Source organism: Oncorhynchus gorbuscha, linkage group LG03, assembly GCF_021184085.1.
Source record: "Oncorhynchus gorbuscha isolate QuinsamMale2020 ecotype Even-year linkage group LG03, OgorEven_v1.0, whole genome shotgun sequence".
NCBI classification, from domain to species: domain Eukaryota; kingdom Metazoa; phylum Chordata; class Actinopteri; order Salmoniformes; family Salmonidae; genus Oncorhynchus; species Oncorhynchus gorbuscha.
Genome location: NC_060175.1, coordinates 71,624,381 through 71,768,559, shown reverse-complemented (window position 1 = coordinate 71,768,559; position 144,179 = coordinate 71,624,381). Strand labels below are relative to the sequence as shown.

The following is a 144,179-nucleotide window of genomic DNA, read 5'->3' as shown; positions in this document are numbered from 1 at the left end:
GGCAAAGGAGCCTATCAAACCCACTGAGGCATGGCAGCCTGTTGAGCCAGCTGAGGCATGGGAGCCTATCGATCCCGCTGAGGTTTGGAAACCCATCAAGCCAGCTAAGGCAGGGGAACCCATCGAACACACCGAGGCATGGGAATCCGACAAACCGGCTGAGGCCTCCCAGGTAGCTCGGTTTTGACACCCGGACCTGACAACACCTCCAAAACAAAAACAAAAACAACAAAAAACACTCCATGATGCTTCCTTTGGTGAGGTGTCATTCTGTAATGTGTGCGCTGGGAGTCGGGAAGCAAGTTCAGGGAGATTTAATAATTTAATAAATAAATGAAAACATAATACAAAACGAGAAACACGAACAACGCACAGACATGAAACAGAAACAGTGACGACTGGGGAAGAAACCGAAGGGAGTGACATATAAAGGGCAGGTAATCAAGAGGGTGATGGAGTCCAGGTGAGTGTCATAATGCGCTGTTGTGTGTAACGATGGTGACAGGTGTGCGCCATAACAAGCAGCCTGGTGACCTAAAGGCCAGAGAGGGAGTACACGTGACAATGACCCCCCTCATCCCCAGTGAAAGTTGCACGCTTGCGAGGTACAGCAGAGTCTTTCGTGTAATACCACAAAGTTCCTATCTGAAAGCGGCATGATTTTCAAAGAGACCCAGCTAATAGACCTATGCTAAAGAAAAGGACACATGTTAAAAATAAAGATATTATATAAGAAATTAAATGTATTATAAGCGAAACAACAACAATGACCTAGAAGACGTTACATTTAATGGACACATTCTGTAGTACTCTCCAATGCCACCTCTTCGAAGGGGTGCTAAAAAGCATACCCAATGGAGAAAAAAAAATTTTAGTCAAGGATTAGACATTCCAACACAGTCTCACAATCAATTCGTGCATATATGTACAAAATGCATTTCAGCAAATTTTGTGCGTTTTTGTGCGTTTTTCTGGCTTAATTCGTGAGAAAAGACACATTTATGTGCTTCTTAATTCGCGCGAAAACACACAAATTTAACCAGTAGGCTACACACGCAAAAGTTTATATTTAATTTTTGTTCTTAAACTCAATGTAGGATCAGGCAAAATCCCTTGAGTTGCGCACCTTATGCAGGTTTGGTCCTCGGTTGGTTGCCATGTGTCCATAACGAGTGGTGTGGTCATGATGTCTAGGTCCGCTTGTCAACGGATGTGGAAAGCATAGTGCAACCTAGGAGTTTGGTTTCTAGTTTTGAGTCGGTTGATCCACTTCCATCTCTGACACTGGAAACTGGAGGGGGGAAGGGAGGGTTGCACTCCACACATATGCGTGTAGGCCGGAGGGGTCCGGGCACGGCCGGCCAAAGTTCCAGTTGGAGTTAGGGTTAGGGTTAGGTATAGTTAGTAGAATGGTTAAGGTTAGGGTAAGGTAAAGTCGCGTATATGGTTGTTGCAAAGGCTTGTGTGTCTACTGGTTAAATTTGTGTCGTTCCGCACGAATTGAACCACACAAGAATGCACAAAAACGCACGAAATCTGCTGAAATACATTTTGTACATATATTGGAATATATGTATATATATATATATTGGAATGAATTGGATGTGAGGCTGGGCTGGACATTCCTATACTGGCCCTGTGGCCCATAGGACCACAGTGACATTTGGCCTGGTTATGGAGTATGGAAGTGATGATGTCTAAATCACTGTGTGACTATTGACTTTTGTATTGGATTTTAAAGGTTGAGCGGCACCATTTAACTCTTGGGTCAATTAATGATGGTTGTTCCCTTGTGTGTCTATCCATCTGAAATCTGTCAATCTCGCTCTCACAGATCGACTGAACTATTGTGATAGGCTGCTGCTTAAAACCAGGTGACAGGAAGTACCCTCTAACTGTGTTGACACTTAGGTTCAGAGAGAAAATTGCAAAGAATATGAATGTAATTGAGGTTGATCTCTTGTTCTTTTTGGCTAAACATAGTCTGCGATGTTCACTTGTCCATATGAGCTCATTTCTGGTGTAAGCTTATGTGATAGCTGTAAGTAGTATGCAACACAAATACCAGGAGAGCCAAAACACTGTCTCTCCTTTCCATCTCCCTTTATCTCTTTCTGTTCACTAACATCATATGGGTGATTGAACACATCACATGCTTCCCTGTGGGACAAACTTTCTTTCAGTGCTTCAAAACCAAACAAAATAGATATTCTCCACTGTAAAATGTCTGAAAAGTAAACAAAGTCATCATTCCAGGAGATTTGTCATGCCAATCTCGATTAGCTCAACTCTCAGCTCCGTGCATTGTCCAAGCCATCCCATTTTGATGCGCAGGTCCCTTGGTTCTCAACTGTGACAGATTGAGGGTGTCAGGAGTGCCTAAAGTGTGTGGAAGGGAGGGGGGTTTGAGGCTCACTGAATACTGAGGCGGGAGCCTGTCTGTGAATCACAAGTCTCCCACTGCTCATATCAATACCCTAAGGGTCCCAACAGCCCCACAACTGACCGGGAGGGAGAAAGAGTGACAGAAAGATGGAGAGTGATAGAGAGAGATAGACATGGGGGATGTAACATCATACAGATACTGTCAACGACTTGTTGCCAGTGAGTGGGAGATGCTTCCCAGTTAGGCTTTTTCTGTCTCGCATGGTAAGTGTTATGTGATGCAGCCTACCAGAGAGAGGGACAGAGAAAGAGAGAGAGAGCGAGAGAGCGGTGGGGGACGGACGAGAGAGACAAAAAAGTAGAAGGAGATATCCAAAATGCGTTGCCCTCTGTCCCCAGGGTGGGCTCTGTCCAGATGGCTCACTGGAAAGCTGCTCTTGTCTCATCCAACAGAACACTGCTCCCTATGCACCATTGAGGACTTTGACAGAGCTGTCTGCTAATTGGTCTGGAGATGTATGACACAGTCGTTGGTCTCTAAGTGGTTCTAATGGTGGTTGTGTGTTAGATGGCCAGGACAATATGGTTTGGAATGGGGTTTTCCCCTACTTGTGGTAGAATGATTATATTGGCAAGACAAAAACAACTTTGATTTCTTTTTTATAATGCAACAAAGGGCTTTGCTATTGAATGAATTTATGTTATGTCTCCAACTCGTAATAATATATTTTTATCACCTTATAGAGAGAAAACTATTCAGATCAATACATTATCAAGAAAGAAAAAGAGCAGGTGCAAAATGACTAGTTGAAGGAATCAGAGCTAAACTTTTAGTTCAGGATTATAGACTGCTCAAAAAATAAAGGGAACACTAAAATAACACATCCTAGATCTGAATGAATGAAATATTCTTATTAAACATTTTTTCTTTACATAGTTGAATGTGCTGACAACAAAATCACACAAAAATTATCAATGGAAATCAAATTTATCAACCCATGGAGGTCTGGATTTGGAGTCACACTCAAAATTAAAGTGGAAAACCACACTACAGGCTGATCCAACTTTGATGTAATGTCCTTAAAACAAGTCCAAATGAGGCTCAGTAGTGTGTGTGGCCTCCACGTGCCTGTATGACCTCCCTACTGTCAGGACCCGGTTACGAACCTGGGTCTCCAGAGTGAGAAACAGTCACTAAACCAACTGAGCCACGACTAGTCAGCAGAATACAGAAAATGAGGCAGACACAGCAGTACTTGAGATGGTGTATTTAATGAAGTAAAAAGTGAAGTTCTTCAGGAAAACATGTAACTTCACAACCTCAAAAGGAATTCCACAAGAACAAAGGCAATCCTCCAAGACAAAAAGGTAAATCCACAAGGTGGAAGGTAAAGCACAAAAAGCCTCAAAAGATACTCAAAAACAAACAAGAACAAAAAACAGAACTCCACAAGAGAGTCCACGGGATCAACAAGAGCTCACAGAGTACTAGGGCTGGGTGCTAACATACAAACACAGAGCAAAGAACTGAGTAAAACAAAGGGTTTAAATACAATCAGGGGAAACGAGGCACAGGTGCAAATAATAATGGGGATCAAGGGAAAACAAAAGGTCAAAAGGCACAATGGGGGCATCTAGTGACCAAAAACCGGAATAACCCTGGCCAAATCCTGACACCTACAACGCCTGGGCATGCTCCTGATGAGGTGGCGGATGGTCTCCTGAGGGATCTCCTCCCAGACCTGGACTAAAGCATCCGCCAACTCCTGGACAGTCTGTGGTGCAACGTGGCGTTGGTGGATGGAGCGAGACATGATGTCCCAGATTTGCTCAATTGGATTCAGGTCTGGGGAACGGCGGGCCAGTCCATAGAGCATCAATGCCTTCCTCTTGCAGGACCTGCTGACACACTCCAGCCATATGAGGTCTAGCATTGTTTTGCATTAGGAGGAACCCAGGGCCAACCGCACCAGCATATGGTCTCACAAGGGGTCTGAGGATCTCATCTCGGTACCTAATGGCAGTCAGGCTACATCTGGTGAGCACATGGAGGGCTGTGCGGCCCTCCAAAAAATGCCACCCCACACCATGACTGACCCACCGCCAAACCGGTCATGCTGGAGGATGTTGCAGGCAGCAGAACGTTCTCCACGGCGTCTCCAGACTCTGTCACGTGCTCAGTGTGAACCTGCTTTCATCTGTGAAGAGCACAGGGCGCCAGAGGCGAATTTGCAAATCTTGGTGTTCTCTGGCAAATGCCAAACGTCCTGCACGGTGTTGGGCTGTAAGCACAACCCCCACCTGTGGACATCGGGCTCTCATACCACCCTCATTGAGTCTGTTTCTGACCGTTTGAGCAGACACATGCACATTTGTGGCCTGTTGGAGGTCATTTTCCAGGGCTCTGGCAGTGCTCCTCCTTGCACAAAGGCGGAGATAGCGGTCCTGCTGCTGGGTTGTTGCCCTCCTACGGCCTCCTCCACGTCTCCTGATGTACTGGCCTGTCTCCTGGTAGCGCCTCCATGCTCTGGACACTATGCTGACAGACACAGCAAACCTTCTTGTCACAGCTCGCATTGATGTCCCATCCTGGATGAGCTGCACTACCCAAGCCACTTGTGTGGGTTGTAGACTCATGCTACCACTAAGGTGAAAGCACCGCCAGCATTCAAAAGTGACCAAAACATCAGCCAGGAAGCATAAGAACTGAGAAGTGGTCTGTGGTCCCCACCTGCAGAACCACTCCTTTATTGGTGGTGTCTTGCTAATTGCCTATAATTTTCACCTGTTGTCTATTCCATTTGCACAACAGCATGTGAAATGTATTGTCAATCAGTGTTGCTTCCTAAGTGGACAGTTTGATTTCACAGAAGTGTGATTGACTTGGAGTTACATTGTGTTGTTTAAGTGTTCCCTTTATTTTTTGAGCAGTGTATTTTTCCTTGGAATATTTCCTCCCTGAGGAAGGCCTAGGGGTCAGAGAGAGATACACAGTTGAAGTCGGAAGTTTACATACACCTTAGCCAAATACATTTCAACTCAGTTTTTCACAATTCCTGACATTTAATCCAAGTAGTCCTAAGTCCCTGTCTTAGGTCAGTTAGGATCAGCACTTTATTTTAAGAATGTGTAATGTCAGAATAATAGCAGAGAGAATGATTTAGTTCAGCTTTTCTTTCTTTCATCACATTTCCAATGGGTCAGAAGTTTACATACACTCAATTAGTATTTGGTAGCATTGCCTTTAAATTGTTTAACTTGTGTCAAACGTTTCAGGTAGCCTTCCACAAGCTTCCCACAATAAATTGTGTGAATTTTGGCCCATTCCTCCTGACAGAGCTGGTGTAACTGAGTCAGGTTTGTAGGCCTCCTTGCTTGCACACGCTTTTTCAGTTCTGCCCACACATTTTCTATAGGATTGAGGTCAAGGCTTTGTGATGGCCACTCTAATACCTTGACTTTGTTGTCCTTAAGCCATTTTGCCACAACTTTGGAAGTATGCTTAGGGTCATTGTCCATTTGGAAGACCCATTTGCGACCAAGCTTTAACTTCCTGACTGATGTCTTGAGATGTTGCTTCAATATATCCACATCATGATGCCATCTATTTTGTGAAGTGCACCAGTCCCTCCTGCAGCAAAGCACCCCCACAACATGATGCTGCCACCCCCACGCTTCACGGTTGGGATGGTGTTTTTCGGCTTGCAAGCCTCCCCCCTTTCTCCTCCAAACATAACGATGGTCATTATGGCCAAACAGTTCCATTTTTGTTTCATCAGACCAGAGGACATTTCTCCATAACGTATGATCTTTGTCCCCATGTGCAGTTGCAAACCATAGTCTGGCTTTATTATGGCAGTTTTTGAGCAGTGGCTTCAGCCTTGATGATGTTGATATAGGACTTGTTTTACTGTGAATATAGATCGTTTTGTACCTGCTTCCTCCAGCATCTTCACAAGGTCCTTTGCTGTTGTTCTGGGATTGATTTGCACTTTTTGCACCAAAGTACGTTCTTCTCTAGGAGACAGAATGCGTCTTCTTCCTGAGCGGTATGACGGCTGTGCGGTCCCGTGGTGTTTATACTTGTGTACTATTGTTTGTACAGATGAACATGGTACCTTCAGGCGTTTGGAAATTGCTCCCAATGATGAATCTGACTTTTGGAGGTCTACAATTATTTTTATGAGGTCTTGGCTAATTTATTTTGATTTTCCTATGATGTCAAGCAAAGAGGCACTGAGTTTGAAGGTAGGCCTTGAAATACTTCCACGGGTACACCTCCAATTGACTCAAATGATGTCAATTAGCCTATCAGAAGCTTCTAAAGCCATGACATAGTTTTCTGGAATTTTCCAAGCTGTTTAAAGGCACAGTCAACTTAGTGTATGTACACTTCTGACCCACTGGAATTGTGATACAGTGAATTATAAGTGAAATAATCTGTCTGTAAACAATTGTTGGAAAAATGACTTGTCATGCACAAATTAGATGTCCTAACTGACTTGCCAAAACTATAGTTTGTTAACAAGAAATTTGTGGAGTAGTTGTAAAACAAGTTTTTATGACTCCAACCTAAGTATATGTAAACTTCCAACTTGTAGAGTATCCATACTTGTTACAGCATCATTTCATATTCTTTTCACTGAGAAAGTTAATTCAACATTACAGCCTTCTCGGAGTTCTCATGGGGCAATTATTCAACATCCAAATTAATGCTACAAAAAAAATATGGTTTGCAATTTCTCATGTGTGAATATTTGATCAGAAATGCACAAAGATCCATGCCACAAGTCGATCAGGCTAATTCACTATGAAATATCCCCTTTACGCCTCAGTGGTCGCATCTGGCCCAGTGATTCATTTTGTTTAGCCACTCCAATGTAGCAATCAAAATGAATTAGCATGACAATTTTATCTCTGAAAAGCCTCACAGACCAAAGTTGTATAAATTATTTTCAATAAGGACTTAAAATGGCTTCCCCACACTCTCACTTGACCTTCAAGTGTTCTCAGTGTAAGTATTCCTTTGAAAGTCCATATCTGCAATTATTTTATATCACATGGAGTTGGAGTAGAAAATAACCACTAAGCAGCATAAAGAGATCAAGAGAAATTCAAGTGTAGCAGATAACATGTCATGGCTTGTAAGTTAGCTGTGTGTGCAGTGGTAGCGTCCAGTGGTAGGCTTGATTACCAACAACGACGAGACGGCCTACAGGGAGGAGGTGAGGGCCCTCGGAGTGTGGTGTCAGGAAAATAACCTCACACTCAACGTCAACAAAACTAAGGAGATGATTGTGGACTTCAGGAAACAGCAGAGGGAACACCCCCCTATCCACATCGATGGAACAGTAGTGGAGAGGGTAGCAAGTTTTAAGTTCCTCGGCATACACATCACAGACAAACTGAATTGGTCCACTCACACAGACAGCATCGTGAAGAAGGCACAGCAGCGCCTCTTCAACCTCAGGAGGCTGAAGAAATTTGGCTTGTCACCAAAAGCACTCACAAACTTCTACAGATGCACATTCGAGAGCATCCTGGCGGGCTGTATCACCGCCTGGTACGGCAACTGCTCCGCCCTCAACCGTAAGGCTCTCCAGAGGGTAGTGAGGTCTGCACAACGCATCACCGGGGGCAAACTACCTGCCCTCCAGGACACCTACACCACCCGATGTTACAGGAAGGCCATAAAGATCATCAAGGACATCAACCACCCAAGCCACTGCCTGTTCACCCCGCTATCATCCAGAAGGCGAGGTCAGTACAGGTGCATCAAAGCTGGGACCGAGAGACTGAAAAACAGCTTCTATCTCAAGGCCATCAGACTGTTAAACAGCCACCACTAAAATTGAGTGGCTGCTGCCAACACACTGACACTGACTCAACTCCAGCCACTTTAATAATGGGAATTGATGGGAAATTATGTAAATATATCACTAGCCACTTTAAACAATGCTACATTATATAATGTTACTTACCCTACATTATTCATCTCATATGCATACGTATATACTGTACTCTATATCATCGACTGCATCCTTATGTAATACATGTATCACTAGCCACTTTAACTATGCCACTTTGTTTACATACTCATCTCATATGTATATACTGTACTCGATACCATCTACTGTATCTTGCCTATGCTGCTCTGTATCATCACTCATTCATATATCCTTATGTACATATTCTTTATCCCCTTACACTGTGTATAAGACAGTAGTTTTGGAATTGTTAGTTAGATTACTTGTTGGTTATTACTGCATTGTCGGAACTAGAAGCACAAGCATTTCGCTACACTCGCATTAACATCTGCTAACCATGTGTATGTGACAAATATAATTTGATTTGATTTGATTTAGGAGACATCACCAGCTCTGAGACTAAGAAGTAGTTGTTTCCCTTGCTCCGCAAAGGCCAAGTCTTTTGCTGTATGACAAGTAACGTTGACTAGAATGCTGAATTATTGTTAGGAACAGGATATTTCTGGTTCGAGCCCAGTGAGGAATGGACAGAATCTACCCTGTTACACAAGTCAGTTGAGTTATCTAAACCCCAGTGTTGTCCAAAGCTGTTAAAAACCCTGATATGTTTTGGTTGTTGGTCGTGTATGTTCTGTCAAAAAAAACATCAAAACATTACTTTGATGGTATCTTCCTTCCAGGTTCTGGATAATTGTGATCAGTTGTTGCTTCTGATGCACCTCGGGTCAGTCTGAGTTATCTGGGCTGAGCAGTGAGACGATGATGAGCAGCAGTATTAGTCATCACCAATTCCTTCAGGAGATCCACTATCATGAAATACTGAGTGTGTTTGATCTCTGTGGTATAGTGGCGGAGTCAATGAGTGAGCCTGAGCAGTCCTGGTGTTGCTGTAGCATGGTGGAGAGGAGAGGCAGCCATAATATCAATGGGTTGCTGGGTAATTGAGACCGCAGGGAGTCCATTTTGTGTCCGAGGAGATCCCACCATCCTCCCACACTATGGGATCAAAGCGTGTGCAGTACCTGGCACTCTCTTTTGTCAGCTCACCCTCTCCCCAGTTGAATCTAGACACCGACAGGGTCAGATCATTGCCATAGAGCTAGAAGAGATAGAAGATTTGGAATTTTGACATGGCGGTGACAACTCCTAAAACGGTATAGCTTCCGCTTCAATTGAACATCCGCTCTCACCCATGCGGACAAACTTTTCTGCTGACTATCACACGTGTTGATTGTTTCATCAAAGGGTTCTGAAAGGGTTCTGAAAGGGTTCTGGGTGAAAAGGTTCTAGCTGGAACCAAAAAAAGGTTTTCCAAAAGTGCTACCTTTTCAGTTCGTCATCATCCATCTGTCCATCACTCTTGACTCAATTTCCAGTGAGTCATGATCATTGCAAGGTGGTGCACATAAAGGCCCCTGATCTTAATCTGTTCCATTGTCTTAGCTTTGTGTTTCATCACTTACAGCAGCCTGCCTCAAGTTGTTGACAGAAATATGCCATTTAATCCCAACTACATTAGAATCCCCCCATACTCTGTCAAAATCTAGCTGAAGCCCTTGGCATTTCCCTCTCTTCCTCTCTCTTGCTTTCTCTTTCTCTGATGACATCACAATGTGCAGAGGAAAGAGGGAAAGGATAGCACCATGTGGTGTTCCTGGTCTACAGCAGTCACCGATTAAGAGGTGCGTGCATGTGTCTGTGCGTGCATGTGTCTGTGTGTGCGTGCACGTGTGTGTATGCGTGTCCGATTGATTGACTGAGTTCTACTGAAAGTGAGTTTAAAAGAGAGAGTGCCCACTTACAGATCCTAATAAAGTATTACGGGGACAAGCAATTTGCGACTTAGCCAAAATCTCTGGCTTGAAATGGAGGACTTCTACATTAATGAGTGAATAAGAGAGTCCTTGTAGTAATGAACTCTTATCGCCAGTAAAACAGGAAGAGAGAGAGATTTAAATGGCTACATTCATCAGCTCAGAGGAGACGGCTTCAAACAGAAATGGTATTATTGATCAAAAAATTACTCCGCCTGTATGGCACATATCTAATTAATTTTTTAAAGTTAAATATTTGGTGACAGATGGATAACAAAACACACACACACACACACACACACGTTATGGTCACTCACTATTCCACTAAGAGCAAACACAATCAACACACCCATTACCACCCACTCTTCATTACACTAGTCTTTCGGCCAGATTCTGTGACTACTCATCACTCACCTATATTTAGCATGAGATGGCTATATAGTATAACTTCTCTTTTGACAACCCGTTCCCAACTATACAGATCGCATTAACACTTTACAGAGACAAAACATAATGCACTTAAAGTCTCAAAGGTATTTTGTTGGATGCTTATGTTGCGAAATGGCAGGCCCACACAACTAACAAACTTTACTGTTCCATCCCATCTCTCTCTTCTTCTCTCCCCCTTTCTTTCCCACCCCTTCTCTCCACCACTCACTCTCATCCTCACCCCCCTCTCTTCTCTCTCCCTTTCTCTCCATCTTTTTTTCTGTCCTCCTCTCACTACCCCTTTCCCTCCTCCCTCCACCTCTCTCTCTCTCTCCCTCTCGTTCTCTCTCTCCCCCGTGTCTCGGTGTGAAGCATGTAGCTCATTAGTGTGCTCGCCGCGCTCCCGTCTCCTGTCAGTCCGTCCTTCACATCTCGCTGCACTCCTAAGAAGTCATTTACGCCGCCCAGTCTCCATATGGTTTCATCACGATTCCACAACAGCAGCCCTGGTGCTCATAAAATGAATTGTAAAACAAAAACAAAAGAGTCTGTCAGCTTTGTAAAAATGGCATTATCCCGCTTAATGATGCAACACTTTTGATAGCAGGAGAAGAAGAGAAAGTGTGTAATAAAGCAAGGCACATCTGGAATGTAAATGTGAGATAATAAAACGACTATTTGTCATTCATGGGAGTGAATGGCATATCAGTGGATTATCTTGACTGGGTGCTGCCTGCTGTTCACATGTTATTGCAGGGATCTGTGTTTATTTGTATTTTCTTGAGGCACACATCTTGATGGATATGTGGTGTTGTAACCTTTGATTTGGAGCAAGATGTGCTACATGTGTTTAATGTGCTGACGCACTATTGTTGCTTATCATATTTATTATAATAATAATAATATATGCCATTTAGCAGACGCTTTTATCCAAAGCGACTTACAGTCATGTGTGCATACATTCTACGTATGGGTGGTCCCGGGAATCGAACCCTTATGTTGGATAAAGATGATTCATCATTAGCAAATCTAATGTTAACTATGATAAATGATGACAGTTGGCTCTCTCTCTCTCTATGCCATTCAAAACTTGTGTGTTTTGGGCCATTGGACAGGACCAGAGAGGGGGATGGAGAGGGGAAGGAGGGTGGAGTGGGACAGAAGGGAGAGCAACGGGATAGATGGGGAGAGAAAGATAGATGGGGGAGGGAGGGAGGGAGGGAGGGAGAGGGGGGGACAATAGTGAAAAAGCAAGGGAGGGTGAGAGAGAGAGAGGAAGGGAGAACAAGAGTCGAGTCTAATGTAAGTAGTAGAACTACCAGTGGTGGCTGGCTGTCCAGGGTGGTTAATGCCACTTCCTTCAGGTGACAGGGCTTCTGGGACAGGGAGCGGGACGCATTGCATCACTGTCTCCTCACGCCTGACAGCGGACGAGGGAGGATGACAAGCGGAAGTAACACGTTTTCTCCCTTGGATGCTAACACACTGTGACACATGCTCGCCAACACACACACACACACACACACACACACACACACACACACACACACACACACACACACACACACACACACACACACACACACACACACACACACACACACACACACACACACACACACACACACACACACACACACACACACACACACACACACACAAACAAACAAACAGGAGACCATACACAGGAACACATTTCAGACCACACAACCAATTAGAATGTATTGATTTACTAGTGGGCATATAGCCCCCCCTAAAGTGGTATGCTAAAATCTCTCATGCACTACTCCACGACCAACATGAATGAGCAAATAAGACAAACGATGGACCAGCTAAGTTAAGTACATGGCTGCAAGGCTGAGTAAGGCAGCACAGTAGGGCCTCCTCAAGAGTGAGCCATGCTATTGTCTGGCCAGGTAGGCAAAGAAGGCAAACAGACTAGTGTAACGAAGAGTGGGTGATAAATCGTGTGTTGATAGTGTTGGTGTCGCCTGGTAACGAATAGCTGTGCTACCTATCTGACTCGGATACTTACAATGGGTTTAGACCAGAGGCGAGGCATCTTCTTGACAACGCTTCGCATAAAATAGAGCAGAGCTCAACTTTTTCTACTGCTCCGCTAGAAGGTTTCTCGCCACAATCCCCAACACGTTTCTCTGCGTGCCCTCATTGAAAACTAATGGGGTGGATGGAACTTCTGCTGAATTCTTTGTTGGTGAAAAACCAAACGTTACACTGCCTTCTTCCAGAGTACGAATGTGAGTTGAGAAATAAATTCAAAGGAGAAAGGGCCTCAGCAAAAGTGGAGGAACAGTCGACAGAGGCGACATGTGGATGAGTATTGACTGTTGGAAATTGAATATTTATTTTGGGATTTTACGCAGTCGTTCATTTTTTTGGGAGGAAATGCTATTTTTGATTTAAAAATATATATATTTTAAGAGACATTGCGCATTTTTGTACCACGATTTTTAAGAGCTACTTCCTACATTTTACAAATAAAGTATTGTTAAACTTTCCTGTGTCGTTCATCCTTCCTGAAATTGCACTGGGCCACATAAGAACCAGCGTTTTCTTATCTCTGACACCAGTTCTTAGTGGAATTGTGAGTGACCTTAAAGTTTGTGTTCGTACAACGTGTGTTTTGTTATCCCTCTATAACCAAATATTTATCGATTAAAATTAATTAAATATGTGCAAGACTAGATGGTACTCAACCATTCATGCCCAGTGCATATTATACCAATATGAGACGTGGAAATGGTCAAATTGTTCTACAGGGCCCTGTTGAATGCATGTTACGTACTGTTTAACAAAAGTCTTCTTAGAAGACCTACAAATAGCCTTTATATGTATCAACTTTAATCATCATCCCTTCATAGACTGAGAAGTCATTTGAGTTGGTATAAGTGTCATTATAGCTTGCCTCGTATTATGTTCGTAGCTAGGTTTCCATTCCAATTTGCGAGCAGCTTTACATGCAAATATTCTAAAATCGGTATAAAACAATACGCACATTTTCCATCAAATTGACTTACTGCAGATAAGACTGTTCATTTGACGTAGTGCACATCCAAATAACTTTTGCGGTTAAATTCCTAAGTACCGAATAGAAAATACGACATAAATGGGTTTCCATCACATGCTCAACTACACTGATGGTTTTGTCTCAATGGTGTTATATAGTGAATGTGCCCACTCTGCAGGTAGGTTAGCCTACGTAATTACAGACAACAGAGTGATTATTGGTAAAACGTCAGCCAAGCATATGTCACCAGAATATGAGCATCAAGCTCATCACCTTGCACTTTCACCACCCTGTGAAGTTTCATTTATTTCATCTGTAACCTAATAAACTGCATTCTTTCCCGAGACGTAGTGGGAGGACCACACAACATATCACCTCGACTCCAAATTGACTTTGATAGGATGGTTATTTAATAAATATTTAGGCATCAAGTCATTTCCACTGCCATTTCTCGCATAATTCATTTTAGACGATCCCATCTTGTCTCGTGTGTTTTGTTGACATTTGGAAACTTGAATGACGTTAGCTGTTTCCATCAGGCATGTCAGATTCTTTTTATTTTTAAATCCAACGTACAATACACACACACAAAAAAAACTGATTAATGAAAACAAGTACAAATAATTTGCTTCTGCAGCAAGACAACAATCATAGCTACCCGCTATGGAGGCTAATGTTTCGTGCATTTGGATGCTGAGTGCATAAACTGTTCCCTCGAACCCCGAGGTCACTTTGAAATGGGATAGATTTTCGGTGACACAGCGGAGGCTGTAGGGAAGTTCACTTCATTAATCAGATCTAAATGCCACTGTCTCCCTGTGTGTCCCAAATGGCACCCTGTTACCTATACATAGTGCACTCCGCTGTTGGGCCTCGTTAAAAGTAGTGCACGAAGTAAATAGCCTGCCATTTGGGATTAACGCCTGTCTGCACCGCCTTAGCCAAGAGGCACTGAGCGATAGAATCATTGATTTGATACCAATAATTAATTATCTTTAAGTAGCGAACGAGAGGAGTGCCTTTGAGAGGACACCTTTAATTTATTTGGGAAGCCTCATTAGGGGCTGTGGCCCCTTGGCATGTACTGTAGAGAATGGATGTCTTCCTCTCATTGTGACCTTTCTTGAAAAGGTGGGCTACCTTCTCAATCCACCTCTATCTCTGCATCTCTCTCTCTCTCTCTCTCTCTTTCCATTTTGCTCTCAGCTTTTTAACAAAACCGTAGCAGGTGACCGCTTTGTAAAGCTTCATATAAGCAAAAGGACATTGGGATAGGGACTAATTAGTCTGGTGTGTGAACCAGAACCTCATACAACATGAGTGAAGCTGAGTAGTGAGAGTGAAAATGACAAGCGCAATCGAAAAGGATTATACTGTCATCAGAATATATCGGACGTACGTCTAGCTGTATCTTCTACTTCTCAGAATCTCTCACTGATTCTTTTACAGCAGCCAGTGCAGTCCAAATGAGGTGCCCAGTGGTCATATGACCTGTAGTGCCAGAGAGACCATAATGTCATGTGTCTGATTCTAAATACACAATTGCACGTAAAAATAGCCTGAGCCTAATGTAGACTAAACGTGTAATTAATTGATAACACTTCAATTAATGTCTCCGGCCGGCTCTTACATTTCAAATGCGACCAGCAACCAATGTATCAGCAGGCCTCCTCTTTCAGGATCTCGGTTTCTCTGTATGCTGCTTTGCGGCATGATTCATTGATCCTTGTTGGTCAGGTCATTAGGTTGTAAAAGATATGTTCTCTACAACTTACCTGGTTAAATAAAGGCAAACTCAAACTGCTTAAATGCTGTACTCTAAAGGCAAACTTAATAATATCCATGAATTCTCCACCATAGGGTTATCGTTACATTCCAGCATTCCTCAGCCAGAAACAAAAGGGGAAGCTATATATGTATAAATATATACACACACACACAGTACCTGTCAAAGGTTTGGACATACCTACTCATCTCATATGTATATACTGTACTCTATACCATCTACTGCATCTTGCCTATGCCATTCGGCCATCCCTCATCCATATATATGTTTATGTACATGTTCTTATTCATTCCTTTACACTTGTGTGTATGAGGTTGTTGTTGTAAAATTGTTAGATTACTTGTTAGATATAACTGCATGGCCCGAACTGGAAGCACAAGCATTTCGCTACACTTTCATAAACATCTGCTAACCATGTGTACGTGACCAATAAAAATGTATTTGATATGATTTGAAGGGTTTTTAAATTGTACTATTTTCTACATTGAAATCAATTATTTAAAATAACTTTTTGTAACATGCAGTACCAGTCAAAAGTGTGGACACACCTACTCATTTAAGGGTTATTCTTTATTTTTCCTATTTTCTACATTGTAGAATAATAGTAAAGGCATCAAAATGATGAAATAACAAATATGGAATCATGTAGTAACCAAAAAAGTGCTAAACAAATAAAAATATATTTTAGATTCTTCAAAGTAGCCACCCTTTGCCTTGACAGCTTTGCACACTCTTGGCATTCTCTCAACCAGCTTCACCTGGAATGCTTTTCCAAAAGTCTTGGAGGAGTTCCCACATGCTGAGCACTTGTTGCCTGCTTTTCCTAGTGTTGGGTCATTGTCCTGTTTGAATAACAAATGATAGTCACCATAAAATAAGCTCGTATGCTGATGATGTCCTGATATTCATCTCTAGTCCCGAGACTTCAATTACATCTCTTATTAATAGTATTGAATTATTCAGCGAATTCTCAGGCTACAAGATGGACCTAACTAAGTCAGAGGCCATGCCACTTGGTAGCCAACACTCTGTACCTAATACTTCTCCCTCCTTCCCTTTTAAATGGTCTCCCTCAGGTTTCATGTATCTGGGTATATTTGTAACTCCTAAATTCCAGCAAATGTACAAAGCCAATTTTGTTCCCTTGTTTGATACAATAAGACAGGATCTGGAGCGCTGGAACTCTCTCCCGATTTCTTGTTTGGGTAGATTATCCCTCTTGAAAATGAACATTTTACCTAGACTACTTTACCCAATCCAAATGATCCCAGTATTACTCTCCAATAAGGTAATAAAGGATGTAAATGGATGGCTAAGTTCCTTTATATGGAGTAAACGCAAGCCAAGACTTAACATGGCAATATTGCAGCTGCCAAGTTCTATGGGCGGCTTGGACCTGCCACAATATCAGGTTCTATCAATGGTGTGCCCACCTTTGTTATATTTCTGACTGGATCACAGATGATGACTCCTCTATTTGGTTAGACATTGAGACTTCTCTTTCAAAATACCCCTTACAGGATCTTTTCTTTTTCAGAAGTTTCAAGTCTGTAGAAGATCACTGCAATAATCCCGTTACACTTAACACACTCAAAGTATGGAGGTCAGTTCAACGCTTCCTGGGAAGGTCCAGACTAACCTCTGCTCTTACCCCAATTCTTAACAACCCAGATTTCAGTCCAGGATTGCTGGATGCTGGCTTTAACTTTTGGCTTAATAAGGGCATACGCAGGCTAAATGACTTATTTGCTGATAAGATTTTGTTGTCATTTGAGCAGATGGTCGAGAAATATCGACTCCCAAAGCAGGACTTTTTCCGCTTCCTACAAGTAAGACATTATATTCTGAAGAGCACCACCTTAATTGTTAACCCTGATGTGTCTGTCATTGAAAGAATGCTTTTTTTTCCCACAAAGGAAAATGTCTGTAAGTCTGTTTTATGATACTTTAAGGTCCTTTTCTGCTGTCAACACACAGAGGGTGAAACAAGTGTGGGAGAAAGAATTGTCTGTTACTATTGACGAAGAGATGTGGGAGGACATTTGGAGATATGCAAAAACAATATATGTAACCGTACTGGAGCAATCCAATTAAGAATAATACACAGATTGCATATATCCCCAAATCGCAGACATGTTTTTAGCCCCACTTCCTCTTCCCCTCAGTGTCTTAAATGCAAAACGGATACAGGCACCCTAACACTTCGTTTATGGTCATGTACCAAAATACAATGATACTGGTCTGGTGTTCTGCAAGAAATTGAAAAGATCCTAGGGGTTGATCTAGAATTGGACCCAGTTTCTTTACTGTTAGGTCTCCCTAGTAGGCATGTTACTTCTGTGGGTAAAAGGAGGCTTTACAACATCCTTACCTTCGCAGGAAAAACATCCTTTTACAGTGGATTAGTGATAAGGTTCCTTCTATTAAAGATTGGCCTAAGATACTATTTGAACGGGTGCCTCTGGAATATCTGACATGTACATTGCATTCTAAAACAGACCAGTTCTACAAAGTATGGGAACCTTGTCTAAATAAATGACCTAGAACCTGAGGTATCAGCTATTATGCTGCAAGGATTCTCGTAGAATGGCTGGGATCTATGTATTTCAGAACTACACTGTACGTTCCATGTGTGGAACCTAACCCCTAACCCCCTTCTGTTTGTAAGTTTGTTTAAAATGTATGTATTGAGAGACGCAATGATGATGATGGGGTGAGAGAAGCACCGAGCGGGAAGAGGAAAATGGTGTACGTATGTATGGGTGTGTATGTGTGTGTGTGCGTACGCGTATATGTGTGTATATGCATGAGTGTATGTAGATATATGTGTGTGTGTGTGTGTGTGTGTGTGTGTGTGTGTGTGTGTGTGTGTGTGTGTGTGTGTGTGTGTGTGTGTGTGTGTGTGTGTGTGTGTGTGTGTGTGTGTGTGTGTATATATATATATATATATGTATATATACGCGTAGATATGTGTAAGTGGGTGCTGTTTTTCTTGTTTTTTTCTCTGTGTGCTTTGTCTCTGTTGTTGTATCTCTTAATATGGGTGAAAATTGTGAAATTCCAATAAAAATACTGTTACAAAAAAAAACGATAGTCTCACGATGCACACACCAGATGGGATGGCGTATCGCTGCAGAATGCTGTGGTAGCCATTCTGGTTAAGTGTGCCTTGAATTCTAAATAAATTACTGACAGTGTCACCAGCAAAGCACCATCACACCTCCTCCTCCATGCTTCATGGTGGGAACCACACATGCGGAGATCATCCGTTAACCTACTCTGCGTCTCATAAAGACAAGGCGGGTAGAACCAAAATTCTAAAATTTGCACTCATCAGACCAAAGGACAGATTTCCACCGGTCTTGCTCATGTTTCTTGGCCCAAGCAAGTCTCTTCTTATTATTGGTGTCCTTTAGTAGTGGTTTCTTTGCAGCAATTTGACCATAAAGACCTGATTCACACCATCTCCTCTGAACAGTTGATGTTGAGATGTGTCTGTTACTTGAACCCTGTGAAGCATTTATTTGGGCTGCAATCTGAGGTGCATTTAACTCTAATGAACTTGTCCTCTGCAGCAGGTAAATCTGGGTCTTCTTTTCCTGTGGCAGTCCTCATGAGAGTCAGTTTTTGCGACTGCACTTGAAGAAACTTTCAAAGTTCTTGAAATGTTCCGTATTGACTGACCTTCATGTCTGAAAGTAATGATGGACTGTCATTTCTCTTTGCTTATTTGAGCTGTTCTTGACATAATATGGACTTGGTCATTTACCAAATAGGGCTATCTTCTGTATACCACCCCTACCTTGTCACAATACAACTGATTGGCTCAAATGCATTGATAAAAAGGAAACAAATTCCTCCAAAATAATTTTGAACAAGGAAGATTATTTAATATAAAATATATTTAGATTTGTTTAACACTTTTTTGGTTACTACATGATTCCATATGTATTATTTCATAGTTTTTATGTCTTCACTATTATTCTACAATGTAGAAAATAGTCAAAATAAAGCAAAACCCCTGAATGAGTAGGTGTATCCAAACTTTTGACTGGTACCGTATATATTTCCTCTGTTTACTTTACTGAATTATTGCTGAAACATCTCAGTTAAAGGCTAACTGAATTATTTAAACTGCTACAGACTTACATGTATCGAGTTATAAAAGCAAGATAACTTAACTGGCTGTAAATGGGTATACCGTAAGTGTATATACAATTCTACGTCAGAAAAAGAATGTCTAAGTTTAGCCTTCTAAATGGGTCATCAGATAATGATCTCTCTCCCTCACTGTCCCCCCCCTTCTCTCTCTCTCGCTCTCTCTCTCTCTCTCTCTCTCTCACACACACACACACACACACACACACACACACACACACACACACACACACACACACACACACACACACACACACACACACACACACACACACACACACACACACACACACACACACACACACACACACAGAGAGAGAGAGATTTATTCAGAGTAAGAGACCACCCATAATGTTATTTAATGCTTTGTCTCCATCTTGTGTTCAATATCTGAACTATTTCAAGAGTAGACAATCCTCTTGGCAACCGCTCAAAATTGCTGCCTGTACACAGTGTTATTCATAACATGTCATTAAATACCACAGACTATATTGATGTATCTGTGTCATGGCGCAGGGGAGGATGGCTGACGTTTTACGTGCTCCTAACCAACTGTGTTATTTTGTTAATAGATTTTTTTAGTTGTTTGTAACTTATTTTATACATAATGTTGGTGCTGCCATCTATTATGACCGAGAATAACTTCTGGACATCAGAACAGCGATTTCTCACCACAAACTGGTAGAAGCTTTTTGCTTTAACGAGTCCGACGTGAAGGATATACTGCTTTCCTGGGAACAGGCCCAAACCCAGTCATTTGCATGAAGAGAAGATGGAGAAAAAGGGGGCGGAGGTCGGGCTGCCTTTTGAAAATACGAAGGTGAGTGAGTAAACCCCCACTGCATCCGTTCTATTGGCAAACATGCAATCATATGAAAATAAAACCGATGACCTACGAGCAAGATTAAACTACCAACAGGAAATTAAAAACTATAATATCTTATGTTTCACCAAGTTGTGGCTGAACAACGACATGAACAGCATACATACAGCTTTTGGGTTTTACACTATCGGCAGGATAGAACAGCAGCCTCTGGTAAGACAAGGGGTGTCTGTCTATGTATATTTGTAAATAACAGCTGGTGCACACTATCTAAGGAAGTCTTGAGGTTTTGCTCGCCTGAGGTAGAGTATCTCATGATAAGCTGTAGACCACACTATCTACCTAGAGAGTTTTCATCTGTATTTTTTGGAGCTGTCTACAGACCATCACAGACCGATGCTGGCACTAAGACCACACTCAATGAGTTGTATACCGCCATAAGCAAACAGGAAAATGCTCATCCAGAGGCGGCACTCCTAGTGGCCGGTGATTTTAATGCAGGGAAACTTAAATCCGTTTTACCAAATTTCCAAATGTTGGAAATGTTACATTTACCAAATGTTAATTGTACAACCAGAGGGAAAAAAAACTCTAGACCACCTTTACTTCACACACATAGACGCGTTCTCCCTCACTCCCTAAATTTGGCAAATCTGACCATAACTATATCCTCCTGATTCCTGCTTACAAGCAAAAATTACATCTGGAAGCACCAGTGACTCAGTCAATAAAAAAGTGGTCAGATGAAGCAGATACTAAGCTACAAGACTGTTTTTCTAGCACAGACTGGAATATACTACGAGATTCTTCCAATGGCATTGAGGAGTACACCATATCAGTCACTGGCTTCATCAATAAGTGCATTGATGACTTCATCCCCACAGTGACCGTATGAACATACCCCAACCAGGAGCAATGGATTACAGGCAACATCCGGACTGAGCTTAAGGTTAGAGCTACCGCTTATAAGAAATACAGCTATGCCCCCTGACAAACCATCAAACAGGCAAAGCGTCAATACAAGACTAAGACTAAGATCGAATCGTACTACAACGGATCCGAAGCTCATCGGATGTGGCAGGGCTTGCAATCTATTAGGGACTACAAAGAAAAACCAAGACGTGAGCTGCTCAGTGACTCCAGCCTACCAGATGGGCTAAATTCCTTTTATGCTCACCTCGAGGTAAGCTACACTGAAGCATGCATGAGAGCACCAGCTGTTCTGGACGACTGTGTGATCACGCTATCCATAGCCGATGTGAGCAAGATCTTAAAACAGGTCATCGGGCCAGACGGATTACCAGGATGTGTACTCCAAGCATGCGAGGACCAACTGGCAAGTGTCTTCACCAACATTTTCAACCTCTCCCTGTCTAAGTCTGTAATACCAACATGTTTCAAACAGACCACCATTGTCCCTGTGCCCAAGAACACCAAGGTAACCTGCCTAAATGACTACCGACCAGTAGCACTCACGTCTGTAGCCATGAAGTGCTTTGAAAGGCTGGTCATGGCTCATATCAACACCATTATCCCAGAAACCCTAGACCCACTCAAATTTGCATACCGCCCCAACAGATCCACAGATGATGCAATCTCTATTGCACTCCACACTGCCCTTTCCCACCTGGACAAAAGGAACACCTATGTGAGAATGCTATTCATTGACTACAGCTCAGCGTTCAACACCATAGTGCCCTCAAAGCTCAACACTAAGCCAAGGACCCTGGACACCTCCCTCTGCAACTGGATTCTGTTCTTCCTGTCGGGCCGCCTCCAGGTGGTAAAGGTTGGTAACAACACATCCGCCACGCTGATGCTCAGTCTTCTTCTGTACTCCCTATTCACTCATGACTGCATGACTTCAACACCATCATTAAGTTTGCCGATGACACAACATTGGTATGCCTGATCACCGACAACAACGAGGCAGCCTATAGGGAGGAGGTCAGAGACCTGGCCATATGGTGCCAGGACAACAACCTCTTCAACGTGATCAAGACAAAGGAGATGATCATGGACTACAGGAAAAGGAGGACCGAGCATGCCCCTATTCTCATCGACAGGGCTGTAGTGGAGCAGATTGAGAGCTTCAAGTTCCTTGGTGTCCACATCACCAACAAACTAACATGGTCCAAGCACACCAAGACAGTCGTGAAGAGGGCACGACAAAACCTATTACCCATCAGAAGACTGAAAAGATTTGACATGGGTCCTCAGATCCTCAAAAGGTTCTACAGCTGCACCATCAAGAGCATCACTGCCTGGTATGGTAACTGCTCACTTTCTGACCACAAGGTATTACAGAGGGAAGTGCGTAGGGTCCGGTACATCACTGGGGCCAAGCTTCCTGCCATCCAGGACCTCTATACCAGGTTGTGTCAGAGGAAGGCCCTAAAATTGTCAGACTCCAGCCACTCTAGTCAAAGACTGTTCTCTCTGCTACCACATAGCAAGCAGTACCAGAGCGCCAAGTCTAGGCCCAAGAGGCTTCAAAACAGCTTCTACCCCAAGCCATAAGACTCCTGAACATCTAATCAAATGGCTACCCAGACTATTTGCATTGCCCCCACCCCTCATTTACACTGCTGCTACTCTCTGTTATTATCTATGCATAGTCACATTAATAAATCTACCTGCATGTACACCACTGTTGAAAAGTTTTAGAACACCTACTCATTCAATGGTTTTTCTTAATTTTTAAAACTATTTTCTACATTGTAAAATAATAGTGAAGACATCAAAAATATGAAATAACACACATGGAATCATTTGGGAACCAAAAAAGTGTTAAAACAAATCAAAATAGATTTTATATTTGAGATTCTTCAAATAGCCACCATTTGCCTTGATGACATCTTTGCACACTCTTAGCATTCTCTCAACCAGCATCATGAGGTAGTCACCTGGAATGAATTTCAACAGGTGTGCCTTCTTAAAAGTTCATTTGTGGAATTTCTTTCCTTCTTAATGCGTTTCAGCCAATCAGTTGTGTTGTGACAAGATAGGGGTAGAATACAGAAGATAGCCCTATTTGGTAAAATACCAAGTCCATATTATGGCAAGAACAGCTCAAATAAGTAAAGAGAAACAACAGTCCATCATTACTTTATGACGTGAAGATCACACAGATCACAGGAAAGGAAGACACAGAGTTACCTCTGCTGCAGAGGATAAGTTCATTAGAGTTACCAGCCTCAGAAATTGCAGCCCAAATAAATGCTTCACAGAGTTCAGGTAACAGACACATCTCAACATCAACTGTTCAGAGAAGACTGTGTGAATCAGGCCTTCATGGTCAAACTTCTGCAAAGACACCACTACTAAAGGACACCAATAATAAGAAGAGACTTGCCTGGGCCAAGAAACACGAGCAATGGACATTAGACCAGTGGAAAATTGTCCTTTGCTCTGGAGTCCAAATTTGAGATTTTTGGTTCCAACCACCGTGTCTTCTGAGACGCGGTATGGGTGAACGGATGATCTCTACATGTGTATTTTCCACCATAAAGCATGGAGGAGAAGGTGTGAGGGTCAGGGGGTGCTTTGCTGGTGTCACTGTCTGTGATTTAATTAGAATTCAAGTCACACTTCACCAGCATGGCTACCACTGCAATACACCATCCCGGTGTTCGCACCGGGGGACCGGGTCTGGCTCTCGACCCGAAACCTACCCCTCCGCCTGCCCTGCCGGAAGCTGGGTCCGCGGTTTGTGGAGCCATTTAAAGTCCTGAGGTGACTGAACGAGATATGCTACAGGTTACAGCTTCCCCCTGATTATCGTATTAATCCCGGCGTATGCTGTTCAAACCATCCTGGACTCGAGGTGTCCCTCGTGGAGTGGGAGGGGTACGGTCCGGAGGAGAGATGCTGGGTGCCGGTGGAGGACATCCTGGACTCTTCGTTGCTGCGGGATTTCCACCGTCTTCATCCGGATCGGCCTGCGCCTCATCCTCCGGGTCGTCCCCGAGGTCGGTGTCTGCGCGATGCTAGAGCCGTGCGTCAAGGGGGGGTACTGTCACGACTTCCACCGAAGTCGGTCCCTCTCCTCGTTCGGGCTGCGTTCGGCGTCACCGGCTTTCTAGCCACCGCCGATCCACTTTTCATTTTCCATTTGTTCTGTCTTTGTCCAATACACCTGGCTTCACTCAACCAATTACTTGTTTATTATTTAACCCTCTGTTTCCCATGTTGTGTTTGTGAGTGATTGTTTATTGTATTTCGGTCTGTCTTTGTGGGCTTGTGATGTTACTTTGTCTTTTTGAGTAAAGTACGTTGATTACTCATATCTGCTGTCCTGCGCCTGACTCTCTACACCAGCTACACACAGGACCCTTACAGAATTAGACTGCAGATTCAAGGAAAGGCAGCTAACAAGTGCTCAGCATCTGTGGGAACTCCTTCAAGACATTTGGAAAAGCATTCCTCATGAAGCTGGTTGAGAGAATACCAAGAGTGCAAAGCCGTCATCAAGGCAAACTACTTTGAAAAATCTAAAGTCTAAAATATATTTTAGATTTGTTTAACATTTTCTTCGTTACTACTTGATTCCATATGTGTTATTTCATCGTTGAGATGTCTTCACTATTATACATAGCTTTTAGCCGTACCCTTATCCTACTCCTCCTCTGTTCCTCTGGTGATGTAGAGGTGAATCCAGGTCCTGCAGTGCCTAGCTCCACTCCTATATCCCAGGCGCTCTCTTTTGATGACTTCTGTAACCGTAATAGCCTTGGTTTCATGCATGTTAACATTAGAAGCCTCCTCCCTAAGTTTGTTTTATTCACTGCTTTAGCACACTCTGCCAACCCTGATGTCCTAGCCGTGTCTGAATCCTGGCTTAGGAAGACCACCAAAAACTCTGAATTCTCCATCCCTAACTACAACATTTTCAGACAAGATAGATTGCAACACCGCCCCCTTTGGCAGTTCTATTGCAGAGATAGCCTGCAGAGTTCTGTCCTACTATCCAGGTCTGTACCCAAACAATTTGAACTTCTACTTTTAAAAATCCAACTCTCTAAAAACAAATCTCTCACCGTTGCCGCCTCCTATAGACCACCCTCTGCCCCCAGCTATGCTCTGGACACCATATGTGAACTGATTGCCCCCATCTATCTTCAGAGCTCGTGCTTCTAGGTGACCTAAACTGGAACATGCTTAACCCCCAGCCATCCTACAATCTAAGCTTGATGCCCTGAATCTCACACAAATGATCAATGAACCTACCAAGTACCACCCCAAAGCCATAAACACGGGCACGGTCATAGATATCATCCTAACCAACTTGCCCTCTAAATACACCTCTGCTGTTTTCAACCAAGATCTCAGCGATCACTGCCTCATTGCCTGCATCCGTAATGGGTCAGCTGTCAAGCAACCTCCACTCATCACTGTCAAACGCTTCCTAAAACATTTCAGCGAGCAGGCTTTTCTAATCGACCTGGCCCGGGTATCCTGGAAGGATATTGACATCCCGTCAGTAGAGGCTGCCTGTTTTTTTTATTTAAATGCCTTCCTCAACATCTTAAATAAGCATGTCCCATTCAAGAAATTTTGAACCAGGAACAGATATAGCCCTTGGTTCTCTCCAGACCTGACTTCCCTTAACCAACACAAAAACATCCTATGGCGTTCTGCATTAGCATCGAACAGCCCCCGTGATATGTAACTTTTCAGGGAAGTTAGAAACCAATATACACAGGCAGTTAATAAAGCCAAGGCTAGCTTTTTCAAGCAGAAATGTGCTTCCTGCAACACAAACTCAAAAAAGTTCTGGGACACTGTTAAGTCCATGGAGAATAAGAACACCTCCTCCCAGCTGCCCACTGCACTGAGGATAGGAAACTCTGTCACCACCGATAAATCCACTATAATCAAGAATTTCAATAAGCATTTTTCCACGGCTGGCCATGCTTTCCACCTGGCTACCCCTACTCCGGTCAACTGCACTGTACCCCCCACAACAACTCGCCAAAGCCTTCCCCATTTCTCCTTCTCCCAAATCCAGTCAGCTGATGTTCTGAAAGAGCTGCAAAATCTGCACCCCTACAAATCAGTAGGGCAAGACAAGCCAGACCCTTTCATTCTAAAATTATCTGCCAAAATTGTTGCAAGCCCTATTACTAGCCTGTTCAACCTCTCTTTCCTCTCATCTCAGATTCCCAAAGATTGGAAAGCAGCTGCGGTCATCCCCCTCTTCAAAGGGGGAGACACTCTAGACCCAAACTGCTACAGACCTATATCTATCCTACCCTGCCTTTCTAAGGTCTTCGAAAGCCAAGTCAACAAACAGATTACCGACCATTTCGAATCCCATTGCACCTTCTCCGCTATGCAATATGGTTTCAGAGCTGGTCATGGGTGCACCTCAGCCATGCTCAAGGTCCTAAACGATATCTTAACCGCCATCGATAAGAAACAATACTGTGCAGCCGTATTCATTGACCTGGCCAAGGCTTTCGACTCTGTCAATCACCACATCCTCATCGGCAGACTCGAAAGCCTTGGTTTCTCAAATGATTGCCTCACCTGGTTCACCAACTACTTCTCTGATAGAGTTCAGTGTGTCAAATCGGAGGGCCTGTTGTCTGGGCCTCTGGCAGTCTCTATGGGGTGCCACAGGGTTCAATTCTTGGGCCGACTCTCTTCTCTGTATACATCATTTATGTTGCTCTTGCTGCTGGTGAGTCTCTGATCCACCTCTACGCAGGCGACACCATTGTGTGTACTTCTGGCCCTTCTTTGGACACTGTTAACAACCCTCCAGACGAGCTTCAATGCCATACAACTCTTCTTCCGTGGCCTCCAACTGCTCTTAAATACAAGTAAAACTAAATGCAGGCTCTTCAACAGATCGCTGCACCTGCCCACCCGTCCAGCATCACTTCTCTGGATGGTTCTGACTTAGAATATTTGGACAACTACAAATACCTAGGTGTCTGGTTAGACTGTAAACTCTCCTTCCAGACTCACATTAAGCATCTCCAATCCAAAATTAAATCTAGAATTGGCTTCCTTTTTCGCAACAAGGCATCCTTCTCTCATGCTGCCAAACATACCCTCGTAAAACTGACCATCTTACCGATCCTCAACTTCGGCGATGTCATTTACAAAATAGCCTCCAATACCCTACTCAATAAATTGGATGCAGTCTATCACAATTCCATCCGTTTTGTCACCAAAGCCCCATATACTACCCACCACTGCGACCTGTACGCTCTCGTTGGCTGGCCCTCACTTCATACTCGTCGCCAAACCCACTGGCTCCAGGTCAACTACAAGACCCTGCTAGGTAAAGTCCCCCCTTATCTCACCATAGCAGCACCCACCTGAAGCACACACTCCAGCAGGTATATCTCTCTGGTCACCCCCAAAACCGATTCTTCCTTTGGCCACCTCTCCTTCCAGGTCTCTGCTGCCAATGACTGCCAATGAATATTGTATTTACTTCGCCACCATGGCCTTTTTTTGCCTTTACCTCCCTTATCTCACCTCATTTGCTCACATTGTATATAAACTTATTTTTCTACTGTATTATTGACTGTACGTTTGTTTTACTCCATGTGTAACAACTCTGTGTTTTTGTATGTGTCGAACTGCTTTGCTTTATCTTGGCCAGATCGCAATTGTAAATGAGAACTTGTTCTCAACTTGCCTACCTGGTTAAATAAAGGTGAAATAAAAAAATAAAAAAATTCTACAATGTAGAAAATAGTCAAAATAAAGAAAAACCCTGGAATGAGTAGGTGTGTAGTTCTACAGTAGCAGAGAGTACAAAATGGTTATTATTATTATTATTATATTATAATTTAATATATCCACAATAACAGCCACACTGGTATTTCTTACAGTATGAAAGGCCATGGCCCTAAGACTGATTGGACTGTACCAGAGTAAGTGTCCCCCTTAGACTTCTAAATTTGCCCATTTGTAAGTTAAGATGTGTCTGTATCCTTTTCTGAAAAGTCACTAGGGGGCAATTGTGCGCCGCCCTATGGGACTCCCAATCACGGACAGTTGTGATACAGCCTGGAATCTGTAGTGACGCCTCTAGCCCTGAGATGCAGTGCCTTAGACCGCTGTGCCACTCGGGAGTACCACACACCATAACGTCTCTTTTTGTTGTAGAGTGTTCAAGCAGAGGAGTTGTAATGCCTTCATTGACTCGATTTTGTGTATAAAGTTCACTTCAGGCAAAACAGAATGATGTTTTACCTCCAGGTTTTCTTCAATTTTCTGCAATGTTGCAAACTAGTATACGTAACAACTCTACAAAATGTGTCCTACCCGGTCAGAAAACAGTGACGAACATAAGACACAGCACCCCTTCTACAGCCATGTGGGGGAGGGTTCTTGAAAAGTAACAACCAATAAAAAATATAGCTGCTGGAAGCCAGTGAATCATTGTAGAGATTTTGGCTAGTAGCCTAGAAAATTCTCCAGACCGCCAAAGGTGTGACAACAATTTGATTTCTAGGTATGGCTACCTGAGATTAAGAGGCAATGTAACGTCAAGGCCTCCTCAGGTTGGGAGGCGTGGTTTCGTGGATGCGTGGCTTCAGTTGGTTATTTTTGGCCACCCATGATTGGAAGTGTTGAGACACTTTCGGATGTTGGCCCTTTATCTACTTCCCCATAGTTCGATGAACTTGTGGATGCCATTTTCATGTCTCGGGGTGCAATTGCTAACTAGAAATAGTGCAATGACTGGAAGTCTATGGTAACTGCAAGCAGATACCTTAAACTTCCAGTCATTGTACTAGATAAAGGGCTTCAATGCCAAAATCCAGGAATATCCCATTAAGTGCTCTAGTGTTGTTAATAAACGTTTGAGCATGTCCACTGCCAGTTCTGCAGTTTTATTAAGACTGACATATGAGCATGTGACATTAAAGAGCAAATATCCGCTGTTGTTTGTGTCGCCATTTTCACTACAGTATTATTAGCCTTTAATAAAAATGACTAAATTAAATCAAGCAACTAGGCCTAATTGATTCATCATTAATTAGACTTCATTTTCATAGGATGTTGTTCATTTTTACTAGGCTACTATTGCAATAGCAATGTAATAATATGGAGGTTAATCATTCATAACAAGTAGGCCTACAGTAACACCCACCTACTGCCTATAGAGAGAAATAGTCATGGCATCTTTTTGTAGGCGATAACTCCGCCGTGGTTCATTGGACAAAATCTATGGGGAAAACAAATGGCATTTTTGTAGGGTTTTTGGATGAATGCCGAAAAAAGGTCTGTAGCAAACACAGGCTTAGGAGATCTTATTCATTTAGTTCTATTCAGTGGTGGAAAAAGTACCCAATTGTCATACTTGAGTAAAAGTAAAGAAAACTTAGTAGAACATGACTGAAAAATAAAATAAAAGTCACCCAGTAAAAGTCTAAAAGTCTTTGGTTTGAAATATACTTAAGTATCAAAAGTAAATGTGATTGCTAAAATATACTTAAGTATCAAAAGTATAATTCCTTATATTAAGCAAACCATACAGCACCATTTTCTTGTTTTTTATTTATTTAAGAACAGCCAGCGGCACACTCCAACATTTAGACATCATTTACAAACTAAGCATGTTTGTTTAGTGAGTCCAGCAGATCAGAGGCAGTAGGGATGACTAGCGATGTTATTTTGATAAGTGTGTGAATTAGACCATTTTGCTGTTCTGCTAGGCATTCAAAATAGTACTTTGGGTGCCAGGGAAAATGTATGGAGTACATTTACATTTACATTTAAGTCATTTAGCAGACGCTGTTATCCAGAGCGACTTACAAATAAAACATACATTTTCTTTAGCAATGTAGTAAAGTAAAAGTTGTCCAAAATATAAATAGTAAAGTACAAATACAAATACCCCAAAAACAACTTAAGTACTTGAAAGTATTTTTACTTAAGTACTTTACACCAGTGGTTCTATAAGATCATCTTCATCAGCTAAAGTAACTTTGTGAATTTTGAAGCCTTTATGTAATAAAAAAAAGCACATAAAGGCTTCATAGTTCATAATGGTTATATTAACTGACTGCTATTAGGCTATTTTATAGAACAAATTGTATAAAGTCTGTGTTAACCTCATACCTTATTTTCGGCGTTTATTCCAAAACCCTATTCTTTCCCCATTCATTTTTTTCCATAGGGATGACTGAAGGAGAGGAAGCGGAAGAGGCCCCAATTTCGCGGAAAACCTGTCTCCCTCCAGCAGGTGGCGGTTTTCGTTGTTTCGCCCACCAAGCAATGAGTTTTTGTAGGAGTTCAATGAGTGTCGAATTTGGTAAAAACACAAAATGTAATGGCTTATTTGCTACGTGAGGTTTATTTGATTGAGTAGAAGTTTCGTATAATGCTTAAGTTGTTACGAGTGTACTGATACAAGTAGGACACGTGACATCTCGGCAACTTTGAGAAAATATCAGAGTTGTCGATATGGTTATGCATATTCATGACATGAGTCTAGTAGCATACCATTAAATACAGGTGGTTGATGTCAACAACCATCTTCGGATATTCAAATATTGATTAAAATAATCAGATATCCACCACTCCATAGAAAGGCTAGTCGGGAGCTAGACAGCCCGCCATGCCGCTTTGTAGACAACAACTCCCATTGTTCGGGCGGAGAGTAGCTTGCCAGTATATCCATAATCTTTGGCTGAACGAACCAGAGGTAACGCATATCCGGGTTTCATGACTACAAACTGGCGAGCTCAATGTGTATGGGTGTGAGCGGAAACTGGAGTCATAGCAGCTGACATGTTTTAGCAAGATCTCCTAGTAGGCAAACAGCACGATGATGATTACTATTACTGGGTCGTCATATGTGTTTTTGAGGATGGGATAGGCTGCTGCTAGGCTATAGTAAATAGGAGGATACGGTCACTCAATCCACAACTCTTGTAACACAAAGTATCATGGCAAACAGCACTGTTAAGTGAGCAACTGACAGAGTAGACAATTTGATCGACTGGTATATCGTGACCTTTTTAACAAGTGGTTGTAGAAAGAGTGCGTAGGAGGTGGGGAAAGGAGTCGTGCGCAAATTTCCTTTGCGGATCATATTTTCATCATATTGCAACAACATGGAGTCGCAGACACAGTACACCCGAGAGGAGATCAACAGCACGATATGGGAAGTGCCGGAGAAGTACACGCGATTGAAGCAAATTGGGACAGGGGCGTACGGTTCCGTATGGTAAGTTGTTGACGATGGGCGCTATCCACAGCTGGGGTGTGTTAAGTACTTGACAGGGCAATCATACAGAGGGAAAGAGAGCGAGTTTATTCTGTTCTGGAAATGTTGTATCACTTGCATCAATTCCTACAATGTTACAAAATATCTGTCAACCTCGCTCACTACACTTATATGAATCACCAATTGGCACCAATACCAATAAATCAAATACACTGTGTAGGCGGATATAGTGTAGTAGCAAATGCCTGGCTTTTCCTGCCAATACTTGTTGTAGTGCTTCAGTGAACATGTTGAGGCACGATGTTGGGCATAGTCTTTGTCTGAACAAATGAAAGCATGTGCTGTTAATGTGAATTTATCACTTTGATTCAGCAGCCTAGGCCTTATAATTTACCAGTATTTTTAAAACTATCATTCTCCTAAGGGATGATGCCACATTTCCTGAGTATATTTTATGCAATAACAATATTTTCTCTGCCTCAGCTCGGTAATAAATGTGAAGACCACTGAGAAAGTGGCCATTAAGAAGCTTCACCGGCCCTTCCAGTCTGAGATTTTTGCAAAGAGGGCTTATCGGGAGCTTCGACTGCTCAAGCACATGAAACATGAAAATGTGAGTATGGACTGTACACATCCTGGCACTATCGTGGTCTTCTATCCCTCCAGTCTCCTTGACTCACATATCCCCACCCACGATGTGTTGCTCTTCACAGATTTTACATAACCTAATCAGCAAACTGATCCAAGACACTGGCACACAAAGCTGACATACAATATCAGTCTAATAGCGATAGCTGGCATAAGATGGCAGTAGCCATTTCCCTCTATCCCTCTCGTGGGATTTACAACTTGTTTTTCTTCTCTCATGTGCAAACTTCCTTCAGGTGATAGGGCTTCTGGATGTGTTTACTCCTGCTGCTGGGCTTGATGAATTCACAGATTTGTGAGTATTTACCACAGTGATATCAGACACAGAGTAATGCCTATTGCAGTCAGAGGCAGAGAATGTCTTTGGTGATTTGGCGGGGCTCATATACAGTACCAGTCAAACGTTTGGACACACCTACTTATTCAAATCAAATGTATTTATAAAGCCCTTCTTACATCAGCTGATATCTCAATGTGCTATACAGAAACCCAGCCATTCAAGGTTTTTTTTTTTTTTTTTTTACATTGTGGAATAGTGAAGACATCAAAACTATGAAATAGATTATTCAAAGTAGCCACCCTTTGCCTTGATGACAGCTTTGCACACTCTTGGCATTCTCTCAACCAGCTTCATGAGGCACCTGGAATGCATTTCTGTTAACAGGTGTGCCTTGTTAAAAGTTCATTCAACTCCCTATGACCTAGGCTCAACGTAGAGAATGGAGCAGCATTCTGAATGTTGCAGATGCATATTGTGCTGATCTGTCGTGATTCCCTCTCTTATATGACAAAAGCATGTCTGTTCTAGTACTATTTCTGTCGGGTGATTCTGTAAAATTGTACACCACTGAATGCAACTCGGGTGTCATTTTTAAGTCCATATAGGTGTTGAGGAGTTCGATAGATGGAGTGATTTGTCTGTCCACAGCTACCTGGTGATGCCTTACATGTTCACCGACCTCTCCAAAGTCAAAGGACTTCTCACTGAAGACAGAGTGCAGTTCCTTGTCTATCAGATGCTGTGTGGACTAAGGGTGAGCTTGTTTGTGCACAAAAAAAGTAGTCTTAAAAGAAATGTGGATTCTGGTGCTGCAAATCTTTTGCAACATGATTCTGTTTCTATTCAATTAAATGTTACGCTTAGTTAATTACCGTTGCAGTGCTTAATCATAGCGCTTAATAATGATGTCTTCTCTGTTTTCATGGCAGTACATTCACAGAGCTGGCATCATCCACAGGGTAAGTTGGCTGCGCCGTTGGTAACACCTCGCCACAGCATCTTATAACAGCTCTATTTCGTTTGTGGCTCATGAGAATGTTATTTTAAAGGCTGTGGCAATAGATCTTCGGTCCCGAAGATCCGGCGAATGTGTTTATTATCTACTTCATGCACGTCTCTGCTCTACTCGTAGAGAACAAGCTAATCTGGCAAATGGTGCTCGTTTCATGAAGTTAGAACAAAGCTGAATCAATGTCTGCAAGATCGCATAATAATAGTATTCTACATAACAGAACCAGCTGTAATAGCATAGTATATCTCCCATGTGACCATTATTTTTGTACCCTTAATCCAATTGGTAGTTACGATCTTGTCCCATCGCTGCAACACCCGTACGGACTCGGGAGAGGCGAAGGTCGAGAGCCAAGCGTCCTCCGAAACGCGCCCTCCTAAACGCGACCCCCGTCAAGCCGCACTGCTTCTTGACACACTGCTCACTTAACCCGGAATCCAGCCGCACCAATGTGTCGGAGTAAACACTGTTCAGCTGGCGACTGAAGTCGGCATGCGTGCTCCTGGCCGCCACAAGGAGTCGCTCGAGCGAAATGGCTGTGACACAGCCCAAAGATTGAACCCGGATATGTAGTGACGCCTCTAGCACTGCGATGCAGTGCCTTAAACCGCTGTGCCACTCGGGCGGCCACGTTTGAATGTTTTTAAATGTATGTATGGAAATTGTAAAGTCTTTTGTCTGTTATGTGTTTTTTGTTTTGTCTGACCCCAGTAAGACTAGCTGTCGGCTAATGGGGATCTTAAAAAATCGAATCAAATCACTGTAAGACAAAAACACCACCCCATTTTTCTCTCATATAGCCAAAACTCAGTGTGCGCCACTAGGCAAAATACACAGGTAGGTTATAGTACAGTTTAACACCATCTGCTCTACGATTCGGCCACTGTACATCATTCAAAACAACACTGAAGGCTACTTTGAAACAACACTGTGTAACTCAAGAAGATCTACATGCATATCCCCATGAAACTGATTGAGATCAAATGGAACGTTATCCGTACATGTGCAGAAGATACGGGAGGTTTAGTACAGGGGGGGAAAAAGGTCTGAGAAAAGTCGGATCTGCAGCCACTGTATTTTAAAGAATCATAGACATTGAGTCATTATGGCTAACCCTGTCCTAACATGTAGGATGAGAAGGCCTTCTTTATGATATGCCTCTGTTTCCATGCATGTCTAGAATTGTAACGACACACCCATGTATGTACTAATGTGCGTATTTATTTGGAATTAATGGTGAATGGAAGCGTTTGTTTGGGCATAAACGATAAGAGAAATAGGGCAGGCCCACAGTGGATATGGATATGCAATCAACATCTATGTATTGTGTCTGCCCTTAATGTCTTAATCTCAGGCATGCAGGGGCCACCCTCAATGTTTTTCGTTTGTCAAATTTTTATTTTGCAGGACCTGAAGCCTGGTAACTTGGCTGTCAATCAAGACTGTGAATTAAAGGTTTGTGACATGAATACAAGTTCATTAGAGAAATAATTCTATTGGGGAAGATTCCTAAGATAATGTGTAAAATTATGCTTTGCAGATCCTGGACTTTGGTCTTGCTCGCCATGCCGAGGCAGAGATGACAGGCTATGTTGTGACCCGCTGGTACCGGGCACCAGAGGTCATTCTAAACTGGATGCACTACACCCAGACTGGCAAGACAATCATCTATTAAAAACTTTCACTCTCAGCCTCATCCATCCTGAAGGCCTATGCTCAGCTTCGTAATAGCATGAAACGCTACAGAGCGGACAGACTTATGTACAGCGTGAAACATTACAGAGCCGCCAGAATGTTTTACATGCTGCCTGATACACTATATGCAAAGGTATGTGGACACCCCTTCAAATTAGTGGATTCAGCTATTTCAGCCACACCCGTTGCTGACAGGTGTGTCAAATCTAGCACACAGCCATGCAATCTACATAGACAAACATTGGCAGTAGAATGGCCTTACTGAAGACCTCAGTGACTTTCAACGTGGCACCGTCATAGGATGCCTCCTTTCCAACAAGTCAGTTCGTCAAATTTCTGCCCTGCTAGAGCTGCCCCAGTCAACTGTAAGGGCTGTTATTGTGAAATGGAAACGTCTAGGAGCAACAACAGCTCAGCCGCAAAGTGGTAGGCCACACAAGCTCACAGAACGGGACCACCGAGTGCTGAAGCGTGTAAAAATTGTCTGTCCTTGGTTGCAACACTCACTACCGAGATCCAAACTGCCTCTGGAAGCAACGGCAGCGCAATAACTGTTTGTCCGGAGCTTCGTGAAATTGGTTTCCATGGCCGACGATCCGCACACAAGCCTAAGATCACCATGCGCAATGCCAAGCGTTGGCTGGAGTGCTTAAAAGCTTGCCTCCATTGTACTCTGGAGCAGTGGAAACGCGTTCTCTGGAGAGATTAATTACGCTTCACCATCTGGCAGTTTGACGGACAAATTTGGGTTTGGCGGATGGTCTAATCGCCCGACATCAAGTGCCCGACCTCACTAATGCTCTTGTGGCTGAATAGAAGCAAGTCCCCGCAGCAGTGTTCCAACATCTAGTGGAAAGCCTTCCCAGAAGAGTGGAGGCTATTTTAGCAGCAAAGGGGGGACCAACTCCATATTAATGCCCATGATTTCTGAATGAGATGTTCGACAAGTAGGTGCCCACATGCTTTTGGTTATGTTACGGCGCTGACATAGTGCTACGTACAGCCTCAAACATTACAGAGCTGACCGTCTACTTTCATTTCATTTGTGCAATGTGTTTTGATTTGGGTAACACTTGCTGCGGTGGATTGTCTTGCCTTAGTGTGTTTATACACAACAGTGTACTTTGTTACTTAGTAGAGTGTAATTACAGTAGTCTTAACACAGTAACTATTGAGGTAAAAAGCCTCAATGTGTAATATAAGGTTCTGTATGCGCCCTTTTACAATATTTGCCACATTGTGCATGATAGTTGTTGACAATCAGTGCTGTGTTATCATTGTTATTGGTTAGTCCAAGCTGCCTGGCTCTTGAGTCAAGTTCTCATAATACTACCACACTCAATCCTTTACACAGGGTTGCTTTGAGATTGTAGTCCCTTGAGCAAACAGCAAAATGTGGCTTTGTTGTGAATTTGTTTTCGATGCCACTATTTAATTGATTATGTCTGTTCCTCCATTTTAGTGGACATCTGGTCTGTGGGCTGTATCATGGGAGAGATGATCAATGGGAAGACGCTTTTCAAAGGGAAGGACTGTATCCTGTTACTATTCTACTTGTTTTATTTTCTTTCAAATCCGTATCGTGTCTGTACCACATAGTCTGTGACCTGACCCAAGCCAGCTATTTATCAAGGACGGCGAATGAAAGGATGACAAACCCATCTATGATTAGTGTCGTCCCATACTGTGTGCGCTGTAGCGTAGCCGACACTTCTATCGCCCAGTAGAGTTAGCTACAGGCATGAAAACGCGTAATAACAAGAGTTTGCTATGGCATGTGCAGTACAGTTATGGGAAAGGGGTAATCTATGACATGGCTTTTGTTGAAATTGTTTGGAGACACTACCGATATGAACATGAACATGAATGTGTTGGGCTTGAGTGACCTTGACTTTAACCCTTGACTCCCAGACATGGATCAGCTGACTCAGATCATGAAAGTAACTGGAGTACCCGGTCCTGACTTCATTCAGAAACTGGACAGTCAGGAGGTAGAGTTGGCACCTGGATATCACTGATCGTATGCTTGATACTTTGAACTGTATATTTTGACAATTGTGCATAATTCCCTTCTTTTTTAATTGGAAAGTGCCTGTCTTTTGAATTGGAGTTTGAACGATAAACTCCTCAGTCAGGGTCCTTGAACTAATTATTTTCTTATCTCTTCCTGTCTTCTGATAGGCAAAAAGCTATGTGCGGTCCCTCCCTCACTTTCCCAGAAAAGACTTCTCTAAGTTGTTCCCCAGAGCAAGTGCACAGGGTGAGTTAAAATGCTATTGATTTGATGATGCTGAGCGCATACGTTAGTTATTGTTACACATTAGAAATGCTGTGATTCAGACTTAAATGTACAATTTGTACAGTACCAGTTGAAAGTGTGGACACACCTACTCATTTAAGGGTTTTTCTTTATTGTTACCTTTTTCTACATTGTAGAATAATAGTGAAGACATCAAAACTATGAAATAACACATACGAAATCATGTAGTAACCAAAAAATGTGTTAAATAAATATATATTTGATTCTTCAAAGTAGCCACCCTGTAGAAAATAGAAGAAAAAAATAAAGAAAAACCCTTTGATTGAATAGGTGTGTCCAAACTTTTTACTGGTACTCTAAATGTGTAATACATTTAGTGGCCTTATACATTAGTTTGATTGCTATATATAGGTCCACGCAGAGATATTGTGGGAAAATTGCGGCTTGAGAATGGTTTTCCGATGGGAGTCATCTGTTGAAAGATGATGGCAAACTGATATGATTGCACAATATGTCCAGCTTTGTAAGGATTCAACTTGTATGGAAAAGTTGACATTTGTTTAACTGAAATTGATGAATGTGTATGCATTTTTATTTACATCTCTGTGTGGCCAATAAGTTCGCCAACTTGTGGCATATTTCTGGTTTTCATTCTCTATTTAACTGCTCTCCCAGCGATTGACCTTCTTGAGAAGATGCTGGTTTTGGATGGTGAGACTCGGCTTACTGCTGAGAGTGCTCTGACACACCCGTATTTTGATGGCTTGAGAGATCCAGAGGACTGCCCTGAGCCACAGCCATATGATGACAGTCACGACAATGCCACGCTGCCTCTGGAGGATTGGAGGCGTAAGTGCAAAGTATTTTAATGTTTAATTTTAAGTAAAAAACTTTTTTTTTTATCACTTTCCGTTTTTTGTGTCTGTGATCTGTCAGTGTCACAATGTAACAATGTGTTTAATTATAAAGCTACTTTAGGTGTTTACCCACATAATTCTGTTGCAATGTATTGCATTTCATTGTCTATCCTTCAACCCTTTCATTGCCTTTCCATTGCCTGCCCTTCTCCTAGGGTTATCCTTCAAAGAGGTGAAGAGCTTTGTGCCATTCCCACGACGGGACTCCAAGAGGCGAAACACACTGACAATTTCTCCGTGATTCCATGCTTGTGATATCAGAAAACACTGCTACCACACACCAGCAAACGGCAGTAGGCCTTACACCATGTTGCCCCTGAAACAATCCTGTCATAATTATTTTCTAAATGAAGCCTGTGGTTGAATTTCGTATTGGGAAGTATTGAGCTACATTGTGCCGTCTGTCTCTTTTGGCCTAATTTGTAATGGTCGATCAGTGTTTCAGCAGTCAGATTGTTTCAAATTTAACCCCACCTCCCCACCCATCGGTGAATTAGTACATTGTTCCCTCTACGTATCACAATTGTTCATGTTTTATCATACCCAATGTTTAATGGTCTTACTGTATGGTTTTCTTTTTCTAATAGTTGATATATTAAAGATGAGTTAAATGTAATGTACAGTTGAAGTTGGAAGTTTACAGACACCTTTGCCAAATACATTTAAACTTAGTAAAAATTCCCTGTCTTAGGTCAGTTAGGATCACCACTTTATTTTAAGAATGTGAAATGTCAGAATAATAGTAGAGTGATTTATTTCAGCTTTTACTTCTTTCATCACATTCCCAGTGGGTCAGAAGTTTACATACACTCATACACTCATACACTTAAATTGTTTAACTTGGGTCCCACAATAAGTTGTGTGAATTTTGGCTCATTCCTCCTGACAGAGCTGGTGTAACTGAGTCAGGTTTGTAAGCCTCCTTGCTCGCACACGCTTTTCCAGTTCTACCCACATATTTTCTATAGGTTGAGGTCAGGGCTTAGTGATGGCCACTCCAATACCTTGACTTTATTGTCCTTCAGCCATTTTGCCACAACTTTGGAAGTAATGCTTGGGGTCATTGTCCATTTGGAAGACCCATTTGCGACCAAGCTTTAACTTGAGATGATGTCTTGAGATGTTGCTTCAATATATCCACATCATTTTCCTCCTCATGATGCCATCTATTTTGTGAAGCGCCCCAATCCCTCCTGCAGCCAAGCTACCCCACAACACGATGCTGCCACCCCCGTACTTCACGGTTGGGATGGTGTTCTTCAGCTTGCAAGCCTCCCCCTTTTTCCTCCAAACATAACGATGGTTATTATGACCAAATAGTTACATCAAGGTAGGCCTTGAAATACATCCACAGGTACACCTCCAATTGACTCAAATGATGTCAATTAGCCTATCAGAAGCTTCTAAAGCCATGACATCATTTTCTGGAATTTTCCAAGCTGTTTAAAGGCACAGCAAACTTATTGTTTGTAAACGTCTGACCCACTGGATTTGTGATACAGTGAATTATAAGTGAAATAATCTGTCGGTAAACAATTGTTGGAAAAATTACTTGTGTCATGCACAAAGTAGATATCCTAACCGACTTGCCAAAACTATAGTTTGTTCACAAGAAATTTGTGGAGTGGTTGAAAAACGAGTTTTAATGACTCCATTCTAAGTGTATGTAAACTTTCGACTTCAACTGTATGTGATAGGGACTTTGTTTTCTCAATAAATGGCCAATTATTCATACATCCTTACTTCGGTCTCTGAATGCTACACTTTTCTCTAACCTAACTCTAACCTAACTAAAAAAACATGCAAAATCCTATACCTTGCCTTAAGTATTATTCTTAAATCAAATGTTATTATACATGCGCCAAATAGAACAGGTGTAGGTAGACCTTACAGTGAAATGCTTACTTTACTACAAGCCTCTAACCAACAATGCAGTTAAAAAAAATACAAATAAGAAATAAAAGTAAGAAGTAATTAAAGAGCTAAAATAAGAATAGTGAGACTATATACCAGGGGGGGGGGGGGGTACAGAGTCTGTGCGGGGACACTGGTTGAGGTAATATGTGCATGTAGGTAGAGTTATTAAAGTGACTATGCATAGATGAAAACAAGAGAGTAGCAGCGGTATAAAAGAGGGGGGGGGATGCAAATAGTCTGGGTAGCCATTTGATTAGATGTTCAGGAGTCTTATGGCTTGGGGGTAGAAGCTGTTTAGAAGCCTCTTGGACCTAGACTGAGCCCTACAGTACCGTGTGCCGTTGCTGTAGCACAGAGAACAGTCTATGACTAGGGTGGGTGGAGTCTTTGACAATTTTTAGGGCCTTCCTCTGACACCGCCTGGTATAGAGGTCCTGGATGGCAGGAAGCTTGGCACCAGCGATGTCCTGGGCTATTCGCACTACCCTCTGTAGTGCCTACTGGACGGAGGCCAAGCAGTTGCCATACTAGGCAGTGATGCAACCAGTCAGGATGCTCTTGATGGTGCAGCTGTAGAACCTTTTGAGGATCTGAGGACCCATGCCAAATCTTCCTGAGGGGGAATAGGTTTTGTCGTGCCCTCTTCATGACTGTCTTGGTTTTGCTTGGACCATGATAGTTTGTTGGTGATGTGGACACCAAGGAACTTGCAGCACTCAATCTGCTCCACTGCAGCCTCATCGATGAGAATGGGGGGCGTACTCTGTCCTCTTTTTCCTGTAGTCCACAATCATTCTCTTTATCTTGATAACTTTGAGGGAGAGGTTGTTGTCCTGGCACCACACGGCCAGGTCTCTGACGACCTATAGCCTGTCTCGTCGTTGTCGGTGATCAGGCCTACCACTGTTGTGTCATCGACAAACTTAATGATGGCGTTGGAATCGTGCCTGGCCGTGCAGTCATGAGTGAATAGGGAGTACAGGAGGGGACTGAGCACGCACCTCTGAGGGGCCCATGTGTTGAGGATCAGAGTGGCAGATGTGTTGTTACCTATCCTTACCACCTGGGGGTGGCCCGTCAGGAAGTCCAGGATCCAGTTGCAGAGGGGGGGTGTTTAGTCCCAGAGTCCTTAGCTTATTGATAAGCTTTGAGGGCACTATGGTGTTGAATGCTGAGCTTTAGTCAATGAATAGCATTCTCACATAGGTGTTCCTTTTGTCCAGGTGGGAAAGGGCAGTATGGAGTGCAATAGAGATTGCATAATCTGTGGATCTGTTGGGGCAGGATGCAAATTGGAGTGAGGCTAGGGTTTCTGGAAAAATGGTGTTGATGTGAGCCATGACCAGCCTTTCAGAGCACTTCATGGCTACAGACGTTAGTGCTACGGGTCGGTAGTGATTTAGGCAGGTTACCTTAGTGTTCTTGGGCACAGGCACTATGGTAGTTAGCTTAAAACATGTTGGTATTACAGACACGGACAGGGAGAGGTTGAAAATGTCAGTGAAGACACTTGCCAGGTGGTCACAGCATGCTCGCAGTACACGTCCTGGTAATCCGTCTGGACCTGCGGCCTTGTGAATGTTGACCTGTTTAAAGGTCTTACTCACATCGGCTGCAGAGAGCATAATGACACAGTTTTCCAGAACAGCTAGTGCTCTCATGCATGTTTCAGTGTTATTTGCCTCAAAGTGAGTATAGAAGTAGTTTAGCTCGTCTGGTAGAGTCGTGTCACTGGGCAGCTCTCGGCTGTGCTTCTCTTTATAGTCTGTAATGGTTTGCAAGCCCTGCCACAGCCAATGAGTGCCAGAGCCGGTGTACTACGATTCGATCTAAGTCCTGTATTGATGCTTTGCCTGTTTGATGGTTCGTCGGAGGGCATAGCATGATTTCTTTTAAGCTTCCGAGTTAGTCCCTCTCCTTGAATGCAGCAGCTCTAGCCTTTAGCTCAGTGCGGATGTTGCCTGTAATCCATGGCATCTGGTTGGGGTGTGTATGATCACTGTGGGGACGACATCATCAATGCACTTATTGATGAAGCCAATGACTGATGTGGTGTATCCTCAATCGTAGGAATCCCGGAACATATTTCAGTCTGTGCTAGCAAAACAGTCCTGTAGCTTAGCATCTGCTTCATCTGACCACTTTTTTATTGATCTAGTCACTGGTGCTTCCTGTTTTAATTTTTGCTTGTAAGCAGGAATCAGGATGATAGAATTATGGTCAGATTTGCCAAATGGAGGGCGAGAGAGAGCTTTGTATGCGTCTCTGTGTGTGGAGTAAAAGTGGTCCAGAGTTTTTTTTCACTCGGGTTGCACATTTAACATGCTGATAGAAATTTGGGAAAAACGGATTTAAGTTTCCCTGCGTTAATTAAAGTTCCCGGCTACTAGGAGCGCTGCCTCTGGGTGAGCGTTTTCTTGTTTGCTTATGGCGGAATACAGCTCATTCAATGCTGTCACAGCTTCAGTCTGTGGTGGTATTTAAAACTGCTACGAGAAATACAGATGAAAACTCTAGGTAGATATTATTCTCTAACTAAGAATCAGTTGAAATAGAAGTAGGCTAATTAAAAGAGGACTATTCAAACAGGCTAAAATAATTGATTTGCCCATTATTGTTTCTGTTTAAATTTAGGCCATCTGAACTGTGAGTTTTCCATTCCATGTTAATCGGATTGCGTGTTTGTTTGAAAAGCAAGCTAACATTTAATTTACTCAACTCTAAACTAATTTGTTTGCACATCATTCTCATTGCCCTGTCATACTTTTAGGCTCATTATTTTGCATAGGTTTTAGGCCTGGCTGCTACCGTATGTTATTTTGCGTCAAACTGCTCAAAGTGTTTCCGAGACTCTTTTGTGTAGTGCCCTGTTGCAACCTGATCTGTAATGATATATTACTACCAGCTCTTTCGTACCATGTTGCACTTGCGGAGCAAAGTTGAGGCATTGCAACGACTGTTTCAATTGTGTTGATACTCGTATGTGTACATATCAATAGACATTTTTTTGCTCAATCAAAAGCCATAAGTGTCGCTTCAAAGTGTTCAATTCTTAAATTAAATGTGTAGCAGGCGCGCGAAACCGTAACCTCCGGATGGCCTGCTTTGGTCAAGGGGCGTGTTTTAGCCTCGCTTTCCTCAGTACGGCACATCCGAGGTTGCGGCTAGCTACGAAATGCTATTCTCCTTGTCAAAACTGGGTCGACAACTTACTCGCTTCCATACTATGATAATAAATTAGCTAGCTATGTTTAATGTCAGTATTTGGAAACGATTGGGGAGGACTGAGGCAACATACGTTTGATCAACGAAATATACTGTACTGGCTTTTGGTGTAGGTGTTGCAGGGTGAACTAACGTTAGCTAGCTAAACTAGCCAACGATAAACCTGCGTTTCATTCCCGGTTGCCGAACTGCCAGTGAAGGTAAGATAACATCGTTGTTACAGTTTTCAGCGACGAGGATTAGCTGGTTCATATCATACACTATATGTTAGGGGCTGCATTTGACTTCCCGGTAACGTTAGTTAGCCTGTAGTAGCAGCTACACATTAGTAGGTTGGTAAAATAAGCGCGAGCTAAAGAGCTACGGTAACTTAGCTATCTGTTAGCCAAATACGGCTCGTTTGGAGCAACGAGTGAGCTACCAGCGTTATCTAAAGTTGTTCAATTAGCTAGTTAACGTTAGCTCGTGTACTTAGCTAACTTAGTTTTTGGGTCAGATCTCTTATCGCTTCATTTTATTTGTCTAACAGTCGTAAGTAGCTAGCTAACGTTACATAGCATGTTGAATTTGCGTTCGTCAGCTCTATAATGTTTAATGATTTGGGTTTGCGTGGTGTATTCAATGTGTTTAAAACAAATGGCGGACATTTTTATCTGGAAAAGGGCACTTGTCATATGTTCGCTGAGGCACACTAGGCACTTGATTGGCTTTGAGGTTGCTTGATCCAAATAACGGGGGAAATTATTGGCTGTGTAGCTATTGTAGGGTTGACTAAACGCTGCGGTTTGTAGTTTTTGTCTGTAATGACAACGCAAAGGATCATGTACAGAAACATCTATTCGTGATTTATTGGCTGTGGAGAGTACTGTAGTAGACTACAGCTAATTTATTATGTGTTGACTGTGGTGTGCAATCCACTATTTGACAGTAGGGCACCTTTCATCCCATTTGAGTATAGCCGTAGCTCCTATACTATCAGTTAAGCCGTAACTCCTCCTCAATGACCTGCCAAAATAAATAAAAAAAGGTGCATGGTTACTTTGTTCAGATTCAGTCTGTGTCACTGTCAATGATGGTTGAAATGTTTTGAACATGTGGTTAGATGGCTATCATTGGCCAACTAAACATAATTTGTCCACACATTGATTGGCATAACATTTAGAAGGCAATGGTTGGCCTTTGCTGTCCATCTGTTAATAAAAAATATTTGCTAGCCATTTCCAGTTTTGAGTTTCTAACAGTATGTTCTCGCCTTCATCTGGTTGCAGCAGTGGGTGTCGGGCGCTGCGTGGTAGGAGGCCCATGAGGAAGCCACGGCGGAGGGGCCACCTGGCCGGGGGAGGGGATGCGGGTGGGAGAAAGTCTTACCAAGCTGGTAGGGGACGAGGTGGGGCCCGGCAGCGCTCCCCTTCACCCTACAGCCTCAAGGTGTCTCCAACCAGAGAGACACTGACTTATTCCCAGGCCCAGAAAGTGGTGGAAGTAGACTTGGATGGCAGGCTCCACCGGATCTCTATCGTGGACCCTCTGACGGTCATCACAGAGGACGAGATGACGGCCCAGGACATCACTGAGTGCAACAGCAACAAAGAGAACAGCGAACAGCCCGTTGCACCCGCCAGTGCCAACCCCGGACGCAAGCCGCCCGCCATGCCCAGAGGCCGCAAGAAAGACTCCAAACATTCCTCCTCCACATCATCGTCCTCTTCCTCCACACCTCAGAACCACTGCCCCAACTCTCACTCACAACCCCACAACAACAAGACCAACTCCTCACACCACCACCATCCGACTGCCCTTCCCGAGCCCACCTTCCGCATGCTGGAGGCCTTCATCCCCTGTGCGGCGCCTTCTCTGCCCACGGCCTACTACCGCTACATAGAGCGCTCGGCAGAGGAGCAGGAGGCAGAGGCAGAGTATGACATGGACGAGGAGGACGCGGCCTGGCTGGAGATGGTGAACACCAGGCGGGCATCAGACGGCCACGCCACAGTCTCCCCTGACACGTTCGAGCTGCTGGTGGACCGCCTGGAGGAGGAGTCTTACCGGGAGGCTCGCAGTCGGGCGCCCTCTCAGAGCGCCATCGACGACGATGCCTTCTGCTGCGTGTGCCTGGACGACGAGTGCCTCAACAGCAACGTCATCCTCTTCTGTGACGCCTGCAACCTGGCTGTGCACCAGGAGTGCTACGGCGTGCCCTACATCCCAGAGGGCCAGTGGCTGTGCCGCTGCTGCCTGCAGTCGCCCCAGCGGCCTGTGGATTGTGTGCTATGCCCCAACCGGGGTGGCGCTTTCAAGCAGACCAGTGACGGGCGCTGGGCCCACGTGGTGTGTGCCATCTGGATCCCCGAGGTGTGCTTCGCCAACACTGTTTTCCTGGAACCCGTGGAAGGGGTGGACAACATCCCACCCGCCCGCTGGAAGCTCACTTGCTACCTTTGCAAGCAGAAGGGTCGTGGCGCTGCCATCCAGTGCCACAAGGCCAACTGCTACACAGCCTTCCATGTCACGTGCGCCCAGCGTGCCGGGCTCTTCATGAAGATCGACCCCGTGCGGGAAACCAACGTCAACGGCACCACCTTCTCGGTGAAGAAGACAGCCTTCTGTGAGGTGCACTCGCCACCGGGCCAGGAGGGGGAAGCGGGGGGGTCGGACGAGGAGGATCCCACAGGGAGGGCGGTGGGGGGCCGGGCCAGCCGGGGGCGCAGTGCATACACAGAGGCCCCACAGGTGCAGAAGCGGAGCAAGAAGGAGGGCAAGCACGGGAAGAGGAAGGGGAAGAAGGGTCTGGAGGTGGCTGCTAACCGCGCCGCCACTACACCGATGGTTGCAGTTCCACAGATCCCCACTCAAAGGTCTGTGTTCACCAGCCTCCTCTTGTTGTTAGTGGTGCTTTAGCCGGCAGGATTCTACCTATACTGTCATGCTGCATTTGGCTCATAAGTATATGTTAGTGTGTAAGATGCTTAAACGTCCATGGGGCCTCATCCTAACTCCAGATGCACGTTGACGTGCAAAGTTGTGCAAATGTTCTTGTTGCCCATACGGAATCTTAAGTTAGGATTAGGCCCATTGTGTGAATGACAAGGATACCTTTCAAATGTTGTAGTAATGAACAGTATGTGTTAAACTCCTCCCGATGCCACACAGGTTGAACACCATCTGCAAAGGGATTCTGGTCCAGAGGAAGAACCAGTTCATGCAAAGGCTGCACAACTATTGGCTCCTGAAACGCCAGTCACGGAACGGGGTCGCACTCATTCGTCGTCTGCACTCCCATGTCCAATCACAGAGGCACATTGAACAGGTCAGAGGTCATTGGGCACTCTAAGGTCAAAGGGGCTGTTAACGTCAGGGGGTTATTCTGTTGAATGCAACATAATTGAACACTGCAGGTATCAGTAGAAATATACATTCTGAAGAAATATCATGGGTAGTGCTGGCTGGCTCAATTTAAAATTGTGCATGTTTTTGGAATTGTTTATAATATATTTCTATCTGGTGATGATGATCAGTAAATTCAAATCCCTGGGTGCATCTCAACAATATTATGTAGAGTCCTCTTCTCCCTGAATCCTCACTAAATAAATAGTACAAAATGAACAGGTGAAAGCAGAATGGTGAATCTTTACCAGGAATTTCCAATCATGGCAGATGAAGGGAATGAGAAGACAAGTGGAAGCCACACCTCATAATATTGAAGCACCCCCTACATTGTGTGTCGGGGAGTTGTTTGAATTAATATCTGTGTGTTTTCAGCCGGAGCCTGATGAGAAGGTGTGTGCTGTGAGGGAGGAGCTGAAGTACTGGCAGAAGTTGCGACAGGACCTGGAAAGAGCCCGGCTATTGGTGGAGCTCATCCGCAAGCGGGAGAAACTGAAGAGGGAGCAGGTATGGAGACTAGACTGTCTGTTTATGCACTTGCTCTGTATCACGGTCTGTCCATGCTTTGACAATTCAGGTTGTTACTGAAAAAATAAAACCTATTCTGTAGTTTCCCCACTTAAATAAAAGGTTCTTTAAACTTCTTTAAAAATATCATACAGTACCTTAATGTAGTTTGAGAAATTTAGATTTATTTGTGAGTTGCTGGCCTCTCTTCCGAACTCCATCCCATCTCTCTCTCACCCTCCCCAAAGGTCAAGGTTCACCAGGCGGCCCTGGAGCTACAGCTGACCCCAATGCAGGTGCTGCTGCGCTCCACACTGGACCAGCTGCAGGAGAAAGATGCAGGCCAGATCTTTGCACAGCCCGTCAACCTCAAGGAGGTCAGTCACCATGCTAATACTGTAGAACCTCAGGGATACAGTCCTCGGAGTAACTGACTAGTCAACCGAATGGGAAATATCAAACCTGTTACTAAATGCAAAAAACTAAACTTGCGTATGCTACAGACAAATGTAAATGTTGCTTACATGTGTTAAAAACATATTTACAGTGCCTGGCTAAATGGTTTGAAAATCCATGGTAATTTACTTTTCCAAATTTTTATGAAGGTTGGAAGCTGTTTTTACTTGAATTTCAAAGTCTCTGCCATTTTTTTTCCTTCTCCGAATGACCTCCAGTACTGACGTGTCTGTGTCTCTGAGGATCAGGGGAAATGATGCGCAGCCTGCACAGTACTGAGATCTGTTTTACCCATTCTTTCAAATGGTTTATGTAGTGGTGTAGGGACGTGTCCTGCTGCATCTGTCATGAGACAGTGTGTACCATGTGTTCTGTTCATCTTTGTTGGTTACTGCCGACAAGTCAATGTTAGACCCGTTGCCCGTTCATAGTCTGTTTCCCTCTGTTGCTTATTAACTTAGGGTGCTTTAAAAAAAAAAAAAAAATACTCAGTCCCAAATCACCCCTCATCCCCACTCCTTTTGAGATCTACAACCAATTGATGTAATAAATATGTTCATGGCGGCTTGGCTTTAGACCGGGGATCTCCAGCAGGTTGACCACAGGCTATCAGTAGCTCGCAGCCCACATATGAGTAGCTCGCCAAAGCGATTTTGAAAGTACATGCAATTTTCACGCTTTCCATCGCAAACTGTCAAGAATGAATCTCACAAGTATCAGCCACCGCAAGCTCCCGGCTACTGTCTAACCAACGGAACGTTGACAACCCATCTCCTTGTTAATCTAACACAATATCTGCCAATTAATGTCAAGCAATCTTGCCAGTCTATATGTGTAGTGCATTCCGTGATGTGATAACCGTCTTGTGGGTTGACAGAAATAGTTTCCAAAGAACCTTTTCAATTAAATGCTAACCGCAAAGTACGCTTACCTGGCAGAAGTATTTCATGAGTAAGTATAACATTTGTATCTATTATTTGATAACGTTGCCATCAAATGAACAGCAGCAGTACATAACTATCACTCACTCATTAGATAAGCAATTAAAGGGAACGCTCAAAATATAATAGTTGTGTTTGATGTGATTATTTAAGCATTGACATGGACTCAGAACATCCCATTTTGTTTCTCTATGAACAATTGTAATTGAGGGTGGAACAACTCTAAAACCAGGAAAGCATAATGATTTTATGTGTCTGTCTCCCTGACTGTCTTTCTGCTCCTCCTCCTCTGTCCCCCCCCAGGTCCCAGACTACCTGGAGTTTATCAGCCAGCCCATGGACTTCTCCACCATGCGCTCCAAGCTGGAAGCCCACAGTTACAACTCGCTGGCCCACCTGGAGGTCGACTTCAACCTGACGGTGGCCAACTGCCTGCTTTACAACACCAAGGATACACTGTTCCACCGTGCTGCCCTACGTCTCCGTGACCTGGGGGGTGCAATCCTCCGTCACGCCCAGCGACAGGCCCACAACACTGGCCTAGACCCGGCCACAGGCATGCATCTTGCAGAGTCGCCCCAGAAACACGACTACTACCGCTGCACCTGGGAGGACGGTGAGTGACGCGATGGCACGGATGTTGGCTTGTTTCTGATTATGAACCTGGGGCCAAGCTCTGTAGGTCGAATGTTGTGTAGCGTCATTATTAGAGCTGCCGTGATTCCTTATTCTACGCATCAGAGAGGTACGTTTGTTCTTGTTCCGTGTTGAACGTTGCCCAGGTCCCAAGTAAACCTCTAGCAACAAACGTCTCTATGCTAGGCAAGTCTCTACTGCTGCTCCCCCCCCCCCCCCTAAAAAGACAAACAAGGGTCAAGCAAACATATCTAACCCAGTTCTTTGTCCTTTAAAAATGCACCAGAGATGGTCTCTATTTTGGGGGTGATTTTCACAACAAAGCCTGAAAATGGAAGTGGATATACATACATAGTTGCTGGAATTCGAATGAGACGGGGGAAATAAAAGTGGAATGAAAGGAGACTCGAAGCAGCGTACTCAGAAACCGTGGCCGTTTTAAATTTAGATCATCTTCAGGCCTGTGTTTGTGTAGCCTACCTGTTCTGTCCTCTGTTTGTAGCTCAGATACTTTGTTCTCATTTCTTTTGGAGTGAGCTCCAGCCTGTGGTGAATGGTGATATTTAGGGTAACACTTTCCCTGAGCTATTTTGAGTTGCTTTGTGTTGAGGACTTTGCCGCATTGTGGGCTATGATATAGAGTGGTAAACCCATCTGTGGCGTTCCGTCCCTGTGTAGTGGACACCCTGCTGGACCCCGAGAACCGTCTGCACATGTCTCCTGAGGAGCAGCTGAAGGAGCTGCTGGACAAGCTGGACGTGGTGGCCACCATGCGCTCCAGCGGCGCCCGCACCCGCCGCATCCGCCTCCTGCGCCGCGAGATCAACAGCATCCGGTACCGACAGGGCCAGCACCACCGCAACTCGCTCCTCAACGGAGATGTCAAAGATGAAGAGGAGGGGAAAGATGCAGAGGCTGACAACGGCCTGTCTTCAGATAAAGGTGAGTGATCAAAACGTTGGCAATGTGTCGTTGTATGATGGTGACGTTTAATTACCTATAGAAACCGCCTATTTAATGATCTGCTCTGCTGAAACGAGACCGGTTGCAATCATGAGCTAACAGCAAATTATCCTCAGGTAATTGAGCCAGGGTCCCCCCACGCACCAACCCAAAGCACTTCACTGTCTGCAGTCTAGTAAGTAGGGTCCCACATAGTGGCCTCACAACCCTCTCCAGGCGCACTCTGCGTTTCTTCTCGTCCTCTGCACCGCCACCTCATGGACTCGCCTCCATTGGCCTCATACAGTCATGTCATCCCACCTCTGACACCAATGTAGTACATTTCAGGGGGGGAACCGAGAATACTAGGAAATCGAACCTTGGTCAAGCATGCTAGTGTTTTTTTTGCCATTTAATTAAGAAGTTGTGCTAATTCACCTATTCATTTGTTTTGCTGAGTTGTGTGAACTTTTGACTTTGTATTGGACGCCCTAACTAATCACAACATGATGAAAGCCAAGACTCAATCATCAAAGTATTATGTAAATGAACTGTCAGTTTGATCAGTCCCTTTCTCCGCTTTCAGAAGACCTCAAATGTACCCCTCCCCCAACGCTGGAGCCAACGTGCCTGGCACCTCCCCCTCTGCAGGGAGATGCACCCCTGGAGCCCCCCACGCTGCGCCCCATGACGGGGGAGCTAAGGACCCTGGGCCATCCCAAAAAGCGCCTGAAATTGGACAGCGAGAGCTCAGATAGTGGTTCTCCAACCCTTGACGCTACAAGAAACAAGAATTGCACTAAAGCAGAAGAGGCGCCCAGTTTATACTGTGGCGGGTTGGTGGTCAACGGCCTTTCCGACACCTTGTCCCCACGCCCTGCCACCGCGGGAGTAGGGCGCCGGACTTCTGTGCTTTTCAAAAAAGCAAAGAACGGAGCAAAGCTGCTTAGAGAGAAAGACAGTCTTGGCGGTAGTGTCCCCCTGACCCCCAATTCCGCTTTAAGTACCCCTTTATCTACCCCGTCTAAGATCCCCCAGCAGACCTCATTCACCACACCTGAACGGGGGACCCCTAGTCAAGGTGCCATCTCAGAGGGGGAGCTGGACAAGACCCCTAACCATACACCGGAGACTAGTAAGTGGCTGAATATGAGCTTCTTTTGATTTAAATCTGATTTATACATTTTGTAATTCAAGAACGCAATTAGCTATGCAAAATGGCTGTTGTACTTATTTGGGTAGCAGGAAAACAAACGTGTGCAGCCCTGAAACTTGCAACTACTCAGGATTGCCATTTTGCGTAGTTAATTGTGTTGCGCACTTGCATAAGTTGTAAATGAGGCTTTACACTCAGCAAGTGTCTGACAATTGGTTTCTGTCTTTTTTCAGAACTCACCAATGGGTTCAAAAGGGACAACGATGGTGGTTCTGACTCAGACTGTAGCCCCCCACCAATCCTTCACAAAGAAATGTAAGACATACGGTAACTCCTGAGTGTTATGAATTTGTGTAGTATCGTGTTATTTGGGCTGATCTCAGGTTATCCGATTTTCACTGGCTGCATTAACATATCTGCAGTACAACAGCACAGCCTACTGAAATACTGTGTACCCCTACAGCAGCGCACCACCCAAACGAAGCCTCGGAAAACCAGCACTTTCCAAAGTACCTTTCTTTGAGACTGTTACCGGGGATGCAGATTACACCGCTACAGGTATGAGAATCACAGTATCATCGTTGGACAATTGAAAATAATAGTCCACTTTTTAAAATGTATACATTTAAAACATGTGTCCTTATGAAACTAACATTCCGTCATAAACGCTATGTTCACATTGGGCTTCCGAGTGGCGCAGCGGTCTAAGGTACTGCTACTCGTTTCAAGCGGCGTCACTGCAGTCCCTGATTCGAATCCTGGGACTGCAGGCATGAGCCATTTAAAACATGTGTCTTTAGGAAACTAACTTTCAGTCATAAGAGCATCACATCCGGCCCTGTTTGAGAGTCCCATAGGGCGGTGCACAATTGGCCCAGCGTCGTCCGGGTTTGGCCAGGGTAGGCCGTCATTATAAATAAGAATTTGTTCTTAACTGACTTGCCTAGTTCAAAAATAAATATATATATTGAGACATGCAGTACCAGTCATAAGTTTGGACACACCTACTCATTCAAAGGGTGTTCTTTGTTTTTACTATTTTCTACATTGTAGAATAATAGTGAAGACATCAGCACTATGAAATAACAAATATGGAATCATGTAACCAAAAAAGTGTTCAATATATCAATATTTTTGAGATTCTTCAAAGTAGCCAACCTTTGCCTTGACAGCTTTGCACACCCATGGCATTCTCTCAACCAGCTTCATGAGGAATGCTTTGCATATGCTTAGCACTTGTTGGCTGATTTTCCTTCACTCTGTGGTCCAACTCATCCCAAACCATCTCAATTGGGTTGAGGTCGGGTGATTGTTGAGGCCAGGTTATCTGATGCAGCACTCCATCACTCTTTCTTGGTCAAATAGCCCTCACAAAGCCTGGAGGTGTGTTTTGGGTCGTTGTCCTGTTGAAAAACAAATGATAGTCCCACTAAGCGCAAACCAGATGGGATGGTATATCACTGCAGAATGCTGTGGTAGCCATGCTGGTAAAGTGTGCCTTGAATTCTAAATAAATCAGTGTCACCAGCAAAGCACCACCACCTCCATGCCAAACATGTGGACATCACTCGTTCACCTACTCTGTCTCACAAAGACACGGTGGTTGGAACCAGAAATCACAAATTTGGACTCATTAGACCAAAGGACAGATTTCCACCAGTCTAATGTCCATTGCTCGTGTTTCTTGGCCCAAGCAAGTCTCTTTTTATTGGTGTCCTTTAGTAGTGGTTTCTTTGCAGCAATTCAACCATGAAGTCCTGATTCACACTGTCTCCTCTGAACAGTAGTTGTTGAGATGTGTCTGTGAAGCATTTATTTGGACTGCAATTTCTGAGGCTGGTAACTCTAATGAACTTATCCACTGCAGCAGAGGTAACTCTGGGTCTTCCTTTCCTGTGGCGGTCCTCATGAAAGCCAGGTTCATCATAGCTCTTGATGGTTTTTGCAACTACACTTGTAGAAACTTTCAAAGTTCTTAATTTTCCAGATTGACTGACCTTCATGTCTTAAAGTAATTATGGACTTTCGTTTTTCTGCTTATTTGAGCTGTTCTTAACACAATATGGACTTGGTCTTTTAACAAATAGAGCTATCTTCTGTATACCACCCATACATTGTCACAACACAACTGATTGGCTCAAACGCATTAAGAAAAGAAAATCCACAAATGTAACTTTGAACAAGGCACACCTGTTAATTGAAATGCATTCTAGGTGACTACCTCATGAAGCTGGTTGAGAGAATGCCAGGAGTGTGCAAAGCTGTCATCAATGGCTGCTTTGAAAAATCTCACACATAAAATATATTTTGATTTGTATAACACTTTTTTTGGTTACAATATAGAGAACAGTAAAAAAAATAAAGAGAAATCCTGGAATGGGTAAGTGTCAACATTTGACTGGTACTGTGTTCACACAGCTTTGAGAGACCTTGAACAATGGTCAGCGTCTTGATTTGAACAATATGAAAATGGTCTGTCCTGTTGCAGCCTACGTTTTCTTGGGTGTTGATAACCGCTTTCCTTTTTGGATGACAGAACTTTACCGTGTCCAAGATAAACACCCCATTTACTGCATATTTGTATTTAGAATGGACATTTGTCTTTTCCTGTCTGTCTCCGCAGGCAGTGGTATCCTGATGCCTTTTGAAAATGTAGTGGCGCTGGAGCCTCTGGACTTGGTCTGGGCCAAGTGTCGGGGATACCCCTCCTACCCTGCATTGGTGAGAGAATGCATTGGGCAAACATCTGCTTGCCTACACTGATACAGGTCCCAAATGAAGATATTAGCGGTTACCTGGGCTTAGTATCATATGGTTAACACTTGGAAATTGATTTATGGTCTGAAATGGCAGGAGATCTAAAGTTATGCCACTCTAAAATCCACTAACACAAAGCATATGGCATTTTAGTACATATTTGCTGTTCAATAGGTTAGTTCAGAATCACAGAAACGTCCCATACTGCTCAGCGTCTGCCTTTTTACTGTTTGTATTTTTTTTTACAAGTTTAAGCCACCCTAAAATCCAGTGTAACAATTTGGCACATATTTGCTGTATCTAGGGTTAAGGGGGTTTGAATTGTCAAAATTAAACCAATCCAGTGAATCTTTTCCATTGGCCAGATCATTGACCCTGAGATGCCCCAGGAGGGTTTGTTTCACAACGGGGTCCCCATCCCTGTACCCCCACTGGACGTCCTGCAGCTGGGGGAGCAGAGGACAGAGGAAGCTGGGGAGAAGCTCTTTCTGGTGCTCTTCTTTGACAACAAGAGGACATGGTGAGAGGAGGGTGGTGTTTGGCTAGCACTTAAGTGACCACAAGCTGCTCTCTAACCTCACATTCTAGGACTGCTTAATATCTTTGGGGACCTCGCTTCCTTGTAGGGCAGGGGTGTCAAATTCATTTTGTCCGGGGTCCGCACTGGGAAATGTGTTATTTCCTCGCCGTCAACATTGGAACAAAATTGTCCTATATCCATCGTTTTGTGATTTTTCTATGCTGGTTCGGTGATTATTAGTGAGCTGGACACTGTAGAAACTGTATGAATGTATGTCCATTATCATTTATACCCCGTTTTGATTTGTTTTTGAAGTATAAACATTTTTTTGTATGTTTGACACCTCTGTTGTAGGGTGTACTGAAGAACATGCCCAAAAGATTTTGCTTTTGCATTGTCGAATGGCAATTAAACCTACGTATTTGAGCTCAATAACGGTTAGACAAACATTCCTCTGTTTATAGTGCACCTGACTTTAAAAATACATAAGTAGGAAGTATGGTCTGTGAAGGGGAAAAAAAGTGTGTGTTTCATATAAGAGGAAGAAGTTCACGGTATTAAAATGTGGGACTTAACCTTTATCCTGAACATACACTTTAATCTCCAGTGTCTGCTCGAAGCCATTGGATGTGCATGCGTACGTCCCTCAGCTATAGATTGTAGTCACTTCAACGGCCCTCCCCTCTCTTGTCCCCCCTGCAGGCAGTGGCTCCCGCAGGACAAAGTGACTCCTCTGGGTGTGGACGACACGGGGGACAAGCTGCGTATGATGGAGGGTAGGAAGACCACCATCCGCAAGTCTGTGCAGGTGGCCTACGACCGCGCCATGGTCCACCTGAGCCGCGTGCGCCGGGACCAAGCCTTTGTCCCGTCAAACTACCTGTAGCTGTGGGGACCCAAATCAGCCCCTAGCCTTAAAACCGTTGTCATTGGTCATCTGGATGGCTTTAAGCTTATCTGGACACTTCTCATAGGTCTGAATGGGTGTATTGTAAGCAGTATCCCTACTGGTTACACCTTTCTTTGTCCTTTCAGATCTATGCGGTGTCTTGGGGGGGGATCAATGCACCTCATTTTCCCCCTATACCAATCCGGCAGTATCTGATTTCATGCTGTATAAGGCGATATGGGGAGAGGTATCTATCCCACTTGGGGGGAGGAGAGCATAAGGCGGGAATCCTCAATCCTGTTTCTGGTGTGCTGTAGTTCTGCAGTTTCTTTTAAATCCAGATTAGTGCCACCATGACACCCGAGTCATCTAATCAACTGATCTTCAAGCCCTTGGTGAGTTGAATCAGGTGTTGTTTCACTGCTGAGCATGAACCTTCAATACTGTATCCAGGAGCGGGATTGGAGGTATTTATTTGTGAGCCATCTTGATGCCACCGAGAACAGATGGAGCTGCAGTAGCTGGATCAAAGTTCAACGAACACCTCCCTTTTTGTATAATGCTACTGCCAAGGAATCAAATGGTTGGAAAAGAGATTTATCATATTTATATGAACTTGAAACCGTATGAATGGATCACTGCCATTTCTTACAAACACTTTTTACATTTTAATGTTTTACAAACCACTTGTTATATATTGTAAAGACACATGTATGTGTGTGTATATATATGTGTGCATATCATACTAAGCCTAATTTTATGTTGCTACTTTTAAATGCGAATTCAATCACCAATGGGGATGAAGAAAGGCCGTACATACTTATTGACTTGCTACAGAGTGTATTCAGCTTCTCTTTGTGGATCTGCATAAAGGCACACAATGCAATGGCCAGTTCTTTATCAATTCTTTTTGATACAAAGAAATGTAATTTATTTATGGAAATTGGAAAGTATTGAAATGAAGTTTATATATTGGTTATAGATGGAAAATGAAATCTGTTTAAGATTATAAGATTTGCAACCAAGGTGAGCTACTGATGCAAAGTTGTTCAGATATTGCATTCAGGGGCTGACCAATCCTTAGCCCACCGTGAAGAACAGAATGTTATATTTATTATAGAATATTCATAGTATTCCAGACCGATTTATAAAATGCAGACAAACATTGTAAGCTTGTACAAATTGCAGATTTGACCTACTCACCAAATAACCTGTCTAAATCAGTATTTTCTCATGTGGGTAAATAAATTGTTCTATCCAAACAACTTTTGCAATTCTTTTTTTGGTTGGTTGGAATCTAGGCGTGACAATATTACCAAATTACAATAAGGTCAACACTTGGGAAAGACATAATTTTGCATGTTATCTGGTTTAAAAATATATATAATAATCCACTGAATGATAAATAACATGCTTACTCAAATTCTTAAGTATTTAGATGGACAATAGAACATGTGGACCGCAGACCAGGTTTATTTTATTATGTACAATAACGAGGAAAAGGTAAATGAGGCGCTCCAGAACCTCAAAGCGTCTGTTTGGCCACAGTCAATGTACAGGGTATGTACGATACAGTTGATTTGAACTGAAAATATTGACAAATCTGAAAGGGAAAGTAATTTCAGTTAGTAATGAGCAAAGAAGCCCTGCGCTTCCGGATAACCTCATTTTCTATATAGCTAATATCTTCAGATTTGTTCACTCAATATAGCTCAACAACCCCATAATGCACAGCTCTACTGTAGTGATTTCAAGGACACTTTTGAAAAGTATATACAGTATACTAATAATTTAAACCCATTATAATCCACACAAAAGGTTGTGGCAGGTGAACTCAGCAAATTATAAAATGCTAATTGAATTCTGTACCCTCTTCCAAAATTCATCTTTGAGTTTGGCTTGTTTAATGTTTGCATTTAGGCTCCTCCATTACCCCCGCTGCATCTTGCTCTTCATCTTTGCCACAGAGACCTAATATTGATCTTAATAATTCTGCAGGTAGCCTAGTGGTTAGTGTTGGCCCAGTAAACAAAAGGTTACTGGATTGAATCCCAGAGCTGACAAGGTAAAAATCTGTTGTTCTGCTCCTGAGCAAGGCAGTTAACCCACTGTTCCCCGGGTGCCGAAGACGTGGATGTCGATTATGGCAACCCCCCGCACCTCTCTGATTCAGAGGGGTCGGGTTAAATGTGGAAGACACATTTCAGTTGTACAACTGACTAGGTATCCCACTTTCCCCTTTTCTGCTTGTGCCAATGTCTTCCATTCATCAAATTCCTTCTGTTTTGCTTCTTGGTGTCTTTAATGAGGCTTCTTCCTGCTTGGCCATTGCCGCGTCCAGGACTTTAAGATGTTTTTGCTTCCCTTTTTCTTCTTGATTATATTTGTATTGGTCTCTTTTCTTTTTCAGCTTGTCAAGTGTAGTTTCTGACTTCCACTGCTAGTCAGTGCTCAGTTGTCAAAGTTGTAAAGCATGATAAAGAGCTCTAAATCTGTCTTCAGCATCTCCTCTTGGTCTTCTTGTCAGTCTCTTCTTTTACTTGTGTGTCTACCTTTTTTATCATATCCTCTTGCATTGAGTTTATTTTTATTTTCTTTCATGACTTCTTTGCTTGTACCTTTTACTATCTGCTCCCTTATGCTTCATTCCCCCATCCATCCCACTTCCCAGTATCTCTAGCTCTTGCATGAACAAGTCCTCGTTGCACTCTTATTTTGCTTGTCTACAGTCGTGGCCAAAAGTTGAGAAGGATGCAAATATTCATTTTCACAAAGTCTGCTGCCTCAATTTGCATGATGGCAATTTGCATATACTCCAGAATGGTATGAAGAGTGATCAGATGAATTGCAATTAATTGCGAAGTCCCTCTTTGCCATGCAAATGAACTGAATCCCCCCCAAAAAATCCACTGCATTTCAGCCCTGCCACAAAAGGACTAGCTGACATCATGTTAGTGATTCTCTCGTTAACAGGTGTGAGTGTTGACGAGGGAAAGGCTGGAGATCACTCTGTCATGCTGATTGAGTTCGAATAACAGACTGGAAGCTTCAAAAGGAGGGTGGTGCTTGGAATCATTGTTCTTCCTCTGTCAACCATGGTTACCTGCAAGGAAACACGTGCCGTCATCATTGCTTTGCACAAAAAGGGTTTCACAGGCAAGGATATTGCTGCTAGTAAGATTGCACCTAAATCGACCATTTATCGGATCATCAAGAACTTCAAGGAGAGTGGTTCAATTGCTGTGAAGAAGACTTTAGGGCGCCCAAGAAAGACCAGCAAGCACCAGGACCGTCTCCTAAAGTTGATGCGTGATCGGGGCACCACCAGTACAAAGCTTGCTCAGGAATGGCAGCAGGCAGATGTGAGTGCATCTGCACGCACAGTGAGCCGAAGACTTTTGGAGGATGGCCTGGTTTCAAGAAGGGCAGCAAAGAAGCCACTTCTCTCCAGGAAAAACAGGGACAGACTGATATTCTGCAAAAGGTACAGGGATTGGACTGCTCAGGACTGGGGTAAAGTCCTTTTCTCTGATGAATCCCCTTTCCGATTGTTTGGGGCATCCGGAAAAAAGCTTGTCCGGAGAAGACAAGGTGAGCGCTACCATCAGTCCTGTGTTATGCCAACAGTAAAGCATCCTGAGAACATTCATGTGTGGGGTTGCTTCTCAGCCAAGGGAGTGGTCTCACTCACAATTTTGCCTAAGAACACAGCCATGAATAAAGAATGGTACCAACACATCCTCTGAGATCAACTTCTCCCAACCATCCAGGAATAGTTTGGTGACGAACATGACCTCTTCCAGCATGACAGAGCACCTTGCCATAAGGCAAAAGTGATAACTAAATGGCTCGGGGAACAAAACATCAATATTTTGGGTCCATGGCCAGGAAACTCCCCAGACCTTAATCCCATTGAAAATTTGTGGTCAAACCTCAAGAGGCGCTTGGACCAACAAAACCCCACAAATTCTGAAAAACTCCAAGCATTGATTTATGCAAGAATGGGCTGCCATCAGTCAGTCAGGATATAATTGACAGCATGCCAGGGCGGATTGCAGAGGTCTTGAAAAAAGAAGGGTCAACTCTGCAAATATTGACTTGTTGCATCAACTTCATGTAATTGTCAATAAAAGCCTTTGACACTTACGAAATGCTTGTAATTATACCTCAGTATTTCATAGTAACATCTGACAAAAATATCTAAAGACACTGAAGCAGCGAACTTTGAGGAAATTAATATTTGTTTCATTCTCAAACCTTTTGGCCACGACTGTACTTTAACAACGTCTACATTGACATTCTGTTCCTTTGGACTTTCTTGTGTGATTTTATTTTGTCTGTTGTCTTTTTTTAACTCTCTCACAAATTCCTTGCTCAGATCTTCAGTGTCCCTTTTTCTTTTAGACATTTGAAATGTTTCATGCATCTCCCTCACCCTTTCCTGAAGGCTCTCTTCTCTCATTCTCTGCGTATACTCTCCATTTTCCTCTTCTCTCTCCCTCCCCCAAAGGCTCTCCTCTTGCATCCTCTGCTCATTTTCAATTGTATCTCTATTTTTCTCCTGTCTCTTCCTCTCCCGAAAGCTCTTTCATTTTGTCATTTTCAATGGTGTTCCTTCTGAACTTCCTATTTTCTCAAGATTATTTCCTCTTCATTTCTCTCACCCATCACTCCCTTCTCTTTTTTTCATAACTTCACGGTCACTTGACAAGTCTGTCTCCATTTTATTGCTCTCACTTTTCTATCCCATCTCTTCCTTGTGCCTTTCCAGATCTTCCATGACACTTTTTTCATGTCTTTTCCGGCCATGTGTTTTTTGGTCTTCCCTTTTCGTTTACACATTTAGATCTCCCACTCCTGCAAGCTCTCCTTAATCATCCTCTATGCATTCTTCATTTTCCTACTTATTACCTTATTTCCCTTCTGAACATCCTTTTATTTTTCCAAAATTATCTCCCGAATCTCAGAAAATGTCTCTTTCTCCCATTATCACTGATTATTATCCCTTCTGTTTGAGTTTTTTTGCTTTTCTGCACCGTTTCTCACAATCAGTTCCCCCCCCATTCCTTTTGTAATCTATTGATTATTTTATCTAGTTCACTCATTACAAGAACCTGGAGGTTATCAATTTGCTCGTCAACCCAAATCCTCTCCTGGAAAAACATGACCTCCATTGCCTCCCTATCCAAATGCCTTCTCGTTATGAATGTATTCCATGACTGAAAGATAAATATTAATCGACGTCAATGATTTTTAAAGTCACTTGTCACTCATACTAGCATACTAGGCCTTTATTATCGATGATAGAGGGAAGCTCTAGTGATGTGCGGGTTAACTCATGACCCCGCAGGTCAAGTGGGTTAAGGTCAGAAAATATCATATTTAAGATTGGGTAGGTGGCCAGTAAAATCTTAGGTTAAAGGAAAGCAAATATATAGCCTATTCAATAAATCAAATGCTATTTGTCACATGCGTCGAATACAACAGGTGTGACCTTAACTAACTAACAACAAGCCCTTTAACTAGCAATGCAGAGTTGTTTTAAAGTAATAAATGTTTACTGAAAGAAGTTACAAATAATACGCACGTTTTGTTTTAAGTAACACAATAAAATAATGAGGCTAAAAACAGGGGGTACCGAGTCAATATGGGTAAGTACAGTTGAGATAATTGAGGTACAGAAACATGAAGTGTGGTAGGTAGGGGTAACGTGACTATTCATAGATAATAAACCGTGAGTAGCAGCAGCGTAAAAAAAGGGGGTCAATGCAAATAGTCCAGGTAGCCATCTGATGAACTGTTTAGCAGTCTTACGGCTTGGGGGTAGAAGCTGTTAAGGAGCCTTTCGGACCTAAACTTCGTGTTCCGGTACCGCTTGCCGTGCGGTAGCAGAGAGAATAGTATGACTTGGGTGGCTGGAGTCTTTGATCATTTTTAGAGCCTTCCTCTGACCCCGCCTGGTATAGAGCTAATGGGTGGCAGGAAGTTTGGCCACAGTGATGTACTGGGCCGTACGCACTACCCTCTGTAGCGCCTTTCGATCGGATGCCCAGCAGTTGCCATACCAAGCGGTGATGCAACCATGCTCTCGATGGCGCAGCTGTAGGACATTTTGAGGATCTAAGGACCCATGCCAAATCTTTTCAGTCTCTTTAGGGGGAATAGGCATTGTCGAGCCCTCTGCACGACTATCTTGGTGTGTGTGGACCATGATAGTTTGTTCGTGATGTGGACACCAAGGCACTTGAAGCTCTTGACCCACTCCGCTACAGCCGTGTCGATGTGAATGGGGGCGTGCTCGGCCCTCCTTTTCTGTAGTCCACGATCAGCTCCTTTGTCTTGCTCATATTGAGGGAGAGGTTATTTTCCTGGCCCCACACTGCCAGGTCTCTGACTACATCGCTATAGGATGTCTCATCGTTGTTGGTGATCAGGCCTACCACCGTTGTGTCGTCGGCAAACTTAATGATGGTGTTGGAGACTTGTGTGGCCACACAGTTGTGGGTGAACAGGGAGTTCAGGAGGGGATCATGGAGCAAAGAAGCCCTGGTGTGGCAGATGTGTTGTTTCCTACCCTTACCACCTGGTGGCGGCCTATCAGGTAGTCCAGGATCCAATTGCAGAGGGAGGTGTAAGCTTAGCTTAGTGATGCGCTTTGAGGGCATAATGGTGTTGAACACTGAGCTGTAGTCAACAAACAGCATTCTTGCGTAGATGTTCCTTTTGTCCAGATGGGAAAGGGCTGTCAATTATCTATGGGATATTTTGACAGGATGAAGATTGCAACATTAAGTTGATTGTCTTTAGAATTCTACCTTACTGGCATATCAAAGAGGGAAAAAGGTCAAACATGAACAGCTATGAGAACTTACCAGTTTGTGAGTGTCCTCTGCCAGGTCTAATGGTCTGAGTCCGCATCTGGTATCCAAACCACCCGTGGAATGTTTGATGTCATAGATCAACAAAGCTCTACAATGCACCCTTATTTGTAATGTCATAGACAAAGATCCCCAATTAAATGTCATCCTTTTATGACATAATTCCACCTCCATCTGTCCCTCTGTCATTATTTTCCACCCCTTTCCTCTGTTTATTTAAAAAACGTTTTTTTTTACGGTTCTTTAATTTCCTCTGTATATACAGTGCCTTCATTATTCACACCCCTTGACTTTTTCCATATTATTTTGTGTTACAGCCTGAATTTAAAATGGATTAAATTGAGATTTTGTGCCAATGATCTACACACAATACCCGACCATGTCAAAGTAGAATTACATTTTTACAAATGTTTACAAATAATTTTAAAAATGTACCTGAAATGTATTGAGTCAATTCAAACCCTTTGTTATAAGCAAGCCTAAACACGTTCAGGAGTAAAAATGTGCTTAACAAGTCACAAGTTGCAATAATAGTGGTTAACGTGGGTTTTGAATAATTACCCTATCTCTGTACCCCACACATACAATGACCTTACACAGCCTGAAGGTGTGTTTTGGGTCATTGTCCTGTTGAAAAACAAAGGATAGTCCCACTAAGCGCAAACCAGATGGTATGGCGTACCACAGCATTCTGCAGTGCTGGTTAAGTGTGCAAAGCACCCCAACACCATCACACCACCTCCTTCATGCTTCACAGTGGGAACCACATATGCGGAGATCATCCGTCACCTACTTTGTGTCTCACAAAGACACTGCGGTTGGAACCAAAAATCTCAAATTTGGATTCATCAGACCAAAGGATAAATTTCCCCTGGTCTAATGTCCATTGCTCGTGTTTTTTGACCGAAGCAAGTCTCTTCTTCTTATTGGTGTCCTTTAGTAGTGGTTTCTTTGCAGCAATTTGACCATCTGTACTGTTGATGTTGTAGGTTATTTGAACTCTGTGAAGCATTTATTTGGGCTGCAAGCTGAGGTACAGTTAACTCTAATGAACTTATCCTCTGCAGCAGAGGTAACTCTAATGAACTTATCCTCTGCAGCAGAGGTAACTCTAATGAACTTATCCTCTGCAGCAGAGGTAACTCTAATGAACTTATCCTCTGTAGCAGATGTAACTCTGGGTCTTCCTTTCCTGTGACGGTCCTCATGAGAGCCAGTTTCATCATAGCGTTTGATGGTTTTTGCGACTACACTTGTAGAAACTTTCAAAGTTCTTAATTTTCCCGATTGACTGACCTTCATATCTTAAAGTAATGATGGACTGTCATTTCTCTTTGCTTATTTGAGCTGTTCTTGCCATAATATGGACTTGGCTTTTACCAAATAGGGCTATCTTCTGTATACCACCCCCTACCTTCCACATTCCACAAATTAACAAGACACACCTGTCAATTGAAATGGATTCCAGGTGACTACCTCATGAAGCTGGTTGTGGGAATGCCAAGAGTGTGCAAAGCTGTCATCAAGGCAAAGGGTGGCTACTTTGAAGTATCTCAAATATGAAAGCAGACACATCGATGGCCCTGAACGAACTTAATTTGACTCTATGTAAACTGGAAAGCACATATCCTGAGGATGCATTTATTGTAGCTGGGGATTTTAACAAGGCTAATCTGAAAACAAGGCTCCCTAAATTCTATTAGCACATCGATTGTGCAACCAGGGGTGGCAAAACCCTAGGTCATTGTTATTAGAACTTCTGCGACGTATATAAGGCCTTCCCCCGCCCTCCTTTCGGGAAAAGCTGACCACGACCCCATTTTGTTGCTCCCAGCCTATAGACAGAAACTAAAGCAGGAAGCTCCCGCGCTCAGGTCTGTTCACCGCTGGTCCGACCAATCGGATTCCACGCTTCAAGATTGCTTCAATCATGTGGACTGGGATCTGGTCTTCATTGCTGCGAACAACAACATTGATGTATACGCTGATTCGGTGAGCGGGTTTATTAGCAAGTGCATCGGCTATGTCATACCCACAGCGTCTATTAAAACATTCCCAAACCAGAAACCGTGGATTGATGGCAGCATTCGTGCAAAACTGAAAGCGCGAACCACTGCTTTTAATCAGGCCAAGGTGACTGGAAACATGACTGAATACAAACAGTGTAGCTATTCCCTCCGCAAGGCAAACAAACAAGCTAAGCATTAGTATAGAGACATAGAGTCGCAATTCAACGGCTCAGACACGAGAGGTAGGCAGGGTCTACAGTCAATCGCGGACCAGGATGTCTTGCTCCCAGACAAACTAAACAACTTCTTTGCTCGCTTTGAGGACACTACAGTGCCACTGACATGGCCCGCTACCAAAACCTGCGGGCTCTCCTTCACTGCAGCAAAACAAAACATTTAAAGGTGTCAACCCTCGCAAGGCGGCAGGCCCAGACGGGATCCCCAGCCGCGTCCTCAGAGCATGCGCAGACCAGCTGGCTGGTGTGTTTACGGACATGTTCAATCAATCCTTATCCCAGTCTGCTGTCCCTACATGCTTCAAGAGGGCCACCATTGTTCCTGTTCCCAAGAAAGCTAAGGTAACTGAGCTAAATGACTACCACCCCGTAGCCCTCACTTCCGTCATCATGAAATGCTTTGAGAGACTAATCAAGGACCATATCACCTCCACCCTACCTGACACCTTAGACCCATTCCAATTTGCTTACCGCCCCAACAGGTCCACAGACGACGCTATCGCAATGACACTGCACACTGCCCTAACTCATCTGGACAAGAAGAATACCTATGTGAGAATGCTGTTCATCGACTACAACTCAGCATTTAACACCATAGTACCCTCCAAACTCGTCATCAAGCTCGAGACCCTGGGTCTCGACCCCGCCCTGTGCAACTGGGTCCTGTACTTCCTGACGGGGCGCCCCCAGGTGGTGAGGGTAGGTAACAACATCTCTGATCCTCAACACTGGGGCCCCACGAGGGTGCGTTCGCAGACCTCTCCTGTACTCCCTGTTCACCCACGACTGTGTGGCCATGCACGCCTCAAACTCAATCCTCATGTTTGCAGGCGACACTACAGACGACACTACAGTAGTAGTAGTAGCCTACTAGGCTTGATTACCAACAACGACGAGACTGCCTACAGGGAGGAGGTGAGGGCCCTCGGAGTGTGGTGTCAGGAAAATAACCTCACACTCAATGTCAACAAAACAAAGGAGATGATTGTGGACTTCAGGAAACAGCAGACGGAGCACCCCCTTATCCACATCGACGAGACAGTAGTGGAGAGGGTAGAAAGTTTTAAGTTCCTTGGTGTACACATCACGGACAAATTAAAATGGTCCACCCACACAGACAGCGTGGTGAAGAAGGCACACCAGCGTCTCTTCAACCTCAGGAGGCTGACGAAATTTGGCTTGTCACCAACAACACTCACAAACTTTCACAGATGCACAATCGAGAGCATCCTGTTGGGCTCTATCACCGCCTGGTACGGCAACTGCTCCGCCCAGAACCGCAAGGCACTCCAGAGGGTAGTGAGGTCTGCACAACGCATCACCAGGGGCAAACTACCTGCCCTCCAGGACACCTACACCACCCGATGTCACAGGAAGGCCAAAAAGATCATCAAGGACAACAACCACCTGAGCCACTGCCTGTTCACCCCACTATCATCCAGAAGGCGAGGTCAGTACAGGTGCATCAAACCAGGGACCGAGAGACTGAAAAACAGCTTCTGTCTCAAGGCCATCAGACTGTTAAACAGCCAGCAATAACATTCGGTGGCTGCTGCCAACATACTGACTCAACTCCAGCCACTTTAATAATGGAAAAATTGATGTAATAAATGTATCACGAGCCACTTTAAACAATGCCACTTCATATAATGTTTACATACCCTACATTACTCATCTCATATGTATATACTGTACTCTATACCATCTACTGCATCTTGCCATCTTGATATAATTTATCACTAGCCCCTTTAAACAATGCCACTTTTATATGTTTATATACCCTACATTACTCATCTCATATGTATATACTGTACTCTATCATCCACTGCATCTTGCCTATGCCGTTCTATACCATCACTCATTCATATATTTGTTTATTTATTCATTCCTTTACACTTGTGTGTATAAGGTAGTTGTTGTGAAATTGTTAGGTTAGATTACTCGTTGGATATTACTGCATTGTCGGAACTAGAAGCATAAGCATTTTGCTACACTCACATTAACATCTGCTAGCCATGTGTATGTGACAAATAAAATTTTATTTGAAAATCAAAACAAACTCTGAACCAATGACATTAATTTGGGGACAGGTCGAAAAGCATAAAAACATGTATGGCAATTTAGCTAGTTAGCTTTCACTTGCTAGCTAATTTGTCCTATTTAGCTAGCTTGCTGTTGCTAGCTAATTTGTCCTGGGATATCAACATTGAGTTGTTATTTTATCTGAAATGCACAAGGTCCTCTACTCCGACAATTAATCCACACATAAAACGGCCAACCGAATCGTTTCTAGTCATCTCTCCTCCTTCCAGGTTTTTTCAGCTTTGAACTTATATGGTGATCGGCATCTATACTTTCATAGTATTACCAAGACTTCCGGCAAAACAGTTTGTCTTTCGATCACCCACGTGGGTATAACCAATGAGGAGATGGCATGTGGGTACCTGCTTCTATAAACCAATGAGGAGATGGGAGAGGCAGGACTTTCAGCACGATCTGTGTCAGAAATAGAAAGGAGTTACCACTTCATATTTTCAAGCAGGTGGTGGCTGCATCATGTTATGGACTGCTCGTCATGTCATCAGCAATAGAGTATTTTGGGGGGAATAAAAATTTACGGAATAAGGCTAAACACTGGCAAAATCCTAGAGCAAATACTGGTTCAGTCTGCTTTCCAACATATATTGGGAGGAAAATGTACATTTCAGCAGGACAATAAGCTAAAACTCAAGGCCAAATATACACTGGAGTTGCATCTCAAGATGACATTGTATGTTCCTGAGTGGCCTGGTTAGTTTCGATTTAAATCGGCTTTAAAATCTATGGCAAGACATGAAAATGGTTGTCTAGCAATGTTCTACAACCAACTTGACAGAGCTTGAAAAATACAAAAAAGTGCCAATATTGTACAATCCAGGTGTCCAAAGCTCTTTAGTGACTTGCCCCTACAGACTCGCCGCTGTAAGGGCTGCCAAAGATGATTCTTAACATGTATTATTGACTCGGGGTTGAATACTTATCTCATCAAGATAGTGTTTTATTTTTACAGAATATTTTGAGTAGATATTTTTGCTTAGCCTATTTCTTTTATTTTCATATTTGCCTGTGCCTGGTCGGCGGAGGTCTCACTTTAAAGACTAATGGTGCAGTAAAAATCGTGCACTTGATGCAGCTGTTCTGGCCTACCGGGTCAACTAAAAACCTAATCAAGCTTCTCCAAAGTGGGCTTATTTTACTGGGTTGGGCGGGTTTTTGTGTCTGATTGGTCTACTAAGTGTCAATCAAATCTGGAAACACTTTAAGTACACAACTGTTTGACTAAAATCATATGGTATCGCCAAGGAAGTGTTAGGCTGAGGATTGGTGAAGATTTAACCCGAAAATGAGAGCTTTTTCCTTATTAATATTGGCCTGGATGTCCTTGCTTGTGGTTTTACCAGTGATACGTTGTAAAGAACAGCGAGAACTATCCGAAGGTAGGACAGCTCAAATAGCAACTCAACTTGCATTCCAACGTTTTAAATGTTGCTGAGTATTTTGCAATCTCGCTAGATATAAAGATGGAGTCATGGAAGTCACTATTCAAACGTTATTACATTGTAATTTGCATGTAACTCTCTCGGACTGATAAAAAGCAATTGCATTGCAGATACAAAGTTCCACCGGGTGTTCTCGAGAGTTCCATGCCGCTGACGTGGACTGAATCGCGTCTGATTTAATTCAGACTTGTGCCTAATGTTCTATTGAAAACAAATACATGTCAAGAATGATGCAATATAGGCCTACAATGCTTGATAGCATATTATGGATTTCATCAGGGGTTGAAGTATGTTATGCGCAAGTGGCAGAGATCAGTTAACATTAGGTTACTTACTTTTAGCCTAGTTTAATATATTTTTTTCTTGTAGGAATTTTCTAGCTACTGTACACATACTAATGTTTTTTCTACTTCAGTTTAGCATAATGTTTACTGAGCTACAAATCAACATTGCATGTGTGCTGGAAATATTTTCTTTATTGATAGAGATTGATGGAAAGTATCACTTCACAGTTTTAAGAAAACACTCATTTAACATACAGCATGCTATCATAAGAGAGAAGGGGAACATTTCAATGGTCAAGTAGACACATCTATACATTCTCAGAGACCACCTCTGGATATATTATCCAATTGAGCATGGTTGGTACAGACTGTTTACTTCAGGTTTTATGTGATTTTACATTGCACACACACTACACGGGCCAATTCTCGCATCAATGACATACTTCCATTGTTTTACATTTCTTTCAGGCAACCTTTTAGTTGTGACTGTTGCGACCAAAGAGACAGATGGCTTCAGGCGTTTCATGCGGTCTGCCCGACACTTTAACTACACTATCAAGGTATGGAAAGTTCTGACAAGATAAAACTGATCCAACATTTGTGTCCAGACAATGACTGGCAACCATTCACTCTCTCCATCTGGAAAATATCAATACCTTTGTGAGGAAACAAGCCTTTTAGAAGAAGGCATATCTTTTTGTTGTGGAGAATGTGTTTTGCAGTTGTTCTCTTTGGGTTTGAAGGTGCTTGGCAGAGGGGAGCCATGGAAAGGTGGGGACTATATGACCGAGCCAGGAGGGGGTCAGAAAGTGCGCCTTCTTAAAGCTGGTTTGCAGGAGATGGAGGAAGACAAGGTTGTCCTCTTCATTGACAGGTAGCCTTCAATCTGCCTTCACTCTTACCAGCATTATTGAATATATTATTGAATATATCCACACACAAAATTCAGCGTACATCAAAATTCAGCTTGCCCAACGACTGGTTCAGCACTGGTCTTACCCCACCAGACATGCCACCAGGAGTCTTTTCGCAGTCCCAAGGTCCAAAACAAATTCAAGAAAATGTACAGTATTATACAGAGCCATGATTACATGGAACTTCCTTCCATCTCATATAGGGGAAGTGAACAGCAAACTTGGTTTCAAAAAACAAATAAAGCAACACCACATAGCCTCTTCCCCATGTGACCTACTTGTGTGTATGTACTGACATGTATGTGTAACTGATAGATGCACACACACACACACACACACACACACACACACACACACACACACACACACACACACACACACACACACACACACACACACACACACACACACACACACACACACACACACACACACACACACACACACACACACACACACACACACACACACACTAAATGTTAATGTTTTTAAATGTATGTCAATTGTAAAGTATTTAGTCTGTAATATCTTTTTCGTTATGTGTCAGACCCCAGGAAGACTAGCTGTCGACATTGGCGTCGGCTAATGGGGATCCTAATAAATCGCCCCCTGAACAATGAGGCTCATAAAGGTTCTCTTTTCTCTCACTCTGACCAGCTATGATGTTGTCTTCGCCTCCGGTCCCAAAGAGCTGCTAAAGAAGTTCCAGCAGACAAGACACAAGGTGGTCTTCTCTGCAGAGACCCTCATCTGGCCCGACAGACACTTGGAGGACAAGCACCCCCACTTCCGAGAGGGAAAGAGGTTCTTGGGCTCAGGGGGTATGTAAACACACGCCTCTTGATCACCTAGCAATGGAAGGTAGCCATTTTGTTAACTGTCAACAGCAAGTTGTTGTCAGTTAAACACTAATACTAACAAACACAGTTTTGCTTTTTAAACGTTGACATGCAACAGTCCAGTTAGAAGTTGTCTCAGTCATTTTTATAGAAAGGAGGACATTGGGCCTAAGACATATGAACTGGGCATGAATTCACCTGACAGTTTATCCACTAAGGTTTGAGACTGTGAATGGCAGTTTTATAATCTTAATGTTTAAGTCAGCTGCTGAAAACAAGAGCGAACGAAGTCCAAACACGAATATGAAATCACATGAATTGGACCTTGACCATTTGTTTTTGAAATTCCGGTTCTACTGTTCAAACTGCTTTGTCTTTGTCATATCAAATCAACTTTTATTTGTCACATGTGCCGAATACAACTGGTGTAGAACGCACAAGCCCTTAACTAACAATGCAGTTTTAAGAAAAATAAGTGAGTAAAAAATGTAAATAACAAATCATTAAAAAGCAGCAGTAAAATAACATTAGCGAGGCTATATACAGGGAGGACCGGTACAGCGTCAATGTGCGGGGGCACCGGTCAGTTGAGGTAATATGTACATGTAGGCAGAGTTAAAGTGACTATGCATAGATAATAAACAGAGAGGAGCAACAGTGTAAAAGAGAGGGGGGGACAATGCAAATAGTCTGGGTAGCCATTTGATTAGCCGTTCAGGAGTCTTATGGCTTGGGGTTAGAACCCCTATCGTTCACACATTCTATCTTTGTCCCTAGGATTCATTGGCTATGTTCCTAACCTCAAAGAGATGGTTGCTGACTGGACAGGGGAGGACAGTGACAGTGATCAACTTTTCTTCACCAAGATTTATATCAACCCAGAGAAAAGAGTAGGCATCTACCTCTATACTGATCTTGTTATGGTTTTAAGTGGTCTCTCTCAGAACTACCTTAGCACTTTACTATCTATGCATTTCTTCTTGGTATGAGTACTGTATGTGTATTATACTGTAACATTATATCTATGCAGTATGTTTCCTCATGCTGTTTTTCTTTTCATAATAAGTGATATGTTTTTTCTCTCTAGAAATCCATCAATATAACACTGGACAACAGATGCCGAATGTTTCATAATCTTCATGGATCCCTTGGTGAGTTTTTAACAAATTACACATCTCTTTATCTCTTAGAGTATGTCTCGCCATTGTCTCCCACTTCACCTCTAGCCAACAAGTATACACATGTACTTCAACATTTTCGAATGAAAAGGCCACTGCACCACTGAAACCTACTGACATCAGCTTTTAAATTGTTGATCCTCCCCCCTCCTGGGACATCAAAACGGCTGTTTCAGTTTACACTTTTCCCCGTTCTGTAAAGAAATGCTTGGAGAAGAAAAGAGGAAAGTGCGACCTCCCTCTGGTTTCACTTCCTGACTGTGTTAGTCGTGATTGGCTGATTGAGGCTTTGATGAAGGTGTATGAGTGTGATGCAGGTTGTCATATCCTTAGGCTTTCTGGTTCAGCCGACAGACTGCTTTGAGCCTTTCTTCCCTCTCTTTTACTCGCTTTCTCTCCTCCTCTTCCCCGCCCTCTCTTTTTCCTGTATGCCGCTGGCTGAGGCTGAGCCTGCGTTAGGAATTTATGAGTTTGCTGTGAGAGAGGGATGTGTCTGAGCTCACGTAGACCAGAGAGGGAAGGGGGAGGGGTCAGGCACAGCTCCATGCTTTTTCCAGATGTTCCCAAAGCACAGGGCTGGATGTGTATAAAATTTTTAAGCAGCTGCAAGTTAGGTGGGCGTGCTGAGTAAACGCTACATCCTACCAACTCCACAGCAACTGCTTCCTGTTAATAGCTATAGACTTCCCTATAATAGTCAGCTTCTTGAGAGGGACAGCAAGATCATGTTTGTTTGTGTTCATGTCTTGAAACCTACTTGAGGTGAAAAGGAGAGAGCTGAAATTGTCACAGCATCGTTGTAGAACCCAGCTTCCCAGAGAGAGACATGCAATCATTCGCAACATGTAGTGAGTGGTGACGTCTCTGGTGGTTTGCCGGTTTCAACTGCAACGCCCCACAGTTGCTACATGTTTTTCTGGTGCAGGTCAGCTTTGGAAAAGTGTTTTATTTTTAACCTTAATTTACACAGGTAAATTACATTGAGACCTAGGCATTGTTTATAAGTGAGCCCTGAACACATTAAATACAGAGTTTGTTAGTTTTGTTAAAAAATCTGTTGAATTACTGTGTAATGAATTCCATCTCCAATACATGATGTCCTGAGTGTATTGTATGTTTCAGTACTGTGGATTGATTAGCCACTGAGTGGCATGCTTCAAGTCTCTCTTGGAAGACACGTGGCCGGCCAACAATTGGCAGGCTTTACTGACTATTGTCACTATGGGGAAAATTTGTTGCAGTGGCATGTACACGTGTATTTTTTTTAAATGTCACCTTTATTTAACCAGGTAGGCCAGTTGAGAACAAGTTCTCATTTACAACTGCGACCTGGCCAAGATACAGCAAAGCAGTGCGACAAAAACAACACAGAGTTACACATGAGATGAACAAACGTACAGTCAATAGCACAATAGAAAAATCTATGTACAGTGTGTGCAAATGTAGTAAGATTAGGGAGGTAAGGTAATAAATAGGCCATAGTGGCGAAGTAATTACAATTTAGCATTAACACTGGAGTGATAGATGTGTAGATGATGATGTGCAAGTAGAGTTACTGGGGTGCAAAAGAGCAAAATAAAAAATAACAATATGGGGATGAGGTAGTTGGGTGGGCTATTTACAGATGGGCTGTGTACAGGTACAGTGATCGGTAAGCTGCTCTGACAGCTGATGCTTAAAGTTAGAGAGGGAGATATACGTCTAAAGCTTCAGTGATTTTTGCAATTCGTTCCAGTCATTTTGTCGCAGGACTGGTACTGATGTTACAGTTTGTGTGTTTGCGCCTAGATGAGGTGGTGTTGAAGTTTGAGGACGGGCAAGTGCGGGCCAGAAATGTGTTGTATGATACATTACCCGTCGTCATTCATGGCAACGGGCCCACCAAGGTAACCTTCCAAGTTTTGACCCTTTGACCCCTATTGACCATTGTAATTCTATTGACCATTGAAATTCAGACACAATAAATAGAATGTAAATGTAAGACCAGAAAAATCATCCAAATATTTGGAAAAGGGTAGATAAACAGTATCAGGAAGTGGTAAAAATAAAATAAATGTTTCTTGTTTAAGCTCCAGATCAACTACTTGAGCAACTACATCCCCACAGTGTGGACGTTTGAGACGGGATGCAGTGTGTGTCTTGAGGACCTGCGGCCACTCTCAGGACTCAAGGTGGGTTGCCTGTCTGTTTATGTGAAGTATTCTGGTAATACACTCTTAGGGCGTATTCTCATTGAAGAGAGTTGTAGCAGAGGTATCGTGATGAAATTTCAATTGACCTAACATGTACATACACTTTTCAATTGACATGAGCAACGGAATTTCACGTGCCTATAGAAGGTTCGGTGGATTGGCGATGGACATTCTTGCTTCGCAGCTTAAATTTACCGTAAATATCCCAGTATGGCCACCAGCCAGCAAGCTTCCTTTTAACAAACTATTCAACTATGCAAGCAACTTCATCTTAACCAACTTTTCATCTTAAGCATATTACACTCTCTTGTATAATGCAACAATTCACAACCGTGTGCAGAGTATTAAAGGGTTTATTTTCTTATCCGTACACTCAATATATTTCAGGTTAAAAAAAAGTCTTAAATATAAGGAACACATTTCAGCTGTTTCAAAAGCATTGCTCTGCCATTTCGATATTTACTGTAGGAGTATTTCGCTTGAAGAGACCATTCTGTTTACTGTTGACTGCTCAGATAGCCTGCGACCTCCGTAGGAGAAGTGACAAGTTTACATTACACTAAAAGGTCTAGCCGAGGTTAGTTTCTCTTAACCTCTAATGTAGCTCTCGTAGTGAGAATACACTCTTACGATGAATTGTAATACACCTGCGTCGGAAACGACACGCACGGCCGACGCGCAATGAATACCGGTGCGATTAATGGTCACCTGTGGTGTGTGCCGATGGAGCTTGATTGCAAGTTGGGTGACAAGATTCTCTGGGGGGGATTGGATGAAAAGGCATTTGATTTTTATATGCAAGGTTTTCAAGTCGACTGCAATGTACATGACAATGTTATTACATGATTATTTTTAATACCGTACAGGAGAGCGAATACCCACTGGTGGTTATTGGAATCTTCATCCAGCAGCCCACACCCTTTGTCAGTGTGTTCTTTGAGACCTTGCTCAAACTGGAATACCCAAAGAACCGACTCAAACTCTTCATCTACAACCAGGTGAGAGAAACACATTTTATTACATAGTACCATCCATCTAACATTTAAAGGGATACTTTGGGGGTTTTGTCAATGAGGCCTTTTATCTACTTCCCCAGAGACAGGTGAACCCATGGATATCATTTTGATGTCTTTGCATCCAGTATACAGTATTGATTGTTAGCTAGCTGTTACCATAGACTTCTAGTCATGGCGCTATCGCTAGTTACTAATAACTTCCTTCAAACTGCATGCAGAGAAATAAAAATTGTATCCACGAGTTCATCAGGTTCTGGGGAAGTAGATCATTGTAAGTAGATGCAAGAATCCCTTTAACAAATGTGTATAATTAAATATTTTCCCTTTTGATTTGAGTAACCGTTTGGTCTTGTATGAATGGAACACCGTGTTAGTTACATCCAGTAACCTCTTGTGCATTTCTCCCTCCGAATTGTTGCCAATCCACACATGTGCTCACATGCCTCTGTGGATAGTATAACAATGACGAGGAATGTGTCGGATCTGTGCAAGTACCAGTCAAGTGTCAACCGACTTAACTTCAGGGTCCGTGCATGAGATATGTTGACATGAATCAAAGTCGTATTACAACACTTGAAATTTGTTGTTAAAAGTTGATGCTTTCATAAGTTCTAATCTTCCAGAATTGAAGTAGAGAGGAGATTCAGCAACTCTTAGTGGACAATAGAAGTTTGGGAAAACCCTGAAGAAGGCCGAAAGCTGGAACGCGCTGGTTTTCCTTTCATAAAAAAAAAAAAAAAACGTTTCTATTCACTTCTAATTTCCATCAAGAGTTGCTGAATCTCTACTTCAGTTTTGCTCCTCAATTCATACACCTTGGTTGGAGAGCGAGGTAGCCATATTTATCAAGAATTGAAATGACAGAATTCATTGAACAGATTACGATATCCCACATTGTAGCTCAATGGATTTGTTTAATATCAACCTCAAGCATCTGGTGGGCTGTAATGCTCTCATTTAACTCTTTTTTTCCTATATGTGAATGTGACTAAGACTGTTACAGAAGCACAACAACTCTTGTCTTTTCTACTGTCCCACAATGTCCTCTTACAGGAGCAGCACCACGAGGTAGCGGTTAGCTCTTTCCTGAAGGACCATGGGAAAGAGTACCAGGATGTTAAGGTCATCGGGCCTGAGGAGAACATGGACAGGGTAGCTTCCCGCAACCTCGGCCTGTGAGTTCACCTTGGCTTTCTCTCTCACACTAGCTTTGGATGCGCACATAGAACCTAGCTTGACATTATTCCCATGTTTTTCAAAGATGTTCAGCATGTGACCCGGGGTAGTTTACTGATTAGGTCCGCTGCCTTCAGCGCATACATGCACTGTATCAATCTGGGTTCGAATCCCCAATGAAGAAAATAAAATGTTAGGTTTGGGACTGCCCCATAAATGTGTGTTTACTAGGTTTCCTATTTTTTGGTTCCCAGTGATATGTGCCGACAGGACAAGGACTGTGAGTATTTCTTCAGCATGGATATCGAAGTGGTTCTGAAGAACAAGGACACCCTAAAGATTCTCATCGAGCAAAATGAGTAAGCGGCAATAAAAATGAGCCTGTCGATTATGCCTGACCAGATTCCCGATCTCTGATGACGCATGCAATAACTGCTCTCCTAAAAATACTGGACACACACACACACACACACACACACACACACACACACACACACACACACACACACACACACACACACACACACACACACACACACACACACACACACACACACACACGTGTATTTGGGTGGATACACTTTGAAAGCTCAGCTGGTTTTCAGTGGGACGTGATTAATCATCCCCTGTCACCCTTCAGGCCTATAATTGCACCCATGATAACCCGAGAAGGCCGCCTGTGGACCAACTTCTGGGGAGCACTCAGTGCTGATGGTTACTACGCTAGGTCGGAGGACTATGTGGACATTGTGCAAGGACGCAGAGTGTAAGTCACACACACATTATTTCCCATAACTGATTATACCAATATGGTCATTATGGAACAATGTTGTTTTATAGAGAGCTGAGGTCTGATGGGTTTTTGCTATGACTCTCCCCAGGGGGCAGAAATGCTCGTTTCCTGCTGTAGGATCATATTTTGCTAAACTCGGCAACACTACTACAGCTTCCATGCCAGTATCATATCTTGTTTTAGAGAGCGCTTCCAGCACAATGTATGGGAAGCCTGTTCTAAATATAATGTATTGTCACTACAGTGGTGTGTGGAATGTCCCCTACCTGACCAAGGTGTACCTGGTGAAGGCCAGCCTCCTTCACGAGGAGCTCTCCAACAACGACCTCTTCAGCTCGGGCACTCTGGACCTCGACATGGCCTTCTGTCACAACGCCAGAAACAAAGTCAGTGTTGGAAAGCTATGGTCAAATTCTCCATTTCATTTTGGGCATAAAATAATGCATGACAGGCCTCCAAGTGGCGCAGTGGTCTAAGGCACTGCATCGCAGTGCTAGCTGTGCCGCTAGAGATTCTGGGTTCGAATCCAGGTTCTGTGGCAGCCAGCCGTGACTGGGAGACCCATGGGGCGGCGCACAATTGGCCCAGCGTCGTCCGGGTTAGGGGAGGGTTTGGCCAGCAGGGATGTCCTTGTCCCATCGCGCACTAGCGACTCCTGTGGTGGGCCGGGCGCAGTGCACGCTGACACAGTGTTTCCTCCTACACATTGGTGCGGCTGGCTTCTGGGTTAAGTGGGCATTGTGTCAAGAAGCAGTGCGGCTTGGTTGGGCCAGAGGACGCACGGCTCTCGACCTTCGCCTCACCCGAGTCCATACGGGAGTTGCAGATACCACGAAATTGGGCAGAAAAAGGGGTAAAATATAAAATCAAACAAAAAAATGTAAGAATACTTTACTGTCCTTTACCTTGCAGAGAACTTAAATGTGTCTTTATGCTCACAACATAAAGCAATGGGTCAGCAGCACCCTTTGGAAATTTGAGGAATTAAGTGCCTTACTCCAGGGGGGCAGGCAATGGCATGTAGGATTCCATCGTAATTTATTCTGAAGCCTCGTCTTGCTCTCAGTCCTTCAGTGTCCAGTATTAGTCACGGATGCTTAGGTTTCAAAAGATTACAAAACTCTGATTAGAAGTGAGACACCCAAACAGCGTCGAACACGTAGAAGTCCCAAAACTTAGGCCAGGTAGCAAATATTTTAAAATTATAGCTTCAAACTAAATAATAAAAAAAAAAAAGTTTTAACGCCCTTTGCTTCAATTTCTCAGGGAGTCTTCATGTATGTTACGAATATGCACACCTTTGGACGGATGCTGTCGACAGAAAACTACCAGATGAGCCATCTCCACAACGATTTGTGGCAGATCTTTGAAAACCCTAAGGTGAGAATTGGGTTGTCAAGTAGTCATTGGGGGGAAAAAACAAAGGCTCCCCTTGACTCAATTCAGGCCTAGACAGCATCATGTACCTCACAACTTTGAATTAGTTTGAAGACTAATTGCAGCACTTCAGCTGAAGAAGGGCTTATTGCATGTCATTACATGCAAGTGTATTTTCTGCAGTGCTTTGCAACAGTAAGAATGCCATTGTCTTATATAAATCTGCTTATGTGGACACTTTGTATCTGTTCATGTGTTAACTTGTCTAATCACAATAAATATAGTAATGCATCTCTACACTGAGTATACCAAACATTAGGAGCACCTTCCTAATATTTAGTTGCACCCCCTTTTACCCTCAGAACAGCCCCAATTCGTTGAGGCATGGGCTCTACAAGGTATCGAAAGCGTTCCACAGGAATGCTGGCCCATGCTGACTCCAGTCTGATCGCCTTGAGATAGAAGCTGTTTTTCAGTCTCTCGGTCCCTGCTTTGATGCACCTGTACTGACCTCGCCTTCTGGATGATAGCGGGGTGAACAGGCTGTGGCTCGGGTGGTTGATGTCATTGATTATCTTTTTGGCCTTCCTGTGACATCGGGTGCTGTAGGTGTCCTGGAAGGCAGGTAGTTTGCCTCCAGTGATGCGTTGGGCAGACCTCACTACCCTCTGGAGAGCACTGCGGTTGCGGGCGGTGCAGTTGCCATACATGGCGGTGATACAGCCCGACAGGATGTTCTCAATTGTGCATCTGTAAAAGTTTGAGGGTTTTAGGGGCAAATATACACAGCCCGACAGGATGTTCTCTTCTTCATCCATACTGTCTCTGCACCATGGGTGGACCATTTCAGATCATCAGTGATGTGTACGCCGAGGAACTTGACGCTTTGCACCTTCTCCACTGCGGTCCCGTCAATGTGGATAGGGGGTACTTCCTCTGCTGTTTCCTGATGTCCACAATCAGATCCTTTGTTTTGTTGACATTGAGTAAGATGTTATTTTCCTGACACCACACTTCGAGGGCCCTCACCTCCTCACTGTAGGCTGTCTCGTCATTGTTGGTAATCAAGCCTACCACTGCAGTGTCGTCTGCAAACTTGATGATTGAGTAGGAGGCGTGTGTGGCCCGCAGTTGTGGGTGAACAGGGAGTACAGGAGGGGGCTGAGCACGCACCCTTGTGGGGCCCCAGTGTTGAGGATCCGCATAGTGGAGATGTTTCCTACCTTCACCACTTGGGGGGTGACCCATCAGGAAGTCCAGGACCCAGTTGCACAGGGCGGGTTCAGACCCATGGACCTGAGCTTAATGATGAGCTTGGAGGGTACTGTGGTGTTGAATGCTGGGATAGGGTGAGATTGAATATGTCTGTAAACATTCCAGCCAGCTGGTCTGCACATGCTCTGATGACGTGGCTAGGGATGCCGTCTGGGCCGGCAGCCTTGCGAGGATTAACACGCTTAAATGTCTTACTCACGTCGGCCACGGAGGAGAGCCCACAGTCCTTGGTAGCGGGCGGCGTTGGCACTGTGTTATCCTCAAAGAGGGCGAAGAAGATGTTTAGCTTGTCCAGAAGCAAGACGTCGGTGTCCGCTACGTGGCTGGCTTTCCCTTTGTAGTCTGTGATTGTAGACCCTGCCACATATGTCTCGTGTCTGAGCTGTTGAATTGCGACTCCTTTTCATCTCTGTACTGAAGTTTTGCCTGTTTGATTGCCTTACGGAGGGAATAACTACACTGTTTGTATTCAACCATATTCCCAGTCACCTTGCCATGGTTAAATGCGGTGTTTCGCCCTTTCAGTTTAGCTTTCACCTGGATTCAGCTGGTGAGTCCGTGTCATGGAAAGAGCAGGTGTTCTTAATGTTTTGTACACTCACTGTATATTCTTCATTTTCCTCAGGATTGGGAGGAGCGTTACATCCATGAGAACTACACAAAGATAATGAGAGACAAACTGATTGAAACAGTGAGTACTTGTTTTTCTATCAAAGTATAATATTTCAATGCTCACTCAAGATCACTGACATTGCCTATTGCTCTATATAAAATGATGATAATGGCTAATAAAGGTGATAACCGAAGTTTCTTAATATATAATAATATATACCATGTAGCAGACCCTTTTATCCTAAGCGACCTACAAATCATGTGTGCATACATTTTACGTACGGGTGGCCTCGGAAGTCGAACGCACTATTTCAAGCGTTATGCTCTACCAACTTAGCTACAGAAGACTATTTCCGGGTGGTCAAAGTCCAGTTGGCTACAAATGAAGACCACAAACTGCATGCTCAAAATATTTATAGAATTGACTGTTTATGGAGAGAGTAGAAATTCCATGCCTATCTACTACTCTTTGAAAATGCAAGGTCACTCAATTGTATTTTTTTTTTTTGCCCCCTTCCAGCCTTGCCCTGATGTATACTGGTTCCCGCTATTCTCTGATATCGGATGTGACCACATTGTTCAGGAAATGGAAAACTTTGGACAGTGGTCAGGTGGCCGAAATACGGTATGTATTTATACTCCTAAACCAATGTAGCCTACAATTATTATCTTACCTAACAAACCTGTAAATGTAGTAACTTGAGCATTGTATCATGTTTTTATATGTTCTTATTTACTGAAGGACACAAGGATCCAGGGTGGCTATGAGAATGTCCCCACCATTGATATCCACATGACTCAAATCAATTATGAGAAAGAGTGGCAGAAGCTTCTGTTGGATTACATAGCCCCAATCACAGAGACAATGTATCCTGGATACTACACCAAGGTATGTTTAAAAAAACATCAACACACATTTGTACTCATTTTAGATGGATTTATGCGCAGCTCAACAGAAATTCATATTTTCATTACTCTACACATTTTTCATGGATTTTTAACTCCTGAATTATATCATTACTATGTGGAGAACAATAGAGAATGCATAAATGATCAGGAAAGTTTTATTTGACATTCCACTTTCAGCTGGGGGGTTGTTTGTGTGGTTATAATGGTACATCGTGGTTCTTGCTTTAGTAAGTCCCACAAAATGTAAATATTTCTGCTAATTTGTGCACCGTTCTGTTACCTATCGCCACCTTGTGGCCTGATATCCGTTGATTTAGCCAAGTAGAGTTATGTTTGTTTATCTAAATATGTTTAAATGCACACCTCTCCTGTTATTTTGATTAACTTTTGAATATTACTTTGTTCACAGGTTAACAATATTAATATTCTTATTTATGTTTTCAAAATGTAGAATTATACTGTATGCTGCAGGATTTACAGTAGAATAGTCTACATTTATACAATTCATCATTCATTTAATTAAAATGCAACAGACGTGTTTAATTATATTGCAAATATATATTTTGAATAGAATCTTATGTATAGAACTGGGTCCCTCTATGCTACCATGTTGACCCTGACATGCGTCTCTTCTCTTATCAGTGTATCTCTTACCTCAACTTCGTAGTGAGGTACAAACCTGACGAGCAGCCCCTGCTCACCCCGCACCACGATGCATCTACTTTCACTATTAATGTAGCTCTCAACAGCAAAGAAATTGACTATGAGGTAAATGAGTATTAGGGGTCCAGTCCAGTAAGACACACTAAACTGGCAGGTAACCTAGACAAATACCCCTTAAGCCCTTGTTTGAGGACAGGATGCAGGTGTTTTGTCCTCTTTCCTGTCTCTTCTCTGGGAATGTATGCTGGAATCAGGGAGCTCTTTCTTTTTCTTAGCTGAGGTTTCAACCAGGAGGTCAAGGGGCATGCGGCCTGTCCCGGCAGCCCTCCCGGCTCGTTTGTGAATGCTGCATGACTCTTTGCATCACTCTGGTATTTTCTGTCTCTCTCTTTGCAGGCTCAGTTTGACTTGGCGTTTGTAGTTAGATATAAGCCAGACGAGCAGCCCTTTTTAAGGCCACACCATGACGCGTCCACATTTACTATAAATATTGCACTCAATCAAAAAGTGCTTGATTACCAGGTGAGTGTGTTTGTGTGATGATTTACACATTGACTTGGGGAGTTGGCCTCTAAAGACTGGGTTGGACCAACTTTAATATGTGAACACTTGTAGGGCTACCCCCATGGTAATATTTGTAACACTTATGGATGTGCCCTGATTTGTTATACCCTCAGGCACCTCTGTAATTAAAACCCTGCGCCCCACTATTATTAACATTTATTACAATTGGTTAGGATAACCCGACTACTGTATACGGTCATTTAGTGTGAAATTGGAACAGAAAGATCAGTGAAGTTGTGTGTTTTCCTGAAAATTTGCAATCAAGTTTGCCAATCAACTTATTTCAAGTAGGAATGCAAGTGTATGAATGTACAGTATGTCTTCTGCAATGTTCTAAGCATGCAGACCACTAGTTGCTTTGTATGTTTTCATCACTGTTTGTTTCTATGAATACAATTATTCCAGGGTGAGTTTCCCAGAAACATCAAGACCGTCTTTAGCATTAAGATACTCGTTCCTCCATTGCCCACCAATGGATTTAAGATGATCTTATTGCTAAAGATGGTATTTATGTTTCTGGGAAACTCACGCCAGATTGCTTTCATCAGAATAATTTTGGTGACTCTCATTCTTTCTCCTTTGCACGTAAAAAAACCCCAACCATCACTTGAAAGGCTTTTGAAGATGTGTTGTATTGCATCCGTGTCATTACCCTGCATCTTTCGAACTTGGACAAGAATAGGTGCATAATCTGGTTTGTTTTGAGAAGAAAGTGCTTTCCGCACAGTTACTGTTTCTCCACTGTTCACAATGTGTTATTTGCACATAGTTATGTACCTATGATGAAAGCCTTCAGTGTTCTCCTGTGCAGTATGACCTTGAGTCTTAGACAAGTTGACGTTTCTCTATGTATAGAATGTGAAGCATGTGTGAATCTCCTGGCTGGATATACCTTTCCTGACTTCATCTCTGTTTGCTTTCCCATTGAAGGGTGGGGGATGCAGGTTCATACGGTATAACTGCTCCGTCGAGGCACCCCGCAAAGGCTGGGCCCTCATGCACCCTGGACGGCTCACCCACTATCACGAGGGCCTGCGAACCACTGCAGGCACTCGATACATCGCAGTGTCATTTGTGGACCCCTGAGTGCCAATGGCAATGTGCTGCCACTTCCAGGTGTCAGCTGTTGTTTCTATGGTGCCTTTACTGAACGTTTGTTAATTCAGGAAAACTCCATTAGCCAAATCCAAGTGGGCGTTGCGGGAGACCTTTTCTCTTGAAACCCCTTTCCACTGAAAGTCATTTGAAACTTTTGTGAAACAAATGTACTGTTTTAGTATTATAATAACTTGTTTTGTTGAATCAAGACACTCCTACATACAGTATGAGGCAATAAGAATAACTTTATTTGTAAAGTGCCCTTCATTTCTAAATACACTCCTAATACAGTATGCAATGCACCATGGTCTTGGAGATTATTAAAACATCTGTCCTATTTATTATTTTGATATTTGTATAAAAGGAGTTTATTCCAAAGATTCCGTGTGGCTTTTCGAATGTGTAATATCTAAAGAACACAGCTCGTAACACATTCTCAGTCCCCTTGTCATTTTCATGTTGAAAGCAAGTCCATGTTCAGCACCCAAAAATTGTCGATGCAATGAATAGAGCCGACATGAGTCCTTATTCTACATGTCAGACAGGCATGTTTGTTCTACATTGCCTACTTCTATCAGAATGTTCCAAAACGTTGCATCCTGCTGAAAGCACACCAGAACATATACTGTATGTTTCTCTTAAATAACTATAAATTTTTTAAACATTCCATGACAAGTAATCATTGAGGACAAAGTTTGACTGAATTGATCTGATGCTGCCTGGGCATACTCTGAAGAATGTTGTAAACACTAGTAGAGATAGTTGTGAGAATTTATATTTTGGTCATTTGTCAATAAAACACTGAACCAAACTATGATTCCATTGTGCAACCAATCCTTTGAGTAGTTAGTACTGTATCAAAAGCCAAAACACCATTTTTATTGTGGCCCTAACAAAGATAGCGGAATGAATGAATTACAGAATGGACTGTTCAGTCAGAGGTTATGCCAATGACATGTCCTAAATAAATGTATATTCATTGATTGGTCCCAACATAGTGTATACAATACCTGCTTCTACCTTTACTTTGATGAATATTTAGACAGTGGCTGCTGTTTAGGCTGGGTTAGGGTGAAGGTGCCCCTAGGCTTAGATTCTAATCTTGGGTCAGTTTAGCATTTTCCCCACTAATGGTTAAGGTTTGAATTGGGGGAGGGGAAAATAATCCTATATCTGTATTTTGGGGAAACAGATTTTAGGTTGTGACTTTTCAACTGATGTGTTGTCGTTATAGTGATTACAGTTTGTTTTTTGATTACTCTATTTCCATACATATTTTTTGAAATATTTATTGATAGATCTTACTAGTTAATTATTTATTTTTTTACTCTCAAGCCACAAAGTATTGCCTCTCGAGATAAAAGGCGTATATGGTTTCTTTATCTGGAATTATTTTAAAATGTGTTGATTTATCGATGTTTTGTATTTATTTGCGTACTTTCTGTATACCCACATTTACGTTAAATGATTGATTCATCTATTTACAGTGATTGTAGGTAGTTCCACTCCACTCCAGTAGGTGGCGATAACGTGCCTTTGCTGTAGTTGTCAACCACCACAAAACTGACAAGGACGTGAAAATTACAAAATTTACTCCTTTTCCATTCATTGGCTAGGTCATTTAATTGGATAGGTCGGAGAAAACAGCTAACTAACTAGATTTTGTAACATTTAAGTACATATTCATTGCTATACATCGAAGGACCAAGATGCAAGAAGACTGGTTATAAATCAGTCCACCCTTTCGTGGTAAGACTTCTCCAGTGATGCTAACGTTCGTTGGCTAATGTTAGCTAGCTGCTAACGTTGTTACATTCACGTGAGACAACGTGAAGCATCGGAGCCTTCTAGCTATCTACCTTTGTAGCTAACTCTTTAGCTAGCTATGTCATCTCCAAAGTCAGAGAGAAACTTGTAAAACCAGCGCAAATGTCACTTGTGGTTAGTTAACGGCAGCAAACTACCCGCCATTAGCCAGTCTTTGGCAAATGACAGGAGTGGGATGTTCGCTAAAAGACCGGTAACCCAGACTACACAAACTCGCTACCCCACAATAATACCAAAGTCAATATCAGCATGTGAAATATTTAGCTAGCTATACAATTTCACAATTGTCAACGTGATTCCAGTTTTCGCAAGGCCAACGGCCCTTTCACACAGAAACAAACAGGGCGAGTAGGACAAGACGAGAAGCAAAAATCACGGAAAAACTGAGCTGATTAATTTGGTTCACTGTTTCGTTTTAGCACATGTCGGTGAAATATATATACTCCGTCATGACGATATACAAGGTCTGTGGTCTAATCTCTAGGCAAATTATCCCTCCAGTCATGAGAACGTTATCATGACGTCGCACGTTTCATTTTTTAGGGTGGATTATCCCTTAGGTCACTGCGGTAACGTTAATGTAGTCTGTTTGACCACTGCAGCCTCAGCTGAGTCTCTTGCGAAATGTAGGTGAATGGTAACGATCAAGTTATTGTCTAGCTAACTAGATAAACTAACATTAGCCTAATATTTTCCCTGAAGGTTGATCTAACAAGTAGGTAAGGTAAGTGGCACCTACCCTCAGTTTTACTCAATGCTGAATCGCTTTTGATGGGAATTTTTATACTCTTTACACAAAAGGTCAAATAGCTTATAGTTGTCCTTTTTCACATATGTACACGTGTGAAATGTAAATGTTTTTTTGTTTGTTGCAAATCCAGCTCTCCCTGAGGAACCCTCGGACTGTTGGGTCAAGGGCCAGGGATCACAGGCAGTCATCCAGGGGGAGTGGTGCCTATGCACATAGTCAGGCAGTTCGCTACAGATTGTACATAAACCAGATAATGTGATTAGTGCTTTTAAGACAACTAGGAATCCATTAGTTAACATGTGCATACTCTTTTTGCCTATAGCTTCCTATTGGTTGATTCTGATATTTTTCAAGTGGGAAACGGAGCAATTTTATTTTGTCTCGAAAGCGGCATTAAAGGGAAAATCTACCCAAACTCCTTTTTTTTCATTAGTCAACTGTTGATACAGTCCCAAATTGTGTTGCATGTCAGCAGTCACATTTTCAAGATATTGCACGTTTGACTGCTTTAATGCAAAACACATTTGAGATTGCAATTGAGAATTGACTGCAAAGAGTAGGCTGTGGCTGAAAAAGACATCTGAATTTTACATGGGCTACAACATGCTTGTGGCTTGAACTTTGTCATTACTGACAGGGCAGTAGTCCATGTGAACCATGGCTGTCTGACACTGGGAATGGGGACAGCTGCCAAAAGCAAATCATGCTTGTCCTTACAGTGTAGGCCTTACTGAAGGTGACTCACAGAGCTGCTCTCTCTCGCTCTCTCTGTTGAACACTTATTGGCTGATTCACTAGGGTTGGGTAGGTTTAGGATCATATTGAACAATAATAAATTAAGATTCTGTACTTTGAGCTTTTTACTATCATTATTAAGACTGCACTCTAAGATCATTTTCGATATTATGAGTTGATGCATTGCTTGCTGATGTCAACTCTACAATATGACAAAAATAAGGTTTCAGGAGTTGTAGTTAAATCACTCAGGCACTTTAATCACAGATTACCATGGAGTTTTGGTAGATTATCAGATGGCAATGTCTAAGGCTTCTGTTAGGTTGACACCTGACACTAGTAACCTGGTGCCAAGAGCTCCTGGTGACAGTCAATTGGCTGTGAAGTCTGGCACTCCTGCAGAGCACGTGCCAGTGCATGTGCTTTTTGGCTTAGACCTGTAGGCCCATACTGTCTGTCTCCAGGACTACAAAAATGCTTTGATAGAAGACACTATCTTTTTATATCTATCAGGAAGTCAAACGAACCCGGTTGAGATGTGTTTACGATGGTTGTGTGATTGACTAGGCTACTGCATGAGTAATATAGGCTATATGACGACGTCATTAGTTAAGATTAAAACTAGGGCCGGGAATTTAACCTTTATTTAACTAGGCAAGTCAGTTAAGAACAAATTCTTATTTAAAATGACGGCCGAGGAACAGTGGGTTAACTGCCTTGTTCTGTGGCAGAACAGATTTTTTTTCCTTTATCAGCTCGGGGATTCGATCTAGTAACCTTTCGGTTACTGGCCCAATGCGCTAACCACTAGGCTACCTTCCGATACTATATGTAGGCCTATTGCGATTCTCAAGATTTATTGTGATTTTATGTTCCAAAAATATTGCTCACCATATGTTTGCTGCAGTGGGCCAATTCCACGGTAACAAAGTGATGCTGAGACTCACGTTATTCACTTTAAAATGTATGCCAAACAAAAAGCAATGATTTCAAAGTGAAAACAACAACTCGATGCACAAGGTCTAATTTAAAAAGAAACTCCTCGGACTTTGACAAACACATTTTACTTGAAGAACAGTGCAGATGTGAAGTTTGTTAAAATAATCACAGATTGTGCTTTTGATGCCGTCATTCTGTTACCAAACTATGCATATGCACTGAAACATTTTAAAGTGGAAAATGTGAGTCGCGGGCGGCATCACTCTATTAATGTGGAATTGCCCAGAGGGACAAGAGAGACATGAGAAAACAAGCTTTGATCCGTCATGGAAATAAAAGTGCTGAAAACAAATTCGCTCACTATTGAAAAAAGATGGAGAACAAGATGTGTAGGGAAAATACTGGTGTTTTTATGCAGTTACAGCCAACTAACACAAGTAATATTGCGTTATAGCGTTAAATAATATCCCGATATGTGACTATTGACCCCCCCTCAATCACAAGTTAAAAATCAGCTGATTGACCCATTAGCCTATTGTTTGTCAATGTTATTTATGGAAACTAAACTGATTCTATTCTAGCTGGTTTTCATTCTGAAGTTGATTTTTCTCCTTTGTAATTGTCATCTGATAATGAGGTGTCGTTCAGCTCCAAAAATATTCACAATCTATCTTGCTTGCATATGGTACCCAAATCTAAAGCAATCTCCTGAAAAAGTCAACTGTAAAACAAGTTTAGAGTGGATATTAGCCTATAGCCTAGGCTTACTAGCTGAAAAGGGATCTGGAAACATCCCGGTTTCCTTTCTGTGGGATCCTAATAGGAGAGTGAATGTATTGTTTACATCCTCACCATTTTGAACAGAGCAGCATTTTTCCTATTAGCAGCTGGCATTCAAAGGACCGTTCTACTCTACATTTGACTCCCCAATGAACAATGTAGCCTACGTTTTAAATAGGGGTCAGTTAATGAAGTTTAGTTTTTCTGCTACTATTTGACTAGTAAGGTGTCTTGTCATTCCTTCTGTTTTCACTGTTGAAACACTTCGAATGCCTTCTACAATTTGTATTTTACAGCAGGTAGGCTAAGAAATGTAGCCTAATCACATAACATGGTATTATCTTTTTTTTTAAAGACCTTGTCAACTGGAATATGATAAGGATTTGACTTTGTTTTATTTTCTCCCTGGGTTTTTAACTTTCAGTTCGGATTAGTCGCTCGCTAAGCCTATCCTTCCAATGCCATCACCGTTTCAGAGGAAGCTAGGGCCTACATATTAGTGACAGCCTACATTTGTAAATGATTTCATCCTTTTTTCCCTCTTTTTTTTTTTTTCTCTTTTTAATTTTTTTTTTTTAACCTAGGATGATCTGTTTTCAGTATTACACATTTTGTCTCTTTGCTCTCTTTTTCAGTGCAATGTCTCTGGTTTTCACACGACCTAACCCCAACGCTATTGGCAAGAAAGACAAAAGACTCATGGCGGAGGTGAACGCCAGCCCGCTCAAGCACTTTGTCACGGCCAAGAAGAAAATCAACGGTATCTTCGAGCAGCTGGCCGCGTACATCAAAGAAAGCTCCTACTTTCTGGAAGGTAGCTACCAGCCTTCCACCTTACCACAAGTTGTGGTCGAGAAAGCTGGCTTTCGTTTACACCATTGAACAGCACAATGTTTTGTGGTTTGGAATTGATTGACACTTGCCTGTTCTATTGGCAGCTAGGTTTCAGTCCAAACAGTACTGTGTGTAGAGTACAACGGAAATATTATTCCGTCTGTCTTTGGCACTCAACACCCACACATGTCATTCACTTAAGTGAATTTTCCGGCTCAAGTTTGCTTTGTAGTGCTGATTACAATGTATTTATGCCACATTCTCTCAGTATTGGTCCAGTTTAGAGGTGTGTGTACAGTGGGGCAAAAAAGTATTTAGTCAGCCACCAATTGTGCAAGTTCTCCGACTTAAAAAGATGAGAGGCCTGTAATTTATCATAGGTACACTTCAACTATGACAGACAAAATGAGGGAAAAAAATCCTGAAAATCACATTTGTAGGATTTTTAATGAATTTATTTGCAAATTATGGTGGAAAATAAGTATTTGGTCAATAACAAAAGTTTCTCAATACTGTTATATACCCTTTGTTGGCAATGATAGAGGTCAAACGTTTTCTGTAAGTCTTCACAAGGTTTTCACACACTGTTGCTGGTATTTTGGCCCATTCCTCCATGCAGATAGTTGAAGTGTACCTATGATAAATTACAGGCCTCGTCTTTTTAAGTGGAAGAACTTGCACAATTTGGTGGCTGACTAAATACTTTTTTCCCCCAGTGTATGTGTGTAATAATGACAATTACAACAATACTGAATCAACACTTTTTTTATTTTAACTTAATATAATACATCAATAAAACCAATTTAGCCTCAAATAAATAATGAAACATGTTCAATTTGGTGTAAATAATGCAAAAACAAAGTTTTGGAGAAGAAAGTAAAAGTGCAATATGTGCCATGTAAAAAAGCTAACGTTTAAGTTCCTTGCTCAGAACATGAGATCATATGAAAGCTGGTGGTTCCTTTTAATGAGTCTTCAATATTCCCAGATAAGAAGTTTTAGGTTGTAGGAATTATAGGACTATTTCTCTCTATACCATTTGTATTTCATTAACCTTTGACTATTGGATGTTCTTATAGGCACTTCAGTATTGCCAGTGTAACAGTATAGCTTCTATCCCTCTCCTCGCCCCTACCTGGGCTCGAACCAGGGACACATCGACAACAGCCACCCTCGAAGCAACATTACCCATCGCTCCACAAAAGACACGGCCCTTGCAGAGCAAGGGGAACAACTACTTCATGATCTCAGAGCGAGTGACGTCACCGATTTGAAACGCTATTAGCGCGCACCCCGCTAACTAGCTAGCCATTTCACATCGGTTACACCAGCCTAATCTCGGTTGTTGCTAGGCTTGAAGTCATAAACAGCTCAATGCTTGAAGCACAGCGAAGAGCTGCTGGCAAATGCATGAAAGTGCTGTTTGAATGAATGCTTACGAGCCTGCTGCTGCCTACCACCACTCAGACTGCTATATCAAATCATAGACTTAATTATAACATGATAATACACAGAAATACGAGCCTTAGTTTCCAGATTTTACCATATTAATGACCTATCTTTTCGAAAACAACGTTTATTCTTTCAGTGAAATACGCAACCGTTCCCTATTTTATTGAATGGGTGGCATCCCTAAGTTTAAATATTGCAGTCACATTGCACAACCTTCAATATTATGTCATACTTATGTACACTTCTGGCAAATTAATTGCAGTCTTTGTTAGGAAGAAATGGTCTTCACACAGTTCGTAACGAGCCAGGCGACCCAAACTGCTGCATATATCCTGACTCTGCTTGCACGGAATGCAAGAGAAGTGACACAATTTCCCTAGTTAAAAGAAATTCATGTTAGAAGGCAATATTAACTAAATATGCAGGTTTAAAAGTATATACTTGTGTATTGATTTTAAAGAAAGATTTTTATGGTTAGGTACATATTGGTGCAACAACAGTGCTTTTTTTGTGAATGCGCTTGTTAAATCATCACCCGTTAGGTGAAGTAGGCTGTGATTCAATGAGAAATTAACAGACACTGCATTATATGCAACCTAGGACAAGTTGGATAAACTAGTAATATCATCAACCATGTGTAGTTAACTTGTGATTATGTTAATATAAGTTTAATGCTAGCAAGCAACTTACCTTGGCTCCCTGCTGCACTCGCGTAACAGGTAGTCAGCCTGCCACGCAGTCTCCTCATGGAGTGCAATGTAATCGGCCACAATCGATGTCCAAAAATGCTGATTACCGATTGTTATAACTTCAAATCGGCCTTAATTAATCGGCCATTTCGATTAAACGGTCGACCTCTCGCCTAGTTCCTAGGGGTTTGCAATGGTTGTGTGATTACATTTTTTCCTACTTCCTACAGACACCTATAGGAATGAGGAGCTGGACCCGGTCACGACAGAGGAGCAGGTTCAGGAGGTGCACGGTTACCTGTCAAAGGTGGCAGGGATCGGAGAGGTGCTGGCACGCAGACACATGAAGTGTGTCTTCTTCGGAAGGTACATTCCCTCCACCGCGTAATGACCACTGGTGATGCCGCCACCAGTCATTGGAGTTCGGAATCTGCACGTTTTCCCCGCTATTCATTTTTCAATGAATCACACAATCAAATGTGTCTCTCTAAAAATGGGTTGGACTACTGCTCATTTCTGGAAAATGCTCTAGACCTGTTTTAAATGTTCCTCACTCATCAGTGTGTTCTACTTTATAGGACAAGTAACGGGAAGAGCTCAGTGATCAACGCCATGCTGTGTGATAAGGTGCTCCCCTCTGGGATAGGACATACCACCAACTGTTTCCTGCAGGTGGAGGGGACAGACGGCAATGAGTCCTTCCTGCTCACAGAGGGGTCAGAGGAGAAGAAGAGCATCAAAGTCAGTACCTCCACACGAGGTTAAAGAGAAACTTTTTAATATAGCAACAGGAACAAGTGTTTCTTTTTTGGAATCAAATTAATTGTCGGTAAAAAAACAAACACGACGTTACTTAAAGCTCTTTGAAGTTGGATACTGCACCCTGGAAGACTTCTCTGAACTCTTCGCACGCTAGCTAAGTGCACACACACACAATACGTTTGCGAGGTGCTGACTAATGGGGGGGGGGAAACCTACTTTATGAAAAATTAAGTCGCACATGTGTCCTCCCAGAAATGTATTGAAGATAACAAACACCCCTTTTTATAGGAAGTTTAAGATTTAAATTGAATGTAGTTTGTTGAGATAAGAACATGCTCTCAACCTTTTGATGTGTTCAAATCTCCCAAGCCCATCTTAGTTTAGGCATTGTAATTACTGTGATGCAATGCCCATCTAAGTATAACAGCAGTAAAACAGGTGGCTTGTACTTCTGTACTGTATGAATACATTTCTACTTGTCCTACAGCAGATGAAGTCAGATCTGTCACGGTGGCTTTCTGTTGAGCAGTTGTCTTATTTAGTAAACGGTGGGTGGCCCGGTAAACCAATAGTCCTCCATCAAAACCATGACTCTCACTGGTTATCCAGCACCTATTTATTTTTTTTGTAATTGTACACAAGCAAACCTCTCTTAGCCAGTTGCACCACAGTTTAACGAGTACCACACCTTTGTCACTTGGAAAGTAGACCTCTCTTAATGAAATATAGCTACTTCTTATCAATGTTATTTTATTCTTTAAAATACCAGCATCCCGGAATGCTGGTGGAATGTATCACATAATCGCCTAAAGGAGCCCAGAAATATCCACTTCCCTGTTGACTGTAGTTTATGACCCAGAAATGGCCGTGTGCCTATGATATGCATCCTGATCAAACCTGTTACTGACCCGCGTCTCCAGACATAGCAACAGAATCAACAAAACACCAGCAACCCTGAATGCTCTCAGCTGCTCTTATCATGTGTTCACATTCCAGCTGTGTAAGTCCTAACCAGATGGGATGGTGTAGCGCTTTGGTAGCCATGCTGGTTAAGTGTGCCTTGAATTCTAAATAAATCAGTGTCACCAGCAAAGTACCCCCCAAACCATAACACCACCTCCTCCATGCTTCACAGTGGGAACCACACATGCAGAGATCATCAGACCAAAGGACAGATTTCCCCTGGTCTAATGTCCATTGCTCATATTTCTTTGTTTGAGCAAGTCTCCTTATTGCTGTCCTTTAGTAGTGGTTTCTTTGCAGCAATTCCACCATGAAGTCCTGATTTCACGCAGTCTCTGAACAGTTCATGTTGAGATCTGTTGTGTCTGTTACTTGAACTCTGAAGCATTTATTTGGGCTGCAATTTCTGAGGCTGGTAAACTAATGAACTTATCCTCTGCAGCAAAGGTAACTCTGGGTCTTCCTTTCCTGTGGCGATCCCCATGAGGGCCAATTTCATCATAGCACTTGATGGTTTTTGCGACTGCACTTGAAGAAACTTTCAAAGTTCTTTATTTTCCGTATTGACAGACCTTGTCTTAAACTAAAAATGCACTGTCGTTTCTCTTTGCTTATTTGAGCTGTTCTTTGCCATATGGACTTGGTCTTTTACCAAATAGGGCTATCTTCTGTATACCACCCCTACCTTGTCACAACACAACTGATTGGCTGAAACGCATTAAGAAGGAAAGAAATTCCACAAATGTAACTTTGAACAAGGCACACCTGTTAATTTAAACTCATTGCAGGGGACTACCTGCAATGAAGCTGGTTGAGAGAATGCCAAGCAAGTGCAAAGCTGTCAAGGCAAAGGGTAGCTACTTTGAAGAATCTCTAATATAAAATAAACGAATCAAAATATAACACTTTTTTTTGTTATTTCATAGTTTTAATGTCTTCACTGTTATTCTTCAATGTAAAAATAAAACTCTTGAATGAGAAGGTGTATCCAAACTTTTGACTGTACTGTAGGTCTGTGTGAAGCATGTTGGCTGCTAACAGCTTCCCCAGGCCTCTCCTCTCTCCCCATGGGGACGAAACCCCGGCAAGCCGGTCATTTCCGCTAGCTAATGATCAACACAGACCTCTGCTCATAGGAAAAATCTCTGCCTGGCTACTTTATTTGTTGGCACAGATGAGTAACCTTTTTGATGCAACCTTTTTCCCTTGAATCCTTATCTCTATGGAAATATGTTATGTCATCGTGGTATTGTTGCTATGGGTTTAAATAGGGAAACACGTGCCAATAGATTATGAATATATTTCCTTCCTGGTAATCTGTCCTTTTATTGCAATAACTCATACAATCAAATGTAGTCAAATTTCAAATGTGAACACATGTTATTATATGTTTTGTCTCTCTCTTGCACAATCACTTTCTATTTCTGTCTCGCTCACTGTTTCTCAGACGGTGAACCAGCTAGCCCATGCTCTACATCAAGATGAGGACCTGGATGCAGGAAGCCTGGTGTGTGTCATGTGGCCTAAAGTCAAGTGTGCCCTGCTTAGGGACGACCTGGTGCTGGTGGACAGGTGAGGGCAACACACACCACACATCTAAAAGGATCAGGTAGACCATTCCCTTCTGGCATTCAGTTATTTTAGCACAACCAGGGGTCCTCTGGAAGTGCTCGGAGGTTGATGTTGGAATGGGTACCACTCTTCACTTCGCCCTTAAGTTTTGTATGCCTACTCCTCCTCTACAAACTACTAACTTGATCAACTCTATGTGAAGGAGATGTCGTGCTGCATGAGGCAAATGGTGTTCACACCAGATACTGACTGGTTTTCTGATCCACGCCTCTACTTTTCGTTTTAAGATGTCCGACTAAGAGATGCATATCTGAAATCCATAGATAAGGGCCCAAGGCATTTACTTCATTTGACTGATATGACCTGTAACTCAGTAAAATCATTGAAATCGTTTCATGTAGCGTTTTATTTTTGTTCAGTATAGTTTCTACTGTGGCCTTGTGACTTGAAGTCATCCCATATTTCTGCTCCTACAGCCCCGGTATTGACGTCACGACAGAGCTGGACAGCTGGATCGACAAGTTCTGCCTGGACGCCGACGTCTTTGTCCTGGTGGCAAACTCTGAGTCCACTTTGATGCAGACGGTAAGAAACATGTTTCTACTCTAGAAAGAAATCCACTCGGCCCGAACTTGCATGTTGACCAAATGCCATGTCTGAGGGTATATTGGATTTTGAATAGACAAATGCTACTCTTTGCAGGAGAAGTCATTCTTCCACAAGGTCAACGAGCGTCTCTCCAGTCCAAACATCTTCATCTTAAACAACCGCTGGGATGCCTCTGCCTCGGAGCCGGAGTACATGGAGGAGGTGAGTTAGCGGTGGCAGTCATTGCCACGCTGAGGTTAGTTTTAGCGGTGGCAGTCATTGCCACGCTTTAGCGGTGGCAGTCATTGCCACGCTGAGGTTAGTTTTAGCGGTGGCAGTCATTGCCACGCTGAGGTTAGTTTTAGCGGTGGCAGTCATTGCCACGCTGAGGTTAGTTTTAGCGGTGGCAGTCATTGCCACGCTGAGGTTAGTTTTAGCGGTGGCAGTCATTGCCACGCTGAGGTTAGTTTTAGCGGTGGCTTTCAGGGCCAAAACTTATTTTTATTTTAGGACTAATCTTGCAAGATTCTTTAAAATTGACCAAACAACTTTATAATATGTTCACATTTTCACAACACACTGTTCCAATCAACAGAAAGAATACACTGACATATTGACACGTCAGGAAAACACTTGTTCATTACAGAACACGGGCCCTGAATACAAAATAAAGTGTGTGTGTGGGGGAACTCGGGCGGGCTTCATTTTTTTATTTTTTTAACAGAATTAGGATCACAAAGCTGCCCTAACAGGTCCTGATCATCATCATAAAGGGAAAGTGTTTGATTAAATACTTACAGCATTGTTGCATTAGTAGGAGATATGCATCTTTCAAATGATTTGCCACGGATATAAAGCGCTCCGCACGTCATCTTTGTTAACAGTTGGGAAAATTGTCAGTGAGACGGAAGCGACAGCAGCTAAGTCCTGTATGGCAATACTTTGAGAAGTTTTTAAAGGAGAAGGTGGTGAAATGCAAACTTTGCGAGGTGAAATTGAGCTACTGTGGCAGTACAGGTGCAATGCTGAAAGGGAGGCACCGTGAGACTGAGAAAATCACAACACTGATTACAGAAATGATTGCATTTGATATGCAGCCATTGTCAAAGGTAGAGGATGTCAGCTTCAATGTTGCCCTAATGGAAACATACAACAAGATGCCATGTCGAAAAATTGTGACGGTCCGGATGGAGAAATAGTACAAAGCGCACCGTACGTGGCGTTAACAGATTGTTGGATGTCTATGAACACGCTGTTACATATAGCACTGCAACGATCCATCACAATGATTAGAAGTGAGAACATGGAGAGGCACACAGAGAATTGTTGCTGAATGGGTGGGGAACACTGGTAAGGGTTTGGACTAGATGGCGCAACCACAGTCAATTGGCTATATTGTAAAGATTCATGAATTTTTGTTGCTTTTTGGTTTTAATCAAATAAAAATAGTTGTCACATACACATGGTTAGCAGATGTTAATGCGAGTGTAGAGAAATGCTTGTGCTTCTAGTTCCGACAATGCAGTAATATCCAACGAGCAATCTAGCCTAACAATTTCACAACGACTACCTTATACACACAAGTGAAGGAATGAATAAGAATACGGACATAAAAAATGCAGTGGATGGTATAGAGTACAGTATATACATATGAGATGAGTAATGTAGGGTAAGTAAACATTATATGAAGTGGCATTGTTTAAAGTGGCTAGTGATGTATGTCATAAATATATTTTTCCATTATTAAAGTGGCTGGATTTGAGTCAGTAAGTTGGCAGCTGTTGGCTGTTTTAGTCTGATGGCTTTGAGATAGAAACTGTTTTTCAGTCTCTCGGTCCCTGCTTTGATGCACCTGTACTGACCTTGCCTTCTGGATGGTAGTGGGGTGAACCTGCAGTTGCTCGGGTGGTTGTTGTCCTTGATGATCTTTTTGGCCTTCCTGAGACATCGGGTGGTGTAGGTGTCCTGGGGGGCAGGTAGTTAGCCCCCGGTAAATGCGTTGTTCTGACTTTACTACCCTCTGGAGAGCCTTACGGTTGTGGGCGGAGAAGTTGCCGTACCAGGCGGTGATAGAGCCGAACAGGATGCTCTCGATTGTGGATCTGTAAAAGTTTGAGTGTTGTTGGTGACAAGCCGGATTTCTTCAGCCTCCTGATGTTGAAGAGACGCTGCTGCTCCTTCACCACGCTGTCTGTGTGGGTGGACCATTTCAGTTTGTCTGTGATGTGTACGCCGAGGAACTTAACTTTCTACCCTCTCTGTGGATAGGGGGGTGTTCCCTCTGCTGTTTCCTGAAGTCATTGTTGGTAATCAAGCCTACCACTGTAGTGTCGTCTGCAAACCTGATGATCGAGTTGGAGGCGTGCATGGCCACACAGTCGTGGGTGACCAGGTAGTACAGGAGAGGACTGAGAACGCACCCTTGTTGGGCCCCAGTGTTGAGGATCAGCAGGGTGGAGATGTTGTTACCTACCCTCACCACCTGGGGGTGGCCTGTCAGGCAGTCCAGGACCCAGTTGCACAGGGTGAGGTCGAGACCCAGGGTCTTGAGCTTGATGGGGAGTTTGGAGGGTACCATTATGTTAAATGCTGAGCTGTAGTTGATGAACAGCATTCTCCCATAAGTATTCCTCTTGTCCAGATGTGTTAGGGTAGTGTGATTGCGTCGTCTGTGGACCTGTTGGGGCGGTAAGCAAATTGGAGTGGGTCTAGGGTGTCAGGTAGGGTGAAGGTGATATGGTCCTTGACTAGTCTCTCAAAGCACTTCATGTTGACGGAAGTGACTGCTACGTGGCGGTAGTCATTTAGCTCCATTACCTTAGCTTTCTTGGGAACAGGAACAATGGTGGCCCTCTTGAAGCATGTGGGGACAGAAGACTGGGATAAGGATTGATTGAATATGTCCGTAAACACACCATCCAGGTTAGGCATCAGTGTGGTTGGGTTTAAAATAAAAAATGTAAGACTATCAACTGTAGAAATGGACAGGGTTTATGACTTTGTGGCTGTGGTAACTAGTGACAACCCTATGGTAGGTTGCCAGAACTGCGGTAGATTGATTTGCGTGATTTGCAGTCATACACAGGACCATATCTGAATTGTGAATTCACATCATTTTTTTATTTTTATCGTTTGAACGAGAGAAGTTTGAAACATGAACATTTGTCACATACCCAGACCGGACCTTCTCAAATCGTATTTAAAATAGATGGTGAACAATCTATTCCTATTATTGACTGAATCTCTCTTACCAAATGAATCCGGTTGCGAATGGAGTTTGGACGGTTTTAAAATGGTGTACATTGTGAACTGTGAGTTAGAATTAGCCGTCAGGGTTACAATGAGAATTCTGAGCTGAATTAGCGTTAGCTTTGACCCTTAGATCATGGTTACACCAGATACCAGTGTTTTGGTGAGAATTAGCAATATTTTATTTTGGCTAATAATTGCACTAGTAAATGGAAGAGGTGAAAGGTGTTCTGGGTAACATTATACAAGGAGAGGCTAGGTGGGTTTGTGCCAGATTCTGGGTCGTGGTTGAGCCGAGTACATGGTGTAACTACTCCCTGCAAGAGTACAGTATTAGATTCAGCAATTAAGTTAATGTTGAGGTAGGGTTGGCACTAGGGTCTGCCAAAGTGTTGATTTCAAGTATAGGGTTGCACCTCACATGGCCGTATCATGCCGGTGGTTGAGCGAGGCCTTTTGGGCTTGTGATACTCAACTCACCACTCTCTGTGCCGTCTACTTCACCCAAAGAAGTTGGATGTTATCTTGAACGTCTTCTATTGGCCAGGAGAGGTTGTAATCCACCACAGTCTTGTTAATAACTTATACATTTACATTTGAGTCATTTTAGCAGGTGCTCTTATCCAGAGAGACTGACAGAAGCAATTTAGGTTAAAGTGCCTTTCTCAAGGGTTATGGACATTTTAGGTAACTTGGGTAAATGATCAATTTTAAACGGTTATTTGAGTCGTCCAACAAGGGAAACACTTGAGATGTTTGATATAATACAACTCAACACGGACACCTGGAGATTGGCCAGGAGACTGAACTGAGACTGACTGTCCTCAGTCTGGCTTTATGTCCTTGAAATAAATGTCAGGTTGAACATGAGGGCTGTAACGATGCCAGTATCGCAATACTTTTTCCACGGGGAAAAATAAAAACATAACTGACTCTGGTACTTTAAAAAAAACCTGCTGTACATAAATTATTGTGTGCTATGGACTTGAAAATAAATAATCGTGACTCTGGATGACAACATAATGTTTGTTTTCAACATTAGGCCCGTTTTCCTAAAGAAGTTAATAACGCTCTGCGTTTTTGTTTCCTTGGCACGACACTAACAAGTATCGCGATACTGGTAACGTCCCGGCCCTTTAGTGAACATCCCATATGTTGTGATCATTTCAGGTCTGCCAATACAACTTGTTGAAGGAAGAGCATGTGCCTGTAGGCTTGTTTACACGTTTGTATATATGTATGCATATACCATTTTTCCTGCTGTGTGTGTGTTTGAAAAGTTGCGTGTGCATCAGAAAGCGGTTTGTTTACATAGAAGTTGATACGGCCACTTGCAACTTCAAATGGCGCTCGTGTGAGTTAACATGTAATCAGACTGTCGACATATGTTAGAGATTTGATAACCTAAACCTGCTACATGCCAGTGAGGCAAGGTACAATATCCCAGATAAAGCAAGATGAATACTATTGTTGAACATAGCCATCAGTCTTACATGTCCTCATGGTCCTCACTCACAATTTGTCAAGGTCCTGACGTCAGCTATCCAGCTACAGAGCGTTCTGACGTCGGGATGCGCACACATCACTCGATGTGATGGTAAACACAAAATGGCTCTATTGAACCCGCTCACGCTGTCCCCCCCCCCCCAGGTGAGGAGGCAGCACATGGACCGCTGCAGCAGTTTCCTGGTGGACGAGCTGGGTGTGGTGGACCGGGCCCAGGCCAGCGACCGCATCTTCTTTGTGTCTGCAAAGGAGGTCCTACAGGCCCGTGTTCAGAAGGCCCAGGGGATGCCAGAAGCAGGTACACACACACACACACTTGGGTATGACACGACAAGCTTGGCATACCTGTATTTGGGGAGTTTCTCCCATTCTTCTCGATGTCGGCTCTTCCTATCATTGTGAAGCAGAATTCACCAAGCGTTGGATTGTTCACCCACTAATAGGGAACGTGAGCTGGGTTTAGACCGTCGTGAGACAGGTTAGTTTTACCCTACTCTGTCAGGTTGGATGGGGAGCCTTGCTGCACAGCTATTTTCAGGTCTCTCCAGAGATGTTCGATCGGGTTCAAGTCCGGGCTCTGGCTGGGCCACTCGAACATTCATGTCCCGAAGTCACTCCTGCGTTGTCTTGGCTGTGCTTAGTGTTGTTGTCCTGTTGGAAGTTGAACCTTTTCCCCGGTCTGAGGTCCTGGAGCAGGTTTTCATCAAGGATCTCTACTTTGCTCCGTTCATCTTTGCCTCGATCCCGACTATTCTCCCAGTCCCTGCCGCTGAAAACATCCCCACAGCATGATGCTGCCACCACCATGTTTCACCGTAGGCATGGTGCCAGGTTTCCTCCAGATGTGACGCTTGGCATTCTGGCAAAATAGTTCAATGTTGTTTCTCAAGGTCTGAGAGTACTTCAGGTACCTTTTTGCAAACTCCAAACGGGCTGTCATGTGCCTTTTACTGAGAAGTGGCTTCTGTCTGGCCACTACCATAAGGGGCTGATTGGCGGAGTGCTGCAGAGATGGAAGGTTCTCCCATCTCCACAGAGGAACTCTGGAGCTCTGTCAGTGACCATCGGGTTCTTGGTCACCTCCCTGACCACGGCTCTTCTCCGCCGATTGCTCCGTTTGACTGTCCGGCCAGCTCTAGGAAGAGTCTTTGTGGTTCCAAGCTTCTTCCATTTAAGAATGGAGGCCACTGTTCTTAGGGACCTTCAATGTTGCAGAAATGTGTTGGTAGCCTTCCCAAGATCTGTGCCTCAACACAATCTCTACGGATAATTCCTTCGACCTCATGGTTTTTTTCTCTGACATGCAGTGTCAGCTGTGGGACCTTATATAGACAGATGTGTACCTTTCCAAATCATGTCCAATCAATTGAATTTACCACAGGTGGATTTCAATAAAGATGTAGAAACATCTCAAGGATGATCAATGGAAATTGAGTCTCAATAGTAAAGGGTCTGAACACTTATGTGAATTTTTTAAAATACATTTTCAAAAATGTTTAAACCTTTTTTCGCTTTGTCATTGTGGGGTATTCTGTGTAGATTAAGATTTTAATCAATTTTAGAATAAGGCTGTAACATAATAAAATGTGGAAAAGGTCCAGGGGTCTGAATACTTCCCTAATATATTGTAAGCCACACAGGTAGACATTCACAGAAAAACAATGATCTAATATCCAAGAAAATTAGATTCCCCCCATAAAAAAAACAAAAAAACCACACTTCTTACTTGTTCAGGTGGTGCTCTGGCCGAGGGATTCCAGGCCAGGATGTTTGAGTTCCAGAACTTTGAGAGGCGCTTCGAGGTAAGGCTTTCTAATTAAATAACCTGAGTGAATGGGGTTTTCGGTTTACAATATTTAGTCTCGGTTCCCATTAGATATGTACTGAACTCTGCTCAAGTGCCGGTGCAGTTCACTTCCAATCCAACACCATTCTTTTATCACTTGTTTCACATCATGTCTGCATGCTCCAGTTAGGAGAGAGTGAGCTCTACAGTTGAAAGCCATTGAATGTGTCGAGATATTTCTGCCCATTCACTAGGCCCTCTTTTGAAACGCTCTGTTTTTCCCTGTTCTTGTAGGAGTGTATCTCTCAGTCTGCGGTGAAGACCAAGTTTGAGCAGCACACTGTGAGGGCCAAGCAGATCTCGGAGACCCTACGGCTCATCATGGACTCGGTGCACGTGGCGGCTCAGGAGCAGAGGTGAGTTTACATTTACATTTAAGTCATTTAGCAGACGCTCTTATCCAGAGCGACTTACAAATTGGTGCATTCACCTTATGAGATCCAGTGGAACAGTCACTTTACAATAGTGCATCTAAATCTTAAGGGGGGGGGATACTTATCCTATCCTAGGTATTCCTTAAAGAGGTGGGGTTTCAGGTGTCTCCGGAAGGTGGTGATTGACTCCACTGTCCTGGCGTTGTGAGGGAGTTTGTTCCACCATTGGGGGGCCAGAGCAGCGAACAGCTTTGACTGGGCTGAGCGGGAGCTGTACTTCCTCAGTGGTAGGGAGGCGAGCAGGCCAGAGGTGGATGAACGCAGTGCCCTTGTTTGGGTGTAGGGCCTGATCAGAGCCTGGAGGTACTGAGGTGCCGTTCCCCTCACAGCTCCGTAGGCAAGCACCATGGTCTTGTAGCGGATGCGAGCTTCAACTGGAAGCCAGTGGAGAGAACGGAGGAGCGGGGTGACGTGAGAGAACTTGGGAAGGTTGAACACCAGACGGGCTGCGGCGTTCTGGATGAGTTGAAGGGGTTTAATGGCACAGGCAGGGAGCCCAGCCAACAGCGAGTTGCAGTAATCCAGACGGGAGATGACAAGTGCCTGGATTAGGACCTGCGCCGCTTCCTGTGTGAGGCAGGGTCGTACTCTGCGGATGTTGTAGAGCATGAACCTACAGGAATGGGCCACCGCCTTGATGTTGGTTGAGAACGACAGGGTGTTGTCCAGGATCACACCAAGGTTCTTAGCGCTCTGGGAGGAGGACACAATGGAGTTGTCAACCGTGATGGCGAGATCATGGAACGGGCAGTCCTTCCCCGGGAGGAAGAGCAGCTCCGTCTTGCCGAGGTTCAGCTTGAGGTGGTGATCCGTCATCCACACTGATATGTCTGCCAGACATGCAGAGATGCGATTCGCCACCTGGTCATCAGAAGGGGGAAAGGAGAAGATTAGTTGTGTGTCTGCATAGCAATGATAGGAGAGACCATGTGAGGTTATGACAGAGCCAAGTGACTTGGCGTATAGCGAGAATAGGAGAGGGCCTAGCACAGAGCCCTGGGGGACACCAGTGGTGAGAGCGCGTGGTGAGGAGACAGATTCTCGCCACGCCACCTGGTAGGAGCGACCTGTCAGGTAGGACGCAATCCAAGCGTGGGCCGCGCCGGAGATGCCCAACTCGGAGAGGGTGGAGAGGAGGATCTGATGGTTCACAGTATCGAAGGCAGCCGATAGATCTAGAAGGATGAGAGCAGAGGAGAGAGAGTTAGCTTTAGCAGTGCGGAGCGCCTCCGTGATACAGAGGAGAGCAGTCTCAGTTGAATGACTAGTCTTGAAACCTGACTGATTTGGATCAAGAAGGTCATTCAGAGAGAGATAGTGGGAGAGCTGGCCAAGGACGGCACGTTCAAGAGTTTTGGAGAGAAAAGAAAGAAGGGATACTGGTCTGTAATTGTTGACATCGGAGGGATCGAGTGTAGGTTTTTTCAGAAGGGGTGCAACTCTCGCTCTCTTGAAGACGGAAGGGACGTAGCCAGCGGTCAGTGATGAGTTGATGAGCGGGGTGAGGTAAGGGAGAAGGTCTCCGGAAATGGTCTGGAGAAGAGGGGAGGGGATAGGGTCAAGCGGGCAGGTTGTTGGGCGGCCGGCCGTCACAAGACGCGAGATTTCATCTGGAGAGAGAGGGGAGAAAGAGGTCAGAGCACAGGGTAGGGCAGTGTGAGCAGAACCAGCGGTGTCGTTTGACTTAGCAAACGAGGATCGGATGTCGTCGACCTTCTTTTCAAAATGGTTGACGAAGTCGTCTGCAGAGAGGGAGGGGGGGGGGAGGATTCAGGAGGGAGGAGAAGGTGGCAAAGAGCTTCCTAGGGTTAGAGGCAGATGCTTGGAATTTAGCGTGGTAGAAAGTGGCTTTAGCAGCAGAGACAGAGGAGGAAAATGTAGAGAGGAGGGAGTGAAAGGATGCCAGGTCCGCAGGGAGGCGAGTTTTCCTCCATTTCCGAGTTCTCGGGTCAAGTCAAGTACCCAGGCTGCCTCAATTGTTAATGTCTTCCTTGATAGAAGTGATGGGGAACGGCTGCTGTGCGAGGCAACCGGTTGTGCTCCATGTTTTGTGAACCTTGTGTGTTCAGGATTCACTGCCTAGAAACCAGGGAGGAGCGCCAGGACCGCATGGAGTTCATCGACAAACAGCTGGACCTGCTGACGCTGGACTGCAAGAGCAAGATCAAGAAGATCACAGAGGAAGTAGAGCGACAGGTAGGTTTAAAATGGGCTCCCGCGCTACGATTGAATTCTAAGAATGGTCTAGTGAACTTTGTTCTTCCTGTGTGTGTGTGTGTGTGTGTGTGTGTGTGTGTGTGTGTGTTTTTACCTGTGTGTAGGTGTCCAATGCCATGGCAGAGGAGATCAGGCGACTCTTTGTGCTGGTGGATGACTTCCACATGGACTTCCATCCGTCTCAGGTGGTGCTCAAGGTGTACAAGAACGTGAGTGATTCCCTGGCCTCCCAACACAAACGAGCGCTCGCACGAGCACACACACCTCCTCCTGCTCCTTTTGCTACCGGGTGTTTATGCTTGATTCTACTAATCGGCTGTCATCGGGACTTTGATTAGCTGAATCAGGTGTGTTTGAGCAGGGCTGGAACAAAAGCCTGTATACCCAGTAGGTCTCTAGGAGGAGGATGGGCCACTGTTGCCGTAGGTCTCAATCCTTTTCAGAGTGTTAGTGGAATTCTCCCTAGGGCCTGTTTTGTCCTGGTGTCTATCTTCTCTAAGAGAACAACCCTTTGCAGGGAATTACCTGAACACACCCTGGAATTACCTGAACACACCCTTTGACATTTTAAGGGTGTGTTGAGATTGGCAAACTTCCATGAACTTGGATTGTTTTATATTTTAGGGAGTGTTCAGAATGTCATACTGTGCCGTTTGTTTTCTCTGACCAAATGTGTTGCACTATGTACAGAATAGTGTGCACATTTTGGAAATGGCTGTAGTGTAAGGGTCAGGCCAAAAGCAGTGCATTACATGGGTAATAGGGTGTCCATTTTGGACTGAACCATTGAGATTGCGGTGGTGATGTTGTACTGTGTGCGTGTTCTTTCCAGGAGCTCCACAGGCACATTGAGGAGGGCCTGGGCAGGAACATGTCTGAGAGGTGTTCCACAGCCATCACCGCCGCCCTGCAGTCCACCCAGACAGAGATGATCGGTCAGTCCCGCAGCACTCACATAATTCCAAACCCCATCCCATTCTTAAAGGAACCGTTTGGTCCACCAGCCACACTGGCTGAAATATTCCCAGTAAATTAAATTGTTGTTCAATTGTGAAACCATGTGGAGATGTTCTCAACTAGCATCCCCCTTCTCAGATGGTCTGAAGCCCCTGCTGCCAGGGCCGGTCCAGGAGCAGGTGGACAAGCTGGTGCCGAGGCAGCAGATCTTCACCCTCAGCTACGACCTGGCCTGCGACAAGTTGTGCAGTGACTTCCAGGAGGACATTGGCTTCCACTTCTCCCTGGGCTGGACCATGCTGGTCAACCGCTTTCTGGGACCCAAGAACACACGACGTGCCCTCATGGGCTACAACGACCAGGTGTGTGTGTGTGCGTGTTATTTCCTTAAGAAAAGGGTTAGGTAGAGGTAGCCCTTCACCATACATAGGATCAGTTTTACACCAGCCCCCAATCCTGACCCTAAAGGCGTCATTGTGATCGCTTCCTCAATTTTTCGACTTTTTTAAAGTATTTCTTCTTAAAGAATAGAATGTACAATGCCTCTAGTTTATTTACATTTTCTTACCCCATCAGAACCCGGAAATAAATCTAAGCTTGTTTTATGACGTAATTGTAAGCAAACACTGTATAGGCTCAAAACATGGTTAAAACTATCATTTTGATTTCATGGATGGTCAGTCCATAGCTCTTGTCTATTCATGTTGAGTGGTTCCATTTCTCCAGCACCATCCCTCAGCTATTTACCAAGTCATTGGCTGGGTGACCGCTTTGTTATTGTTTGAAAAGCATCTTGTCCCTGTAAAGAGAAGATAAAATAATACCCTTCTCAGTGGAACAAGGGGCGAATCCTCTTTGGGAGCAGACAAGCATACTCCATTCTGGGTTGTTATTCCTGTGCTTCCTCAGTGCTTTGAGATCACTCTGTCAAGTTTAACCCCATGAAGGCAGTAAAAAGAGCCACTCATGGACGGGTTGGTTGTTTAGCTACAAAACCGACGTGTGCGCAACTATGGGTCAGAATGGACTGTGTTGGCTGAGATTGTTGACATGTAAGCTATATTTCATCTATGTTTATTGAAAACAAATAGATTTGCACAATGAGCACTTGTCTCTCAAATACATTTGGTACAGTTGTTGGTTAGCGAGTGAATTTTTGCCCAAATGACGTTGACATAAAATCCAGTCAAAATGCCTCAAAACAAGACATGGTGTCAAGAACGAAGTGAAATGAGCTGAAACGAGCCACTTCCGATTCCCCACATGGCAGTTTGTCATTGTTGCAAGCGATCTGGCCCTCCAGAATCACAACAGCACTCTGACTTCTGCCCCATTTTTGAAGCGCGCACGTGGTTTTGTGACGTTGTCAGCTGACCCATCTATAGTCTGTAAACACGGAGTTCACTGGTTGCCTCTTTCCATACAGCATGTCACAGAGCAGCACCAGGCTGGCTGCTGACGTGAACTACATTCATTGCCAATGCACAATATTTGTTCAACCGCTGTGAAAGGACAATTAGAAAATCCATAAGAGTAGCAGTTTAATTCCACACACGTATCGCCACGTCAACCATGCTTAGTATCGCTTTTTAAGCTAGCTAGCATACATACATTGGCTTACGTGCGTTGCTATGGTTACACCGTACCACAAGCTGTCAGGAGCAGTCTCTCTTAAAATGGACCATAAAGTACTACATTCGATATTTGCATATGAAATGTCTTCCCGCATCGCTTCAATTGGTGCTGGCTGCATCCATATTCCGCACATTGTGGCATTGCTGACAAGTTGGTTATTTTAATGTGGGGATATCATCCCCCCCCCCCCCCCCCCCCGATTCACTTCCGGTTATCAAATCTCTGAAAGGAGGAGTATGATGATGGCGTAACGGTGGCTGTTGAAGGCTCTTACTGGTCAAGACGTAACATCAGCTACGCACGGTTTATTGACTTCATTGGTGTCTGTCCTGTAGGTTCCTCGGCCCATGGCCCTCACCCCGGTCAGCACCAGCATGCCCCCGTTCCCCCAGAACTCCATGACCCAGGAGGAGCTGATGGTCTCCATGGTGACCGGCCTGGCCTCACTCACCTCCCGTACATCCATGGGCATCATAGTCGTCGGTGGCGTGGTAAGGATAGAGGAGACGCACTCCGTGAAGGCTTTAAAGAATGTGCAAATGGTTGTTGACAATGCCCTAAACCAAAAGTATCGTCTCCGAAAACAAGTAGGAAAGGAGTTGACACTTTCAATGTTTTTCCCTGTTTAACCCAGGCATGAAATGTATGTTCTTCCTTTGCACTCAACAACGGTTCATTTGAAAATGTTAAGTATTGAAAATTTGTGTGTCAGATCTGGAAGGCAGTGGGCTGGCGTCTGATTGCCCTTTCGGTAGGGTTGTACGGCCTGCTGTACGTGTACGAGCGCCTCACTTGGACCACCAAGGCCAAGGAGAGGGCCTTCAAGCGCCAGTTTGTGGACTACGCCAGCGAGAAGCTTCAGCTCATCGTCAGCTACACCGGCTCCAACTGCAGCCACCAGGTTCAGCAGTGAGTAATGGACACCCCATCTACAGCGGTCTGTTTCGTCTGACTCCCTCACTCCTCTTCTCACTACATCCCCTCTTTTTTATTTTATTTTTTACATTTATTTCACCTTTATTTAACCAGGTAGGCAAGTTGAGAACAAGTTCTCATTTACAATTGCGACCTGGCCAAGATAAAGCAAAGCAGTTCGACACATACAACGACACAGAGTTACACATGGAGTAAAACAAACATACAGTATAAACAAGTCTATATGCAATGTGAGCAAATGAGGTGAGATAAGGGAGGTAAAGTCAAAAAAACATCCCGTCCTATCTATCTCTCCTTCTCCCTCTATCCATTTGCTCTCCATCTATTTCTCTATCTGCCCGCTGCCCTCCTACTCCACCTCAACCGAGTCTTACAAGGCCAATATAATCACCTCAACAAAGAGATGGGATGTTTGGCAGAGCTCCACACTGCCATTCTCCGTAGTTCAGTTCTGCATGTTTGACAGCTAGTATAGAATTTGCTAAAGCCTCTTCATAGAACCACTGACCAGTCAATCTGTCACACAACGTTATGTAAGCCTGCTTTATATAAATAGATTGTCTCCTGCCGTGTGGGAGTTGTTCTCTGAACATGCCTCATAGAGGCCCTCTGGTGGTGAGAGGGACTGGCAGTGGGATCTGGTTTGCCTATAAGCTACTGAGTGAGCCTATTGCTCTTTGCAGTTGTAGGTCATTCTGAAAACAAAGCTGACTTAACAGTCGTAAATAGGACCCAAGGACTCCTGATTTACGATCAGTTTTCGTTTTTTATATCACGAGGCCTAAAATGACACGGATAGGGGCAAACCGATCCTAGATGAGCACCTCTACTCAGAGATGCTTGGTACACATATGGCCCCTGAATCTCAGAGCGCTATTCCTCAAAATGCCTAAACGCTTGAGGACATGCTGAAGTTGACATGGCTCTACAGGAATTTTGTTCAGTGAGTTCACTAAGTAGAGTTGAGACTGCGTGGCCCTGAGCTGCTGGTGTGTGTCTGTCTGTGCAGGGAGCTGGCCGGCACCTTTGCTCAGCTGTGTCAGCAGGTGGACGTGACGCGGCAGAACTTGGAGGATGAGATCACCGACATGAACACGAAGATCGAACTGCTGGATGCGCTGCAGAGCAAGGCCAAATTGCTCCGGTAAGACGCTCGGTAACACACTGGTTGCATCTGAAATGGCACCCTATTCCCCATAAAACCAAGTGCCCAAAAGACTCTGGTCAGAAGTAGAGCACTGCATAGGGGATAGGGTACTATTTTGGACACTGCTCAGTCAACATTGCTCAGTGATCAAGGCTCCTTGGCATTCTCAATAACTACAACGGGCTCATAGTAAAGGGGAAAAAATAATTGGGCTTAACTGCACTGAACAAAAATAGAAACGCAACATGTAAAGTGCTGGTCCCATGTTTGATGACCTGAAATAAGAAATGTTCCGTACGCACAAAAAGCTTATTTCTCAGAAAATTGTGCTCAAATTTGTTTACTTCCCTGTTAGTGAGCAATTTATCCTTTTGTAAAGATAATCCATCCACCTGACAGGCATATCAAGAAGCTGATTAAACAGCATGATCATTAAACGGGTGCACCTTGTGCTGGGGTATATAAAAGGCCACTCTAAAATGAGCATTTTTGTCACGCAACACAATGCCACAGATGTCTCAAGTTTTGAGGGAGTGTGGAATTGGCATGCTGACTGCAGGAATGTCCACCAGAGCTGTTACCACAGAGAAATGATCTACCATAAGCCTCCTCCAATGTTTTAGAGAATATGGCAATAGGTCGAACCGGCTTCACAACCGCAGACCACATGTAACTACACCAGCCAAGGACCTCCAGGACATCCAGCTTCTTCACCTGTGGGATTTAGAGGGGTGAGGGGTGCTGAGGAGTATTTCTGTCTGTAATAAAGACCTTTTGTGGGGGAACAACTGATAAGAGAATTGTGTTCTCCAGGTACATCACCCAATTGAATTATAATACTCTTGTCTGCAAACCAGCATTTGTATTATCCGAATGAAACAGACGGAGGCCCAGCTAAATAGTCAAAGGTTTATTCACAGAACGTTCTAAAGTCAAGAATACAATTCTGACTTCTCGCGCCCATACAGCCATGCTCGCACACACACACGCACACATGCACACATGCACACATGCACACATACCCACATACACACGCACACATACCCACATACCCACACACACACACACACACATACACACATACCCACACACATGCACACACATATCCTGCTACGCACACACTGTCTGTCTCACTACCCAGCCGACAGAGATGGTGACCTTGTCCTTGAGACGTACTCCCCGTTCTCTCCCAAATCTCTAGTCAGGTCGGCACCAAGCTCAGACGGTCTGTGTTTAAAATACCATAAAGACATATTGTTTTACCCTAATTCTGACTAGGACTACACATTTATTGATTGTGATTTTATACATTCTAATCAATTCCATACAATTATGTTTCAGGTCGAATATTCAAATAATTCAATTACCAGACAATTCTCACCTATGAAAAACTCATTCTGATTGCCTGGGCCTGACTCTCACCCATTGCTGTTTCCCTGCCCAGTCATGTAAAATCCATAGATTTAGGGCTTAATGAAGTAATTTCAATTGACTGATTTTTACTTAAATGAACTGTAACGCAATCTTTGAAATTGTTGCATATGTTGCGATTTTATTTTTGTGCAGTGTGATATTAAAGTACCATCTGTTTTCATTGAAGACAAGGCACTACTACTGTCTTGATGGTGTGTACCTATCTGAGTATGGTGTTGCCTTGTCCCCTGGCAGGAATAAGGCTGGCTGGCTGGACAGTGAGTTGAACATGTTCACCCAGCAGTACTTGCAGCAGGGCCGGTAGAAGTGACCACTGACCGGCCGTGAGATGAACCGCGGAGAGAACGTTGACCGCGAAAAGACCACGACTGTTCTGTGTTAACCCGAGGGAGTCCTCGCTACCTAGACAATGGGGTCGGGGTCAATTTGGTTTTCAATGTGGTCAAATCAGGAAGTGAACTGAAATTCAATGGATGAATTTGAAAATGCTGTATCGTAACAAAATACAACAACAGAAATTGGAATGGCCTGAAAATGAATTGACACCCAACCCTGCTAGACATGGACGACCCCTTCAAATCATTCACTCTCTCCTTTAGGACGTTTTAGAATATTTTTGTTGCACTCACATTAATTTAAAGATAACATCTTTTATCAGTACATTTTATGGAAGAGGAATTGATTTGATACCAAATACAGCCATATGATATGTTGTCACGCGTTGCAAAAGATGTTGCATATCGTTTGTGTACTTGATTTGACGTTACATGCCTTTGAACACAGAAGATGATTTAAGTGCCACCCTGAAATGATGGCAATCTGAAGGTAGTCACACACAAAAAAAACTAAACCTTTTTGTTGTAAATACCAGGGAACATCCAAAAGTGCAGCAGAAATGCAAAGTGATTTATTCCTATAAGCTTACTGCACCACGGTGTGGTGGTAACTCTATATTCAGACTATGAAATGACACTGGCTATATGAAAGAGCGTAGACTAGCATACTAGGTGATGGAGGCGTTAGTCCGTTCTGAATGCACTCACATGCCTTGGGGTCGTGCACTGTATTATGTCCTGCTTGCTTTCTTTGATTTGTCTGCTGCTCCGTGTAAATCAGTGTTGGACAGAGTGGATCACGCTCTGTCCGAGCTGTTGCCTGTAGCAATTCAGCGATCATTGTTGAGAAGTTGTAGCTGTTTAGACTGCTTGTTTAGCGCTAAGACACTAAACAACCCTTTTGGGCTTTATAATAATTTACAAACGGGCTTCTATTTATTTAAAATGACAAATGCAAATAAACGACAAGTAAGGATCTTTTAAAAAAAAAAAACTTTCAGTGTGTGGTCATTGAGCCTGTGCTTTTTCATCATAGTGACTCTAAAGGATCGTTAGAGTGGAAACATCACCATTTATTTATCATGATCAAACCTCTGCACCCCAAAGCCTTGCTTCATAGCAGGTGATATTTTAGATGGCGAAAGGTACATGTACTTGCTATGTTGGCATAATCCTTCTTTCTCTTTTAAATATGATATTCATTGAAAGGCCTATTTATGACTTGTAAATGTCTCTCAACCTTAATGTCTCTGAATAGTGTCACTAATGGCAGTTGTCCTTCAGGTATATGTCTGGCTGTGCGCGCGTTGGGTCGTGGTTGTGCCAAGGCCGTTGGAAAGTGGTCTGGAAAGTTCTGAATGAAAATGTGCACTTTATACTTTGCTGCTTCTGTTTTCATTTTTTGTACTTGACAATTTGGCTTTTAGTTTATTCCCCCCCCAACCCCCTAGTTCTAGTTACAAAGCAAATACTATGTTGGATAGATGTTTGAGAGATTGTAATGTGTAAACTTGCATGCAGTGACTACTGTAATTTTGTCATGTTAACCATTCATGTAAAAAAGCTAGTTAAGTGCATTAAAGAAGTGTTGATGAAGAAGAATGAAATGTGTATGGAGAAGGTGTTCATTGTATTTGGCTTAACCCTTCGAGTTGCAGGGATCTGCGTTATGGTGGAATCGGTGACTTGTATTGATTAACATTAGTTTCAGCTCAGGGGAGCATAATTGAATACACAGGATAATGACATTTACAGTCCAATTAGCTCCTTTGCTTTAAGATACATTTTTATTGGCTGTAATGAGTCCCCTTGCACCTGTCAGGAGCTGGATATGGAAATATAGTGCTTAATTAAAGAACTATAGAATTGAAAGTGATTTAAAGAACTTATTTAAATTGCTGTTGAATGTAATCTAGAGAGAAAAGTTTAACCAAATGTATAATGTTACTATACCAGAGAGAATATTCTATGGTGCGAGTACTTCATATGTTTACTGAACAAAAATATGAATGCAACATGTAAAAAGTGTTGGTCCCTAATTTTCATGAGCTGAAATAAAAGATCCCAGAAAGGTTCCATATGCATAAAGATTTTCTCATTTTGTGCACAAATTTGTTTTCATCCCTGTTAGTGAGCATTTCTACTTTTCCACAATAATCCATCCATCTGACAGGTGTGGCATATCAAAAAGCTTATTAAACAGCATGATCATTACACAGGTGCACCTTGTGCTGCGGAGGGTAAAAGGCCACTCTAAAATGTGTAGTTATGTCACACAACACAATGCCACAAGTTTTGAGGGAGTGTGCAATTGGCATGCTGACTATAATGTCCCCCATAGCTGTTACCAGTGAATTGAACGTTCAATTCTCTACCATAAACCGCCTCTGTTGTTTTAGAGAATTTGGCAGTACATGCAACCTGCCTCGCAACCGTAGATCACATGTAACCATGTCAGCCCAGGACCTCCACCTCTGGCTTCTTCACCTGCTGGATCGTCCGAGAGCAGCCACCCAGACAGCTGATAACTGAGTAGTATTTCTGTCGAATGATGCCCTTTTGTGGAGAGAACTCATTTTGATTGGCTGGGCCTGGCTCCCCTGCTCAGCAATGTGAAATCCATACATTCAGGCCTAATTAATTTATTACAATTGACTGATTTCCTTATGAACTGTAACTCAGTAAAATCATTGAAATTATTGCATGTTGCATTTTATATTTTTGTTCAGTATAAATTCTAGGACTGATTGGCCATTCACTTGAGCACCTAATAAATGAACATTAACTGTGTCTCATCAAACATCAGTCCAGCTGTCACTTTGCAGAATCTCTTAGTTGGTCTAATGATCAGTTCAAACAGAGTGTATATTAACCACTGTCCACTTCACCTTTACAATATGCCAAGTAAGTAATGTGCTCAATGTCTGGGGCACCAACAATGGAGCATTTCTCTAGGTGTCATAACCCTAATTATTGTCCTGCCCGTTACCTGAAACGCTCCCATTTATAACCATGATATTCCACTGTTCAAACAGTAATTAAGTCAGTAATGAACAGAGAACCACTGTGCCTCCTTTACGATCCCCAGACTCATTTGCATGTTAATTATCATTAGTGGTGGGGGAAACAAGCCCTATCAGCCAAATGAGCAATTTTAATAATTCTCTCCACCAACATTTCTCTCAGATTTGAAGTGTTCGCTGTAAGCCCCGGGAATGTATTAAATGAGATTAGGGTTTTGCTACCTTTGTTGCCATTGTTTTGGATGGCTCTGAGGTCAACATTATTACATGTAATTTCCCCATAATTCATTCTCTATAAGCTATATCTCTTAATTGTGCTTTGATGCAAATCACATGTAATGTATTTCAATGAAAAGACTCACAAATTTGCATTTAAGTAGTGGTAGTGTGAGAATAAAGAATACAGCATAGAACATAGAACTCTATTTTTTAAATATCTGTATATGTAAAACTGTACAAAATAGTATGCATATTACTGTACAGTTTCTGTCTTGATTTAAAAATATATATATTTGCTATCCTCTGTGGTGATGCGTGGCCCACTTACCAGAGGAGGGCGACAAAATCTAGTTTTTGCCCACTACACTTCCTCCGTCTGAGAGAGGAGTAATATGTGTTCAACTGAAACAAACCTATATTTAAGAAGATGAGCGACTTACATTTTAATGTTATATACTAATGGTTTTTATAATGGTAAACATCAATTTAACATTTGCGTAGAGCAGGTTACTCTTTTTAGGATTAAAACCTAACTTTCAAAGTACAGATATGCACACATGACTGTAAGTCGCTTTGGATAAAAGCGTCTGCTAAATGGCATATATTATTTATTATATTAGATATAACATGAGGGGCAAAATTGTTTATAAGATTAAATGTAATCTGTCAAATATGTTTATTTATTGAATATTATATTAATAGGCTATTAGTATTTTTATTTTATTTCAGGACGCATACCTGAATGAATGGTGCGTAATGACGTTAAACAGGTAATAATATTTTAGTTAAACAGGCGAGCATTGAGGAGGAACCACCACAATAGCAACATTTATCAATGGGCTATTTGAACGATCCAAAACCATTAAATTACAAATGTCTGTTTACAACTCAGTGACCGTAGTAGTGGGTAATTTATTCAATCTCGGTGGATTTGTGGGGACTGGGGATAATTGAAGTTTCCAATTAATGAAAAGACGCTTAAATGACAACGAAAACCCTTTGCGCGAGACCGAATCGACAAGCACCAGACAGAGTGAGTAATGATTTTTATTTTATCATTAGATTGAATTTTGGTGTAATTTCGAAACCTAAATTGAAATAGTTTTTTGTTGTTGTTAATTCCATTTTCTTAACTCTGTTTATATTGGATAGTTCAGTCAGGTCGTTATCCCTTCAATTGTATTAGGTCTAGTCTGGTTTTATGGGACCTTTTTAGGCCTATCCACCAAATGTTCACCCCCCTTGGATTATATATTAGAACAATTATGCAATCAATATGACAATTCACACAGATTGTAGAGGATGAGTTTCTCCCATTAATTTTTTTTTCAGTGGGCCAGGTACAACCCCATAACACCCGGGGTCTAGACCTATTCATTAGTCAGATTCCGTTGCAAAACGTTTTATGTTTACCGTTTTCTCTAGGAATCATATTGAAGCAAACCGAATAAGCGAAACGGGGCAGGACCTACCTGAATTTGTCCAATATAAACTCGCGTTTTTGTGGCAAAGCGTTTTCTAAATGTACCTATTGTCCCTCCTCGTTTCGTCCGTTTGCTTCTGTTTAAGATACGTTTTGCAACAGAATTGGTGTAATGAATACACCCCTGGTAGGTCTCGTTCAGTTTGATTCCGTTTGGTTCCTAGAGTAATGGTAAACAGTTTTTGCAACGGAAACCGTTTACTCTAAAGACCAGAGTTTCTATTGGACAATGTAGGTAGGTCCCTCCCTGTTTGGCTAAGTTTGTGTCCGCTTGGTTCCTAAAGTAAACGGTAAAGGATTTCCGTTGCAAAACGTTTTGCATCGGAATCCAATTAATGAATACACCCATATAAAACCTTGTTAATTTACTGTAGACCTAGGCCCTACTTTAAAGGGACAATCTGTGGGTGCGACATGATTTGTTTGATTTATAAATTAATTATTTGTAGCAATTGATTCTTGAAGAATATAACTTATAAAAATGCCACATAAGCTTAGTTCAACTGTTGTACCCCATCAGAACTCAAAATATAAGCTTTGTTTTACTCTGTTTGTGAACAAAGAAAATGTAAACGAACACTGCATGATTAAAACTATCATTTTGATATACTACATGACCAAATGTATGTGGACACCCTTTCAAGTGAGTGGATATGGCTATTTCAGCCATACCTGTTGCTGACAGGCATATAATATTGAACATACAACCAAGCAATCTCCATAGACAAACATTGGGGCAGCGGGTAGCCTAGTGGTTAGTGTTGGATCAGTAACTGAAATATCGATTCCCCGAGCCGACAAGGTAAAAATCTGTCGTTCTGCCCCTGAACAAGGCAGTTAACGCATTGTTCCTTGGCCGCCATTGAAAATAAGAATTTGTTCTTAACTGACTTGCCTAGTTAAATAAAGGTTAAATAAAAAGATTGGCAGCAGAATGGTCCGTACTGAAGTGCTCAGTGACTTTCAATGTGGCACCGACATAGGATGCCACCTTTCCAACAATTCAGTTTATGAAGTCTCTACTCTGCTGGAGCTGCCCCGGTCAACTGTAAGTATTGTTATTGTGAAGTGGAAATGTGTGCATGACAATGCCCCTGTGCACAAAGCGAGGTCCATACAGAAATGGTTTGTTGAGATCGGTGTGGAAGAACTTTCCTGGCCTGCACAGAGCCCTGACCTCAACCCCATCGAACACCTTGATGTATTGGAACGCCGACTGCAAGCCTGGCTTAATCGCCCAACATCAGTGCCCGACCTCACTAATGGTGTTGTGGCTGAATGGAAGCAAGTCCCTGCAGCAATGTTCCAACATCTAGTGGAAAGCCTCCCCAGGAGAGATGATTTTGGAATGAGACGTTCAACGAGCAGGTGTCCACATACTTTTGGCCCTGTAGTGTGTCACGGATGCTCTCTCCTTGTATCCATTGAACTGTTTAGGAATGTAAGTGGTTCCATTTCCCCAGCCTCATCTCTCAACTTTTATACCGAAGCAGAGGCGGGGAACACTGTTGTTTCAGCTGCAGATTATCCCTGTGAATCTGACTTTATAGTAGATTGCATGTTATGGCATGAAAGTGAAGCCAATGTAATGACGCATGTGAACTTTACACATGCACACTTATCACATCACAGACATTTCAGCTGCCTGTGTTCACATGTCAGCAGATAAGAAGCTTTGAGGGCGACGAAACGGAAACATTTCAATTTTTATTCACGTTCATGTTTGATTTGTGAGATCTGTCAAAGCTAAAGCAACTGCACAGATGTCAAGCTGAATACATGAAAATCTAATGCCTTTACAGAAGCATTGAGGTCTGTGTTGATATTATGCGCTTTCCCTCCGAGGCGAAGTCTCAAGTGACAACAATGGCAGAGCTTTGGGCACCGGCCGAATTCCTGTGGCTCTGCTGCTCTACTCTGACTTGGCTCCATCTGTTGGCGTGTTCAGGGGTTGGGAGGGCAGAGTGTGTGTCACATGTTTTTGGCCTGGTTAGATGATGACCTCCCATCACATGGAGAAAGTGGACATGGTGAAGGAGTAGGTAGACGTATGTCTGCCCATCAACCAAGTTCAAGTGGTTTAACCTATACTCTGTGGGGTATCAAAGTACCAGCGTCAGAAACTCTGCAAGGTTTATTTTATTGGCGTAAAATATTCCCTATCAATTGATACAATATCTGGATCATGGTGTGGTATCATAACCATGGACAGCAACTTTCAGTAAGAGGTGAAATCCCAGTCCCATTATGAGTATTCGCTGCAACTCGATGCAATAGCATTAGCCTTACAGGTGTCACAGGGTGCTCTCGATTTGGACTGAACCCGAGTATCAGCCGTCATGTGAGCAGTAGGGATGCGGCTGAGAAATGGAGTTTGAATGTGATGCCGTTAGTATTGGTGTGCGGGTCAGTTGTTTGTTCAACCGTACCTGCTGTGGGCAGGCTAACAACCAACCCATCCGCAACCGCCCAAACTATATGTGAAAATCTGAAGCTACAGTCAGACAGCGGAACAATTTTTCGACAGGGGGTGCAGATTTTTGGGGAGTGATTTTAGATAAGAAATAGCAAAAATTCAATCTATTTTTTTACTTCAATTTATTTGAGTAAATACTTTTATCACTTTTTTTTCTTAACTGCATTGTTGGTTAATTAAGGGCTTGTAAGTAAGCATTTCACAGTTAGGTCTAAAGCTGTTGTATTGTGACAAATCAAATTTGATTTGATGTTACCCTAGAAGACAAAATAAACCCTTACTCACCAGAATATCATAAATCAGTAGAATGAATGCTTCAATGAATGCTGGTTGAAATACTATCAGCTTTTATGATGTTGATGAAGATGGACACCATCTGTAGAGGTGCTAAAAAAAACAAAATTACATTATAGATATAAATTGCACCAGAATGATAACTTTACCATAAATGTTTCTGTGTATTCAACCCACCCACCACCCACCCGCCCACCGCCCACCACCCACCCGCCCACCACCCACCACCCACCCGCCCACCACCCACCACCCACCACCCACCCGCCCACCACCCACCACCCACCACCCACCACCCCCACCCACCCACCACCCACCCCCACCCACCACCACCCACCACCCACCACCCACCACCCACCCACCCACCACCCACCACCCACCACCACCCACCACCCACCACCCACCACCCCCACCACCCACCACCCACCCGCCCACCACCCACCACCCCCACCCACCACCCACCACCCACCCGCCCACCACCCCACCACCCACCCGCCCACCACCCACCACCCACCACCCACCCGCCCACCACCCACCACCCACCACCCACCGCCCACCACCCACCCGCCCCCACCCACCCGCCCACCCGCCCACCCGCCCACCCACCCGCCCACCCGCCCACCCGCCCACCACCCACCCGCCCACCACCCGCCCACCACCCACCCGCCCACCCGCCCACCCGCCCCCGCCCACCCGCCCACCCGCCCACCCGCCCACCACCCACCCGCCCACCACCCACCCGCCCGCCACCCACCCACCCGCCCACCACCCACCCGCCCACCCCCACCCACCCGCCCACCACCCACCCGCCCTTCATCCACACAATATTTCATGGCCCTAAACCTGCCCTCCCCGCGTATATAACCGGGTGGACTGTGGGTTACGAGTCAACCCGTGCATCACTAGCCGTTACATACAGCAGCTGTGTCAATGCATGTGAATGATTCTTTTTGAGCCACGGAGAGGTGCTGAGAAACAGGAGTGACGTCATGCCAGGCCTGGCCCCCTTTCCCCCTGCACCCCTGGGTGTACTAGTCACCTGCGCTCTCATCATCATCATCTCATTCACTTTACACCGTTTTGCATGAATGGAGCCACATTGGTCATGTTTTTGCTGGTCACATCTCTTGAAGTCGTGCCGTTTTTCTCGCAGTATATTGGCTGTTGCGATCCCATTGTTATAATTTGGCCATTTGTCATTCCCTTTGTAGTTTTATTTGGCTTTTACATGCGCCTCTGTAATTCCATTTTTTTTTTGTAGTTCTTGTTTCATTCTTTTTTTATACGACCCTACCGCTCAGTACGTCTGATCTTTATTCGTTTCAGTCCGGAGCACTTGGCTCTCTGCAGCGTTCTGCTGTTCTCACTTTGATCCAATGATCCATCTGTCATAGAGCAGGGGTTTGGTAGCTTGTGCTCGGTCCTTTTTTTACAACCAGGACCTGGTGCAGCAGAGGCAGCAGCAGACACACTTCCCTTAACATCACCTCACTGCAAATGGACACATCGGCACACAGACGTCAGTCAGACAAAGGAAAAAGGGGAGGAATTATGGGAATACGAGGGGCACGGCACTAACACACTCGCTCTGATAGGCGGGTGAAAAAGGCTTTATCGTCGCGGGCCTCGCCAGCACGGGCTGCTGATGTCATCATGGCCCAGTGTGTGTGTGTGTGTGTGTATGTATGTGATGGGGTGGACTTCTTCCCGTGTGGGCACCAGGGACAAAGTGCCCTTTATGCGGTGTGCCGAGCTCCAAGGCAGACACATTGTTCAGCAGTAAAACATTCTGTAACCAAAAGCACATGTTCCAGAGTGGAGGACAGACGGACAGACGCAGGCAGGCCCCTGCAGTATGCTCCACAGAGCAGGGGGGAGCTGTTGTCCTGTCTGGGACGGTGGGGCTCTCTGACTCCAGTGCCACACTCTTGTTAGACCTTGTTCATTTCACGTGGATCAGGAAACCAAAATGAAGACCCGGTTGTCTCACCATCAATGATGTGCAGGCAAAAAGCACATTTGGCTCAACGCATTTGAACCACAGTTGAACATGTTTGTTTACCACTGAATGTTTTGACGTTGTAAAATATATATGATTTTTAACAGGAGCCTGGCATTTTTACCGCAATGAGTTTGGATTATTACCAGAATGGAACACTTCCTAGACTGTCATATCTTCTGAGGCTTTAAGCGTCATTGCAAGTGTTGCTGGTGCTGCAGATGCTTGTACATGAACACGTAATGTTAATTCCAGTGAAGCCAATGTAATGATGCATGTAAACTTGGCAAGGCCATGCCCTTTGGTCTGGACAAATGTTGCAAATCAAATCGTGTCGATTTACAAGCGACGATCTTAATGCCACATTACGTCTCGTAGTGTAAGTGACCTTTTGACCTTTTTGTATTCTCTGATGCACTTCCCAGCTCAAGCCAAATCAAAACACTTCCTGTAATTCACCAAAATACCATTCGACAACAGTCCATTTGACCAACAGAAAGAATTGAAGTGGGCAAGATAATTTGGCTTCAATGTACAACTTTTTTAAGCAAATCATCAATGTCAGCTGGCATATTGATTTTACCAGGGCATAGAAGATCATGCATCAGTTAGCATTTTTTAAAGTCAACGTTAACACAACAAAAGTGTATATAGGGCATCACCCATCACTTGTAACAGTTTCAAATGGCCTTGTTTGAGACTAGACATAATTCCTAAATGCTTGGGATCAACAGGGCAAGGTATATTAAATAAGTAAATTCCGGAGTTCTAAATTGAGCAGCTGCTGAAAAATGAGCTCCTGTATTTATTGAGATTTAAATGTTTTTTTAGAGTGAAGTACATCGAAAAAATCAAGAGAACTGCAAGACTCAATAGAAGACAAAACAAGGAACAAACTAAACAAGACAGGCTTTTGAAAAATTAACTATTTTTTTCATAAAATTGTACAGTTATCTTAGCTAGGTGAATTGCTAGCAGAATTGTTTACTTGTTGCTAAGCAGTTGCTAGGGACTCTCCTGGAAGAAGCTAGCTAGCTTACAAAGAATAACAACAAAAAATATCTAGTTAACAGAAGAAAGGAAGACAAAATAAGGACAAAAGAAGGACAGAAGAAAAAGGAAAAGAGAGGACAACAAAGTGAAACAGTCAGCACTTCTATTGCAACTTCGTATTTCGTCGTCCTAACGTAGTCTACACTGCTATCTGCCCAGCAGCTAGCCAGCTAGCAAACGTCCACCGTCTATCGAATAGCAGCACTGTAGAAACTATTACACTCAACTGAACGACTTGATTAGTGTAGTGTTAGCTAGCTACATAGTTGTCTTTGCTGTCTTCGTATCCAAGATAATTGTGTAGTTTAGAGCGTGTAGTCTTAGAGTGATTATCTTAATTTACCGAGGTTAGCTAGCCAGCTATTTGTCGTCCTTAACGTAGGAGACACTGCTAGCTAGCCAACAGCTAGCCAACGTCTACTGAATAGAACTTCCGCACTCAACAACCCGGTCGCATTCCGCTTCGCTCCACAGGTAGTATCACATTTTTCATTTCATTTCATTACAGCACAACGGTTTGATTTGTTTGATCGTAGCTAGCTACATAGCTAGCTACATAGCCGTCTGTGTATCAAAGATAATTGTGTAGTCTAGAGCGATTTTCTAGGTTAGCTAGCCAGCTATTGTCGTTTTTTTAACGCAACGTAACGTAATCAACACTGCTAGCTAGCCAGCTAGCCCCCGAATAGCAGCATTGTAGAAACTACTACACTCAACGGAACGACTTGATTAGTGTAGTGTCAACAACGCAGCCACTGTCAGCTAGCCTACAAAGTCAACAACGCAGCCACTGCCAGCTAGCCTACTTCAGCAGTACTGTATCATTTTTAATAATTTTAGTCAATAAGATTCTTGCTACGTAAGCTTAACTTTCTGAACATTCGAGACGTGTAGTCCACTTGTCATTCCAATCTCCTTGCATTAGCGTAGCCTCTTCTGTAGCCTGTCAACTATGTGTCTGTCTATCCCTGTTCTCTCCTCTCTGCACAGACCATACAAACGCTCCACACCGCGTGGCTGCTGCCACCCTAATCTGGTGGTCCCAGCGCGCACGACCCACGTGGAGTTCCAGGTCTCCGGTAGCCTCTGGAACTGCCGATCTGCAGCCAACAAGGCAGAGTTCATCTCAGCCTATGCCTCCCTCCAGTCCCTCGACTTCTTGGCACTGACAGAAACATGGATCACCACAGATAACACTGCGACTCCTACTGCTCTCTCTTCGTCCGCCCACGTGTTCTCGCACACCCCGAGAGCTTCTGGTCAGCGGGGTGGTGGCATAGGGATCCTTATCTCTCCCATGTGGTCATTCTCTCTTTCTCCCCTTACCCATCTGTCTATCGCCTCCTTTGAATTTCATGCTGTCACAGTTACCAGCCCTTTCAAGCTTAACATCCTTATCATTTATCGCCCTCCAGGTCCCCTCGGAGAGTTCATCAATGAGCTTGATGCCTTGATAAGCTCCTTTCCCGAGGACGGCTCACCTCTCACAGTTCTGTCTACCTTTGACTCATTCCTCTCTGCCTCCTTCTTTCCACTCCTCTCCTCTTTTGACCTCACCCTCTCACCTTCCCCCCTACTCACAAGGCAGGCAATACGCTCGACCTCATCTTTACTAGATGCTGTTCTTCCACTAACCTCATTGCAACTCCCCTCCAAGTCTCCGACCACTACCTTGTATCCTTTTCCCTCTCGCTCTCATCCAACACTTCCCACACTGCCCCTACTCGGATGGTATCGCGCCGTCCCAACCTTCGCTCTCTCTCCCCCGCTACTCTCTCCTCTTCCATCCTATCATCTCTTCCCTCTGCTCAAACCTTCTCCAACCTATCTCCTGATTCTGCCTCCTCAACCCTCCTCTCCTCCCTTTCTGCATCCTTTGACTCTCTATGTCCCCTATCTTCCAGGCCGGCTCGGTCCTCCCCTCCCGCTCCGTGGCTTGACGACTCAATGCGAGCTCACAGAACAGGGCTCCGGAAGGCCGAGCGGAAATGGAGGAAAACTTCCCGCCTCCCTGCGGACCTGGCATCCTTTCACTCCCTCCTCTCTACATTTTCCTCCTCTGTCTCTGCTGCTAAAGCCACTTTCTACCACTCTAAATTCCAAGCATCTGCCTCTAACCCTAGGAAGCTCTTTGCCACATTCTCCTCCCTCCTGAATCCTCCTCCCCCTCCCCCCTCCTCCCTCTCTGCAGATGACTTCGTCAACCATTTTGAAAAGAAGATCGACGACATCCGATCCTCGTTTGCTAAGTCAAACAACACCGCTGGTTCTGCTCACACTGCCCTACCCTGTGCTCTGACCTCTTTCTCCCTCTCTCTCCAGATGAAATCTTGCGTCTTGTGACGGCCGGCCGCCCAACAACCTGCCCGCTCGACCCTATCCCCTCCTCTCTTCTCCAGACCATTTCCGGAGACCTTCTCCCTTACCTCACCTCGCTCATCAACTTATCCCTGACCGCTGGCTACGTCCCTTCCGTCTTCAAGAGAGCGAGAGTTGCACCCCTTCTGAAAAAACCTACACTCGATCCCTCCGATGTCAACAACTACAGACCAGTATCCCTTCTTTCTTTTCTCTCCAAAACTCTTGAACGTGCCGTCCTTGGTCAGCTCTCCCGCTATCTCTCTCAGAATGACCTTCTTGATCCAAATCAGTCAGGTTTCAAGACTAGTCATTCAACTGAGACTGCTCTTCTCTGTATCACGGAGGCGCTCCGCACCGCTAAAGCTAACTCTCTCTCCTCTGCTCTCATCCTTCTAGACCTATCGGCTGCCTTCGATACTGTGAACCATCAGATCCTCCTCTCCACCCTCTCCGAGTTGGGCATCTCCGGCGCGGCCCACGCTTGGATTGCGTCCTACCTGACAGGTCGCTCCTACCAGGTGGCGTGGCGAGAATCTGTCTCCTCACCACGCGCTCTCACCACTGGTGTCCCCCAGGGCTCTGTTCTAGGCCCTCTCCTATTCTCGCTATACACCAAGTCACTTGGCTCTGTCATAACCTCACATGGTCTCTCCTATCATTGCTATGCAGACGACACACAATTAATCTTCTCCTTTCCCCCTTCTGATGACCAGGTGGCGAATCGCATCTCTGCATGTCTGGCAGACATATCAGTGTGGATGACGGATCACCACCTCAAGCTGAACTTCGGCAAGACGGAGCTGCTCTTCCTCCCGGGGAAGGACTGCCCGTTCCATGATCTCGCCATCACGGTTGACAACTCCATTGTGTCCTCCTCCCAGAGCGCTAAGAACCTTGGCGTGATCCTGGACAACAAACTGTCGTTCTCAACTAACATCAAGGCGGTGGCCCGTTCCTGTAGGTTCATGCTCTACAACATCCGCAGAGTACGACCCTGCCTCACACAGGAAGCGGCGCAGGTCCTAATCCAGGCACTTGTCATCTCCCGTCTGGATTACTGCAACTCGCTGTTGGCTGGGCTCCCTGCCTGTGCCATTAAACCTCTACAACTCATCCAGAACGCCGCAGCCCGTCTAGTGTTCAACCTTCCCAAGAACTCTCACGTCACCCCGCTCCTCCGCTCTCTCCACTGGCTTCCAGTTGAAGCTCGCATCCGCTACAAGACCATGGTGCTTGCCTACGGAGCTGTGAGGGGAACGGCACCTCAGTACCTCCAGGCTCTGATCAGGCCCTACACCCAAATAAGGGCACTGCGTTCATCCACCTCTGACCTGCTCGCCTCCCTACCACTGAGGAAGTACAGTTCCCGCTCAGCTCAGTCAAAACTGTTCGCTGCTCTGGCTCCCCAATGGTGGAACAAACTCCCTCACGACGCCAGGACAGCGGAGTCAATCACCACCTTCCGGAGACACCTGAAACCCCACCTCTTTAAGGAATACCTAGGATAGGATAAAGTAATCCTTCTCACCCTCCCTCCCCCCCCTTAAAATATTTAGATGCACTATTGTAAAGTGGTTGTTCCACTGGATGTCATAAGGTGAATGCACCAATTTGTAAGTCGCTCTGGATAAGAGCGTCTGCTAAATGACTTAAATGTAAATGTATATTATGTAGAGGTAGTCATCTGTCCTCTGGGAACAAGCCTGCAGTTTCTGTTGAAGCACGAGCCTCACTGCTTGACATCCTCTGTTCCCGCTCACTTCCCCTGTTCAGATCTGAGGTCAGAGGCAATTAGCCTAAATGCTAATTTTCTGATTTTAAATTCCTACCTCTTTTTTTTCTGTCTTCTTACTGTTCACACAAAGTATATGTAGGCAATTTATGGAGGACGGAATATTTGACCTATTCAAGATTGTTGGATGTTAGTAGATTAAACTGGAATTTATTGATCAGAATCTTAATGTAAGTTCATTTGAAATGTCCTTCATTAATTCAGCTATTCCACCCATCCTCTCAAAGTTTCTCAGTGGTCATATCATCTTAGCTGTTGTAGGCTGTCTTGGCCTGAAGAGTGATCCCGATCTCCTCTCTCCCTGTCTCATAACCTGTGCCATTACCAGGTCACCAGAATTGCGGATTATTAGCAGAGCTGCTGCTTGTGCTTAACAGCCGCTGTCTTAACAACCAGCACAATTCTGCTTGTGCTTAACGGCCGCTGTCTTAACAACCAGCACAATTCTGCTTGTGCTCTTTTCCCTTGTAAAACTGACGTGCTGAGAAATCCCTAAAAGCAAATGGTTAGCTGCTGTTCCATGATGCGCTCAGTCAAATAAAGGGTTTTTACAATGATTCCCCTCACAGAGGGTTGCCTGACCAGGTAGATGCTCAATACGCAGATGAACAACTTAAATCCAAGTGTTGGGTAAATTCGAAGCGGCCCTCGTTCTCAAGATGCCCGGCTGTAAAATGCCAGTGACTCTACAGGAGGTCAGCCCTAATTAAAGGGACAGCGCGCCACATTAGTCATGCATGGAGTTACAGTCAAGCAGGTAACAGAATTTAGATCAGTCTGGCCCCGGGCGGCAGCTGAACCCCTGACCCCCTTTTTGCGGCCCACTTGTGTTTACCTTAGTTGAGCTGCCTGCCTGCCTGCCTGCTTTCGCTTGAGCAGGGGACTAAACAGTTTCTCATTTCCTCGTCCCCCCCCCCTCTCTCTCCACAGTGAAACAGGCTCTCTGAGCTCTATCTGTTCTCAGAGGGCACCTCCACCCCAACAGGCCTGCCTGCAAAATAACGACGACAGAAATCACTGAGCTTCCTCTCCTTTGACGTGGCAGTGCACCTCGGAGGCGGAGGGGAGACAAGGATAGGTCTTCCAGTGCATGTGTACACTGCGTTATGGGGAGAGAGGGAGTGTCTACCGGTATTTTTGTTTGGATGTCTGATTACTTTCTTGTGGATACTGGATAGTTACAGGATTGTTAATGACCCCCCCCCCCTGGGGATTGGTGCAGGTGTAAATGACCCCCCTGGGGATTGGTGCAGGTGTTAATGAGAAAGGTATTGAGATTCTTGCAGTAGTGCAGCTGTCTGTACTCCAGCTTTGATAACAATCTAATTCCAGCCCTAAACCAATTCTGTGACACTTTAGCGTCTGGGAATGACAATGATAATTCAGGTTTAACTTGAACTCGTGTTATGTGTGTTCAGCAGTGGTTTGACAGAAGATGTGTGTGCAGTAAACATTTCTTTGTCTTGTGTGGTCTGAACGATAGTTCTACAGGTCTGGTCCACGTTTAGAATCAACCTCCAAATAAACACTCTTGGAAACCTTGGCTTGAGTTGTGTGATATCCTCATCACTGACATCCGTCTAGGAAGTACATGCAGGTCCAATAGTCTTATACTATATGTGCTGAAGCCAATTAAAAAATCCAATCAAATTGTATCCGTCACATGCGCGAATACAACAGGTGTTGTATTACCGTGAAATGCTTACTTACGTAACACGAGAATTTCATAACAATAACTAGACTATTTACAGTGGGTACCGAGTCAATGTGCAGGTTAGTTGAGGTCATTTGTAAAGTGACTATGCATAGATAATAACCCGTGAGTAGCAGCAGTGTAAAAACAAAGAGGGGAGAGGGGGTTTGTCAATGTAAATAGTCCGGGTGTCCATTTGAATAATTGTTCAGCAGTCATATGGCTTGGGGGTCCTAGACTTGGCGCTCCGGTACCGCTTGCCGTGTGGCAGCAGAGAGAACAGTCTATGACTTGCGTGACTGGAGTCTTCCTCTGACACCGCCTAGTATATAGGTCCTGGATGTCAGGAAACTTGGGCTCAGTGATGTACTGGGCCGTACGCACTGCCCTCTAGTGCCTTACGGTCAGATGCCGAGCAGTTGCCATACTAGGTGGTGATGCAACCGGTCTGGATGCTCTCGATGGTGCAGCTGTATAACTTTTTGAGGATCTGAGGACCCGTGACAAATCTTTTTGTGTTGTTGTGCCCTCTTCACAACTGTCTTGGTGTGTTTGGACCATAACAGTTTGTTCGTAATATACAGTAGACACCAAGGAACTTGAAACTCTCGACCCGCTCCACTTCAGCCCCGTCTATGTTAATGGGGCCTGTTCAGCCCTCCTTTTTCTATAGTCCACGATCAGCTCCTTTGTCATGCTCACATTGAGGGAGCGGTTGTTGTCCTGGCAGTCTGACCTCCTCCCTATAGGCTGTCTCATCGTTGTCATCGTTGTTTGCTGACAACCACTATTGTCAGCAAACTTAATGATGGTGTTGGAGTCGTGCTTGGCCACACAGTTGTGGGTGAACAGGGAGTACAGGAGGGGACTAAGCACGCACCTCTCAGGGGCCCCAGTGTTGAGGATCAGAGTGGCAGATGTGTTGTTACCTACCCTTACCACCTGGGGGCGGCCCGTCAGGAAGTCCAGGATCCAGTTGCAGAAGGAGGTGTTTAGTCCCAGGGTCCTTAACTTATTGATTAACTTTGAGGGCACTATGGTGTTGAATGCTGGGCTGTAGTCAATGAACATCATTCTCACATAGTTGTTCCTTTTGTCCAGGTGGGAAAGTGTGTCATCTGTGGATCTGATGGGGCAGTATGCAAATTGGAGTGGGTCTAGGGTATCCGGGAGGATGCTGTTGATGTGAGCCATGACCAGCCTTTCAAAGCACTTCATGGCTACCGTGTTACGGGGTGATAATCATTTAGGCACGTTACCTTGGTGTTCTTGGGCACAGGGACTATGGTGGTCTGTTTGAAACATGTCGGTATTACAAATCAAATCAAATCAAATCAAATTTATTTATATAGCCCTTCGTACATCAGCTGATATCTCAAAGTGCTGTACAGAAACCCAGCCTAAAACCCCAAACAGCAAACAATGCAGGTGTAAAAGCACGGTGGCTAGGAAAAACTCCCTAGAAAGGCCAAAACCTAGGAAGAAACCTAGAGAGGAACCGGGCTATGGTCAGACTTGGTCAGGGAGAGGTTGAAAATGTCAGTAAAGACACTTGCCATTTGGTCAGCGCATGCTTTGAGTACACATCCTGGTAATCCATCTGGTCCTGTGGCTTTGTGAATGTTGACCTGTATCAAAGATCTTGCTCACATCGACCATGGAGAGCGTGATCACACAGTCATCCGGACCACCGGTGCTCTCATGCTTCAGTATTGCTTGTCTCGAAGTGAGCATAAAAGTCTTAAAGGTCCCCAAAGCACACACATCTCAGTTCGCTGCAACAAACAAGCTGCTACAAACACTCAAACTGGACAATTTTATCTCAGTCTCTTCATTCAAAGACTCAATCATGGACACTCTTACTGACAGTTGTGGCTGCTTTGTGTGATGTATTGTTGTCTATAGCTCCTTTCCCTTTGTGCTGTTGTTTGTGCCCAATTATTTTTGTACCATGTTTTGTGTTGCTACCATGTTGTCATGTTGTGTTGCTACCATGCTCTGTTGTCATGTGCTGCTGCCATGCTATGTTGTTGTATTAGGTCTCTCTTTTATATAGTGTTATGTTGTCTCTTGTCGTGATGTGTGTTTTGTCCTTTATTATTTTTTAGTTTTTTTACATTTTGGTAGGCTGTCATTGTAAATAAGAATTTCCTCTTAACTGACTTGAATAGTTAAATAAAGGTTCATTCATAAAAAAATACAAAATATAGCCCGTCTGGTAGGCTCGCGTCACTGGGCAGCTTTCGGTTGGGTTTCCCTTTGTAGTCCGTAATAGATTGCAAGCCCAGCCACATCCGACGAGCGTCAGATCCGCTGTAGTAGGATTCAATCTTAGTCCGGTATCGACGCTTTGCCTGTTTGATGGTTCGTCTGAAGGCATAGCGGCATTTCTTATAAGCTTCCAGGTTAGTGTCCTGCTCCTTGAAAGCGGCAGCTCTAGCCTTTAGCTCGGTGTGGATTTTTCCTCTCATCCATGCCTTCTGGTTTCAATATGTACATACGGTCACTGTCGGGAAGATGTCATCGATGCACTTATTGATGAAGCCGGTGACTGAGGTGGTGTACTCCTCAATGCCATTGGACGAATCCCGGAAAATATTCCAGTCTGTGCTAGCAAAACAGTCCGCGTAGCATCAAATCAAATCAAATCAAATTTATTTATATAGCCCTTCGTACGTCAGCTGATATCTCAAAGTGCTGTACAGAAACCCAGCCTAAAACCCCAAACAGCAAACAATGCAGGTGTAAAAGCACGGTGGCTAGGAAAAACTCCCTAGAAAGGCCAAAACCTAGGAAGAAACCTAGAGAGGAACCGGGCTATGTGGGGTGGCCAGTCCCCTTCTGGCTGTGCCGGGTAGAGATTATAACAGAACATGACCAAGATGTTCAAATGTTCATAAATGACCAGCATGGTCAAATAATAATAAGGCAGAACAGTTGAAACTGGAGCAGCAGCACAGTCAGGTGGACTGGGGACAGCAAGGAGCCATCATGTCAGGTAGTCCTGGGGCACGGTCCTAGGGCTCAGGTCCTCCGAGAGAGAGAAAGAAAGAGAGAATTAGAGAGAGCATATGTGGGGTGGCCAGTCCTCTTCCGGCTGTGCCGGGTGGAGATTATAACAGAACGTGGCCAAGATGTTCAAATGTTCATAAATGACCAGCATGGTTGAATAATAGTAAGGCAGAACAGTTGAAACTGGAGCAGGAGCATGGCCAGGTGGACTGGGGACAGCAAGGAGTCCTCATGTCAGGTAGTCCTGGGACATGGTCCTAGGGCCCAGGCCAGTTGAAACTGGAGCAGCAGCATGGCCAGGTGGACTGGGGACAGCAAGGAGTCATCATGTCAGGTAGTCCTGGGGCATGGTTCTAGGGCTCAGGTCCTCCGAGAGAGAGAAAGAAAGAGAGAAGGAGAGAATTAGAGAACGCACACTTAGATTTACACAGGACACCGAATAGGACAGGAGAAGTACTCCAGATAAACAAACTGACCCTAGCCCCCCGACACAAACTACTGCAGCATAAATACTGGAGGCTGAGACAGGAGGGGTCAGGAGACACTGTGGCCCCATCCGAGGACACCCCCGGACAGGGCCAAACAGGAAGGATATAACCCCACCGCATCTGCGTCATCTGAATCAGGAGGATAGAATTATGGTCACCTTTGTATGCATCTCTGTGTGTGGATTGAAGGTGGTCTAGAGTTTATTTGTATTTTTTGTGTGTGTCCCCCCCCTCTGGTTGTACATGTGACATACTGGAAGAAATGAGGTGAAACAGTATGGGATGAGGCTAGGTCTAGGAACAGACTAGTTGAAACTCAGTCAAAGGTAGGTGTGTGTGTGTTATCTGTGATCTAGTCTGACAGAATTACTCTCCATCCCTAATGAATGTTTGGTTATCACTGTGCATTTCCAAACTCTTTGACTTAGACTGTCTGTTTGTGTCGTTCAGATCATCTGAGAGCCCATTGTTTGGAGACCTCACAGGTTCCTACTAATCCAATCTCAGATGGCTGTCTCAGCTCAGGACCTTTAGCCATGCTCTGGGGATTGACAGGGGCTGGCCGGGGGTTGAAAAGTCACAGCCTTGTTTCATTACAAGGGGAATGCACGGCTATCACCGGCGATATATCCCGATGTCCGACCCTTGCCCGCTTCGTCTTTGGAATCCAGATCCAGATATTCAAATCCCCACCAGAAGGAATCTCTATCCAAATAGAAAATGAATTTGGGTCTCTTCTCCCTCTCGTCCCAAAGCCCTTAAGCGCTTTCTCCCTCTCGTGTGTTTCTCCTTCATTTTGCCAGTGACATACCTCCCAGCCGGTTCTCCGTCCAACCTAAACACGAGAGATCCTCTCCTGCTATTACTTACACCGCACTGCAGCCTCCCTCCTCAACACCAGCCCCCTCCACCCCCGCTGCCCCAAACCCCACTTCCATATTCCGAATTGCCAATCCCAATCTAATTTATGGAATATTTTGGAGGTAACTGTATACGCTGGCGATAACATCTCCAGGCCCCCGTGACGGACAGGAACTAGGCAGCGTGCGGTTAATAACATAAACTGCTGAAAAAGAGCCCAGGCCGGTGCGCTAGCTGGCAGAGGAGCAGGCTGGAGCAGGAGGGGAGAGAGGGAGAGGGTACTGCGGAGGAGAACCAGTGTGCTGGGGTAATTGAGACCATGTGAGCCTCCCCCAGTGGAAGGATTAAAGAAGAAACGGAACTCTCTCAGCCCAGAGATGGCTTTCAATTAGATGCGCCCAGGGCAAGGGAGGTTTTTGGAGAAGGGGAAACCTGGCCTAAGATTGGAGAGAGGAGTGAGAGGTGAAAGAGGGAGGGCATGTCGCACCCCCCCCCCTTATAAAAGGCTCTGTATGCTTTTGGAGCAGGTGGAGGGGGGGGGGGCTGGGACTAATGGATACTAGCTTGTGTCAGTGTGACTTCACATGGCCCACTTAAACATAATCAGTGATGGCACATTCACATTTGTGCTGGATTCCCATGCCAGCCTTATGATGCCGTTTTCAATCTGGAAACCAGGAATAGAATGAACGTGGGTCGGAGGCAATGGAACATTTCACTGATGTCACTTAGGCATGTTTCAGGCAAGCTGACCAATGTACAATCTCTACCTCTAGTGCTAGGGAGACTCCAAAAGATCAGAGTGTCCTGTACATCTGTCGTACGTTCACACTTTAGGTGACTGCCATATGGCCACCTTTTACGTTGACATTTGTACCACAATAGTTCCTCGTTATCTTCTGAATGGAACAGAACCATTTACTGAAGTAGTTGTACAAGACGGGTCATTCATTCAAAAAGTAAAAGAATTGGGTATGATGATGACCCCACCCTGGTTTAAACCAAAGCAGTTGGAACAACGTAGCCAGAGAATGCAGGCCCTGGGTAAACATTTGAATGTTGAATGTGGACATGGGAAGTGATGCGTGACCTTTTTTTTTTTTTTACACACACACACACACACACACACACACACACACACACACACACACACACACACACACACACACACACACACACACACACACACACACACACACACACACACACACACACACACACACACACACACACACACACACACACAAAAACACACACAAAAACATGGGACAAATGAAATCATGTGTTACCTAGCGAGTCAGTCGCAGCAACAGATCATCGGTTATAGAGTCTGACATGGATGATTGATATGTATGGAACCTTCCTATGGATGGCGTAAACCCAGCTTCACAAAGAATCACTTCATTCTGCCCCGACATATCCAGTGGGGGACCTTTTGTACATGCCACTACGCGGACCCCTCTGGTGTTTAGGTTCTTGTTGGTCAGCGAAGCAAAAGCTCTAATTGTTTAGACTTCGCTGTTTTATTTTTACTTAAAACATTTTTTTTTTAAACCTATCCATTAAAAATAGAGAAATCTCACTGTTATGCTTTCAGCGTCATTTAGCTTAAACCGTGGGGTTATTGTATGCATGTGGCTTAATTCCTGTAGTGGAGCCCGAGTTTATAAACTGACACAGGTAGGCATTTTGTGTATTACCTCATTTTCTAAAGGTCATAAACTTACAAAAGCCCATTCTCTAAATATGGGTTTGGCTATTTAAAAGTCCATATTTAATGGTCATAATTGCCCGAAACCTAATTATTTAAAACGTAGATGACATGTTAATAAAGGCACAATCTGTCAGTTCAACAGCCTGACCCTGCCACTTTGTCTGGTTAGCTGAGGGATGGGGCTGGGGAAATGTAACCCCTCTCAAACTTGGACAAATATGACAGTCTATGCACTACATAATAGTTGATGTATTAAGCAATGATTGTGTTGTGTAAAATAATTAAAGAGCAGTAGTAAACTAACAGTAGCAAGGCTACATACACGGGGTATAGAGTCAATGTGTGGGGGCACAGGTTAGTTGAGGTTAAATGTAGGTAGAGTTATGCATAGATAATAAACAGAGTAGAAGCCACATAAAAAGGGGGGGGACAATGAAAATAGTCTGGAGTCTTTGACAATTATTAGGGCCTTCCTCTGACACCGCATGGTATAGAGGTCCTGGATGGCAGGAAGCTTGGCCCTGGTGATGTACTGGGCCATACGCCCTACCCTCTGTAGTGCCATGCGGTCGGAGGCCGAGCAGTTGCCATACCAGGCGGTGATGTACCCAGTCAGGATGCTCTCAATGGTGCAGCTGTAGAACCTTTTGAGGATCTGAGGACCCATGCCAAATCTTTTCAGTCTCCTGAGGGGGAAGAGGCTTTGTCATGCCCTCTTCACGACTGTCTTGGTGTGTTTGGACCATGATAGTTTGTTGGTGATGTGGACACCAAGGAACTTGAAACTCTCAACCTGCTCCACTACAGCCCTGTCGATGAGAATGGGGGCGTGCTCGGACCTCAGTTTATTGTGTTAGATCAAAGTAAAGGCATGTACTATATTACACTCTGCAACACACTGACATCTGTCATATTGACACTGTATTACACGTTTACGCTACAGTTATCAGTACTAAGTGTAATTTACTGTATGTATGTTCAAGTCCCCCCTACTCTCCCCGAGCTAAAATAAGAAGTATGGTGTTGTAAGTGTACTGGGTGAAAGGGCAGAGTCATTGCCAACCTCTGAGGTAATTATGTCTTTGTGTTTATAGAATGTTGACTCCCTATGCTTTCTCTCTCTTTCTTGCACTCCATCTCTCCCTCCCTCCCTCTCTACCACTCTCCCTCTCCCTCCTCCCTTTCCCCCTTCTGTTCTTCGCACCAGCCGTCTCCCTCTGGGAAGAGCTGCCTGAGATGTTGGCTTGGCCATACATCTCTGTCAAAATCTCTATGAATAAATTAACCTTTTAAAGATTAGTGCACCCTAATACCTCAGGGTTTTTGCACACAGAACAAACACGGAGAAAGGTTTTTTTCCCCTCTAAGCATCACCAAGTTGGTGTGTTCCATGAATTGAGAATTTAAGGCACAATCCCCTTTTTTTATTTTTTGAATTTTGTTGTTGTGCATTTGTATGGTGCCTTCAGAAAGTATTTATACTCATTGACTTATTACATTTTATATTTGTTTCTCAACCATCTACACACAATACCCAATAATGACAAGGTGGGAACATATTTTTAGACATCTTTCCAAATGTATTGAGAATTGAATCCTGATATCTCATTTACATAAGTATTCACACCCCTGAGTCAACTTTTTCGGAACACGTTTGGTGGAGATTGCAGCTTTGAGTTGTCTTTGTTATGTCTGTATCAGCTTTGCACCTCTGGATTTGGGGATGTTCTCCCATTCTTCCTTGCAGCTCTGTTGAGTTGGATGGGGATCGGCGGTGAACAGCAATCTTCAAGTATTTCCTCAGATTTTCAATGGGATTCAAGTCTGGGCTTTCAAGTCAACGACTTTCACATTCTTGTTCTGAAGCCATCCCAGTGTTGCTTTGGCTGTATGTTTGGGGTCATTGTCCTTTTGGAACATAACTCTCCGGCCCAGTCTAAGGCCGTTTGTACTCTGAAACAGGTTCTCATCAAGCATTTGGCTCCATTCATTGTTCAATCTATCCTTACCGGTCGCTCAGTCCCTGCCTTTGAAAAGCATCCCCATAGCATGATGCTGCCACCACCATGCTTCACAGTAGGGATGGTGTTAGATGGGTGATGAGCTGTGCCTGGTTTTCCCCAGACATAGCACTTTGCATTCAGGCCAAAGAGTACATTTTTTGTCTCATAATATATAAATAATAATATAATAATATATGCCATTTGGCAGATGCTTTTATCCAAAGCGACTTACAGTCATGTGTGCATACATGTGTGCATACATTCTACGTATGGGTGGTCCCGGGGATCGAACCCACTACCCTGGCGTTACAAGCGCCATGCTCTACCAACTGAGCTACAGAAAACCACAGAATATTTTTGCCTTATGCTCTGTCTTTCACATGTGTTTTTGCAAACTCCAGGCGTGCTGTCGTGTCTTTTTCTCTGGAGTGGCTTCTGTGTGGCCCCTCTCCCATAAAAGCCAGATTGGTGAAGTGCTGTAAATACTGTTGTCCTTCTGGCAGGTTCTCTAATCTTAGCCAAGGAACTCTGTAGTTCTGTCAGTGGTCATTGGGTTCTTGGTCACCTCCCTGACCAAGGTCCTTCTTGCCCGGTTGCTCAGTTTGGTTGGATAGCCAGCTCTAGGCAAAGTCTGGGTAGTTCCATATTTTTTCCATTTCCCAATGATGGATAACACGGTGCTCTTGGAACCACTCTAGAAATTGTTATATACACTTCCCCAGATATCACAATTCTCTGAGATCTGCAGACAGTTCCTTGGACTTCATTGTGTAGTTTCTGCTCTGACATGCACTGTCAACTGTGGGACCTTTATAGAGACATGTATGTTTCTTTCAAAATCATGTCCAAACAATTGAATTGTCTACAGGTGGACTCCCAAGTTGTGGTGACATCTCAAGGATGGTCAAGGGAAATTGGGTGCACCTGAGCTCAAGTTGGAGTGTCATAAGTTGGAGTGTCATAGAAAAGGGGTGTGAATACTTATGTAAATTTGATTTCTGAATTTAATTTTCAATATATTTCAGTTGCGTTGCATGGGTAAAATCACTGAGGGAGCCAAGCCAGGAATAATAGCTATATTACAACCTATGTGTTGTTGCCGACATTTTCGGACTACTTAACATCAAATCACCTATGCTTAGTCTAATACAGTGACAACTATGATAACAATTTAGTCCAATCAACGTAAGATTAATATGATATGGCTGTCCATGGTACTGATTTCTGTCTGTGGATGCGTGCAAGTATATGTTTTTGGGGGGAACTTACCCAGAAATCCAAATGCCATCATTTGCTCTTTCATGGGCAATGATTCTCCAGGCCAGCTACTGTAGTTAACATTATCCTGCTACATCTAGCTACATATTGAACTTCCATCCTCTCAGGCCTGGGGCACAATGTATGAATTAATGGTTGGATCAGAAATGCCGTTACAATCACTTGCCAGTACGGAGAATTAAGTAAAAACCACAAGTCCAAATCCCTATCTCCATCCATGGCTAATTTAGGAAAGGGACGATTTTAGCTAGCTAGCGAGCCAGTGGAGGACAACGACATTATGAGATGCAACAATTCATTTTTTTCTGTGAATGATGTTTGGCTTGTGATTGGTGTGAAGCCAAAACCCAACCTTGACTTTTTTATTGGTGCGCCAGGACCATTCACAGTTGAGCTTACTCAACCAATCAGCGTTGAGCTAAGCTATTATTCTATTTTTTTCTATCAAAGGAAGCCGAGTGCTCGCTGGCTTCCCTTGCATTCAATGCCAGGTGTGTCAGTAGTGTCATACTCTTTTTGACCAAACAGCATCCGATAGATGACCTGAACATACCGAGACAGAAGAGAGCTGTTTCGCTCGCTCAGATGCTTTCTCTGGTGAGATACGTTCAGCCTCTTGCGACTTGAAGGAAAATGATAAAACACAAAGATAATTGTAGTTTTCCGGGGGGAGGGGAAGGAGTCTTGACCTCCCTTGGCACCCATGAGTACATGCCACTGGTACATTTGCTAACAATTTTCAAACATGTTTTCACTTTGTCATTATGGGGTATTGTGTGTAGATGGGTGAGGAAAATAAATTTATTTAATCCATTTTGAATTCAGGCTGTAACACAACAAAATGTGGAGTAAGTTGAGGGATATGGATATTTTCTTATGGCTCTGTATATGGACATAGTTGTTTATGTTCACACTTCAGACAATGAAACATGGGATGAGGTTGGTAAATTACGGCTCAACTGAATGTTAGAGTTGTGTACCTTTAAAAAAATAATATATATATATATATATGGTTTAATGCTTTTGCATTGTACATTTTTAAATATAATAGTGGAAGAAAATGGCTAATTATACTTAATATTTAACAGAAACAAAGTAAAGAATGTTTCTGTAGAAATATTGCCTTTCTGTGAGGGTTCACTGTAAAGTTAAAGCATTTTTACATCTAACAGCAGTGACAACAATTAAGTGCATTGCATCATTTCAATCTGTGACCCTCAATCCCCCTCCTTTGTATAATTTGACCCTATACCACTGCCTTCCATTTTCCAATTTCCATTCGCTCTTGAAATAGGCCAAAAAACCTAACCATTCATTCTAGTGATGTGCAGGTTATTCATAACCTGCAGTCCTCCCGGTTATATCTATGGGGCGGACGGTTTTAGGGTCATTTAATATTATGTGGATGAAGGGTGTGGTGTTGGCGGGTGGGTTGACTAAAGAGAAAAGGATACTTTTAAAAATGTATAATTCTAGTGCAATTTATATCTATATCTATTGAGGGTTTTCTGTCATTGTTTTAGGCTACCTGGCATTAGTGCTTAAGCCTAGACTTTAGGGTCTAACAGCTGATTCAAATAATCAAAGCTTGGTGATTAGTTGATTATGTGAATCAGCTGTGTGGTGCTAGGGCAATAACCAAAACGTGCACTCCTTGGGGTCCCCAGGACCGAGTTTGGGGAAGCCCTGGCCTAACTGTAGCCTACGCTCACCAAATAGCCTTTACACACCAATCGCCAAACGCTTTTGGGAACAGACAGAAGTTTACGTTGATCCACGGAGGCAAAAAGGGCAACATCAGAGTAGAATTCAAAAAGAGAAAAGCTGTGAAGTGTAGAGTTGAACATTACAAGATAAGGAAGGGCCAGGAAGGTCATGTTTGGGAAAGAGTTCATGAAGTGGTAACATGGGATTAAAGCAGTGCTGGCTATGTTATGTGTGATTGTGAGGATGCTGTCCAAATTCAACAGTCACAAGACTGGGGCTTCAATTAGACCTATGGCACGTCAAGGGAACTGTAGCCTACTGTTCAGATAGCTTAAATGGAAAGTGAAATCTGGACACTGACTGTAGGTCTATAACCTCTCACATAGCCTTAATATTAACTCCTGCAGAATTAAGCACTTCTTAATAAAATGATACACCAATTGTAGGCTAATATTCCTTTTCAGCATCTTGAGAGAATGTGAATGCGCAGTTAGATACCATCTGTAGAGGTGCTATCTTCATCAACATCATAAAAGATGATAGTATTTCAACCACGTGCAATACGCATCCGAGCCAAAGTTAAATTTCACGGGAAACATGCTGGGTCGTTTTCACAGCTTTCTATTTCCTTATAGACATGTTGACTAACAAATAGCCTATCAAAATGTCCGAAATGATAAACCCAAACATATCTAAATGAGGCCAAAACAAATCCTCCACCCCCTGTCAATTTGTTTTTTCGTTGTCTCTGACAACAGTGCATTTTCTATATTAGCGGGTTAGGGTCTGGTGCGGGCCTCATTTTCACTTTATCATATATAGTCAGGCGGTTGTGGATGTGTTATTAGCAATTGCGGGCAGGTGCTGGTGAACAAACAGTTGACCCGCGCCACTAATTCATTAATCGAAAGGATTATGCAACAACAACAAAAATGACATAGCTAAAAGCCACGTCTTTTCAATTCGTTTTTTTTAATGAAAAGTCGTATGTAGGCCGACTCACTGTTGCACTGTTTTGGGTCTTGGGTTTACAATGGGCTACACAATCTATGTGAAAAATTTGAATCAAGCTGGTCTGGGAATTCCTTTTACTTACTTATTGCATTCCATTTACACCATACGAAGCAGGTAATTATTGGCAGCTTGACAAAGTATCACTGATTCTTTGGCAGAAAAAAAGGCCACTTTTGCTTGTGTGTTAAAGCAAAAATCTGAAATAAAGGGAGGAATCAGATTTTATAGACACTTTAAACCTTTCAGTTGTACCAGTTTAAACATGTTTCCTACAATCTGTTTCAACACAGCTCTGGGAGATTGTCCAGTTTTAAGACGGAGAGTTTCTTGTTGTTCTTTATATAAAAACCTGCCTAAAGCAGGGAGCATTTGGACTCACCCAAGCCTTTTCCAATGACTACACCTGGAGCTTCTCCAAGCACCCTTAGGAGCAAAGACGGAATATACTGTATGTGACTGTGTCTGCTTTTATGGCATGCTCGGTGCCGAAGATGGACTAGATAGGGTTTTCGTCATTGTTTTAGGAACGTGAAGAAGTCTTGTTGAACACTTTTTTTGTGTGTGTGTGTGTGTGTGTGTGTGTGTGTGTGTGTGTGTGTGTGTGTGTGTGTGTGTGTGTGTGTGTGTGTGTGTGTGTGTGTGTGTGTGTGTGTGTGTGTGTGTGTGTGTGTGTGTGTGTGTGTGTGTGTGTGTTTTTTTCCCCCCAGACAACAGTGCTCTCTTGTTGGTGATTGGACCAGGACTATCCACCTTGTTTTTTCAAACAAATCAGGATAATTATGAAGAGCAGGTTTTAGGTTGAAATTCCTTCTTGAAAAATAAACTGTTCATGACTGGGAGAATATGACATGTATTGGCTATGTCACTGGTTTTGGGTTTCACTCTTAGAGCAGGCAGAGGCGTCTCCTGGACTTCCTGACTCCTAGCTGGTGCCAACTCATGTACTGGAGGTTTTTCCCCTTACATTTTTTTTTTTGTTGGGGGGGGGTGATTTCAGAGGAGGGGGTTGGGATTTAAACGAGAGGTTTTCACTCCCGCCAGTCCCCCTGGTCCCGATTCTCCCCTGTTCGACCTCATCGCTCAATCTTCGTTTAGCCCTGACATGTTTTAGCCAAGAACTCCCGGGCTAATTTATGTCTGTAAAGACACGTTTGGCAAAGGGGAGCTTCCAGTAAAGGCCACTGCCTGAGCCACTGACCCATCCTGCGGGGGAGAGTGGCTAATTTGATTTATTTTAGAGGACTGGGGAAGCAGCGCTGCATTACTGCAGAACTCTCTACTGTGCTGTGCCATCTTGGAGAAATTGGGATTTTCCAAATGTTTTTGGGGATGTTTTTCAGAAGCTGTTGAACTTTCGAGGGCAGCAGTTTGGTAGTTTTTGACCTTTTATAATAATCATAATCCCTGACGGCAGACCAAAATGTGGCTCCGTTGTATAGTGGAACATCCTCTTATGTCATAAAGCCTGACACTGCGGTGCACTGTGCAATTATCAGAGCTGGCCCCCAGACAAGCTCTCGGTGCCCTTATAGATTTATGTGAAGAATTCACATGCATAATGGTGAAGTCGAAGTCATTAAACTGTCAAAGTTCAGCAGCAGAGAGTTAGTCGGTCTCACACACCACAGTCCCCCTTGCTCCTTGGGTCTGCAGAAGCTTAGCTGAGATACCTTATTAACTGTGGCCGCCCCAGTGCTGGTGAGAGCAGAGGGTTGAGGCTGGGAGGGGTTAGCTGGCCCTGTAGAGCCACAGTCACCACTTGTGTACAATGTACACAAGTGGTGACTGTAGTACAGTAATACAATGTTCTGGATCAAGACAATAATTAGTCATACTATGTATGTAGCTCTTGCTGGAGTTGTTGTTTAAATATTTCTGACCCTGCCTGAGACCTCCATGCAGTGTCCTCTTCCAGATAGTCAGGATTGAGGCACTTACCGTTCTGTCTCAATAGGAGGCTCCAGAGCCCACTGAATGCCCTCTCCTCGCCCCAAACGGTGACTGTTGCTCGCCTGTCGGACAACCCAGTGCAGCAGCCAACACATGGAAATGCTTGATTTGATATAGTGTCATTTTACATTGTAGAAATGAGTGCATGTATTCCTCTCCCCCTCCACCCTGACCCACGGAGTGTGAAATGCGATGCAGGGTTACTACCAGGGTTTGGGAAAAAAACAAAAAACAGACTTCTTATTAAACTGTTATCTACTGACACAAGGAGGTTGTGGAAGTCTGGAGTATGTGGTCTTAAACCATAAGTGCCCCCCCCCCCCCTGTCTCGGTGAACATGTTGCCACACTGATAAGACAGCTGGAGTGCTCTCATATCTTGTATGCTTTAACATAGAGCAGAGGTGAAGGATGTGTCCTGCCCGTTCTCTGTACATTGTGTGTAGTGTCTCCAAGACTCTTACTAGCACAGGATGTATGTTGACACTGGAGAGATGTGGTATTTGTTGTCAGTTAGAGGAAGTCAGAAAACCATTTACACCCACACTGTTACGTCGCTGACTTAACATTTTACGTTTTTTGAATGGTCTAATCTAACTAGTTAAACATTTTTAACTCAACTTAATTCTCTGAGTAGATAAACATAACAGAAGTTAAAAATTGAGTCAATTGAAATAAATGTTTTAATTGTAATCTATAGCCTATTGAAACTCCAAATTAGATTCTCCTCAGCTCTTCCTTGTTTTTCTCCTCAGCTCTTCCTTGTTTTTCTCCTCAGCTCTTCCTTGTTTTTCTCCTCTGCTCTTCCTTGTTTTTCTCCTCTGCTCTTCCTTGTTTTTCTCCTCAGCTCTTCCTTGTTTTTCTCCTCTGCTCTTCCTTGTTTTTCTCCTCTGCTCTTCCTTGTTTTTCTCCTCTGCTCTTCCTTGTTTTTCTCCTCAGCTCTTCCTTGTTTTTCTCCTCTGCTCTTCCTTGTTTTTCTCCTCTGCTCTTCCTTGTTTTTCTCCTCTTTCCTTGTTTTTCTCCTCTGCTCTTCCTTGTTTTTTTCTGCCTTCTGCTCTTCTTCCTTGTTTTTTCCTCTGCTCTTCCTTGTTTTTCTCCTCTGCTCTTCCTTGTTTTTCTCCTCTGCTCTTCCTTGTTTTTCTCCTCTGCTCTTCCTTGTTTTTCTCCTCTGCTCTTCCTTGTTTTTCTCCTCTGCTCTTCCTTGTTTTTCTCCTCAGCTCTTCCTTGTTTTTCTCCTCTGCTCTTCCTTGTTTTTCTCCTCAGCTCTTCCTTGTTTTTCTCCTCAGCACTTCCTTGTTTTCTCCTCTGCTCTTCCTTGTTTTTCTCCTCAGCTCTTCCTTGTTTTTCTCCCCTGCTCTTCCTTGTTTTTCTCCTCTTTTCCTTGTTTTCTCCTCTGCTCTTCCTTGTTTTTCTCCTCTTTTCCTTGTTTTTCTCCTCTGCTCTTCCTTGTTTTTTTCAGCACTTCCTTGTTTTTCTCCTCAGCTCTTCCTTGTTTTTCTCCTCTGCTCTTCCTTGTTTTTCTCCTCTGCTCTTCCTTGTTTTTCTCCTCTGCACTTCCTTGTTTTTCTCCTCTGCTCTTCCTTGTTTTTCTCCTCTGCTCTTCCTTGTTTTCTCCTTTCTTCCTTGTTTTTCTCCTCTGCTCTTCCTTGTTTTTCTCCTCTGCTCTTCCTTGTTTTTCTCCTCTGCTCTTCCTTGTTTTTTCCTCTGCTCTTCCTTGTTTTTCCTCTGCTCTTCCTTGTTTTTCTCCTCTGCTCTTCCTTGTTTTTCTCCTCAGCTCTTCCTTGTTTTTCTCCTCAGCACTTCCTTGTTTTTCTCCTCAGCACTTCCTTGTTTTTCTCCTCAGCACTTCCTTGTTTTTCTCCTCAGCTCTTCCTTGTTTTTCTCCTCAGCTCTTCCTTGTTTTTCTTGCACTTCCTTGTTTTTCTCCTCTGCTCTTCCTTGTTTTTCTCCTCAGCTCTTCCTTGTTTTTCTCCTCTGCTCTTCCTTGTTTTTCTCCTCTGCTCTTCCTTGTTTTTCTCCTCTGCCCTTCCTTGTTTTTCTCCTCTGCTCTTCCTTGTTTTTCTCCTCTGCTCTTCCTTGTTTTTCTCCTCAGCTCTTCCTTGTTTTTTTCTCTCCTAGCATTCATCCCCTGACTCTCCATGTGATGTGTAGGGGAGCAGAGCTGAAAAGCTAACAACTTCAAGGCTTTGACAGATTGTGAAAAGGGCTGATGTGTGTTACTGTTCTGGGTTGTAAAGGAAAGGCTGCAGGCAGAGGGACTGCTTGGGAGTGATCCAGGACCGTCGAGCCCCCCCCCCCCCAGCCAAAGACCAGAGGAGAGGAGGTCCACTGTTATGATGTAGGTCATCAAAGCTTCAAAATAACAGTGCCAGTTGTGATTTCCTGAAATTTAGCAGGGATTTTTTTTTCTTCTTGTGCAGAGGAGAAAGTGCTGGGAGTATTCAGCGCTGAATGTGAGTGTATGTACAGTGCCTCTGCAGAAATATTGTCGTCGTTCGGGCCTACAGCTGCTGCCGAAGCCTGTGTGGAAAAAGCTCCCCAGCCAAGTGGTCAAACAGCTCCAGCTCTGAGCTTCTGTTCACCGCCTGGCCTCCAGGCAGCCCACAGAGATTTAAGCAAACAAAACACCTCCAAGCCCAAGAACCAAACCAGCAGACCCAATCCCCCATACAATGCTTATTTCTATCCCAAATGACTTTTCTCTTTAGGACAAGACATGGAGTTACAGTACATTTAGTTGAAGAATAATGGAGAGAAATACTCTAAATGTTCGAAATACTCTAAATGTTCGTAAGAACTTAAGATAGAAGTTTGATATTTTTTAAATCCTTTAATCCTTCTTTTAAAAGGAATGAATAATTTGTAGTA

General features: G+C 43.7%; 4 protein-coding genes across 10 annotated transcripts; all 4 read left to right on the top strand.

The window, feature by feature from the left end:
- The first annotated feature begins 31,045 nt into the window (after nucleotides 1–31,045).
- Nucleotides 31,046–39,272, top strand: mapk13 (mitogen-activated protein kinase 13). Its single transcript, XM_046343610.1, has 12 exons — nucleotides 31,046–31,613; nucleotides 32,097–32,226; nucleotides 32,498–32,556; nucleotides 33,190–33,295; nucleotides 33,471–33,500; nucleotides 34,961–35,008; nucleotides 35,094–35,208; nucleotides 36,711–36,782; nucleotides 37,160–37,239; nucleotides 37,430–37,508; nucleotides 38,184–38,357; nucleotides 38,581–39,272. Exons 1-12 carry the CDS (start codon nucleotides 31,501–31,503, stop codon nucleotides 38,664–38,666), a joined length of 1,092 nt encoding a protein of 363 aa, XP_046199566.1. The 5' UTR covers nucleotides 31,046–31,500; the 3' UTR covers nucleotides 38,667–39,272.
- Nucleotides 39,273–43,436: 4,164 nt separating this feature from the next.
- On the top strand, nucleotides 43,437–57,014 carry brpf3b (bromodomain and PHD finger containing, 3b). 3 transcript variants are annotated; one of them, XM_046343609.1, is made up of 13 exons: nucleotides 43,437–43,767; nucleotides 44,836–46,422; nucleotides 46,718–46,874; nucleotides 47,327–47,458; nucleotides 47,707–47,835; nucleotides 49,159–49,471; nucleotides 50,170–50,433; nucleotides 51,023–51,568; nucleotides 51,823–51,904; nucleotides 52,053–52,147; nucleotides 54,213–54,310; nucleotides 54,712–54,866; nucleotides 55,569–57,014. In XM_046343609.1, the coding sequence occupies exons 2-13, from the start codon at nucleotides 44,870–44,872 to the stop codon at nucleotides 55,750–55,752; spliced, it is 3,708 nt and encodes a 1,235-aa protein (XP_046199565.1). In that variant the 5' UTR covers nucleotides 43,437–43,767; nucleotides 44,836–44,869; the 3' UTR covers nucleotides 55,753–57,014. The 3 variants fall into 3 exon arrangements, with proteins under 3 accessions (XP_046199565.1, XP_046199564.1, XP_046199563.1); XM_046343608.1 differs by having other exon boundaries at nucleotides 43,438–43,767; nucleotides 44,839–46,422; nucleotides 51,020–51,568; XM_046343607.1 differs by having other exon boundaries at nucleotides 43,438–43,767; nucleotides 51,020–51,568.
- An 11,145-nt stretch (nucleotides 57,015–68,159) lies between these two features.
- Nucleotides 68,160–84,124, top strand: plod1a (procollagen-lysine, 2-oxoglutarate 5-dioxygenase 1a). Of its 4 annotated transcripts, XM_046343604.1 has the most exons (20): nucleotides 68,162–68,354; nucleotides 69,170–69,261; nucleotides 69,445–69,575; nucleotides 70,273–70,436; nucleotides 71,232–71,344; nucleotides 71,542–71,605; nucleotides 73,421–73,518; nucleotides 73,702–73,803; nucleotides 74,691–74,822; nucleotides 75,894–76,015; nucleotides 76,271–76,375; nucleotides 76,657–76,782; nucleotides 77,054–77,195; nucleotides 78,076–78,189; nucleotides 80,087–80,152; nucleotides 80,594–80,698; nucleotides 80,816–80,962; nucleotides 82,042–82,167; nucleotides 82,824–82,891; nucleotides 83,140–84,124. In XM_046343604.1, the coding sequence occupies exons 1-20, from the start codon at nucleotides 68,261–68,263 to the stop codon at nucleotides 83,357–83,359; spliced, it is 2,331 nt and encodes a 776-aa protein (XP_046199560.1). In that variant the 5' UTR covers nucleotides 68,162–68,260; the 3' UTR covers nucleotides 83,360–84,124. The 4 variants fall into 4 exon arrangements, with proteins under 4 accessions (XP_046199559.1, XP_046199560.1, XP_046199561.1 ...); XM_046343603.1 differs by having other exon boundaries at nucleotides 68,160–68,354; nucleotides 82,824–84,124; XM_046343605.1 differs by lacking the exon at nucleotides 82,824–82,891 and having other exon boundaries at nucleotides 68,163–68,354.
- A 722-nt stretch (nucleotides 84,125–84,846) lies between these two features.
- Nucleotides 84,847–112,497, top strand: mfn2 (mitofusin 2). 2 transcript variants are annotated; one of them, XM_046343601.1, is made up of 18 exons: nucleotides 84,847–85,056; nucleotides 88,975–89,153; nucleotides 91,545–91,680; nucleotides 91,893–92,055; nucleotides 94,487–94,611; nucleotides 95,088–95,196; nucleotides 95,314–95,421; nucleotides 100,099–100,252; nucleotides 101,689–101,756; nucleotides 102,035–102,156; nucleotides 104,304–104,430; nucleotides 104,556–104,660; nucleotides 105,284–105,386; nucleotides 105,547–105,770; nucleotides 107,379–107,534; nucleotides 107,756–107,952; nucleotides 108,989–109,123; nucleotides 110,795–112,497. In XM_046343601.1, the coding sequence occupies exons 2-18, from the start codon at nucleotides 88,979–88,981 to the stop codon at nucleotides 110,862–110,864; spliced, it is 2,277 nt and encodes a 758-aa protein (XP_046199557.1). In that variant the 5' UTR covers nucleotides 84,847–85,056; nucleotides 88,975–88,978; the 3' UTR covers nucleotides 110,865–112,497. The 2 variants fall into 2 exon arrangements, with proteins under 2 accessions (XP_046199557.1, XP_046199558.1); XM_046343602.1 differs by lacking the exon at nucleotides 84,847–85,056 and adding an exon at nucleotides 85,701–85,858.
- Nucleotides 112,498–144,179: the final 31,682 nt, after the last annotated feature.

Excerpts from the sequence above, each read along its gene's own strand:
- mapk13 (XM_046343610.1), top strand. The coding sequence starts at position 31,501 with ATGGAGTCGCAGACACAGTACACCCGAGAGGAGATCAACAGCACGATA. Across the intron at positions 33,296-33,470 it reads AGATGCTGTGTGGACTAAGG|TACATTCACAGAGCTGGCAT; the intron begins GTGAGCTTGTTT and ends TTTTCATGGCAG. Across the intron at positions 38,358-38,580 it reads GCCTCTGGAGGATTGGAGGC|GGTTATCCTTCAAAGAGGTG; the intron begins GTAAGTGCAAAG and ends CCCTTCTCCTAG.
- brpf3b (XM_046343608.1), top strand. The coding sequence starts at position 44,870 with ATGAGGAAGCCACGGCGGAGGGGCCACCTGGCCGGGGGAGGGGATGCG. Across the intron at positions 46,875-47,326 it reads CACAGAGGCACATTGAACAG|CCGGAGCCTGATGAGAAGGT; the intron begins GTCAGAGGTCAT and ends GTGTGTTTTCAG. Across the intron at positions 47,836-49,158 it reads AGCCCGTCAACCTCAAGGAG|GTCCCAGACTACCTGGAGTT; the intron begins GTCAGTCACCAT and ends GTCCCCCCCCAG.
- plod1a (XM_046343603.1), top strand. The coding sequence starts at position 68,261 with ATGAGAGCTTTTTCCTTATTAATATTGGCCTGGATGTCCTTGCTTGTG. Across the intron at positions 73,519-73,701 it reads ATGGCAACGGGCCCACCAAG|CTCCAGATCAACTACTTGAG; the intron begins GTAACCTTCCAA and ends TTCTTGTTTAAG. Across the intron at positions 77,196-78,075 it reads GTCACAACGCCAGAAACAAA|GGAGTCTTCATGTATGTTAC; the intron begins GTCAGTGTTGGA and ends TCAATTTCTCAG.
- mfn2 (XM_046343601.1), top strand. The coding sequence starts at position 88,979 with ATGTCTCTGGTTTTCACACGACCTAACCCCAACGCTATTGGCAAGAAA. Across the intron at positions 101,757-102,034 it reads ACTTTGAGAGGCGCTTCGAG|GAGTGTATCTCTCAGTCTGC; the intron begins GTAAGGCTTTCT and ends CTGTTCTTGTAG. Across the intron at positions 104,661-105,283 it reads TGCTCAAGGTGTACAAGAAC|GAGCTCCACAGGCACATTGA; the intron begins GTGAGTGATTCC and ends TGTTCTTTCCAG.